General features: G+C 40.9%; 5 protein-coding genes and 1 long non-coding RNA gene across 18 annotated transcripts; 4 read left to right on the forward strand and 2 right to left on the reverse strand.

Annotated features, from left to right (window-relative positions):
* Nucleotides 1-444: 444 nt before the first annotated feature.
* LOC113028218 (neurotrypsin-like) lies at nt 445-36,443 on the forward strand. The gene is made up of 15 exons (XM_026178302.1): nt 445-1,022; nt 1,876-2,144; nt 6,620-6,662; nt 18,465-18,707; nt 20,827-20,965; nt 21,055-21,233; nt 21,388-21,535; nt 26,904-27,082; nt 27,393-27,534; nt 27,693-27,913; nt 29,147-29,288; nt 29,384-29,662; nt 31,746-31,868; nt 31,981-32,249; nt 33,949-36,443. Exons 2-15 carry the CDS (start codon nt 2,046-2,048, stop codon nt 34,482-34,484), a joined length of 2,742 nt encoding a protein of 913 aa, XP_026034087.1. The 5' UTR covers nt 445-1,022; nt 1,876-2,045; the 3' UTR covers nt 34,485-36,443.
* On the reverse strand, nt 8,628-18,456 carry LOC113028223 (E3 ubiquitin-protein ligase TRIM21-like). 3 transcript variants are annotated; one of them, XM_026178323.1, is made up of 3 exons: nt 16,366-18,456; nt 14,717-14,823; nt 8,628-11,744 (listed from the first exon to the last, which is right to left on the reverse strand). In XM_026178323.1, exon 3 carries the CDS (start codon nt 11,740-11,742, stop codon nt 10,024-10,026), a length of 1,719 nt encoding a protein of 572 aa, XP_026034108.1. In that variant the 5' UTR covers nt 11,743-11,744; nt 14,717-14,823; nt 16,366-18,456; the 3' UTR covers nt 8,628-10,023. The 3 variants fall into 3 exon arrangements, with proteins under 3 accessions (XP_026034108.1, XP_026034110.1, XP_026034109.1); XM_026178325.1 differs by having other exon boundaries at nt 14,717-14,987; XM_026178324.1 differs by lacking the exon at nt 16,366-18,456 and having other exon boundaries at nt 14,717-16,352.
* A 6,781-nt stretch (nt 36,444-43,224) lies between the features above and the next one.
* LOC113028221 (calcium/calmodulin-dependent protein kinase type II subunit gamma) lies at nt 43,225-86,763 on the reverse strand. Of its 11 annotated transcripts, none has more exons than XM_026178312.1 (23): nt 86,482-86,763; nt 84,353-84,447; nt 73,258-73,317; nt 69,977-70,031; nt 69,758-69,823; nt 64,660-64,732; nt 63,429-63,531; nt 62,884-62,967; nt 62,488-62,582; nt 61,884-62,006; nt 61,653-61,736; nt 60,441-60,483; nt 59,585-59,647; nt 56,973-57,013; nt 56,133-56,216; nt 54,236-54,280; nt 54,043-54,088; nt 53,747-53,827; nt 51,038-51,178; nt 48,609-48,684; nt 48,406-48,500; nt 46,962-47,198; nt 43,225-45,814 (listed from the first exon to the last, which is right to left on the reverse strand). In XM_026178312.1, the coding sequence occupies exons 1-22, from the start codon at nt 86,544-86,546 to the stop codon at nt 46,966-46,968; spliced, it is 1,851 nt and encodes a 616-aa protein (XP_026034097.1). In that variant the 5' UTR covers nt 86,547-86,763; the 3' UTR covers nt 43,225-45,814; nt 46,962-46,965. The 11 variants fall into 11 exon arrangements, with proteins under 11 accessions (XP_026034097.1, XP_026034096.1, XP_026034098.1 ...); XM_026178311.1 differs by having other exon boundaries at nt 54,034-54,088; XM_026178313.1 differs by lacking the exon at nt 59,585-59,647 and having other exon boundaries at nt 54,034-54,088.
* A 7,735-nt stretch (nt 86,764-94,498) lies between these two features.
* LOC113028382 (glutamic acid-rich protein-like) lies at nt 94,499-103,140 on the forward strand. Its single transcript, XM_026178622.1, has 3 exons — nt 94,499-94,787; nt 96,367-96,694; nt 102,743-103,140. Exons 2-3 carry the CDS (start codon nt 96,427-96,429, stop codon nt 103,138-103,140), a joined length of 666 nt encoding a protein of 221 aa, XP_026034407.1. The 5' UTR covers nt 94,499-94,787; nt 96,367-96,426.
* A 570-nt stretch (nt 103,141-103,710) lies between these two features.
* On the forward strand, nt 103,711-104,127 carry LOC113028232 (uncharacterized). The gene is made up of 2 exons (XR_003273213.1): nt 103,711-103,837; nt 103,914-104,127. It is a non-coding gene; the product is annotated as an uncharacterized LOC113028232 (long non-coding RNA).
* Nucleotides 104,128-129,936: 25,809 nt separating this feature from the next.
* Nucleotides 129,937-135,236, forward strand: LOC113028217 (NLR family CARD domain-containing protein 3-like). Its single transcript, XM_026178301.1, has 9 exons — nt 129,937-130,189; nt 130,296-130,430; nt 130,505-130,564; nt 130,644-132,426; nt 133,168-133,329; nt 133,411-133,584; nt 133,700-133,867; nt 134,061-134,107; nt 134,198-135,236. The coding sequence occupies exons 1-9, from the start codon at nt 130,144-130,146 to the stop codon at nt 134,716-134,718; spliced, it is 3,096 nt and encodes a 1,031-aa protein (XP_026034086.1). The 5' UTR covers nt 129,937-130,143; the 3' UTR covers nt 134,719-135,236.
* Nucleotides 135,237-136,827: the final 1,591 nt, after the last annotated feature.

Raw genomic sequence — 136,827 nt, forward strand, 5'->3', positions numbered from 1 at the left:
TATCCACAAGGCTTGATACCATTATATGTTTTAGTGTTAATCTTTACTCCTTTAATATTTAAAAGCAGAACATTTTAGGGTCCCAGTTTTTTCTCAAACTCTTGTGATCTCTAACTGCAAATTTTATATAATTTAGTGAAAAGATTATTATCTTTTTAAGCCAAAGACACAGCAACTTAATGAAGTAATGAAGTAATTTAAAACTCATTTAAAACATCAAACATAGCAAGGTCTATTCATGTAATCCAAACTAAGCTTTAAGGTAAGCTAAAGCCATTGCAACCAGGAATATCTGGATAAACTGATCTTCTCCACTTGGGAAAATTACTTTTAAAAACCACCGCAATGCTACTGAGCAAACAGTAAGTACAAACGCAAAACACACACTTGTCTGCATCTGCAATAAATAATATGGATTTGTAGAAATGCTTATGGACAGTGGTTTAAATGTTGTGTATTTTCTATCATAAAAAGTGATTCTGTGTTTGTTCCATGAAGGTCAGTTTCTCAGTTTGTGTTTTTAACTCATCTGGCCTTAGGACTGATGAGCTTGTGCCATGAGGAGGCGTTGGTCTTCCATCTGTCCATCCAAATTCACAAGAGTCACTGCTCTTCCTAGAGCATTGATCAGAATTTTATCAAACTTGCGGACAGTGGTCACCTAATGGGTCTTCATCCAAATTGTACCCCAGATCAAGGTCACATGTATCGCTTTATGGGCTGATCTTCATGGACACTAATAATTTCACCACATTCTCTCTCATGATGTACTGAACAATATTCAATTCAAACCCTTTACCATTTATTAACACAAGATTCTCAATGCACAAATTGATAAAGACCTTGAACTGAAATGAGGAACTAAGTGATGTGATAGCTTTAATCCTGTTCCATGTTGCATCCTGGTAAATGAATCTTTTTTCTCATAATTATATAAGGAAGGGTCCTGTTGGTTGACTCCAACATTAAGACGGTGCAGATGGGACCTTCCAGTGGAATTCTCATTAGTTTGTGCAATGAAGGTAACCCCTTTTTTCCTGTACTTCACACATTACAATAATCTGTGATTTATGTGCAATATTAAGCTGGATGAGCTTCCACGTCACTGATGTTCAGGTTTTATCTTCATGAGAGATGAGTGAAGCTGTGACACCATGAATGCAGTGGGTTACTCGACCGATGGCAGTCCCTGGCTTAAAATTGCTGCTTAAAACACATTACTGACTGAGTGCTGTGAAGCAAAACACCACTGTTCTGCTGACCTGAGAAGAACCATGGTCCTAATAAAAACTAATAAATGAGTTAATGCCCATCTAAGCAATTTGTAGCTGCTAGTGAACGTCCCAGGCTCTGCTTTGCAGGTAATCCTCGAATGTGTTTACCACCCCATCATAAGTCAGTCTGCTTTGTTTTTAGTGGCATCTCAAAATTGAGACAGTTTTAACTCAAGTTGCTGAATTTCCTTGACATACAAGGGTCTCTGGTTGTCATATCACTACTAATATTTTTATGTGTCCATTTGCCCCCTATAAGATGTTAAAAAGCCATCATTAATCATGCCTAAGTGACATGTCTTACTCAGAAATGTATTCATTTTCATACATTTTAAAGGTCACTTGGAGAGTTTTTGAGGAAAATTTTCTGCATAGTCTTAAATCTGCTACAGCTTGAGACCAACGACATAAAATGAAGTTAAATTCAGTTAAGTAATTCACCCTGACAAAAAATGTGTCCGCGCGCGGGCGTGTGAGCGCGACATGCTCGTGGCATTAAGTTTTTGCAGAGCTCAACATTATTTCACCCAAGACTGGTTCAGCGTGTGTGTGTGTGTGCGTGTGTGTGCATGCATCACTGTGTGTTTCATCCCGTTTATAGTGCCGCACCCTGCCTTCTGTGCGTAAAAGCCACCACGTAGCCGACATCATCATCATCATCATCACCGCACACCACGTTTCTTCCAGCAGCGGGACGAGCCGGAGGATAACGGTTCACCTCACGGGCAGGTTGGACACAGAGATGGGAGAGGAGCGGCGGCTTTTCTGGCTATGACACAGACACAGCGGGCGGGAAGGATGGCTCTCACCAGCCGGGAAATGTTGTGCTTGATCGGAACCGCCTGTCTCTGGCTGCCACTGTTAGCTGAGGTACTGTATCCTGCCTGCTGCTGATGAGGATGTGTTTTTTCTTTATAGTGCAATGTGCCCTGATTTATTTCTTTTCTTTTGTGTGTCTCTCTGTGTGTGCTTTCCTTTTTTTTGAAGCCATGTCCCGTGACGGTCACGCTTTGCTGACCTCTGCTGCATTTCATTAAAAAAAACAAACAAAAAAAAAACAGAAAAATCGAATTAGTCCGACAGCCTGATTAAACTGACAGTTGTATTGATAAGCCTGTAGAAGAATTCAGGGCTGTGCCGCCACGTTGTAAGGTCTATATCACAGAAAGGATGCTTTCGTGTTTTTTCTCTCTGGGCTGCATTTCCAACAATGCAAGTGCAGGTCAGAAATTTAAAGAGCACCACATTTTAGCCAATTAATGGTGGCATGAAGGTACACTGCCCAATTAAGCGGAGTCTACATTGTTGCACACACCCATTCGTGCTGGGTGACAAACACAACCCCTCCACCTTCCTCTCTTTTCTCCTGCTCCTCATCCTCTTCCTCCACCCCCCGCGGCAGGATATCATGAGAAGAACCCGTCGGTGCCTCTTCTGCCCCCGCGGTTTTTGGGTAACGGACCCAGCACGGGCTGTTAAAGCTGTCACTGCATGTCAGCGTAGAAATGTTAAATTCGAAACGCGAGGAAGCAGGTGTTTCTGTCATGCGTGGGTCAGCTGGAAGTCAGGTTCACTCATTTGTTCTGTGTCTTGCAGAAGCAACGCAATCAATTAATGATCAATCAATCAATTATTCGTCACATTCGTCCAGTTTTCCTCTCACTGCAGTTGGAGTGTGTTGCGTTAATATGCAGCATATGAGCCGAGTAGCCAGTGTAGAAGTCATTAGTGGAGTACAGCAGTGTGCGGGATTTAATTAGACCCACTTACACTGAAAGCAGCCGTGCACATCGAGCACACCGAGCACGCTGCAGATGAATTCCTAATTTTTCATCTTTATTAGACAGTTTGTTTTTTCCCCCCTGGCAGGAATTCTTGGAATTCAGAAGCTCTTCATTTTGTTGGAAACATGTGAACAAAACAGAAAATTAATCTGGAGATCTCTATACCCTACAAACTGCTTTCCTGTGGCTCAGTCTGTGGAGACTAAAATGCTTGTATGTAAACAATAGGCAGAAACCAGCCTCCAATTTACATCACAGAATACATTTTTGTGTCATCTTCACTTAATAAAGAGCCAATATACAGCAGATTTACAAATATGAATTATATTATTAATAATACAGTAGCATAATGTTAAATAAAATGAATGTTTCTGCAGATTATGAACCCTTATTAGAGGCTACAACATCAAAGTTAATGGGATTTGTGATAAAATTGCTTTATGATTTACCTCTGCCAAGGAGGTTATTTGATGTATCGGATGGTTGAACAATATTTTATCACACAAACTGAAACATCCAACTAAGAATCATATTCACAAATCTACAGGATACTAGTAACAGCAGAGGGTGGCAGAAAACACCCTCACTGTGAAATAAAACAGGGAGCTTAAATTGAATTGGCCAGTGAGGACATGTGCATGAACAAAGCTGTTTGTAGTCATCTATGGAATCTAAGGAATTTGATTGGAAGATTGGAATGAGGTTTTTTTAGGTCCTGTGTTTGCATCACTTTTGTGTTGGAGGAACTGCAGATTCATGAATGGTCATTCGCATGTCTTCAGGGACTGCAGTCCTCCAGGGATATTGGTTGGATAAAAGAGTGGAGCAAAAACAGTTGAGTATTGAGTATAGATGGTGCTTTCAGTTGGAGGACCTCTTCAGAACACTTTAGGACAAGACCCCATTCCCGTGTTCATTGCCAAGAAGATCATGTCTGTTAACTGGAGTAAAACATCACCACTACCACAAATCCTGTAGACACACGCATAATGGCGTTAGCGAAGCTGTGAATTAGTATGGATACATTCATAATGTATAAAGTCACAATGGCCTTGAACCCTTTAAACCTTAATTGTCAAGGAATGTTCAGCCATACTGTGTCCAGTGTTTAGTGTTCTGTGCAAGATTTATGAGTTATTAATAAGAAGTTGCAGACTGTTTTACTTGTTTTAGTTTTTTACCAAAGGTGTGGCTTGACCCACAAGTGGTTAACTTTTGAATTTAATCTGGATCTGAAGCCCCTTTTTCACAATAGTCATAATGAAAGAAGAAAAACTGTGAGACATTGTCATAAACTAATCTGGATCCAAAGACTCAATGAATGTGTGGTGTGAGGGGACCTTTCGGCCTTGGTGGAAGCATGCTCATGTATTATAATCAACTGATTTACTTTACTTTACTTCAGCTTTGTTAAATAAAAAAAAAGTCAGCTAGGATATCTGTTTATATCAGCTGAACCTCCATATAAATCGATGCTGATTTTGCACTGGCTAAACATTGAGGTTACTGTAGCGAGGAACTTTTTATAATCAAGATTTCTTTGTGTCACTTGCATAAAGGGGGGAATAAAAAAAATCATCACCTGTTTTGCCAAATTTTCATATTAAACATCAGGATTCAACCTCAATTTAACAGTGAGGTCAGTTAGTGGAGGAGAATCCTCCTAATCCTGCTCTGCTGGTTATAAACTAACCCTCTCTGCAGCTGGTTTGCTGCCAGACCTGATAAATACTTTCACTTTTCTTATCTGTGCCTGACAATCATTGTGTCACTATGCTTTCAGCACCACCGTGAAGTCTTCTGCAGGTCCCCAGGCTCCCTTGTAATAACACATAATAAGAAATGCCAAGTAAAATCACTCTACCCTTTAAAGGTTTTGACCCTTTTAAGGTTTCACATCATAAAAGTGACAAAAATCATCATTAATATCCCAAAACCTTACCAGCAACAGTCATCTAGGTGGCACGCACGAGTGTGATCATTTATGACTAAAAGCATCACTTTGGAGCAACTTCCTATCTCAGTGCTGCAGCGGTCTCGATTATTGCTTATTTATTTGTTGCCCTTCCATCTGGTGTGGTGCGTCTGTTTGCATGGCCAAACACTGGACGCAGGTGCAAGAGCAGATTAGTGCCGTAATTGAGCCGTGTGATTGACATGAGCGGAGATATCGGCACCCGTGTCTGCTATCACAGGTCGCCTATTCCTGATGTAATACCATTAAGCTGAGTCTTCTGGGAGGCGTTTGCGTGTTGGTTTCATGCGTGCGTGTGCAGTGGCCAGAAACAGTGACAGGAAGCAGAGAGCAGAACTCACCTGTGTGACGGTGAAATGCGCTGTATATCGCTGCCCTCTCAGCAGAGCAGATGGGCTGTGTGTTGTGTAAATGTGTATCTGATATCTAAAATGAAATAAACACTGCAATATAAACTCTGATGCTGTCTAGTACTGTGTGTGTTTGCAGTTACTGTGCTGTACTGTCGTCCCTGGGTTGCTTATACTTATACTTCAAGTGGTGAGAATCAGGGAGTAAACTCATTAATACATCGAAAGTACATCGAGACGACTTCATGTTCAAGGATAAATGCCAACAAATCAGAATACTTTAGGGGGAAATGCTTGAATCTGCATGTAAAGTTGCACAAAAACGAAATATACGCAATACTCAAGGGATTACCCCGTGTGCAGTAAACCATTAAAGAGGACCTCTTCTGCTCGTCTCCAGCTCCATGTTTTTTATTCCATGACTCAAGAGTAGCTTTGCATGATTCACAGATCAAAATAATCCTTATTTATCTTATTCTGGGCCTTGGTGCACCCCCTCAGTTCATCCTTTGTCTGAAATAGAGAGTTTCAGTTTCTCTACTCTTCAGTTAACTTTTATTCTGAGTGGCTGTCCCTCACAAGTATTAGGCTGGAACAGCAGGTGAGCAGGGCACCTGTGCTTCAGATATATCCGCTCCTTATGACGTCTTACAGAGCCATGTTTAACACGAGCATCTGTGTATGAGGCATGAAATGAAACGAAATTATCTAAAATATACACCTTATAGATAGAAAATTACCTGTCTTATTTTATAACAATGGCCACAGTTGCTTTCGTGCTCAGTGAAGGTAATTGTAGAGATAATCTTGAGACCTTATGACTCTCTGTCCATTAAATTTGTTTCTAATTAGACTCAATGAAAGGTTTTTCCCCTTTTTGGGGGTGTTAAGGCGTTATTATCGAGCTGCAGTCCAGCTGTTTTGGTGCTTTCACATTTGCTTTTTGCAATTCATAATTATGAGGAGTCAGATACGGCCTGTAACTAATCATCATGCATATTTTAGAATGTTGTTTATGCGTCACGACTCACTAAAGTTCAGACTTTGTGGTGGAAAATGAATCATGCGCTGGTGGCCTAATTTCCACCAGTTTTCAACCAAATCTGCTTAGAAGATCTTTGCCTTTTTATGTTTGCTTTTAAATGAATTTCATGTTTTTTTCTTGTTCTTTGTTTACTATTATACCAAGATGAAATTCTGGTCCTTTGTCTCACTCTCTTTCTTTTGTGCATGCAGGTGGTGGCTGAAGACAGCTACTTAAATGAGGTGCAGAACTCAGGTAGGCGAGAGGTGACGCTCTCATCCTCTTTCTGTGCATTTACTTTCTCCTCCCATCTGTCCTCCCCTCCTACACCATCGCTCTCCTTTCTGCTGTTTTCTCCGTTCCCTCCAGTTTAACCCACATTCTGACTCAGACTCTCACAAAGCCCCTCCCACTCTTTCCTACCTCTCCTCTCCCCCTCATCCTGGCCTGCGCCCCTCTGCCTTTCATTTTCCTCTTCTTTCTTTCTCCGCATCCCTGAGAGGAGTGAAGGGCATGATGAAGATAGGAGGGGGGGGTTGGGGCAAAGAACTCCTCCCTCTCGGCTCATTTCCAGTGCGGTGAAACATCTCCGCTTTAACACTCGCTACACACTGACAGACCCATGCAGTCAGAAACACACCATCCATCACGGGGAATTCAAATTGTGGCTTTTTAACAATACTGAACACCTGCATAAATTCACATACTGCTAAAATTGCCTCTTTTTATTGGGTGGAAATGAGGATAAATGGTGTAAAAGCAAATTTCCTCAGGTTTCCAGATTTATTAGTGTGTTTTGTGTAGAGGATGTTGTTGCTACACACCCACCCCCCATACAGCCAGCCTCCGACTGTGAACCGTGTCAAATACTCATTGTGGCTGGGAAACGGATTACGGGAGAAGGGAGACTGAGTGTTCCCATGGCGATGGGCAGAGTGCGGTTGTCGTGGCAATGAGGAGGGTGTCGAGTATTGTGTGAAATGCATTAAAGAGCGTAGTGAAATATTAAAGTGGTGAAATATAAACAAGGGGAGAATTTAGGGATCATATTGAGACATGAAAAATCATAATAAATGTTAGTTTTGAGCGATACTGAAAATGTTGCTTTTCTTTAGTTACGTAACGCTTTTTTACTTTATTAAAATTTTATGAAGCTGAAGATAAAAGTTTGATTAATGCTACTGTGCAGCTTTTAAGCATGTTTTTGCCATTCAGCACAACAAATGCAAAATATATATGTGAAAATATTACATGATTTACATGGTAAGATTACGAATTACAAAGCAGTAAGGGAACATGGCAGTGTATCCTGTGTTTTTTATTTGATGATTGTTTGTTTGTATTTGTGCCTAAGTGCTTAAAAAGAAGGAAAAATGGCTCAAAGATAAAGTTGTGCATTTATTTTTCATCAGCATCGACACAAAATGTCAGCGTTAACTCTCCGGCGACCCAACTAGTAACTACAATGACCTTGAGGTGTAATTCCTATCTCCAATTGTGTTTATCTCATCTATTATTTCTTTTCTCTTGCCGATATTCTAAAATGCTCAACTTATTTTGATTTTCAATCATTTTTAGCTCATCCGGCCAAACGTCTGATGTTTTATGCCACGAATATGTGTCAGATGGACAAGAATTGCAGGTGTAGTACCTGAGCACAGTGATCATATAGTGGATTTTCACCCAAATTCTGCTCAAGGCCAAAGTCATGTTTGTCACTTTATTGGAAATTTACCATTTTTCAACTTCGGGTATTTATGGAAGAGGATTAGGGCCACTGAAAAACAAAAGTGGGCACGTCTTTTTCCCCCTGCTTTTCCAGAATTCTAAGAAAAAAGTCACAAGTCTGACTTTAATCTCAGAATTTTGACTTTTTTCTCAGAATTCTGGAAAAGAAGAAAAAAAAAACGTGCCCCCCCTTTTTTTTTCTTCTTCTTCCTGTGGCCCTAATCCTCTTCCGTAGGTACTGTCCAGATTTTAGTGCAACAACATTAATTTGCCTTGGACATGACTGTTTGGCTCCTCCTTGACTTCTCAGTGTATTTTAAGCCTCATTTGTTTGCGGAGTACTGTCAACTAACCAGTAACACAAAAACCTATCACTTTCTTTCTGTACACATTACATTAACTTCTAAACTGTGCTGGATATGAGAGAGGTGAAAAAAGGAGCTACAAAATCCACAAATTGTAGGCAAAAAATTTCATTTATTTTGACTTTCATTCCCCACAAATATTATTTATTTGGATATTGCAAAAAAATACAAAAACCATTGCAATGAGTCAGGGAATTATGACTCCAGTTGACACTTGAAAATTAAATCAGATCGATGTTCAATCAGGTATATATGTAATATTAAATATATCAAAATTAAAGGGACAGTGTTTTTCTCTGACTTGCTATGTGGATATATCTGTTGTATCTGTTTAATATACTGGAATCTACTTTAGCAGTGCTCACAGTGCCCAAAAACACATACAAAAGAATACACTACTCCGCAGCAACATTTCTTTCTACAAATCCGTAAACACGTGCAAAATGTGCATCTATTCGTGACTTACAGACGCACATCCTTTTAGTCCTTTCACCACTTTACCGACTCCACTCGTACCTCCATGTCGGCTATATAAGTAAGAACACCTGGTGAATTCATATTTTGTCTTGAAATCACAGGGGTTGCTCCCATTTACAGCACCACTTTCTTTTCAGTTAAATCCTCAATTTTATTATTTCCACCCATTCTTCTCCCTCGTTAACATGCTGTTCAATCTTCTGTGCACGAAGTGCCGAACTCGTTACAAGCCTCGAACCTTTCACCCTTAAACTGACGTCACCATATGTAGCAGAAAAAAACCCTCTATAGTTTAGTCTTTTTTTTGTAGTGTAATGAATTAGTCTGCAGATGAAGCCACCGTCCTACATTCATAAGACAATTATGAAGCTGCCTGGCAATATGTCATAACGTGATAGACTAAATAATTTAATTATTATACGAAAAACTGTGATAATAAATAACTCATTAGTCATTAAATGCACATCTAAACTTTCTGAAGGTTTGAATATTATTTTCCTCCTTAAAACAAACATTGAGAGACTTTCATATTGAGATTCACATTCACTGTTTTTATCAGTTTGCTTTTCCTTTTTATTTGTCAAAACTGGATTTATTCTACTGTCATTTCTTTATATTTTCTTTCCAAGGAGCCAGTCTTTCTTGTAATTTTAAAGTGGTCTGCAGCAATAGTTCTTCAGGCTTTCTGGAAGATTTTTCCATCATTTTCAGTCCCATCCTTGTACCTGAACATTTTCAAACGAGAGAAAAACGCCCAAATGTTGTGTCAGTTTGACGAGGAGCTGAAACACGTTAGAATTGTTGATCTATTTTTCTCTAGCTAATTAATAGCAAAAAGAAACCAAACAAAACTGAAAAAAATCTGTACTTGGATAGGCGATTAGCAAATTTAGCAAGAAAACCTCACATATTCACATTATCTCACTGATAAATATCTGATAAAGACATTAAATATCCAAAACGTCCTTCATATTGGATATATGTCTTTAAATGTAAGGCACTTGGCTTTTACCCCACAAAGACTCAAACAGAATAAAATATTTGATTCAAAGGGTGAGTCTCTGAAGCCCCGCTGACTCGCTTTCACCAACAGGAACTATTATCATGGGATCTAAATTGGAGCCAAATTCATTGTCACAGGGATTAAAGTACGGATATAGCTCCTCGGTAAAGAAACACTCAGTGAAAGAGTAAATAAGTGTTGCAGCCTCCGTGTCCCAAAATGATATTTGACCTCGGTCGTAATCCACAAAAACCCCGATCCGCTCCACTTTCCCAAAGTGTACCAGCTCATCCGGAGAGTTGAAGGTTTCAAACTTATTTTCCAGGAACCACATGGCCCACAGCCCACTACGCGAATCCCGACTGAGTGACCCTCTCCTCTGGACCGACGCAGCAGCCATGCCCAGACACCACTCGGTCTTCTGGCCCACGTAAACCTCGAAGTAAAACTTGCGGGATGAGAAGCTTCTGTTTCCCAGAACTGCAAGATGCTCAGTGAACATGCTTGGGTTCGAGATTTGGTTTGCCAACCATCCTGAGTGCATGCTGTATCTTACTTGTTTCAAGTCGTCCGATATCATGAGCAGAGGATGAGCCGTGTCCGGATCCAGCAAGACGTTCACCTCGTACTGCTGCATATATCTGAGCGTGGCTTTATTTGACACGTCTGATCTGTCGCACAGTTTTTGTATGTCTGTGTTCATTTTGTTGAGCGTTGTTCGCAGCTGGGAGACGGAGTTTTTCAAAGATTCGCCTATGTGTTGTATCTCCAGGTGTCGGTTAAAGCTGAGATGGGAAGGATCCATTGTTTGAGGCAGGACAGAGGAGCTTGGGTAGTGCCGGAGAAAATGGAGCTGATCTTTAGTCTGCTTTAGCTCAATCAGCTTCACACTTGTCACCTGCAGCTCTGTGATCTCCTTCTCCATATCACTAATTACCCCTCCTGCTTCTTGTTCTACAGTTTTTTGCTTCTCCTCGATGACCGCGATGAGCTCTGTCTGACTCTTCTGAATCTCAGACACCAGGTCTGTTAGGTCCTGCACGCCGCTGGCAGTCACCTTTTCAGTTTCTGTCTTGCTTAGCTTTACTGATTCCTTCACTTTCACAACGTTCTGGAGCCTTTCCTGGATCATCCGCTGCACTTTACCCTCAGTGTGCTCCAGCAGGTTCTTCTTCTCGTCGTACGCCCGCTCCACAGGAACAACAGAGTGCTCCTTGTGGCGGGAGCTGGAGCAGACGTCACACAGCAGAGCGCTGTCGTCTCTGCAGAACCACATCAGCAGCTTGTTATGTTCCTCACAGATGCGCCCCTCCAGGCTCGCCACAGGTTCAATCAGCGTGTGCTTCTTCAGTCCAGGGGCAAGGTGATGAGGCGCCAGATGAACGTCGCAGTATGAAGTCTGACACTCCACACATGATTTAATTGCTTCTTGCGGCGTGTCGGTACAGATGCCACATAGCACCCCAGCTCCAGGGCTGGCCTGCAGTGAATGAGCACTCCAGGTGTCAAAATCTTTAGCTTTAAGCGACAAGACGTTTGACGCGAGCTCTGAAATGAAAGTGTTGACCTTGAGATCCGGTCTTCTTTCAAAAGCGTGATTACAGACAGGACACCGACAGACTTGCGCATCTTTCCAGTAGGTTTCAATACACAACATGCAGAAGTTGTGTCCACATGGAGTGGAAACTGGGCGAGTGAAGACATCCAGGCAGATGGGACACAGAAACTGGTCCTCAGAGAAGAGACTGCTGCCAGATGCCATTTCTAAGAAAACAGACAAACACTATTAAATCTAGGCCAACATTCAGATTAGCTGCTTTAGCTAAAATAAGTTCATGAGCTATTCTGGAGCTTTTAACAGCAGCTGTCACTGCATTTTTAGTGGAAGTTACATTTTTGCCTAACTCTTTAAAACAACCCCCGAGAGTTTACTTATATAAGCAAAAGGCTTATCTTTGCATTTAGTGCTGTAATTATTTAACGCTGACTTTAACCATTAAAGTTAAAACTCGAATGGCAGGTTTCGCTCTGTTGTTTTCAGGCTGCAGAACAGGATGCGACCTGTGCGATCACCTTAATGAGCCTCAGTATTGCCCGGGAACAAATTTTTCCTTTTTCAGCCAGCATCGTCCTGATAACATTCAAATCACTTCATAACCAGATAGTCTGCACTTAAACCACAGAGCAAATGTACCAAACTGCACCATCATCGAGACTCAGGATTAAATGGACCCATGCTTATAGACTGGGTTTTCAATAAATGCCATTCTTTCTCGTTTCATTTTCTAACTATGTATTTGCATCGTTTTTTTTAACCTGTTGCTATGTAGTAAATAGGCATTTTCCTGTATAAATAAAGATGAATTTATTGCTAACTTCATGAATCTTTATTAACTTTATTAACCTTATGAATTTAAAGCCACTAACCCATATAAAAACAGCACCTGGCTGTGCAGATCTGAGCTGCAGATCTCTAATAACATAACTACTGATGTTATTCACAAATAGACTGATTAGATGAGCTAATGTGAGAGCTCACTATATGGAGATGTGGGGTAACACAAACCCACAGAGCAGACAGGTCTGGCCCGAACCTGGTGTCAAGCCGGCACTGCTGGGTGACTTCTGGCATGGGTAAGTGGTATGTCATCCAGATATGGGCCATGCCTGGGATAGATGGCACTGTTTATGTGATGGCATGCCACATCTGGCCTGATTGTGGTTTGGTTTATGTGGCCCAGGCTCATAGAAAACAGGTCTTCCCTGGATCCGGCATCAAGCTGGCCCTTCTGACTGACTGGTGTCATGGCAGGGTGTATGTCAACCAGACGTGGGCCAGGTCTGGCAATGACAGCACTATTTATGTTCCTATTTTCCTATTTTAGTTAGAAGACCCAAATGCCATGTTGCAATACTATACTGCTATGGTAGCCAACGTTTCAAATGCAGGTTTGACAGGTTTGTGAGTGTACACTTTATCCTAAACCTAGTGAGGGTTTACTCATGTTTACTACTGGTTGGCTATAGCGCAGGAGATAGAGCAGGTCACCTACTGATTGGAAGGTTAGTGGTTTGATCCCAGTCTGCATGTCAAGAGTTTGAATGTAGTTATGAAGCACTCAATTTAGAGGAAGTGGGTGAATGTGGCATGTTGTATAGAGCACTTTGTGTAATCTGGGAGAGTAGAAAAGCACTATATAAGAATCAGTCCATTCACTGTCTGAACAGAGTTTTCTCGTGTTACTATTGTGTTCTGGCACATGTTGTTATTACATGGCTTGATTAAGGTACACATTAGGCTGACATCTGGGGGCAGAGCTGAAACTGTTCTGGGTCAGCAGTGTGTCTGCAACTGGCCTTGTGCGGGCCACCTCTGACAAACCTGATCTGGGCCACCAAAGGGTCGTCATACTTTGCGGTATGTGGGCCATGTGTAAGCACATTGTGTGGGCCAGATCCGGGCCATACAAATTTTGCTATGTGGGTATAAAAGCACACTACAGTCACTATGCACAAAAAGTGCAGTAAGGACAGTTAATAAGATCGGATATATTTCTAAATTCAAAAATGTGGAAATTCACAGATCTGGTCAGATTTAAAACTGGTCAAATAATATTCAGAAGAAGAAATAATGTGTTACCAAAAATTTTAAATGTGAAGTTTTCACAGACAGAGAGGGGAGCTACATTTGAAAAAACACAAAGCGAGGACAACAACGAGGAGCATGCAGTTAACAGCCTGTGGAGTGTTTTTGTGGAGTAATGTGGAGAAGGCTATACAAATATAAATCAGTTAAAAAAATTATATAAAACACCAATAAAGCACTATATGGAAGCGGTGGGGTGTTAAATCTTTATATTAAGAATGACGTATTATAAAAAGCAATACTTTTGGAGAGGTGTAGTTAAATAACTATAGATCAGTGTATAAAGGTGTATATGTTAATATAACACAGGACTGTGCATTTGATATTTTTACAAGTATATTTATAGCATATATGTATATTTTAGATTGTATAATTAAAACAGATATATACGATGAATTAATACAAATTGAACTGGATAAGACCAACATTTTTTTTCCATGTGAATGTGATGACTTTTACTGATTTATACTGACTTATATTGATTGATTAATATTGAGTCTTACTAAAAGGAGTTAGTAGCTATCACAGATGATCGTAGTTGTGCATTAAGAGGAACTGCTCGTTTGATATCTTGAACGTCATTATTTATATATTGATTTATTCATTTTTAAATCACATGTGATCATATTTGGAAGTTAGTTAATGCTTGCACTAGTTAGGGTGGATGGTTACCGAGCTGCCACTGTGATATTAAATAGGATGCTGATTTTGGCAACCAAACAACAGACTTGAAACAAAATGTACCTACTGGGGAAAATAAACAGCTGATTCCTTTTCTTCTTATATCTCAGTGCTGAATAGGGCAAACCCAGCTGTCAATCAAAGGGCTTACACCCCTTATAATCAGGCTGGTCTACGAGTCCCTGCCTCTGATAAAAATTTAAGAAATTCCCAGTGGGGTTAAAGTGTAAGTAAAATTGGCTTTCACTTTCAGTCTGAGAAGACTAGCAGGAAGCATGATCTTAGCTGTTTCAGAGCAAAAGCTACTCCTAATCAAATAAAAGAGGATTAAAAAGGATTCAGAATGACAGATTTTGCAGTAGTCTCATGAAAAAGACAGAAACATTTCTACTGAATATCAAATACTCACCTGGTTGTTGACATCAGAATTTCCTACACTGGTGAAGTCTTCTTATATCGCTGAACCAGGGCGGCTGTCTCACATTCTGCACTTAGAAACCGTTGTTTTCAGGATGTCTGTGAAGAAAAGTTATGTACACGGATTGTTGGCTTTGCAGTTGATGGTGGAGTTGTGGTGATGGGCTGATGGGGAGGTTGCAACCACATTTCTGCGTTACATCATCCCTAATATAACTGTCATTTAGTGCATCGTTCACATTTAGAACTCGTGGTCCATGATGCTGTAAAACACATTAGAGAGCTGAGTCATTTTCACACATTTATTAGTTCGTTGATCTCAGCAAACGAACAAGTTTGCCTCCTTCTCAGTCGGAAGATTCGCAGATATGGGTAAAAGAGGGTTTACAGATGACAGATTTCCTCTATGGGAAAAAAAATATGTCATTAAAGCAGAGAAAGAAAAAATCTGCTGGGACAGAATATCATATTTTGTGTTGTTTTGTAATTGGCACAGCTGGCCAAATAGCACAAAGTGAAAGAAGTCACAAACGAAACAGTCTGTATTGCCTCGTTTTATTGGCAATAAAATATTACACATTTTAGTTTCACTTAGAAACTACACAGCAGAGTATACGCTATTGTCATATGTTTAAGTTCTGAACTTTCAAAATTCACAATTATTCTATAAACATTACATTGAGAATAGAATACATTTAAAAAAAAGTTCTAATAGGCTTAAAAATATACAGGACCACTCTAGTTTCTAAATTATTTTCATGGAAAAAGAAAAGCACATATCACACTCTGCTTATGATCCATATGTTTAAGCCTTTGAACAAGTAGAATTTTTTTTTATAAAATCTCCACGCCTTGTACAGCTGCCATGAATGGGGGAAATCATCTATAAGAACCAAATCTGTTTTTTCCTCAGGATGTACAAATGCTTTTCAGTTCAGTTCAGTTCAGTTCTTTTTTATTTCAAACATGCTCTCCTGCTGTAAGTTTAGGCATCTTAACACACTCCTCTTTTAAAGCTAGCATCAAGTGGCCACTAGAGAAACTGTAGTTTCTAGCACTTCTATTAATGGATTCGGTTTTATCAACCTTTCCAGACTTGTTTTGACACAGTGAGGCAATGAATGAGAGAAACCACTTAAACTATTACTCATTTGGCCAACTATGTGTGGTACACAGGTATCATCCCACTCTGTCGGTAACCTTCAAATAGACTGGCAACTTCCTTGAACTTTATGCTATTGTTGGAGTCATAATCAGATAAACTAAAAAAAAAAAAAAGAAAATTATAAAATTAGTCCCACGTGGCCTTTGTATCCTTGGCATATGCAGCTGGAAAGTATGTTGTTATTGTTACTTTCACTTCTCATGCTTTTTGCCCTAAAAGCTGCAGTTCAGAGTTCACTACGGACACCGGAAACATAGTGAAACGTGGGAAATTCGACTCCGACAATTAGACAACAAATATCTTCAATCGGGAATATCACTAAAGAGATCGTGTGATCATATTTTTGAGCTGTGACAACATTTCTCAGCTAAAAGGCTTTACCGGCAAAAAAGTTTATGACCGTACAGCACATAAATAATATTAATTGCAGTAGCTATGTGTTATTAAGAAAGCTTAGGTTACTAGTGACTACTTACTTGTTGCTCCTCGTTGGTGTGGGAGTGAGAATAATGAGTGTGGCTCAGTTCCCTTTCTCCAGAAGTATTTTGCTTTTGGTTTCCTCAGTGTCAAATTTCCTTAAAGGGACAGGCACCCTTTTTCTTGCTGCTTGCTCCGCATTCAGGTTTTGAGTCCAGTATGAGGTTGATTTAGATTTTTTAATTCTTAAGGATACATTTGTGCTTTACTTCAGAATTGCTTTTCCTCTTATCTGCCTCCAGTCTGTCTGTGTGTGTTTGTGTGTTGCAGTGTTGGTCACTCTGCAGTGAAATCTATGGATGTGCGTTAGTGTGTGAGGTGAGCTTCAGGGGTTGCAGGGCGGTGTGTGCTGAAGAGATAAGGGTTGGGGGTTGCTGATACACTGCTACCATTAATCATGGTTTAGTAGCCGCTTGGCCTCCGAAACCCCCGAAGCTTTGGTGAGGGAAAAGTAAGTTCTTTAGAGGAAGATGCAACGACTCAAGAGGAAAACACTCCTGTAGCTGTAGAAAACAACATTCAGTCGAGCTCTTTCTTTGGTTTAGGGGGTTTTCATACTTACAGATCAGCCAAAGCGAAACTTGAAAAGACAGAAGAAGAAAAAAACACTCACTAGCCACTTTATTGGATGCAACGGCTGTTCAACTACCTAATCAGCCAATCGCATAGCAGAAACTGCATTTAGGTTAACATGGTTAAGATGACCCGCTGAAGTTCAATTCAGTATCAGAATTGAACAGAAAGGTGATTTAAGTGACATAAATGTGCAGTGGTTGTTGGTGCCAGAGGGGCTTATCTGATTATTTCAGAAACTGCTGATGTACTCATAACTATTTCTAAGGTTGACAGAGAATTGTGTTACTGATGCAGGAGGAAAATGGCATAAACAGCAGTTCAGGATCCTGTTGTATCTAATATAAGTTAGATGGTAGGCTGATGTAAGCGCATTAGTGCTAAAAACTGCTCATTTCAGTCTGTTGCTAGGTGGTTGTTAGGCAACAAAAGGCAATATAGATAAGAATCTGCATGTAGCCCGAGTTGGCAGACAAAGTTGTGTATTATAGTTAACATTTTGTTGATATTTGTAATGAACTTGGCATAATTTTCACCGGGATTGTTTTATTTTTTCCTCTTAACTGTCTTCGGCTTGTTTGCTGTTGTGCTGTGAATAAAAAATGTAGTGACTGATTGTTTGTGCCACATTAAGCAGATGTTGATCTTTCACAGGAACGAGTTTGAGGTGCTGCTGCTCTGTCCACAGAGTGGAAGAAAAAACAGAAAAATCATTAGCAAACATCCTGGATATCTGTACCAAAGTTCAGCCACCCTTCCCACATTTGTCACAGAAGCAAAGGACTAATGCAATCAGCAAAGGTTCAGCCATTGTTTAACATGTTATAGTTCAGTGTGGCCCTGCAGACCAACATTCCAACAAATATGCAAATACAATAAAAAGATCAAGTAACTAAAGTCAGAGAGATCCTATTTTCCACTCTACTTGTATAAATCATTTACCTTTTTAAGTGACTTTGCACCTCTAAGTGTGCTGTGCAGTGCCTGTATGTGCACCACTCTCCCCATTATATTTTTTAACATGATTTCTTTTCATTAGCGCATTCTGTGTGCGTTTTAATCAGCTGCAGCACAAAACCTGCTCTACATTTTGTGGCCTAATTTTGCTACACTTTGATGTCAGCAGTTTCCCTCTCAGACTGTCGAAGCTTCACTCACCCATTCCTCCCTCTCAGAGAAGATTACTGGCAGTATCTGGCCACCACCGTGTTAAATAAGGAGGTTCAGGGTCATGGAAATTTCCCCAGTTCACCATGGATCAGTGTGGTTGAATGCCTTAGAGGGGATCCTGCTGCAGTACTGGAGAATCATCCATGTAGGGTTTTATGTTAAGATATAATAAAGACACGGGGATAATGTGATTTAAATAAGACCCGTTTTACTCCCATTTCACCTCTCTTTTCCCAAACTATCTCTTTTATTCTCATTGTCCTCGCTGACCCAAATACCCGTCCTTTCATCCAAAACATCTCATTCTCTCATCTTCCTCAACATATACTTACTCTCCTCTCCCTTTGGTGTGCAGTGCCTCTGTCATGCTCTGAGGGATTCACAGAACTGGGATACTACAACGGCACCGTGTCGCAGACGGACTCTGGTGCCCCCTGTCTGAAATGGACTGAGTTTCCAGACTATGTCATGCAGTACCCGGGCCGCGGCCTGGGTGACCACAACTACTGCAGGAACCCGGATCGCGAGTCCAACCCGTGGTGTTTCTTCCGACAGAACTCAGGAGCAATTGGCTGGGCCTACTGCGACTGCCACCAGGGTATATCCACAGACGCTCTGAACAGTTCATGCATGATTAAAAACAAGTTGACCTTTAAATGATTTCATTCCACATTTAGTGCTGTGCGCATCCCCCCCCAGCAGATTCAAATGAAACATTTGTTAGCTGTTGGTTAAGCTGTTCACAAGGTTTTCACACCAAAAAAAAGGGGAAGATACTCTTTTATGTAAAAGGTAATATCTGCAAAACAACTGCAACAATTCAAAATCCAAAGAAATTTGGTGTGTAAAGATAAAATTCTATTGATACTTGGCAGTCATGACTGATTAATGACTGAGCTGCAATAACGTGTGGACCCTTTGTGCACAAGTTCCTTAAACTGCATTATTTTAAATGTCCAAAAGGGGAATGTGACGCTGTTTTTCATTTTATTTATTTTAGTAAATATTTTCCTGATGAGTTTATATTCTCAATGCAAGTTTGAAGAGTTCTTTAAATCAGCAGGATGTTCATTTTGTAAATTGTGGCTCCAATTACAGTAAAACAGTCATAAACCGAACCCCAGTTCCTCTTGTAATGAAGAATAATTTCTAAATCTGGTTTCTGGCATGTAAAATCTAAACTTTCTATATCAGTATTACTCAATTTAAAAATAAGCCTCTGACTGGCTCAACAACCAATTTGTAAACTGATTAGAGTTCCAGGTATTTCAAATGTTACCAACATCTATGAACTTAATGTATTTAATAGAATAACTGCTTTCAAATCCATGTGATTGTGGGGCTTTTAGTATTTATTTACACTCACCTGACACTGAGGATCCCTTTTTTCCTTCACAACTGCTTCAGTTGTTTGTGGCTCAAATTCATCTAGATGTTGGAAACAATCCTCAGAGATGTTGGTACCTACTGACATGATAGCATCACATTAGTGATGTGAATCTCTTGTTCCACCACATTCCAAAGGTGCTCAGTTGGACTGAGATCTGGTGACTGTGGACTCACTCAGTCAGTTCAAGAAACCTGTTTGAGAATACCTGATCTTTGTGACTCAGCACGTTATCCTGCTGGAATGCTTTCATGTTGTTTACAAAATGTTCTCACACTAACATGTGTGTGTTGCAGCAGAAATCAAGACTCAATAGACCAGGCAATGTATTTCCAATCAAATGCAAACTGTAGCCTCTGTTTCCTGTTCTTAGCTGACAGGAAGGACACGCGGTGTTTTCTTCTTCTGCTGTAGTCCATCTGCTTCAAGGTTCTACATGCAGTATGTTCAGAGATACTCTTCTGCATACCTTGTAATGAGTAGTAGTAGGACAGAGGACGCTTCTGCTCACTACATATTTTTTCTTTTTCAGACCAGTCTCTGTAAACCTTAGAGATGGTTGTGTGGGAAAATCCAAGTAGGTCAGCAGTTCCTCAAATACCAGCCTGTCCAGTACCAACAACCATGCCACATTCAAAGTCACATTTTATCCACTTTGTGTTGCTCAGTTTTAACTTCAACAGTATCATTTTGATTAAATGCACTGAGTTGTTTCCACATGGTGTACCTAACAAAGTGTCTGTTGAGTTAATTTTATCTGATAAATGTAAATGCTTTTTAAAAAAACAAAACAAAACAGGCCACTGGTTTTGTGTCATCTTGTAAAACTGGTCTGCTGGGAAAACAAGTTTAGTTTTGTATAGCTATATATTTGCTATGAAACAACAGACAGCCACAGATGATTACGAGCTGTTGCATGTATTGGAGGGATTAGCATTTGAAGAGACAGATATTCCCCTCTGGATAAACGAGTTTAAAGGATGACTGTCGATTTTAGATACACCTGAAACCAAACTTCAAAGGAATGCTAATGTTTGTCTGCAGGATGTGTCAACAGACAAGTGCTTGATAAAGTGATGTAGAGGTGTTCAGTGCTGAATATTGAATCAAACAGTGGAGCTCTGCCAGAGATACGATCACAATCTAATAACTGAATAACAAACACCTTGATGAGCGGTTAACCTCACAGTATGTGTGATGCCTGTGAAGACGAGTTTGTACTGAACTTATTTGGGTTATTATGTCAAAATTATGTTTATTATCTACTTGTGTTGCCATTGTGAATTTTTGAGTTTTCTGATCATTAAAATTTGCGTGTTTGTGATTTTAGGTGCTACACGTCTGGTTGGCAGCTCGATCTCTGGCAGCGGGCGAGTTGAGGTTTACCTGAACGGCCAGTGGGGAGCAGTGTGCGACTCTCACTGGACAGACCGGGATGCCAGTGTGATCTGCAGACAGCTGGGTCTGGGGTAGGTCGGATGAAACATCTGCTACGAGTTACAGTGACGTGTGACTGATGTAAAAAGTTCATTCTCACCGGTGACGTTTCTATTTTCAGCGATATCGGCACAGCATTGCAGCACTCTCAGTTCGGCTCGGGCTCTGGCCTATTTCACTACGAACGTCTAGGTTGCCGGGGTGATGAGAACACCCTGAGTAAGTGCCGGAGCAGGATGTTCGTCACTGGTGACTGTAGCCATGGAAACGAAGCAGCAGTGGTGTGCGCACCACCAGAAGGTCAGTGTGACTTCCACAATGTCGTGGCAAACGCACCTGCATGTTTCGGCCCATACATAAGAGGCACAGAGCGATTCGGTTCCAATAAAATGTGTGTGAGAGCATTCAAGGTGGATGCTGCTGGATCTCATGCTATCTTTTAAACTCCTCTCAGGCAGTGGCCCTCCTCTGCGACTGGTTGGAGGTGAGGAAGACTTTGAAGGTCGTGTGGAGGTGTTTCATGCAGGAAGGTGGGGCTCTATCTGCGATGACCAGTGGGACGACAGGGACGCAGAGGTGGTGTGCAGACAGCTCGGTTTTGGGTACGTTCACACCTCCACCACAACTAGATAAGAGATGTATGGAAACATTTTGATCTTTGTCCTAGTTTAAAGGTTACGTTGTGAGCCTCAGGCCACAGAGACACCTACTGTAGTAGGAGAGCCACAAATGTACAGATGAAGAAAGCAAACACTATGCCTGTTTTAAATTGGCTTTCTATCCCCTATAAGGTCTTCTCCTTGTGCACCTCTGGACCAGGTCCAGAACTGCTGCTATTTCTAGATCACTCCCTGTATGTCCTGTTCTCACCACCTGGCAAGTTGACCCAACTTTCATGTCAAGGATCGTCACCGGCTCGATCTCTGCTCACGAATAAGAGGCCAAACAGTTTTTAGGGGATAAGTGTACTCCTAAAGTAGCAGGCAGCATATGTACTGCGGTACCTGCAGAGTCTTTTATGTCTGTCACATGTTCTCAGCAGGAACCTGGTCTCATTGGTAAAGAGAACCGGGTGCCACTGGCACTGCCTAAAGATGATGAGTGCTCATGCATCCCTCAAAGTCTGTTTGCGACAGTTAGGTTAGAAGAATGAACTTGAGTAGCCCGCTGCAGGTCCCTGTGTCGGTCTGACAGTGAGCCTCCTGATTGTACAATCAAACAAAGAAGTAGATAACGGTTCAGCTGCTGGCTTGTCCTTCTATAGCCTTGCCCAGCTCTCCTCTTGTAACAGCCCGGAGACACAGCAAACCTTCCTGTGATGGGACGTATGGATACGCCAGCCTGAAGGAACTGGAGCATCTGTGCAACACTCAGAGTGTAGTATTCTGTGGCCACCACCTGCAAAACCATTCTGTCACGAACCAAGGTTCATACACACAGAGTGGGGATCAAAAAGCAGACTCAATACAAAATTCACAGGAACTATGTACAGATTTATTTCTCTAACATAAATGATCAGGAACAACCAAGGGAACGAGAATAAAACTCAAGCCGAGGACCTGAAATTCCCTGGGAAGCTGCAACAGAAAGGGGAACAATTACTTGTGTGCAGGAAGGGAGAGAGTCAAAACTAAACCAGAATTAGAATGCTGTGGCTTACAATCAGAGTCAGACCGTGGGGCTTGGATGGGAGGGTGTCCGTGGGAGAGAATCCAAGGAGGGAGAGATGGAGACTGAGGGAGTTCTCTTGCACGCAAAACATGCAGGAGATGTCTTCAATTGCCAGACGGTGACCACTAAGAGTGACTAACGGACTGGCGTGGAGCAGCCATCCGCGCTGGGTGAAATAGTTCTCCGGTAATTGGTAATTAGATGGAATACAGGTGCGATGCTGTCGACCCAACCCGAGGGCGTAGCCACTGAGTCAACACGAACACTACCTGTTCCCACGGACCATGACACATTCCCTTTTTGGGACAGTTGTTGCTGCCTCTCAAGTGCACCTGTTGTCAATTTTATTTGCACTAAAGCAGATGAAATGGATTCACAGTGGTTTATGGTTCCAAATTGGAAAGATTGATATCCCTGAAGTTTAATTAACGTTGTGTATACTGTGATGTTTGTGTGTTCCCTTAATTTTTTGAACATGGTATATAAATATGAGGTTGTGTGCTGTGTATTGAACTCCCCCAGGGTCTCTGACTGCATTTACATTACTGTAACTCTTTGATGCATCTGATGGAGAAAGAGCAAACGGCACATTGGAAATGCAGGATTTTTATTAGCCAAAGCAAATGTATCACACCACCTGCCCTAGATGCCCGATTTGGCTCCCTGTGACTTTGTCCTTAAAGTGTCGCCTTTTTGACTCAGTGGAGGAGATCCAGCACATATCCCAAGTGTGCAGGTTGTTGCAGGGCTGCTCAAGGAGACGACCTTTAGGGGGATAGCAGCCCAATGTAAATCCGGTCCAGGTTTTTATGTGTGGAGTTGCATAACTTTTTGACTGCACCTTTTGGTTGTGCAGGTGTTTATTTGTCCCACTCTCAGTGGAAAGACTAATGGCACCACAATTACACAAGATTTACAGGTTTGCAGTGTGGCAACTGAAACTGACTGAATTGATGGGGCATTGTGGATGACACAAATATAGGGAACATTCAGCTCTGGAAATTTCACTAATCACTTTACAAACAGAAGATGCCAGTATCTTTAAAATCCCAGAAATGATCCCTCCATCCATCCATTCGCTTCCACTTATCCTTTTCAGGGTCGCGGGGGGCGCTGGAGCCTATCCCAGCTGTCATAGGGTGAGAGGCAGGGTACACCCTGGATAGGTCGCCAGTCTGTCGCAGGGCCAACACACAGGGACAGACAACCATTCGCACTCACACATTCACACCTAGTGACAATTTGGATTATCCAATTAACCTATCCCCACAAGCTGCATGTCTTTGGACGGTGGGAGGAAGCCGGAGTACCCGGAGGGAACCCACGCAAACACGGGGAGAACATGCAAACTCCACACAGAAAGACCCCGGCCTGATGGTGGAATTGAACTCAGGACCTTCTTGCTGTGCGGCAACAGTGCTAACCACCGTGCCACTGTGCTGCCCCAAAAAAGATTTAAAACTGAATTATTTATCAGATGCCGTTGAGTAAGCTGGAGATGTTCAGGATTCTCCAGCAGAGCAGATTACAGTTTGTCTCATCTTGAAAATACTTCCTCACACACAGAATGTAAACCCTACGGAGAAGAAAGTGAAGATCTTCCTCCATGTTTAACACGAGGTTGCATTTCATCTCCCGAAACACCGGGGGACACCTCACCATCTGTGTTTGTGCGTGTGAATAATAGATGTCCTGACACTGATGCACAGGTTCCCACACAGCTGTGTACAGCTGTGCGCTGATGTGTTTTGACACGCAAAACAAAACGAAGCAAACTCGATTTGTTTTTCCCCACATGGATTGTATTCGTTATTTTTTGTTTCGCTCTGCAATAGATAGAGAATACGTGTCAAACATGTAGACACTTTGCATGCTGGCACTAGCTAACACTACTCCTCCCTGTGAACAAACAGCAGAGGAAGAAAAACTCAAATCTGTGACAATAATCAATTACAAGTAAGAGTTCTGCATTTAGTACTTTAATTGGAAGTGCAAGTTTTTAAATATAATGAGGAAAATGGAGAAGTAAAAACATTAAATGTAAGTAATGAATGAAAAACACAAGGTTTTACTTTTTTTAACTGATTAAAAAAGTAAATTATTACACTAATAAATAATTCACAAATGAATTGATGATTCATATGAAAGAAAATAAGAATTCTTTTAAAAATTATATCTGAGAGGCTGTAATTGCAAATGTTCAGTATACATTTACCATCCGTATTTGTATTTTATTTATACAATGTTTATTTGTAAAATTTAAACAACACATGTTAACACGAGTGCATTTAAACAGAATGCAACTATACAGTGCATATAAAACGTTTAGCCACAGCTACCTTGCAGACCGTGTCCCTGGTTGGGCTTTTTAAAGACACAACATATCAATGCAAATATCAGATCAAACAGAAAACAGCAACAATGACCACACAAGCCATAATTTTGCCTGTTAATTAAAATTTTTAAGATTTGATGGCAAAGAGTTCAGAATCTGTGCGCCTTTTAAAATTTAAGAAGCTGTACTGAATAAATTTCACTGTATAAAATCATTTCTAGATAATTTCCAGCCCTTCCCTGCTTCCCGTACTCTGATTCCTCCTACTTTTTCATATTTATAAATAACAAATAATTAGTTGATGGTTTTCCTGCAACATTTTGTACAGGGTGGGCCATTTATATGGATACACCGTAATAAAATGGGAATGGTTGGTGATATTAAAGTCCTGTTTGTGGCACATTAGTATATGTGAGAGGGCAAACTCCTCAAGATGGGTGGTGACCATGGTGGCCATTTAGAAGTCGGCCATCTTGGATACAACTTTTGTTTTCTCAATAGGAAGAGGGCCATGTGACACATCAAACTTATTGGTAATGTCACAAGAAAAACAATGGTGTGCTTGGTTTCAACGTAACTTTATTCTTTCATGAGTTATTTACAAGTTTCTGACCACTTATAACATGTGTTCAATGTGCTGCCCATTGTGTTGGATTGTCAATGCAACCCTCTTCTTTAGGACTTTAATATCACCAACCATTCCCATTTTATTACGGTGTATCCATATAAATGGCCCACCCTGTAGTTTGATATGTTTTACTTTTCTTTTTAACAAACCTGCTGCATGCTATTTTTAGGTTAAACATCACTTTTAGCACAAGCAGAAGCACAAAAGGGCTTTTTATAGCAAGCTGGGATTAAGAAGACATCACAAAAAAAAAGCAGTTTATTATTTTGGATGATTTTATTTATTCAAAGAGTATCTTTAGAGTATTTTTTGTCGTAGTCGTGTTTTTCAGAGTTATATCCAGCAGACTGACAGATTTTGTGTCAATGAATCGTCCTCCTGGGAAAGCTGATCGTTTTGTGCGACACTGTGTAGCTTTATCAATGCCAAATTGTTGGGTCTAAACATGCAACCCTGCTGGAATCAGACCACGAGAGACTGCGAACAGAACACAAGATCCACTCGTACGTTTTACTTCCAAGGGGAGACTGCGCTCAGAGCTAACACAAGCACACCTGTAGCCAACTCCAAAGCTCCAGTCTCCCCTCACAGCTTTTACTCCGTTACACAACCTCTCACCGTAAAACCCCTGTGGTGTATCGTAAAACCTAAGGCACTGTGTGTGTGTGCATGCATGTGCAAGCACGTGAGTGCATGTGTATGTGTCTCTGCAGATGTGACTTCCTGCCACACAATATATGCTTACAACTGTTCAACCACATTTCCTAGTTATCCAAAGGTCATCTCCCCTCACCTGTATATGGCTTAACCCCTTTAATGGTTCGCCATATACAAGCACAGGCGAGCCCCTAAATGGCCGGGAGTAACCATCCCTTACCAGATAAGGAACCAGAAGCTTTAGATGGAATGTGCCTGCAGTTAAACACTATACCCTTCTCTACCATCCTGCATGTGGGGGAGGAGAACAGAAGAATATCTAAACATGCAGTTTAAGACAAGGTTTACAAATTTAAGCACAACAATGACAACATTTAACAATTCACCCCAACACAAATGTTGTGGGACGACAGTTTTGTACTATTCACTGTTTGGCTGCCTGACAGCATTTTATCTGATCCCTTTGTTTAAGTAAAACTGCCATCACTTTAGATGTTTGACTCTGTCAGTTAACCTGATAAATAAACTGAGGTGTTGAGGTAATTGGTTTTTAACTATTTATTAATGGCCTATTTATTCTCAGGTCCCTCTACTACCCTCTCTGCTCCTTTAGACAATATACTTATCTTATCTTAAGTAACCTTCTGGAAAAACCTGTGTGTGTGTGTTTGTGTTGTAGTGGTGTGGCGAAAGCCTGGTCCTGGGCTCACTTCGGTCAGGGTTCAGGTCCCATCCTGCTGGATGCGATGAAATGCACAGGAAACGAGCTGTTCCTGGATCAGTGTCCTCATGGCAACTGGGAGCAGCACAACTGTGACCACATGGAGGATGCTGGGGTCTCCTGCAGCCCTTATACAGGTACATGCACCCAAACACACACATACACAGTCACACATAGCAATTGTACACACTGATGAGCTTAAAGCTGCTATTTATAGCCGCTGGGCTCCGAACATCAATAAATCATTACTGCATAGAGCAGCAACATCCTGTTTGTGACAAGTAGGAACAGGATTTATGTGAGCCGAGCAGTAACATATCAATACATGTGACCAAACTCCAAAAATACAGATTTTAATATTAATTTCAGATGTAGCATCTATAAAACAGAATCTTCCCTTTGAGAAAAGAGGATCTGATTTTTGCTTATAACCACAAAATGTTTCAGACGGTGTGGTGCGTCTGGTTGGAGGAGACAGTCCCTGGGAGGGCCGAGTCGAAGTGTTTCATAACGGTGACTGGGGGACGGTGTGTGACGACCACTGGACCCAGCAGCATGCAGAGGTGGTCTGCAGGCAGCTGGGTTACAGGTATGAACACAGTTTTAGTCTTTTTGCATGCAGCTTTTTTCAGTGAAAATTGCAGCTGCACTCTTTGCACCCCAAGTTTGCCATAGTTACAACTAAGAAGACTGCTGTTTGCATTTTGATCACTTTATAAGTAGATGATAAACTCTTCTCATCTCCAGGGGTCACGCTGAGGTCGTATCTGATGGGACGTTTGGCGAGGGCGTGGGCCTGATCCTCCTGGACGATGTCCAGTGCGAGGGATCTGAAACCTCGCTGCTGGATTGCCAACATGGGATCTGGGGACGGACCGACTGCTCCCACAGCGAGGACGTCGGTGTTCGCTGCAGAGGAAGGTCCGACGAGGAGACTAATGAGGTGCCGGTCATTGCACCTTCCACAGGTGAGTGATGGGGATGATTTCATGCAGTAGTTTAGGATGAATCAGCCGATTTGTTTTTTAAATTCTGAAAAATTTTTAACTTTTGGGATAATTTTCCTCAGGATCCGCCCTTTACACACCTCCAATATATTCTGGTAGTGTCACATAATGCTTTTAAGTGAGAGGGAGTCAAGTAGACAAATACATTCCTGGGAAAATTTTCGCTGCTGGATCCCTGCTTTGTGTTATGAGCATCTTTTGAGGCAAACATGTTTGTCACTCAAGGTTTTCCACTTTTTATGATTCCATCACATCCTTCCTGATAGTTTCGGCAGTGTCCCACCAGGAATTGACAGATTCTGACATCTGTGAGACCTTATATTGAGGCGATGGCTGTTATTCTCTCAATAATAACTGATAAACGCTAAAAAAGCTGCAAAGAAAACATAGTCAGAAATGCATAGGAGGAATCTGCGGTACTGAACAGGCCAATCGGAGTAGTCACAGCTGTTTCAGGGGAGTTATTGCACACATACGACGCAGATTGAACGCAGAAGTTTAAACCAACTGTAAGTCATCATTTATATACAGCCTTTGTTGTGAACAACTTGAGGCTACCGCCTTGCCGAAGGACATTACAGCAGCAGCACTCACCACTTAGATTTATTTCCCCAAACTGGCAAACCTCCAGAGCTCTCCTCCTCACCCTTTAAGCCACTCATGCCCAGTGTTTGTATGGACAAAAATAAAGATCAGGTTTTAAAAATAATAACTTGAATTAAATTTACAAAGATATATTTCCTGTCTCAGAACATAATCACAATTTTAAAGAGTTTATTTTCTTTTTCATATAGTGGAAGAAATAAACCAGTTAAACCAGGAGTATCATTGCACCGCACTGCAGAGATTTGGTGGTGCTGAAATTTATTTTGCCACAAAAGGGCAAGATGTTGCTGCAGGCCGCTGCTCGCATGCTGCCTGCCTTCCTTGTTTAAACTGGTGTTTTTCTGTCCAAATGGTTTACATGTCACATGCTGACAGCTGTGAAAATAAAGCGATGTTACTGGCTCTGTTCTCCAGAGGTCCTGCTTCTCCTGTCGACACACACAGTCCATTAGAATGAGAACAGCGGCCGGATAAAGAGACACTGGATGACATTTAACACCGTCAGCGGACATACAGCTACCGTCTCTATAGATGCGCAGGCATGAATATGAATGAGCGTTGTTTTTCTTTTTTCTTTTTTTTGGTTAGGTCCCCTGGTGCGTCTTGTGGGTGGCAGCAGCAGGAAGGAAGGTCGAGTCGAAGTGTATCTCCATGGTGACTGGGGAAGTATTTGCGACTCAGGCTGGAACGATCTGAACGCAGCCGTGGTGTGCAGACAGCTTGGACACAGGTTAATGTTTGTGAGGGTGAATGAGAGATGACAGTTTTAGTGAAAACAAAAACATACCATAAAGTCACATCTTCTTGAATGTGTGTCATCCCCAGTGGTCGAGCAGTTGCAGCTGGAGGGTTTGGTCAGGGGAAAGGACCCGTCCACCTGGACCAGGTGAGGTGCACAGGGAAAGAGGAGTTCCTAGGCGAGTGTCCCTCTCTGGGCCAGAGCATCCAGGGCTGCAGACGAAGGGAGGATGCAGGGGTACGGTGTGACATCACGCCACGAGAATCAACGGCACAGATTAAGCCTGAAGAGCCGAGCTGTGGGCTGAGGAAGATGGCCGAGGAAGATGGCAAGAGGAGGAATCAGGGAGAGGAAAACATACTCAGGTAGGGGGAAAAAATCAGGTAAAACAGAATTAATGAAAATTTAAACCTGTTTTGCTTCACTTCTCAGACCATTTTCTCTAAAATATTCTCAAAAATATTCTCATTGGTGGCTTAACTGGATAGACAAATATATGTATATACACTCAACAAAAATATAAACGCAACACCTTTGTTACTGCTCCCATTCCCCATGGGATGGACGTAGAGACCTAAAATTCATTCCAGATACACAATATAACCATCCCTCCCAAACAGTGGTCACAAATCAGTCCAAATGTGTGGTAGTGGGCACATCTGCTATATTGAGATAATCCATCCCACCTCACAGGTGTGCCACATCAGGGTGCTGATCTGACATCATGAGTAGTGCACAGGTGTACCTCAGACTGCCCACAACAAAAGGCCACCCTGGAATGTGCAGTTTTGTCTCACAGCAAAATGCCACAGATGCCACAAGCAATGAGGGAGCGTGCAACTGGCATGCTGACAGCAGGAATGTCAACCAGATCTGTCGCCCGTGCATTGAATGTTCATTTCTCAACCATAAGCCGTCTCCACAGACCTCGTGTAACCACACCAGCCCAGGACCTCCACATCCAGCAGGTTCACCTCCAAGATCGTCTGAGACCAGCCACCCAGACAGCTGCTGGAACAATTGGTTTGCACAACCAAACAATTTCTGCACAAACTGTCAGAAACCGTCTCAGGGACGCTCAACTGCATGCCCGTCGTCCTCATCGGGGTCTTGACCTGACTCCAGCTCTTCGCCGTAACAGACTTGTGTGGGCAAATGCTCACATTCGATGGCGTCTGGCACGTTGGAGAGGTGTGCGCTTCACGGATGAATCATGGTTCACATTGTTCAGGGCAGATGGCAGCTGAGAATGTCCCAGTTCTTGCATGGCCAGCATACTCACCGGACATGTCACCCATTGAGCATGTTCGGGATGTGCTTGACCGGCGTATACGACAGCGTGTACCAGTTCCCACGAATATCCAACAACCTCGCACAGCCATTGAAGTGGAGTGGACCAACATTCCACAGGCCACAATTGACAATCTGATAGACTCCATGCGACGATGTGTTGCACTGCATGAGGCAAATGGTGGTCACACCAGATACTGACCGGTTCTGGGTCCCCAGACCCCCAATAGCGCAAAAAACTGCACATTCCAGGGTGGCCTTTTGTTGTGGGCAGTCTGAGGTACACCTGTGCACTACTCATGATGTCAGATCAGCATCCTGATGTGGCACACCTGTGAGGTGGGATGGATTATCTCAATATAGCAGATGTGCCCACTACCACACATTTGGACTGATTTGTGACCACTGTTTGGGAGGGATGGTTATATTGTGTATCTGGAATGAATTTTAGGTCTCTACGTCCATCCCATGGGGAATGGGAGCAGTAACAAAGGTGTTGCGTTTATATTTTTGTTGAGTATATATATATATATATATATTTGTTGATATATATATATATATATATATATATATATATATATATATATATATATATATATATATATATATATATATATATATTTGGCTCACCTCCCACCTCCTGCTGGATTATTCATGCAACCTGTGGCTTTCACAGAAATAACATATACAGCACATGCAGGACTTACAGGATTAATACTATTAAAAACGGGTTTTCTAAGATTCTTACGTAGTTTATAATAATTTGTATGCAATTTATAAAAAGTAGAAAAAAGCTGATGGCTGAGTTGATCTCTTTCTACACATCCAGTTAGTAAATTTCATATAAGACACACTATTTAAATTGCTTTTGCCTGCCTGCAAGCTGCTTTGCAACCCACCTCCACCCCGGCTCCTCTTTTCTGTGGTGTGTCTGACTTGGACCTGCTGACCTGCTGCTCCCAGAGCAGACATATGAAACGTTTGGCTAGCTGGTGAATCTTGCACAACTTTTGCTTCCGAGTTGGAAAACATCACGTATTTTGTGGTTATTTTGGTTTGACTGACATTTATATGTTGAACAAAAGTTAATTTGAAAGGGCAACAAGATCAAAAAGAGAAGCAGGAAGTAGTTTTGATCTGTTCGTTCTTCTTGCTCAGGACCACGTGGCCATGGCAGGTGTCTGTGTGGCTTCGGTCTCAGGAAGAAGACAGCAGTCCTCTCTGCAGTGGCACTCTGATCAGCCCCTGCTGGGCCCTGACGTCTGCATACTGTGTCACCAGGTAAATCCAAAGCAATATTAATAAATCAGTTTCTACATTGCAGTGGAACCACTCAGCGCAGTAATACACAAGTGTAAATCACCCTTAAGTTGCTTCTGTCTCTCTCCTGAAGGTTTGGCGGCGATCCGTCCCGGTACGTGGTGATAGTTGGGGGGTCCGAGCGGCGCCTCACACCGGAGCAGGTGGTGGTTCACAGGAAGTTTAAGGGTCAGAGCGGTGGACACGATCTGGCTTTGCTTAAGCTACCTAGCTCAAAGAATCACTGTCTGACCTTTAATCCCAACACCAATGCAGCATGCCTTCCTGCCACTGACACAGACTCAGGGGGAAGTACTCCATCTTCTTGTGTGGTCACGGTTACAGCTGGCTGGACGGGTCCAGGTAGGCAGTTATATAAAGATAAAGTCTGAAAATATGTTTTAGATGAAACATCTGGGTGGAGGAGATCACCAGTTTGTGAGTAGTGTGTTTCAACACAGGTGCACAAATTTGCAGAAGTACAAGAATAACCTGGAATTGTGGAATTTTTGAGGTTTACTTTGACCAGTAAGTTTTATAGAAGGTGCTGGGCTACAAATCAGAAACACTTTCATTCTGAAAATCTGTTCAGTTACATCTGCAGTAACATCTTTAATGACAGTCTAACATTCAACAAACACATATAGAACAGTGAAAATCAGCAAATCTTCACATCAGTATTTCATAGAGGACAGAATATAAATGAGAGAGCAGATGAGCTGGACTAGTGTCAGGAGCAGGATCCCAACAACATGAGGCCGGATTGCTATGAAATTACTATGGAATTTAATACAGGTTTTCCTTTTCCACTGCAAACAAATCACAATGACATCGATGAGTTCCTAACTTTTCCTCTGGCGCCACCGTGTGGTTAATATGTGCACTGTTTGATGAAACTAGCCCTCAGTGGTACATGGATTAACAGGAAACTGCATTTCATTTCATTCCCTGTGATTTGATTTTGTTTAATTAACAGTGAAAGTGCTAATTGACCAATAGGAAAATAACTGTAAATGAGACATGACTCTAAAGGTTCATTTCTATCTGTTGTCTGGTGAAGCCAGTTACAGCAGCTGCTTGAAAATGAAAAAGAATTGTCTCAGTTATCACATGCAGTAGAGCTAATTCATACTGACAAAAAAATTAGCAAAATGCACATCAATCATCAGGCTACGTAACACAAAAGGCAACGAAGAAACAGAAAACATGACACACGCACATCTAAGCCCTCCCACAAGATGAATTTTAATAACTCTGGAGATCCCATCACATTTCATCGTCTTTGTTCAAATACGTGTACAACAATGGCATTTCCATCAGCTGCTTCTGTACTGTCGGGTGCTAATTAGCAAAAGTTAGGGCTTACATTAGAATACTAACAAGGTAATCTAAGCCTGCAAGTATTAGTATAATATTGTTATTATTAATTATTGAATTAGTGATATGTTGATGATTTTAAATACTTCTATATATTCCTCAGTAGCTTGATCTAAAATAATGCAATTAATCTGAGAAGTTATAAGTAACTAAAACATTAAGTAAATGGAGTATGAAGTTGAATATTCACATTCAGAATGCGATGGAGTAAAATCAGAGCGCAGCATAGTACAAGTACTTGAATAAATATACTCTGTAACATTCCTGCTGGCTCTATCCATGCTCTCATCCAGTGGTTTTGGGGACTATAAGATTAATGGTACTCTACTCCAGTGGCTATGGTGGGGTGGGGGTTCAGGAAGGGTTGGTGCCACTCTATGCGATTCTTCTAGACACACCCCTGAAAGATGGTTGGACATGGATAAACATGAGACCAGTCGGGCAGAAAGATGACTTTATATTCTGTTTCTAAAATCAGTTTCTAAGTTATTGATTGCAGATGTGAGAGTGCTCTGTTGGTACTCTCTCATGTGCTTAAACACAGCACTAATGAGTCCTTTGGCCTAACATGTTATATACCACGGCCCAAAATGAGCATAGAAACATGTTTATACCTGTAGCATCGCCTCAATCAGCTGTTTGCTTTAGTATTTGTAATCCTGTTGTCTTCTTTCTCTTCTTCTAGACTCTGTTCTTGCTTCCTGGGTCCCTCTGATGTCATCATGGCAATGTAAGAAGCGCTATGGCAACAGTTTCTCCAGTCACGGCACCCTGTGTGCTGGCAGTCCTCCAGACACCAGCCTCCTCCATGACGACAGTTGCCAGGGCAACTCTGGAGGCGGGTTAGTGTGTCAGGCGGAGACAGGTCGATGGATCCTCACTGGCGTTGTCGCCGGGGGTTACGGCTGCGCTGATCCCTCCTCACCTGCGCTCTACACGCGAGTCAGCCGCTTCAGGAGCTGGATCGACGAGGTCATCAATGTGCAAGCACGCCCGGAGGCGCCAAACGCACATATACAAGGAGATCTGCCACACAATGACATAACACACATGCACAGCGAGGGCAAAGATGTGTCCTTCCACACGCACGGCAAACACGCACACGATCAGCAGCCATCAAATGAAATCAATGAGATTAAACACACACACTCTCATCATTCACACACCAAAAACACACACACACGCCGGGCGGAGGACGCAAACACACAAATTCTGGTCTGATTGAGGCCGTGCCGTTGGCTTACCACCTGTGCCATGTGACCGCCTGAGGAGGGTTAAAGGATGAGGAAAAGAAAAGAAAGATGCTCCCAATCTTCAGTCAGTGCAAATGGCCGTCTGTCAAATCTGAACTCCGTCTTCGTGAATCGCGGGTGTGTGCTGTGGGCAGGCTTTCCTGAGCTGTACGGGTCATTTGCGGTGCTCGACGTGTGAGTTTCAGCCCGTTTAGACCGAAACAGGTCGACAGATTTATCAGCACGCCGATCAGGCCCTTTTACTGAAAAAAAAAAAAAAAATCCCAATTGCATGTACTTTAAGGAATCTACTGCTCGCGTAAAATATTCCGGGGGGAAAATTTTGAGACGGTCACACAAGAATCTATGCTAATTTCACCTATTTACATTGTGTGAGCTTAAGAAAAAGAGCAACACATCAAGTACAAAGGCTGACTGACCATCACTGATGTCCCTTTGAGATGATTAATGTAGATAAACTCCAAACTCCTCGCAGAAGGTGAGGCTCGTCCCACATTAGGTTTTTATAAAAATCCAGATGTGGCTTTCTTTTTCAAACAGGGCTTCTCTCTTCAGGCTGTTGTCTTATACCTTTACTGGTGAAAGTGCAGTTGTTCATTTGGACCCATGACTAAGCTACTCAACTCAGGACCATACCACTGATTTAGCAAGTTTTAGTGCATTTATTACAAATGAGGTCACTTTGCGTTACACACGTTCTCCTTTAGCTTGTTTCTTATTTGTATAGATTAACCTTATTTGCCCCTTTTAAAGCGCTTATTAATGCCTTACTGAGCCAATCTCTTTGTAATCTCTTTTATCTTCCTTCCTTTCACGTCAACTCTCAACCAATCACGGTCTCTCCCTGATCCTGGTTGACCCGGAGGTCTCTTCCTCGTAAAATTGAGTTCTTCCTTCCCACTGTTGCCAACATTGTACTTACAGGGGACTGTCTGATCATTGTAGTAAAAAAGTCTATTGCATCAACTGTTTGGGAATTATTAATACAAAGTTGTTGTACGATTGACTGACAGTCTCATGACCAGATAGGGCAGTTCCCTAATTCTTCTATAATAAATTAAACAGATAAAAGATGCAAAGTTGATTTTAAGTGTTGACCCTGCATTTGAAACATTTAAGGCACAAAGCAATGAAAGTGAAGGTGACCATCATTGGGCTGAAGAACCAAAATAAACCCATCAGAGAGATAGCAAAAACTTTAGGAATGGCCAAATCAGCAATCTGGGACATTCTGATTACACTCAAGAACAACAAGGCCAGATTAGGCTTTGCCAGAAAACAGAGGGACAGATGAAACCAAGATTAACTTGTGGCAGAATGATGGGAAGACAAATGTATGAAGAAGGAGAGAAACAACTCATCAAGTTCTGTCAGAGCTTTGCAAGGGAGGAAGCCGAGCATTTGGTGTTGTCCATAGGTTTTAGACTTCAGGCGGGGTTTTGATCCAAGAATTAAAAACAACTGCTATATTGAAAATAATGCCAGTTGATATGTTTTAAAATGGCTGTAATTCCCAAACAGTTAATGGAATACTATAGTAAAACCCCTTGAATTAAAGCTGAGACTCTGCACTTTAACCACATATTGATTGCGTGATTGAAAATCCACTGCGATGGTGTGCAGAGGCAAAATTTAAAAAAAAAAAAATCTTATTGTCCAAATATTTATGGACAGACCTCTACCTTAACAAACTGATGTAGTGATAAAGTCATGCAAAGTAAGGGATTATTATGTGCTTTGTCTTGATCATTGATATTTGCAGTAAGCAGCAAATATCACACAAACTTAGACTAACCCAATACAACCAAAAGGAAATAAAAAAAATTGAAATACATATGAGAAATTTAATCATTGTGTGTTACATTATATGACAGAAATGTATGATTTTTTTCTATTATGCCAGAACCTTTAATAACAACAAAATGCATATTATTCTTGGTTAAATGAAATAAATTTTAAAAAAATGGTTAAAATAGAATTTTATAATAATGCCAATGATTTTCTTTTGGCTGTGGTTAAAAAGAAGAATCCCTGCTAGTGTGATTAATGTGTTATTAATTAATGTGATTTTTGTGCAATACTAAATCAAAATCCCTCACACTAAATGTCTTATCTGTAGATATTTTCTCAGAGTAGTCTAGGGGTAAACCAGGCCGCTCATCCTATGATGACAGCATAGAACAAACAGCTGCAGGCGTCTGATCATTGATTTCTGATGTCTGAGCAGGGAAACAAAGGAAACGGTGGCTGAATAACAACAACCTTGTTTGGAAATAAGTCAACGGTTGCATTAAGTGTACTGGTTAAAGAGCTAAAATGTGCAAAAACATTGGTATGGTCCTTTAAAATTGTACAGGACTCTCCTTTTAAAGCCATTGGAAGCTGACTGTTGAGTCATAAATATCTTTTTGTACTGGCTCTAGATAGATAAATAGACAGGTCCTCAGATAGACAGATAGCTAGCTGCTACTTCTGCATTTAGATAGTATGTGTTCTGCATTCATTCTTGACTGGATTAGATAGCCGAGCTGGTGAAGTTAAACGTTGTCTGATCTGTTGTTCTCTGAGCAGATGTGTGATCTGACCAGAAGATGGCGACATTGCTCTATTTTAACAGGGTCCGTCAGGTACCCTGGTGGTTCTTTTTATACTGTTTATGCTGTAAGTGTATGGACTTGTGCTTAATATACTGTGAACCATTGTGTCGTGAAGCATCCTGTAACCTTCAACTCCAACATTTCTCCAAGCCTGTTGTTATAATCCTGTACATAAACTCAAGCCCTGCTACCACAGACTTGATGTTTGACCATGCAGATCCTGTTGGTTCATGTAAATACTGTATGTCTCTGGCTGGGCGATGAGGGCGCAGACAGGCTTAAGGGTTTCAGATGTACTCTTGCTTTACCTGTGTTAAACCCATCAGCTGCTCCTCAGTGTAATGTGCTGAATCATGGTTGAGTATTAAAAATGTGTACCTGCTGAGAACAAGTGAGTGTTGCTGTCGTCTCTGTTTTTAGCACCAGATATTTATTAATTAGCTTTCCTGAACTCTGTTTTCCCCATGTGGCGAGAAAACAAGAAAAGAGCTAAAAAATGCAGTTCCTCTAATGACCACTTGAGGCTCTGAAAGGGAGTGAATTAACATGTTTAGAACCTGAAACGGTGGTTTGGTTACTTTTATTGACTGTATTCTACACATGGGCACTTCTCACGCCAAGAAGAAAAGAAAAATGTGGCCAAAATGCTAAAATTCAAATTGTAAATAACCTAAACTAGTGGTTTTGTCCATCTTTTATTTACAGTCTATGTTTTCATGTCCATTAGATCAGCGATCCCCAACCTTGTCTGACAATATTTTCATGGACTGACCTTTTAAGGTGTCGCGGATAAATACAACAAAATAAAAGCAGTAACGGTACCAAAAAAAGAAGATTTATTCATAACACACAAAGACCCAGGGAAACCGAGCTAACGATAAAAAAATAACGATTAAAAACCCCGAAAACCATCAATTTTACACCCGAGCCTCAACTTTGCGGCCCGGTACCAAATGACTGATGGACCGGTACCGGTCTGTGGCCCGCTGATGGGGACCGCTGAATTAGATTATATTGTCTCAACACTTTCCACTAAGAAATATTAAACTACAAGAAAATCTTTCTGATTTTAATAATCTTGGTTGGTTTCCATACTAGAAACATGGATTTTATAATCTGGGGGGGTGAGTGAGATTGCTTACAAAACGTTTCTACCGTCCAAGTAATTGAAAAGTAAATCTGCTTAGCTGCTGCTCTCAGTCACCCATGAGCGCTGTTAATCTCTTCTTTTGTTGGAATGGGCTCCCCTCTGAAATAAAAGGGGATCAGAGGATACCCTTGCTGGACTGGATTGTACAGACTATTGAAAACTGTAGAACGAGTGATTTATAACGAGTATAATTGAGATGGTTTTGTTGGGACAAGGCTAATTATTTATAAATCTGACTAATGATGCTAATGATTTGAACAAGATGGGATGCGATTATTGGGATACAAATTTGAATTTGGGCTGGGAATATCGGATTAACATTAAAGTGTATAAAAAAATCTTTGCTTTTTATCTTTCTCACTGTTTGTCTTCTTGTAACCTTTCCTTAATTTTCCCTTTATTCCTTTTATTTCAGACGTGGATGAAATAGTACAATTTATTCTCATTTAAGGGTACTTATACCACAATGCAAAAAAAAAAACCTAGAAAAAAAGTTAGTTTTATCTGACTTATAGTTCAAAATAATCCTTATTTAACTTGTACTGGGTCCTCTGCCTTAGCTCCCCTCCCTTTAAACTGCCTTTCTTCTGATTGGCTGCCACTAACAAACAGCAGATGACCATATTAGGGAAATCCCCTCCCTCTGATGTCATAGAAAGCCAAGAATAGAAAAAAAAGTGTGAAATTGAGCATCTGAGCAGTCACATGTTTGATCCCATCCCACCACATCCCAAATGCACTCTGGTGGTTATAAAAGGATGGATATCTTTACTGTATACATTTGTAAATGCATTGATTGGAGGATAAGATATCTGATCAGCAATTGGTCGATAATGTGTCAGATGAGTGTATATATGATCGAAATGAAGGAAAATTGTGATAAAACCCCTTCAGATAATGCAAACTAAAAAAAAAAGAATTTTCCAAGTAACACAACTTAAATTGTCTGATAAATCTGTCAAATGTAAGAAATAAATGGTACATAAAAACATCTGCCTAAAACAGGGTCAGCAGCGGTAATACTGACACAAACACCAGAGCAAAAGTTCAGACAGATAATGATGAGCTATAGAGAAACAGCGCACAGTGGTGCGTGCACACGGATAATTGCTGTGTCATTTTCTAATTTAAGCTTGCAGAGCACGTGTATGGGCTGCATTCATACCCTCAGGTGAGTGGATGCATCTGTGTGAGCCAGTGAATAGTGTTATGTGGGCCTTCGGTAGGATACAAGATAATATGTTAGTTCACCTTTAACTGAAAGATTAGAGCCAAGTTAATCTGGCTTATTCAGTATGTTTGAGTATCAGGGCAAAGAAAACACGAGCTCGGAGATGAAAAACAAAAGCTGATATTGTTTTCCAGGAAGTAACATTGCGGTTTACGTAAGCTTGCCGCCATGGCTTCCTGCAGCAGTCTCTGGTGTGAAGAACAGTTTCAGTGCTCAACCTCTGAGGTCTTCACTGAGCCCATGTCTGTTGCAATGTTTCCTCAACTTTTGTGAGGCCTGCTGGGACAATAATGACCACTGCTAGTTTGCAAACTGCAAGCAGGTTAACAGAATTTCTCCATGAACGCCTGACATCTTTGTATGAGAGTCACCTGGAGCCTCCACAGGGTTGAAGGCCTGAAGAGAAAGACATGCTGTGCAATCTTAAGATCACTGTGGACCACAGGTTGCACAAGAATCGCAGCCTTCTTCTGGACTTGCTTAGCAGGACGGAGCGTGTTTGCACTCATTCTAGACTTTGAATGAAGAACTCGACCCATATTTACCCTGTAGCACAGATCCTATGGCTATAATCCTTGTAAAAGCTTAATATCAAGATATGTATTCTACACATTAACAGGATTAAGGTTCAAAAGTGGGCATTTCAGTCCTGTCAGACCTAAGGTAATATGTTCAGATGTTCAAACACTTTATGTTTTAGTAAACTTACATTGTGGTGTGGCTCATCTAGACAAGAATAAACACCTGAGAGGATATATAGTATTGGGGTGCTGTGTGCAGGAATAACACAAAATAAACTGCAATGCTGATGCTCATGGTTGCATGATGCAATGGTCTGATGCGTTGTTAACAGTTTTTGGGCTTCAAGGACTTTTGTAAAAGCTTTATGAGACAAAATATTTGGAGTGAATAGTGTGAAGATACTGAATTTATTCTAACACACATACAACTTCCCCCCCTTAGCTGTGCTGTTTCCTGTGATAGCCTTTGAAACTTTGCTTTTTTTGTACTGCCAGAGACACTGAAATCTAAAAGAGAACTCTGCAACAGCAAAGATAGTGGAACAAGTTTAACTTTTAGGGGTTAAAAAGAGCTTAAAAACATTATTTTGGGGTGAAGTCAGCAAACCTTTTAAGTGGTTTTTGTCAAATTTCAGTTTTTATGTCCCTGTAACTGTCCCCAGTAAAAGCACTTTAAAACTTTAAAAGCATTTTGTACTCTTTGATGTGCTGACTTTTGGGACTTGCAGTCAGTGAGCACACATATTTCACCTGGACACTTGATGTTGAAAGCTGGGACATTTGCTCTTTTCTCACTATTATTTTTAAAACTTATATTTTAAAACGATTCCAGTTTTGCAAACTAACCAAATAAACTCACAGTGGATAGAATCTGTGGGCTGTATCTATGAGTCACTGGTGAGTTTCTAGTGGTAGTGACATCAGTGGTTACCACCTTAGGCTGAGGGATTTTGTTTGTGCGAGGCTGACAACAACCGAAATGGGTGGAGCGGGTTTGTGGACTGGATACCGGCACGCCTCGATGGCAAATGTGTGATTTTATATGATGTTTTTTAAGTAGTTACAAGCATTTTGCAGGATCACCTTGCCACAAAAGCTGAGCATGATTGAAAAGACTTTTACAAACTCTGAGATGAAAGAATGAAAGACGGGGAAAAGTCCTTTCCGACCTCAAAGTCAAAAGTAATTTACATTCAGGAGACTTGTTCTGGCTTTTCTCCCAATTTCATAGGCACTAAAAAGTCAGAGGTCAGAGAGAGCTAACAAGACACATTCCCTCCAGAGTTCCTCCCTTTCTGTGTCTTTGATAAAGTAACTATAAGTGTGGAAGTTAACCAACTGCAGAGCTCTTCTCATTAATCACACAGAAAGCAAAGGAACCGGGGGGAGCTGTCCTACATCCCAGATTCACACACACACAAGCCAGACCCTTAAAATAACCGGGACCATCATAAATAACAGCAAAAAACCTTTTTAAATGAAGCTGAATCATTACTCAACACTTCAGTGTTCGGCTCAAATAAGACCACTGGAAAACGGTAAAGGCTGAAGTGGTGAGAAGGGAAGCTGCACTATCTGTTGAGCAGCGATTGCTTTAGTCTGTATGTATGTTAATGGCCTGCAGGCTTTGCAGTGTTACTCGGGGCTTAATCTGAATTCGTGATGCGATGACAGTCCTGCACAGAGGGCAAATATTATGCCAGCTGTTGTTGCTCAGTGCATCCTGCCAACCAGTGACACACAACCTACTGCCAGTTTGTTTAACTCTGCTCTAATCAAAATCTTCCTCCTGCAGCAAGCCAGTGTCTCCTTGCTTAACATCGCCTGGGACAAACTAGTATCCTTCCTAAAATTCCCCAAAAGCGAGTATGGGAGCAGAGATTTTCAGCATAGCTAATCAATGTTGCAGTGTTACATAATCTGCAAAGTGTGTTACATCTCTATTAGCGCCAAATTTGGTGATTTCAGGACAAGTATGAGCGACCATGGTGACAGAAAGCACACTGGGTAAACAAAGGGTTTTTGGCAGGTTCCTCTGTCTGGGAATGGATGGAGTGCAAGCGATGGATACCTTTCTACTAAGATTTTTTTCTTTTTAAGAGAAAGGACAAAAATGTTTCCATATGACAGTGGCTTTCATGAGGTTAAAAAAAAAATAGCAACAAAAAAGAATCTAAGTTGAATTGAATGAAAAACAGGTCAACAGCATAGCATTATTATCCTCTGGGGCCCACTGGGGCCAATGCAAACCAACGCATTTTAGCACATTACACCTGGTCAAGACAACCTGCTGAAGTCCAAACTGACCATCAGAAAGGAAAAGAAAGGATTTAAGTGGTCTACCCTGATCTGCACACAACCATCTTTAGGTTTACAAATAACAGTCTGATTAAAAAAAGAAACTATTCAGTGTGTGGCAACTCTCTTGGTGAAAATACCTGTTGATCTCAGAGGCGAATGGCCAGATTAGACACAAACCACTCATTCCAACTGTTGTACGCAGAGGAGTGTCTCTGGACGTACAACACATCAAACGTTTATTAAAGCACATGGGCTACAGCAGCAAAGATCACACCAGCTGCCAGTCGTGTCAGCTAAAACAAAACAGGAAGCTGAGGCTACAAGTTGTACTGAATTGCCAAAATTGGGCAATATAAGACTGATCTGTGCAGTCTGAAAAGTCTCTTCGGCTGTAATACTTGAATGGTAGGGTCAGAATTTGGTGTAAAAATTGGATCCATCCTAATTTGTACTTATAGTTCAGGCTGGTGTTGGTGTAGTGTGCAGTTTGGCACACTTTTGGGGGCTTTAATACCAATTAAGCATTGTTTAAATACCGAAGATTACCCCACGTCCATCCCTTTGACCTCAGTGTTGCCTTATTCTGATGGCTGCTTCCAGCAGGATAACATGTCATGTCAGAAAGCTTTGATCATATCAAACTGACTTCTTGAACATGACAGCGAGTTCACTGTACTCAAGCCTCCAGTCACCAGAATCGTCATAGATGTGCAGCAGCTGTGTGATGCTGTCATGTCAATATGGACCAAAATCTAAGAGGAATGTTTGCCACAAAGGACAGGAATCCATCTGTACTAACGTGGTGTACTTAATAAAGCGACAGATGAGTGCATCGTATTGACATCGGCTTGTGTTGAAGCACTCGGTGAAAGTCCTCGCGACAATAAATGACTCTAAAGACAAACCAGTGCTGAAATAGTATTTTTATTAAATACTTTCAAGATCCAAGTTTGAAGAATAACAAAGCTATGATGAAGACCAACTAACACTCAGACAAACACTTGATAGTCGTCAATTCATGGTTGTATTTCATTGTACATCATGATCATGCAAAAAAACTCCAGCATCCATGTGAAGGCTGGGGAGAAAGCGCAGCCCAATATTATATCATTACAACGCAGGGAAAACATCGAGGGCCTCATACCAAGCTACGGCTCCTGAATCTATTTTTTTTCTTTAAATTTTGCTTTTTTTTCAAATATTTTTCATGTCACCTATTAAACATTCTGGATGGAGGAAATTCATATTTCAAAAGATGCAAATATCATATATTAACACTAGCTCCATCCGTATTCCGGTAGGTACATGGTAGAAATGTGTAACTGAAACATGCATATAACTAGGTCTTCCCGCTCTGCTTCGTGACATGTGTAGGTCCCAAAAACCTGCACGCCCACACCAGAACTTTCTCAAAACTCCTCCCGACTGAGCAGGCACGATTTAAAACCACCAAGGGTAGATTAGATAAATAAATAATTTAGTCCTGATCAATATCTATCATTTCATTTCGTCTTTACTGCTTCCCTCTTTTCCCCCTTTTTTTTTTTTTTTAAATTCCTGTGTGCGAGGGACAGTGCAGAACTCCAGCTTGGCAGATCGGCAAATTACCAAAACGACAAAGTTAACAGCAACAACAACGAAAGAACTCAAACCAGTAACACGGAAACAACAGAGAGAGAGAGAGAGAGAGGTACAAATAAACATCTCAAGAGCAGAGTCTGAACACAGAGGGAGGGGGAGGCGGGCACCTTGCAGGTTGGGGGGTGGGGACGGTTTCGGATACAACTGTCGCACATGGATGGAGACGATTAAGCAGCACGGCGAGGGCGGCGCCGATGGTTGCAGCAGCGGTGTGGATATGTTACACAGTTTAAAAACACCACCAGGCGTGCGCGTGTGCATAATATGATATGAAAAGATGGCTCACAGCATTGTGGGATCAGGACTAACGACACTATTATGAAGGTCTTCATATCTAAATATGCATCTATTAGGCTGAATTTAGGGGGAGGGGTGCTCAAACTACTTTTCAACCTGTTATTTTTCTTTTATTTTTATTCCCCGTCTCGAAAAAAAAAAAAAAAAAACCCAAACAAAAAACAGTCGTACGGCCATGGATCTAAAGCTGGTAGCCTACACAAGCGTGTGTATTCATGTTTGTCGTGATCGGTTGGAGAATTTAAATTACAGGGGAAAACAAAACCCAACAACAAATGTTGCTCCTAATCTACTCGGGGAGGTCACAGAGGTCATGGGGTGATTCCCACTGCCCAAGTGCACAGGATGAGTGTCTCTTAGATACATGTACATATATTACACTTTTCTACATATATCTATACATACACTGTATTTACACAGTGATTATAAACAAACCAGGGCCTTGCAGAAAGCAGAGAAACAGCGTGGGAGGGAAGGTTAAAAAAGAAACTGGTTAAAAGAGAGAAGAGAGGCGGGAAGGGATTAATGAGGGAGAGGTGGCAGCAGCAGCCCACTCTCTCCCTCCACTGCATATAGACATAACAGAACCTGCTAGCAGCTAAGGTTAGCTTTAAATTTGCACAATAAAAATCCCTCATTTTTAAAAATCAAAAAACAACAAAAACTCAGCTGCTTTAAAAAGGAGCCAGAAAACATAATGAAGCGAAAAGGCTCCGGTTATTCACAGGAACGCAAAAGGGATCAGGACGCTAAAAATGCAACAGAACACATACCACCCCCCCACCCCCACAATAACACAGTTTCCGTTCTGGTGAAAAAACAAACAAACAAACAAACAAACTAATAATTAAACAAGCACACAAACACATAAAAAGCCTAAAGTTCTACACTTTGGTGCGTCATGTTTTTGATATCAAGTTTCTCTGGTCATCGACTGTCTGACTGAGCCAACCTGATTTGTTTTTCCCTCTTAAATTCAGTGGGGGAAATAACAAACTAAAAATCTCCCTACATCTTAACAGCAACAGTCCAGGTAGTGAGCAGTTTCTACCCAGTAATCCCTAATGTGACCAAAATCTCAGCTGCTAACTTGACACTCCTCCCTGTTCCTCCGTTATTAGATAGTGAATATAAATGCTTGGTTGGGTTTTGGTGGTTTTTCTGGTACATCTAGTCATAATTTACACAGTATATTCATAACTCATACTCATAAACTGTCACAAGTTCAACTGTAAATTCTCTGCTCCCCCAGGACGTCTCATCTCGCGCGGGCAGAAAAAAGATGGCTGCCAGGGGAGGGACAGAGGGCAAAGACGCGCCCTCCAATCAGGCGCCAGATGCATGCATCATCCCATGGGGGCGGAGTCTTGTGTTCAGCCAGCCCCCAGCAGGTCAAAGGAGGGACAGGATTGGTTGGTATCGTGGAGAGGGATGCGATCTCGCCCGGCCGGGCTCCTGGCACTAGCCAATCCACGCAGAGGACGGACCTCTTAAACACGCTCGCTGAAAAAACACTGCCCCCCAAAACACACACTCCAGTAGACTGGAGGCTCAGGACCACTGGGAGGGGAGGGGAGAGGAGAGAGGATAGGTTGGTACCACAGCTGGAATCATCAGAATGTAAACAGTTCCAAGAATAGTTTGAGTTTATTGCTGGTTCTTATTTTTGTTGTTTCACTAAGTTTGTGTTTTTCTTACAACATCACAGTCAGTGCTGCTCCAGGACTATGACTGAAATGAACCAATCACATTTTTGCAACCTAGGGATGGCAGGTGTGTCTTCAACGCTTTCTGCCAGAAAGGCTTTTCTTTAACTTAAGTTCTTACTCCTGTCAAAGCATCTGATTTACTGATAACCATCTTCGGCTAAATCTAACCCAGATTTCTCTTCTTTTTGCTTAAATTTGCCATTTTGGTGGCGCAGCAGTTATCACTGTTGCCTCACAGCAGACAGTCCTGTGTTTGGACCTTGATAGGGCCCTTTAGCGTGGAGTTAGACTGGAGGCTTGTGCTACTTTGTGCTAGTTTTCTCCAGGAGCTTCAGCTTTTCCTGTCACTGCCCATCTGTGGCCAGATTCTTGATCTCAAGAGTTTGGCCACAGATGGGCAGGAAAATGGCCACAGATAACGGTTGATGATTAAAAAAATAAAAATTCGAATAATAGTCCAACAAGCCCTTCCATCATCCATCATCATCACTTCCTTTTTTCCTATCTTCCTTCCCAATTCTTCCCAAAACTTCATTTCTACCTTCTTTTCATCTTTCATCCCTATCAGTTTTCCTTCTTTCCTTCCCTTCTAACCTTTTCTCCTTTCCTTCCATCCCATAACACCAAACCAAGCCTTATTTAAGCCAGTTGAAATAGTCCATGAAGCACCATTAATTTGAAGTTGAGGAAACAACACCAACCTGGTGATATCAGATACACTAAATAAAGTCACATTAGGGAAAAACAATACAAGATTAAAATGATCAAGGGTCCAGGGGTAGTTTTAGGGGGCATTTTTGGTCTGCCTGCAGCAGAGATTCCCAGCTGGATGTGACTAATGGGATGTCTCAACATTACTAAAAATGTTAAAAAATATATATATTTTAAATATTTAAAACTGTCTCCTGTGGACTATTTAGACTTTTCTGTAACTGATCATGTTTAACCCAGTAATGCAGAAACAAAAAAAAACTCTTGTGAGGACTAAGGATGTGTACCTGATCACTGTAGTGGTGCAGCAGGCGCTCCAGAGCAGTGGAAGTGGACGTTAAGCCACTTGCCATCGCGGCGATGCCACACTCTGGTCTCCTCTGATTGGCTGGAACGGGGGCGGCCGGTGGAATCCACGAACTGTGTGAGCCGGATGTAGGCGATGCACGCGGCGTCCTCGCCGATCAGGTGCACGTGTGGGTTGAGCAGGGTGGTATGCACGGGCTTGCTGTTTTTGCTCAACACTGCACAAAGTAGAAGATATGTCCATGGTCAGCAGCGACCTCCAAGCATGACAAATGAGCTGCAGTTCCTTCAATCCATAATCGGGTCGTACCTGAAGTTTCCTCACGTTAAAAGGTGAAACAACCATATTTAAGCCTGGCATAAATATGGTTTACGTAAACTGTAAATATTAAGGGCTTGGCTCACTGAAACTATTCAAGTCACTTCAGTGGACCTCTCGTCTTTTTATGTTACAGAATGCCATTTATGTGTATGTCAGTTTTCTGTGTTGATGTGATGCAACAGTCCATGAATGCACCATGCTAACAAGGCTTAGCCCTTCACCTTCTCACGCATACATGATTTCAGTGTGGCTGTGTTCATATTTCACTTACAGTCTATGGATCACAGCCCTCACTGGATACAGAGACACCACAGGATTAACTCACACTGACGGCCAAGCAAAGATACTCTTTGACTCTTTGACATTCACTGGGAACAATTCAGCTATTACTGGAAGAACATCTCGTCCCATAAACTGTGCAGTTAGCAGACTTGCCAGCTTTACCTGTAGGAGCCTACAGTGTACCTCACTACATGCTTTAATGCCTGGTACTAATACTGTATAGTGTATTCTTCTGTTATTTGTTTGTTTGCTTGATTTAAAAAAAAAGAAAGAAAAAAAAAAAGGCTGAAATGTGTTGGTCAAGTAATACTACAAGAGTTGTCGTAGCTTTGAATTCTTGAGATCATTGTTCTTTTTTTTAAATGCACTTTTATTTAGAATTTATTTTTTCATATTTAAATCCTTAAAATAAATATTTTAAAAACACAATCACAACCATTTTTGACAGATACTCGTCTTAACTAAGGGCTGAACACTAGTTCAGGCTGTGGATTGACAGAAAAATGAGGGACAGGATGTGTACCATCATCACGGTTACATTTTCCTGCTTAAATCAGGAATCTTGACCTTCAAAATTCAACAATTTCCCTTTTATTTATTGGACATAATTCTGTTTACAACTAACTTGAAAGAGCCACCAAAGCTGTATGAGCGGAGCTTATTTTCTTTAAATAATGAAATGATGATGAGTTGCAGTTATAAATATTCCAATAGTGGAGTTTATCCACACTGCCAACTATTCTTGCTATTTCCTAACTTGCCTGGTATTTCAAACCCCTTAAAATAAACGGTATATTATGCAAGTAAAGAAGAAGACTCACAGTTTTCAAAGTAGAATTTGTGAAAGTCCATGCCCTCCACCAGGTTTCCCAGAGCCTCTGGTTCGAAAGAGGTGAGTCCAGGATCGCAAATCCTCCTGAACATGAAAAAAACGAAAACAAGATGAGCCTGTTACCAAATTGCACTCGTTTTCACTCACAGAAAGCATCTGCTGCTTTTCACTTTTACACACAGTTGTACTCACGTGTAGGCATCGAAATCTCCATTGTTGATTGCTTCAATCAGCTGCTCCGTAATCTTGATGATCTCCTGTTTACGAGCTGCAGACAGAACAAGAGACAGAAAGAGGCAAACAGATGGCAGCTGGTGAGATGCCAGTTGGAAGGTGAGACAATAACAGTGTGGTGGGTTTCTGCACAATGACATTTTGTCTCATCGCTTCAGCTCCTGCCTTCCTTCACGCGCTCTTCCTCTGTGGCTACGGCTCAAGTCCCCTCTTTAACCTGGTCGCCCGGATCCAAAAGCTGCCTCGTCACCGGAGCTCGACCCCCATCGCTGTCTCTCGCTCAGCTTCTCGCCTTTGCTACGACACAACAACTGACTGAACACGACTCTCCGCTGTGAGCACACACTGCCAACCAAACAGAAGCAACAACTCTGCTAGTAGAGATCACAGCCTTCCTCACTCGAGGCCCACTTAGCTTTCTCCTGCTATGACCAACTGTTAGATGCACAAGTGAGCAAACTTGCCAGACTTTGATGGTTTTATTCCCTCAGCTATTCCATGAACTGATTAACAGTATCAGTCTGATCAACTTCAATCCCTTTCCTCTTTAAGTTTCTTTATATGTTCTTAGTTAACATCTGTTCCACACCAAACAAGCCATGAACCTACAAGTTTACCATTTATTTATGCTAGTTGCTATTCAGTGTAAAGTGCCTCACACACTTTTAAAGTAACAGTAAAACCAAATGAAGAGATTACACGTGGTACAACCCTCCTCTCCACAAAATCAATCAAGCGATATTTTCTTGTAGTCAACAAATTCTATGAAAAACACTAAAACCAGCAATAAACCGAGAGCACTGCATTTTATTCTGTGCCTTAAGAGCTCTACTGATTTCTAAACACATCAGTGAACCACACTGATGGGCCAGACGACATGCTTGGTTATTAAAATCAGCATGAGCGCTACAGCTTATCTTGACTCACGTAGTTGTTAAGTTGTTCCTTCTACTTTTAAGATGAAAAGCAGAAACAATACAGACACTCCAATGAAGTTTTATTTCATTACTCGGAGCACTTAAACAAATATCAACGGTTTCTAGTAAATAATTGCTAAACATCCTTTCACCTGCATTGTCAGGATTACTGCTACTATACAGTATTACAGTATTATCTAGGTCATTTTATGTTAGTAGTTCATAAAAACTGTGTTGCATGCCCCACTTCAGGGAAAAAAAAAAATTCACACCTCAAAAACCACAATTTCTGTTACTAATGATGTAAAAAGTGAAATAAAGATCAGCATGACAGACACTTGGGAAATTCACATTTATTTTTGCTGTGAAAATTAAAATCATATTCATTCATTCATCTTATTCATTTTCCATGTTTTTCTCATCTATGGTGCACCCACATAATTTGAAAATCACTGCCATATCTAATGGCTGCCTATTACGATTTCAGGGATTATTACTAAGAAATTGTAGTTTAATAATACAAGTTGCTATAAAAGTTCTTGCCATCTACTACTGGTGTAAATTATCTGGCATGTTTCTATACATGTGACGTTAAAGACAGCTTTCTGACGCGATTCACTGAATTAAGGGGGCATTAATGTCTTTTTTTCCCCCACCTGACAAGTTGTATCATTACTTCAATAATAAGGCATGAACACACCTTTAATCACACACACCATCTGGCTGCCTGAAATACTCAGAAGGGCAACAAAACCAGAATAACCTCTTTTTCTTTCAGCTGCTCCCTTTAGGCGTCACCACAGCAGATTAACTGCCTCCATCTCACACTATGGTTAAAGTTAAACCAGCTCTCTGCTTGTATTCCTTCACTACATCCATGAAACCCCCTGCAGCTTCCTCTTTACCTTCTTCCTTCCATTCTCCAATATAGCCACCATCACTCTTCTGCACATGCCCAATCCATTTCAGGCTCGCCTCTCTAACTTCATTTCCAAACAGCTCATCCCGAGCGTTCTCATTTCTAATCCTGTCCATTCTAGTCACTCGCAATGAAAATCTTAGCATATTCAGCTCTGCCTCCTCTCTTTTTGTTAGCGTCACCCTCTCCAAGCCACACATTATAGCAGGTCTCACTATCAACTTTGGAAATCTTCTCTTTTAGTCTTGCTGTCATCGTTTTGTTGCAAATCAGGCTTTACTTCGGATTTTTGATCTGGGTGTTTAAGCTCATCGGCCTTCACTACTTCAACATGGAACTTAAATCAAGACAAGTTAACTGTAAAGAAGCAAAACTGGCGACCAGACAATTTATTTAGAACCAGCTTTAAAAAATAAATAAATAAATAAATAAATACTCAAAAAAAACCCACTAACACACTCAAGGAATGCAGAGTTTCAGCGAGCAGCAGGTAACAGTGAGGCGCTGGCAGGGAAAACCGAGTTAGTCAGTTAGTGCGGATGTGTTCTTACTCTGCTTAGTGTTGCTTTTAGCAGCGACAGTGTTGCTCCCTAGTGGAGCGGCAGGTATGGATGACTGTGAGAGTTCAGACTCGGGGTAGGAGCTGTTGCCTGTGCTGTTCCATGCAATGCGCTTTACGTCATGCGGTGGAACTGAAACACACAAGGGGTGGTCAACAAACAAAAACATGTGGATGGACAACAGACAAAAATGACAGAAATATGATCATTTACACATAACGCGCACACATTTAGCTCATGCAGGGAAAAAAAGGTTGATGAAGGTGATGTGGGTTAGTACATTTGGTAGAATAAGAAAGAAACAGCTAACATTGCGTTTATGACAGACATGCAGATGGGTGACATGAGGACAGGGTGGTAGCTGGAAGCCAGATCAGTGCCGCTCTGATCGTGATGCTGTGCGATGTGGAAGTCAGTTAAATGCCTGCTCTGCTCACATCTACTCTACTCATAACGCTAATACACATTAACATTAAGCCTCCTCTGATGAACTGGAGCACTGAGCAAAGAGACGATCGAAGCCATTGTTTGTTATTTGCTCAAGTTATGCCTGTGGGGAAACTTAGCATGTTCAGGAAGGAAGGCAGGAGTGGAAAATGCACACAGGAAAGAAGTTAGAAGAGGAGGAGGAGGAGGAAGGGAGAGGGGGAGAGATTAGATTGTACTTTAGTGCAAGTTTGCCTTGCAAAAGCAGGAGGATGAAGAGAAGAGGTCAACAGACTAGAGGAAAGATGATAGAGAAAATTTGATTGGTGAAGAATGGTGTATTAAGAGAAATGGAAAAGAAATTAGAAGATAAAAATACACACACACAAAAAAAAAAAAAAAAAAAAGAGTACAGGAAGACTGAGAAAGTGTGAGGACGTGACGCTCTATGGCGTGCAAGGTTCCATTGAAGTCAGACAGGCTGCAAGGTCTGTGAGACTGGGCGACTACTTTAGGACGATCAGCCGCAAGGTAAGCAAGACTTCCTCCAGATGGAGCCGTCACATTAGGAGGACAAGGGGATAGATGTAGCCATCACCAAAAAAGAAACGCACACTCTCACACACACACCCACACACACTCTCACACACACACCCACACACACACCCACACACACACACACACACACACACACACACACACACACACACACACACACAGGTTTCAGGGTTCCCACAGTGGCCCCGATGACAATAAAAATCTGTGTTTTTGAAATGACTTTCCACTATTAGAGTTAACATGAGAAGAAAAGAAACATAAGACAAGGTCTGTTATTTTTTAAAAGTTTGATCAGAGCACAGTGATGTTAAAGGGGACCGTGATGCTTTTCCTCATTTTCTGTCTGTTACAATAGTGGATGCTCATGTTAAACAAAGTGTCATATAGCCAGAATAAATTATACGTTTTTTCCTACTCTTGGTTCTAGATGATATCAAAAACATAATTAAAACGGTCGTCTGATGCACCCGTCCCCACCGTCCACTGTTCAAAACCTTCTGTTTGCAAGGGGCAGCCAATCAGAAAGAAGTTAGCGTAAAGAAGGGGGGTTGAAATGAACTATTGATCACACAAAACAACATTAGTAGAGTCAAAGCATTAAAAACAAGATCGTGTTAAAGGAGCATAACAGGTTCCCCTTAAAGTGTCCATTAGAAGAAGTTACACAAGATCTGTGTTGCCTTGCTCTCACACAGCGAGCAAGAATGGAGAGCAGGAAGTGTGTCAGCAGTCAGTGTGCTTAAAAAAACCCAAACAAATAGCATGTTTGTCATAACTGCTGAAAGATTATTCCAGTTTATTACAACTTAATTTCAATAAGACTGCATATAAACTAACTGCTCATATCTGGAAATGCAGTGGCACTGTTGAGGTGAAATCCAATAGGCCAAAAACACAATTGACCGATTACCCAAGATGTAAAGCAGTGACTTAGTGATTTGGTGGTTTTCGAAGAGAACATGATGCTGATCGTGTGGTCACAGTCAGAAGACTTCGCTTGAAGCACTTATAATCTGCCCGTTTACTGTTTTTAAAATGACTGAAGCAGTTTGGGATCATCTTGACAGAGTAGAGCAAAAGGGAGGAAAACTCTTTTGTGCATTTGTGGGTACGGTGAATGAAAGATTAATTAATTATTAATTATCTGAATACTGAAACGTCTCAATGGAAACCTGAGTCCAAGAAATAGTTTTGCTACTGGGGAAATAAAGATTTGTCATTTAATTCAATGACTTGTTTCTACTGGAATCTGTCATTTGTCAATGTGCAGCAAATGCTACTGAAAATAATAGTTTTCAGAGCAAGGTAGTGCTGTCGTGTCCCCATGATCCTGTTGAAAAACTGATTATTTAAGCCGTGTTACACAGCATTAATTGGAAAGCCGTTGCTACAAGATGGCCAAATGGTGTCGTTATGCTAAAACTACCAAACTAAGATAAAAAATGCAATAAACTGGAATTAACCTACAGAAATTTGTAAAAGCCAAACAAAGGTGAATCATTTCAAAAATCTAAAACCAGTGGGAACCCTAAAAGAAAAAAAAAAAAAAAAAAAGCTTGGTGGATCAGAGTGAGGGTGGGGGCTCAGAGATGTAAGACGTTATTTTTGGTGACTACAGAAAGCCAGGGTGGGAGTGAGGGAGGGGGGTTGGGGGGGGGTGTTATGTCCTGGCCAGAGGCGCCCGTATAGCTTTCCGGTTGCCATGGATAAACTTACTGGCAGGTGAGCTTTGAGGTGAGGGCAGAAGTGGGGGCATCTCCTCTGTAGCGCTGCCCTGACTCAGCGCCGTACTGTCCGCTAGAACACACATACAAAACGCAGCCAGACACACAATAAATACACACATACACACACAACAGACACAGTCAAAAGTGTGACAGACACGCGTCGTATCTCAGCACACCTGCCAGTCAGTACAGTCCAAAAATAAATAAATAAAAAAAACTCACTAAATGGGAGACAGAAAGAGAGAACAGGATAAAGGGAATAAAACACTGGAGTACCTTTCCTACCTTTCATTTCCTCCTCGTCGTTGGTGGCATTGCTTTCTGTTGATCCCTGAGATGCAGAGGAAAGAGACAGACACATGCTGAAATCAAACGCTGCCAGGATCCGGCAGGATCGAGCCCATCAGGTGCGTGTGATGCTCTGCGTCGGGCTTTCAGACAGAAATAAAAACAACAAAACACAAAACATACATCTCACCTTGACGCCATCGGGAGCATTGTGCACCACTGTGCTCTGAGATTCCTGCGATACAGAACAAAACAGTTAGTCCAAAATATTGTCCTCAAAGAGTGCCTCTCAACTGGATTTAAAGTGGGCCCCTTTATCTTTTACCTCAGCCAAAACTTAAACATCTTCACAACAGCTAGTGGATCCAAAACTTTCAAGAGTGCCCGTGGCAATGGAGAGGAGACACTTATTTTGGGCTGTAACTAATGAATGTCTCGTCTATAAAACGCCAGAAAAGAGTTTGTAATTTCCCCAAACGCTAGTCACACACTAACATCTTCAGATGTTTGTTTGGTCTAAACACAGAGATGCTCTCAGAGAAGACGAAACACAGGGGAATCATTTGCTGAGAGCTCACTCAATCAATTAATAGCCTCATCATTTCTGGTCTGTTATCATTTATCAGATTTTACTGGAACTACACCGAGATAATGAGAGCATACAGCGTTATTGTTTTACAAAACACAGTTAGGAGAATTAAATGCATTAGCTGCAGTTTTCTGTTTTATGTGTGAAAGTATCATAAATATTACTTTGAAAAAAAAAAAAAAAAGACACAGATTCTGTTAGCTTTTAAATAACCTCAAAACAGACACCTGATACTTGACCCGAGACTTCACAGAGCAAAGAAAATGTGGCCACAGTCCCACAAGCACTGGGTCAAAGAGTTAACGTCCCATTTTAAACTGGAACAGTTTAAATACAACGCCCGAGGCTGCACCCAGAAGTACCACGAGATCTGGCAACTGTTTCTGTCCCATTTCAGGACGGAGCTTCTTTCCTTTCACCACACAGTCCGTCCTTCTGTTTGTTTTCAATTCTGCTCATATAACCAATAAATGCATAAATTACTTTACGGAAGGAGTTTTGTACTTTTGAGTCCTGAGTGCGAATCCATAAATAAAAAGCTTAACTATTATTACTCAGTTTAAAATATTTAAAAAATACATAATTACAAACCCTCGAGAATGAGAAGCTGCTCAGATTTTGCTCAGTTAAACGGGTAATATTTCATGATAATTGCTGCAGGTTAACAGTAGGTTGATTGGCTCCGTGTAGTTTTACCGTGTATGCATTACATAACTGGGGAACTGCTCTTTGAGCTGATCATCAGTTTCTCTATTAGACGGTTTTTTAAACATAATATTTGTGTCTTTGGGGACCTGTACCTCCAGTTGAGAAGCACTACCAAACCAACCCGACAGTGTTATCCAACCACAACACTACAAGATGTAATTTAATGCATGCTAGTAAAAGCTTCTCAAAACCACAGCATGCTAGTGCTGGATTGGAGCACAATGGTCAAGTTTTTCACTACAATGAGGATGTCAATGGGGATGTTATGGATGGTGCGAGGTTAGAATGACAAAGAACAGCTGGCTAAAATATGTAATGACAAAGAAAGATGTTAGGATGGGAAAAAGATAAGAAAGTAGCCGATTGAGGATTATATAGAGATATAAACATGGGGGCCATTACATAGGACTGAATTGTACTCTGATATTAACAGGTGGAGGTCTCCAAACGGGGTCTCGACAACTTTACGAGCTGCCACTTTAGGTGCACACAGTCCTGCAAACAAGGTCATGCTCCTGTGGCTGACAGGGTGCACATGTGCACCTGTTTAGATTTTTTTTAACTAAATTTAAATAATTTCCAAAAGTGTTTCACCTAAATCAGGAGCACACGTGCACCACGGTTGGTAAGCTTATTGGGACAGGGGATGTTACAGAGCAAGATCTCCTGGGTGGTAGATGAAGGATGACAAGCAGATGATGGAGGATGAGGCCCAATGGGTTACTATGCAACTACTGAGGGGACAGGGGGGATTAAGAGGCAGGGCTGACACTGCGGCGGCCTACTGTACCATCTGTGCGTTCGTTGCCATGTTGGTGTCTTTCAGGGCATTGATGGCGCTCACTATACTGTTCTTACTGTTGTTGGTAGAAGGCTGGGACGAGAACGCAAACACTCAAAGTGAACACATACGTCACACACACATAGAGAAAGATGCATTAGAATTGAAACACGCCTTTCAGGAAACGGGGCTAATGTTGGTGGAAGCTCCCGGGCTATTGAGAGCTAACAGGGTAAATGAGAGGGTGAGTGCCACAGAATGGCCTCTAGATCATCCCTTTTACTGCCTCACTAACTCTCTATGCCGCTCCCACTTAACTACACAGAGTGACCCCTGGGGCAGAAAAGAAAAAGAGGAGTGGGGAGCGAGATGCTTAATAGCAGCAGAGGCTGATGGAGATTGCTGGGAAACAGAGCAGCAGACATTTGACTGAAACTGACTAAAGGTGAAAGAATAAAACCAGCATTACGGAACTAATATTTATAAATTATGAGTGAAAACGTTGGTTTAAAAAAAAAAAAAAAAAAAAAAAAAAAAGGTTAAAAACTTGTGGAAAGGACTGCAGGATTATGGGATCTAAAAACACGCCATAGAAAGAAACTCCTCTGCAGATATAAAACAAGGCCAATGTGAAAACGAAAAAAAAACAAACAACAACCTTAAAATGAATAATAACTACTGCACAACAAAAGATATTCATTGAAATAATAGGAGGAAAAGTGCGCAAAAGAAAGACTGAAAGACAGAAAAAGAACAGAAGGCAGAAAATCGAGGTCAGCTGACAGAGGAGAGATAGGACACCATGTAGCAGAACAAAAGAGGGCAGAGAGGTGATGAAGAGAACCTTACCTTAGCAGAATCTGACTTCTTGTTGAGTAAACTTTTGCATGCTGTGGAAAAAAGGAGGATAGAAGGGGAGAGAAACAGGTAGAAAAGTTAAGATTTACTGATGATGATAGTTCGTTCGTACCTCTAACCTACGTTACATCTATGAATCCCCAACACCTCAGTCACTGTGACAAAGTAAGCTTAGATGTTTCCAAAGCACAACATGCATTTAATGGATTTCTCGGGCATTTTACGCCCCTTGGCTGTACAGGCTGCTACACTCTGCAAAACCCATTCACATCATAATCCATTCATTGCCATCTGGGGATATAAGAGAAACCTGAGAGCAAAGTAAACTTCCTCAGTCCATTTCCTGCCTGGAAGACCCCAGCAGATCTAGAAAGAGAATGATGGCCAGACTCAAACTGCCGCCAGGACTGACAGTGATGAGCTAGGTTAATGTAAATCATTGATTTCCTTTAAGGGCTCCAGTCACTTTTCCTCTCAGTCTAACGCTCTCAACTCTCTCTTGCTTGCTTTTCTCTTGTTTTTCTACCAACACACACAGGTTCCAAAAATCTTATCTTGAGTTTCTTACCTTCCAATAGGAAATTGGAGAGGGATAGAGGGGGAGGGAAGAGGGGGGAGGGTTGTAAGAGAGGGCTTAGTATTTCAATACATGAGAGGAGAGATAAGGGGCACAGCATTTACAGCAGCAAACAATATCAAGTGAAAACTCATGCTCCCTAATCTTGGCTGTTGCATTGATAGCAGCTTATACTTTGGCCTGGCCATGCAGCATCCAAAGGAAAAAAAAATTAAAAAAAATTTAAGTTTAATTTCCAGTTTTCATTTTCATTCAAAAACTAGATAAAGGACAGCTGATTGTTCACAGTGCAAACATCTGCTCTTCATTTGGCTACATCTTCTATCAAGCAGTCACCAGGGTGCTAATGTGACAGCATGGGACTACCACGTTCACATGCTCTCTAGCACAAATTTAACATGGCAAGATGGGTAGAGGTCAAGGTGACCCACAGGAGGAGGGCTTCACCACTCGAGCAAGATTCTAGCTCGGTGATGAGAAAGGAAAAATGTGTTAGAAAGCATCTGAAGGTGTGTCTCCCGAGAACATTTTGTAGGAATTAACCACACAGGACACCCACATGCGAAAGGCAGCAAGGCAAAAACCGAATTAGAAACACAGAGAGATGCTTCAAACTCACACTTCTGTCACATTCTGCTATAATGCCATTAAAAGGAAACATCATGAGCAAACGGCCAAGCCTTGCCTCAGAAATACTCAGAAGTGCAAGGAAGCAGTTATAGGTTTGCAGTGATGAGTGACATCATCAGAGGACCAAAAGCCAAAAGCCAAGAAAAAGAAAATAAAAAACAAAAATCTTGATTATGGATGACTTAAAAGGAGGAGAGATGAGGAGTCCAATCTGGAGTGATGATGTCACACATATTTACAGAAACTTACAAAACAGGCAACTTGGTCCAGTCTCAGTGAAGGAGCCCGCATTCGGAGGGCTTTAGCTGACAATTAAAGCACCACAGGCACCCCGAATCTCAGCGCACCAATCACACATCCTAGGATTAACACCCGCCTCCCCTTAGGTGTCTCAGGTGAAGTTATCTCCCCATAAACATTTTACCTTTATCCTGCCTACAAACAGATCCTATGGAGAAGTGTATAGACACTGCAGAGCAAAAAAGATCCTCCGTTCTAAAAAGGGAGACAGAGAATCCAGTCTGCTCTACATTGCTTCTAATGTACTCAATCCATGGAGCCACCATTGGAATCGCCGACCTTCACCACCCATCTCCACCGGGCAGGATGAGAGGAAAATCTGATTTTAATACTTTCAAAACAATCCCTCGATCTAATGTGGCAGACTTGCTGCCACATTAGCTTGTGGGGTTCCTGTCTCAAGGGGGAACTTTGCTTTGAAAGTACTAAAACAGACCTTAAGAGGGGGAGTTGAGACGTGGGATGCCTTTAACCTCAAGTGATTCATCAGGAAGAAACGGTGATGTTTTCAACAGTAGCGGCACTGAAGTCAGCACTCCCATCCTCCATCTCAGTTATTCTCCCCTCTAGCTCCTCAACATCCAACTTTCTTCCTTTGTCCCATCAAACCAAGGTCTGACGATGGCAGCACGCCAACCCAGCTCTTGCCGGCCCCCTGCAATGTGAGTTCCCGCCCCCAGGATACATGCCCCTCCTCATCCCCTGCCCCAGTCCGCCCTGTGCGAGCACAGAGACGTAAGGGGTCAGCTGGAGGTCAGGATGGAGCTTGCTGGAAGTGACGCCATAACTAAGTGAAGATGAAATGTGGGTTACGAGGTCACGATTGAATGGCGCTGATGTGTGAATGTAAAAAGCACTTTTTAGTGCAGGCTGACGTAAATTCAAGTGAAGCTTATTTACATGATTGCTACACAATACCCCTAAATGAGAAAAATCTGTGAGGGGATGCATGCTTGTGGGTGTGTATGTTGATGAGGATGCTTGCAAAGGCTGCATGCAGGATTTGGGGGATGGTGATGAGGGCCAACCCTGTCCCATGAAAGAAAATAGTTGTGTATGTAAAGAGGAAGTGGATGGGCGTGTCTCTGGGACGTACCTTCCTGAGCCAGTGAGGCCGTGGAGGAGGCGGCAGCAGCAGAGTTGGTATGCTGCCGGCCCACTATTGGATAGAAATGCTACAGTTGGGAGGGGCTAAGGAAATTATGCAGGTCGATCTCATGCTGTTCAGTCATGGGCCGAGAAAGCTACAGGGGGTGCTGGCTATAGCCCAGATGCATCTTAGACTTTGATACAAACGGGCCAAAGCAAAGACGTGCACCCCTGTGGATTCCTAGGCCCAGGGTTGAAATCATTAGCCATCGACTGACCAATTACTTAAAGGCTGAGAACAAGGCTTCAACGAAAACAAGTCACTCTCAGCAGGCTGAGATAAAAAACACAGAATCTTAATAGTCACCTGGTTTTATAACACCACACTTTCCCCCAAACATTAAAAAAGAAAAATCTCATTAAAGTCTAGGCTTCGTTCTCTCAAACATGCTCCATGGGCAGCAGAAAAGAGGGACACATACGCGCGCGCACACACATACACACAGGGAGAGATACATTAGCACAGACAAGGACATAACTGGCACCCACATATAATCTGGAACAGATTATGACAGAATATCAAATTTTAGGCTGCTAACATACATGATAATGCACTCATAATAATTCAGTAATACAATATTTCTATCATATCACAAAGAAGCTTCGTGTTTCAGTTCAGTTTAATGTTGTAAGCAAGCAAACTCCTGGGCGCACACAAAAACATTGTTATTTTGAGAATGAGTGGGTGAGCGTGCGTGTGTGGTGGGGGGGTTAAAAAAGGTGCAGAGGACTCTATCCACTTTCCTTCCTCCACTCCCTCTGCATGTGCTGCGTGGGAGGCTGAGGGCGAAGGGCACACCCACCTGAGAAGTTTCTGGACACCAGCATGGTGGTGAGAATGGCTCCCTGGAGGAGGAGGAGGAGAGGAAGGAGAAGAGAGAAGTGAGGGGAGGTATAATGAGAGCATGGCGTTTTTCTTTATTTACTTAATGTTGTCTGTAAAACTCTGCCTAATGTTTAAAATAAAAAAAAATAAAAAAAAACCTTGTATGCTGTCTGGGGAGATGCACCTTTAACTGTACATTCTCACATCTCAAAGCCCTATATTCCTCTATGCAAATTAATTTAAATGATGTGGCAAAACAAAATAGCTGATACTTGAGGCATGAGTTTGCATCAGTGGCAGTGAATGCAAACTACAGTAACTGGAGCTGGTTGACATTTAAAATGTTTCCAATAGAGGGGGAAAAAAAAGCAGAGATTCTCAAAAGTGAAATGTTCATACGCAGCAATTTAGAAGATCAAAGACTTTGGCAGACATGTGATCTCAGAGTTTGGCTGATAGTTTCGATGGTTGATATCAACCCCTCAAAGCAGCATAATTTACAAACTGAAACATTTTAAACCTCGCAATCCAAAATATATGTCGAAATGATATAATAGACAGGGCAGGTTTCAACAGCTTCACAGCAAATGACAATGAATGAGATGTACAGCACAGCGAGTTAAAATATTTTCAATAGTCTCCAAAAACAGACGCATAGAGTGAACTCGAGCTTTCCAACACTATTGCATTGTTACATTTTAGAAATAATCGTCCAAACACAAGTTTCCTTATTTTTGTGCTACGTTTCTATGCTCACACAATAACTAACTCATGAAATGTCACGCACAATAACACCCATATCACAACTACATTGCACAATTATCTAAGATACACAACAATATCTGTGTAGCTTAACATATAATACACCAAACAAGGGATTAGTTACTTATTCACTGCACTGTTGTATTGTTGTGTCTTGTTATTATTATTCAATTCAGTTCAGTTAATCAGTTATATCATCTTTCTCTGCCATGTGCCCCATTCGAGCCATGAAATGCTGACAGATCAAAGTGGAATGATGAATATTTTAAGAGCACCTACATCTTTTAATAAAAGTGTTGACTGATAGATCACATCTCCCAAGAGGAAGATGGTATACTTCCACGCTGATATTTTGTCCCAGCCCTTTAAAACCACAGGATAAAAAAAAGTAACCAATCAAGGCTGGTTTAAAGCCTGAGAAGCCTACCTTGAGTTTTCGGCGAGCATTGAACTTGCGGAGACATTCGACTGTTTCCTGTCTGTGCATCATGGACGCCACTGTAGAACGGTGCTGTAAGGGGACAAAAATGGAACAAAATAAGTCAACAGATTCTCAGGGCAAGTATGAATCCGAGTTATAGTTATGTGACGGCTTTAATATGGTAAATCCCTAGGTTTTTCCATAATGTACTCTGTGGTCATTTAGGTGAATACTTACGCAGATCCATGGGTGTTTGAGAGCCTGTTCAGCAGTGATTCTTTTGGCTGGGTTAATTGTCAACATCTGGTTAATCAGGTTCTTTGCCTCTGGGGTCACCGTGTCCCACTCTGGAGACGGGAACTGAGGAAATAGGAGAAACAAGTGATACGTCAGTTGTGAGAGATTTCTGGTCAGCTGATCAAGTGGGTTTCTAGCAGATCCATGCCATATGGAAACCAGTGCTTGAGTTAACTCCTTAAAATAGGGAAGATTATGGGGGGGGGGGGGGGAGTCACAGAAAACATGCTGCAGTTTTAAAACTCAAATCCCTGCAAACAGGCTGAAAAGTGACTTCATTATTCATCGACTGAGAGAGGAGAATACCCCTTCTCTGACTCTCACACACTCTCTCTCACACACACACACACCCCTCTGCAATGCGTCAGGAAGGCCCTGATAGGATCAATAGCTTTGGACCACATCTCAATTGGACACTATTAAATGTTCGAAAACTGCTTAGCAAACCCCTGCACTGCACCCATCACACCTAACACACACACACACACACACACACACACACACACACACACACACACACACACACACACACACACACACTTACATCGTATGCCCCAGCTTTGATCTGCTGATAGAGTTTATGTTGATCTTCGTCCCAGAATGGTGGATATCCCACTAACAAGATATAGAGAATAACACCTGACAGGAAACAAAGAGGTGAGAAGTGATTCAGCAAGATCATGTTACAATACCATTTACCGTGGGCAGCAAAGAATAAAATCAAGACAAGGAAATGCAACAGTAAGAAAGGGAAAACTTAGTTATTGCAACACTTTATGAGCACAATGAAGTCACCTCTCTGAGAGAGGCTGCAAGATCATCATGCTTTTTTTTATGATTCCCATTAACCCCTACGAAAACAGTTTTACTTTTAAATGATACTTAAAAGCTGTTGAATAGGTTCATTCGACCCGAGGCACACACAGGTGTCAAAACTCACCACAGGCCCATATGTCCACAGGCTTGCCATAAGGGTCCTTCCGCAGGACCTCAGGGGAGAGATAGCCAGGAGTGCCTGCAAACCCTGCCCAACAGATAAATCAGAAGATACAATTAACTTTTATTAAACTCCCGGTAAAGGCTACTTTCATGCCGTTATATAAACAGCTTAAATTATAGCGACCCGTATGCAGGGCCAGATTATGATAGTGTAGAGTCACTAGCAAATACCCATTAATCATTTCATCCCCGCCACAGAGTCAGCCAAGTGCTGGCAGCTTGGCTGTTAGCCAAGACACAATGACCTAAGCATGACCTGGAAAGTGGCAGTGAGCCTCTTAATCAATGCTCCTGCAAATATTCTGTGGCTTCAAAGCAGCAGATGTGAAACTATGTGGCTTGCTGTATGAAAGAGGGCCTGTTCAGCAGTGATTCATGCCCGGTGTAGGAACTATCAAGTGCTAAACACCCAGATAGAATAACAGATCAGGTAAAGGACCTGCTCATTTGATATGCGCGTTTGTGTCACTGTTTTTGTTTTCTTACCAAACCAAGCCTGCTGGTCCCCCTGCACTTCAATAGCAAGTCCAAAGTCTGCCAGCTTCACTGCGGCTCCCTTCATCTTACTGGCCAACAACAAGTTCTCAGGCTGAGACAGACACACACACACACACACACACACACACACACACACACACACACACACAGCAAAGCAGAGATCAAGACAGTGAGAGACAGGCAGTTAAAGGCACTCTTCAGTAAAGCCTTTCCTCAGAAATATTTATATTTGATGTGTTTGACACAGCATGTGGGGGTGGGATAAAGGTGTGAGAGCGTGATGGAGAGACAGAGGAGGTAGGGAGAGGATAAGTAGTTGAGAATCTCCCCAACACCTTATATGGGCATGGGTCCGTAGCCATGGAAACCACTCTGGAATCATTTAGGTAGAGCTGCAGACTGCATGCTAAATGGAAAGTGTACTTAGCGCGAGGCGGCGTGTGTGGCAGTTGTAAATGGCCGTTGTTTGGGCAGCGGGACATAAAGGGCTGCAGTAAAAAGCCCACTCAGGATAAAAGGCCAACAAATCAGACAGGCAGCGCTCGAGGTTATTCTCTGACATAGTGTGCACACGTACAAAAGCCGCCCACATGTGTCTCAGACATCCCTTGAGATAGCGGGTTTTTTTCCCTACCCCCCTGCCCCTCACTTCGTAGTTTCAAATTCAGTACATATATTATTAACATCTCATCAACTTAAACTGGGTTAAACGTAAAACTGCAGGCAACAGAGAAGCCATCCTCATCCTCTACTCTTTACATCTCAACCCATCAGCAATTTGGGACAAATCAAATCTCCTGACGCTTGAAGGGTGGTGTGATGTCACGCTCGTCTATGCCTCCGCCCAAACACAGCCCCCTCACGAGTGAGCTTGTGCACGTATGAGCTCTTGAGTCCTTGCCATAGGTGAGACGAACCCTTCCACGTGATCATGACTCAACATCTCTGTGCTCAACACGAACATACATCATGTGATTATGCACGCGCAGACACAAAAACACACACAGTCCCGGTCAAGGACAGGCAGGATGACAGATCTGACAACAGACAGAGGAGGGCGGGGGCAGTAGACGGCAGTAGAGCAAAAATTGCGGAGAGGGAGAGGAAGAGAGATGGAGCAACTGAGAGCCATCTGTATGTTGCCATGGCCACGAGCAGAGGTGTGTGTGTGTGTACATGTGTAAGAGTGTGGTTGTCATGGAAACGGGCAGCCACTCACCTTGAGGTCTCTGTGCACAATATCATGCTGGTGGATATGATTGACACTCTCCAAGATCTGACTAATGCAGTGACTACGGAGAGAGAAGAGGGGACAGAGGGAGAGAGTGAGACGTGTCAGTCACCACCCTTCATTGGAAAAAGAAAAAAAAAACACCACACATTTACCCCACATGACTCGCCTGCCAGGCAGAAAAAAAAAAGGATGCATGGTATTGCCATCATTAGAGAGAAAAAAAAAAAAAAAAAAAAAAAAAAAGAACACGCCCCCAACAACGAGACATCGTTCTTGATCACTGTGACAACTGGCAACATGAAACTGGAGCTGTCGCACAAATGGATTACATATTTTCCAGAGATAGACAAAAAAAATAAGTTCAGACAACCTGCAGCGTTTCCCACAGAAATAGATTCTATTTGTGGCATGTAGTGTGTGTGCTCCACTGCAAGTATTTTAATTGCCCAGTCCCTCGTGACAAATACGAAACAGCATTCAGCGTTGTATTCATTGCCTCTTCAGTTAACCTCTTGTCCCAAGAACCAACTCCACTGCATCAGACAGCACTGGAAACTGTGCTCCTTGCTTTGCTGCACAGCCCTAGTCACATCTGCGTAACAGCAGAGCCAGCGCTCCACCTGCTGCAGGTTCTGGTTGAAGTAGCTCTCTAGCTTGCGACTGATCTCCAGAGCAGAATAAGGACTACAGTCAGCTGAAGTCCATTTGACCATTGGGCAGCTGAATGATTCAGCCCGGCGGCAGTCCTATTTTACATGCACGTTTGTGAGACAAAAATCATACAGTTTGAGAAAGAAGAGAAAACGAGCTTTACCGAGTTATTTGGTGTATCACAGCAGCAGAAAGCATTCAAAAGGTACTGCTGTCTGAACACAGACAGAAAAATCTGTCCCTGGCTAGATTTGACCATGTGTGTTTCACGTTAGCGTAACTCCTCGACCAGTTTGGGCCAGAGAGAAAATGCAAATGTTTCCTGAAAAATGAGAATTATTCTATAAGACAGCCAAATTACAAAATTCTTCCAAGTAGCTTATATGATCCTTGGGTTAAGGACCATATCGTCCTAGTATGGAAAACTGGTTGAGGAAAACAAGAAAACTTCTAACTAGCTAGCAGCTAGTTAGGAGTGATTTAAGTTTCAGTATAAGACTGAGGCGAAAATGTCCCCCAGTAAATCAATCACGGACAACCTCACGTTCTTGGACAACTGGAAAAGAAAATAATGCTGGCAAGGCTGCAGTTATCATACCTGGGCAGCCTGCCAAGTAAAGTCTATGTGTGGGAAACACTGGCTTTTGAGTGATGAATTAAACATTTCAAAAAGCGAGATGTAGTGATGGAATGATAGCCAAAAGACCCAGCTATAAGCGTTTTCCAGGCAAAACACTAATACTGCATAGCTACAGCTTTTGGAAAAAACTGCACCTTTTTGACTTTTAGCTGTATTTTAAAAAGCAGTATGAACACGTCACTGTGGATATAAAGCTTATGTAATAGACGCTTGACGGCCAAGAAAGTTAACCAGTTAAAACAGTTAACTCGATTGATTAATGAGCACACTAGCTGTTAATTGCATCTCTACCATGATCCCTAAAAGCAATCAATTTTACGTTTCAAACCCATTATCCAGGTAGAGTAGCTTAAAGAACAAATACTACGTATCTGATGTGGGAAGGCTTGAACCATCCAGTCAATAAATCTGTATCCCAGTAGCAATTCTAATAATGGGGGCGGCAATTCAGCTGCCACCGATATCGTTGCCATTATTTCTCAACACTGGCTCATAAGCATGTTTCACACAATCCTGTGGAGTGTGTTGGCACATTACACGTATTCTGAAATTTTCTTACATGCCCGTACAAGACCATCCTCTTACTGTTGTACACACTGTGGCACCGGGTGATGATTTCACTCTCCAATGCTCATGTTCAGGTTAATGGGTCAGATGTCACCTGCCTACAAAGAGTGAAGCCCAGGCTTAAATCATATGGCTTGGTTTCTGTGGGTCTGTTCACAAAGACCCCTACGCTAACTGCAGACAGAATTCATAATCTGCCCACCACACAGCCACAGGAGGATAGTGCAAACAAAGACAAAAAGATTATATGAGACAACACCAACAAAATCAAAGAAAATCATGTAAAATGCCAAATAAAATTTCACAAGTTGCCAAGGCGAGGTCCCCTAAACACATTCAGTGAACAGTAATACAAGTCTTCACATCCGAGCAGACTGAACTGGTGTTTTTTGCCAGAACTGTTGGCTGACTGTGCAATTGTTTCAGTATTATTTGAATGGTCCTATACAACGCCTATTTTAAGACAAGTTAATCTAAACTTCACATGTCTGAATGAGGTCACTAAAATGCACAGATTATTCAATCTTATCCACAGTAGGTTATTACACACAGACTACAGACAATATAACCTCACTCCTATATTTGCTCTTGCAGCCAACGACGCAACATTTGCTGTGCTCTGCTAGCTGAGACATTTTGGAGAGTGCTACTCTCTACCCCTTTGCACTCACTTCTAAATAATATAGCAGTGACAAGGCTGGATTACACACTTTCTAGCTGATTGATTATCACTTGCTTACAGAGCCGGGAGGGCGCTCGATATGACAGTATATTTTTAACAAATTTTCATTTAAACGTCACAGTTTATTAAATCAAAACAAAAACAAATAAACAAAACAAAAAGAACAGAACTGCATTTTTACTATAATTGGGGGGGGGGAACAGAGTGAGACATGTGATTAAAGAGAGAAGGGGGAGAGTGGGGAACCAATGAACTTGTTGACAAGTAAATGCATTTCCTGATAAGAATACCAGCAAGCCAATTACATGCACCGCTGTGTGCTTGTGTGTTCATAAAATGAGAGTATTTATATATTTAATAGGATTATGCTGTTTGTCTGCAGTACCGTGTGTCTGCATGCAAAAAACCCATATCCCAAAAACGATTGGGCTATTAGTAAGTCATTTAAAACTCAAATGACTGAAAAACAGTACACAAACAACAAAATGTTGAGAATGAGGACGATTTTTACATATATAAACACATCCATAGCACAGCATGTGAAAACAAGGATAAAGTTGAAAATTTGTTTTGTTTTCCTTAAATTTCCAAATTTGAAAAAAATAAAAATAAAAATCTATGTATCTTTCTTAACCTTGAAGATGCCACATTGTCCCAGTCTTTAAATTATTGTGGTTTAACACCAATGTAAATAGATAAAGACTTCAGTCATGTCAGCAGCTTCATAAAGGGGGCATATTTTGCCGTGCACTGGTCTGGTTCTACCTTTAGGCATGTGTGTGGTTGTGCTCCAGTTTTGCTGGACTTTTTTGTTTTTGGACTACATAACAGTTTTGAGAGATTCCTCAGACAGAGAACTTCACCTAAACCACAGAAATACAGGAAAGTCTGGTTGCATCATTGCTTGGCAGTTTTTGTACACAGCCAGATTCTTGGTCTGAATCTCTGACCAGCCTTTCCTGTGCTGCATCACATATTCAGATTATAAAAGCCAGAAACAAAACAAAAGCTAGGTTCTGAGCAGAAGGCTATTAGATTATTCTGTTATTATATGTTACCTTATATATGTAATCAAAGTAGTTGAATTAGAATACTGCTGTAGATCATATTATACCCTTTAATATAGAGTGTGTGATCTGTATGTAGTTTAGTTCTCATTATACTTTTGAGTTAAAAGAACATATTCACTTATTAGTTTATTAGATAAGTGTGCATCACTCTGTATCCTTGATCTGCTGTGAATGTGTTACATGCTTAATTGTTGAATCATGAAGAGAAGATAGTAAGCAGGAGACTCTGTGTCTAAGGCAGGGGAGACAGACAGACCACATTCCACACCCCCACCTTACAGAAAGCAGAGAAACAACTGCCGAGGTCATAACTTAGGCGCTGTAACAGAGAAAGAATGTGATGTTTTGGCTTTTACGACTAGATGGGGGCCACTAGAGACTATAAAAAGCTGAGCAACCCGTCACCATTTTGAGACTTGCTGTGACCCTCTTCAGGCATGTCTCCCCATCATGATGGTCCTTATGCTCTTAAGTGTTGAATTGTATGGAAATAAATGATTGTTGATTGAGCATAAATACACCGAGTATTGTCCTTCCTTCAGCCCAAAGATTCAAAGAATTGGGAGATTTCAACAAGGCTGAAGTACAAAACTTGGTGTAATATCGCACAACCAATGAGGTTAACAGGTCAATAGCACAATTGTGCATATTAAGAGATATCCTCTATTTTAGTAAAAATGCAGAATATCACCACATTAATGATTTTCCCATCCAGTATTTTGCAAAAGTAAAATCATTTCTGAACTTAAAATGGCAAAGAAGTGGGAATGTCAACATCTATGACACAGAATCTTAAATGATTCAGACAATCTGAAAAACCTCTCTACAGACGAGGGACAAGGCTAATAACTAAGATCGTCTGGCCTTCAGACAAAATGTAAATGAGAAGCCTAAGAACACTTTCTAAAAACCAAACACCATTCTCAGTGAACACAGAAGCAAAGAGCATGTCCTGCAGAGTAAAAAGTGCATCTAGCTTCTTATTGGCACACAGTTCAAAAGCCAGCATTCCTGATGGATTCAACAACGTTTGAGGGTGCTTTAGTGCACGCAGCATCAATAACTTGCACATCTGTGAAGGCACCTAAAATGCCAAATAATGTATATATTTAGGTTTTGAAGCAACAAATGTTGCCATCCAGTCAATGTCTTCTCTTTGTAAGACCTTGCTTATTTTCAGGATGACAATAACTGAATTTAAATGAGCATAATGGTGCAACAAACCTGACATCCACTGAAAACATTCCAAACTGTTGAGCAGCTGAAAATCCTTTATCGAGCAAGGATTTTACGTCACATTTTTGTTTTTTGAAGAGGTGATAAAACACAATTATGAACATGCCAGTCAATATGTTTTCATTGCACCATTTTCAAATTAATATAGAATTCAAATCAGTTGCAAATCATCACATTTGTAATTCTTTATATTTTACAAAGTGTCTGGGAAGAGCAGCTTCATTAAGGGGCGTTTACCTGGCGTCAGCCTCACTGTAGTACTCCCTGGCTACAATGTCTTCAAAAAGCTCTCCTCCTGTCACCCTGTAAGGGGAAGGGAAGGAAGAAGGGTCCGAAGAAAGAGACGGAGAGAGACAGGGAGTCAAATAACAGAGAAGTTGTTAGCATACACAAACAAACCACAGTCACACGCATGGATAAAATGTCATTGTGTGTGTGTGCACAGAAGATACTCACAGGTCAAAGACTAGGTAATGAAAGCCTTCCTCTGAAATGCTGTCATGGAGTCTCACTGCAAGAGAGAGGGTGGGAAATGAGACTGACAGCAGCTAAGTGAAAGACATTAAAAAAAAAAAAAAAATACTGTTCTGTTCGGCTGTAAAGCTTCACGTAAACTGAAAAAACAAAAAAAACAAAGCTCAAATATAAATATGTGAAGAGAAGAGAGGCAGACATGGAGAAAAATAAATGTCATTTATGATTGTGATGTATTGATTCTCCTTTCTTAACCACAGCAATATGAGCACACCCAATGATTAGGCAATTAGTGAGCACTTAATTCAACCATACTCTCCCTGCAATTACTGCAACTGAGTGATGGTTTCTGGAATGGACTTTGTTTGGGGCAAAATTACTGGTGGTTTAGAATACATCTTTATAATGGACACAGTAGGGTTAGCATGCAGGAGCGACTATAAGCAACTGTAATTGTAGGTTGTGATAGCATTGCTTAAAGCTATGTCTGACCAAAACAGTAAAGCCCTATCAAAAGCCCACTTTTATCCAAATTAAGTGATTATTATTTCAGGTTTAACATTACTTCAAACATATTTGGTGATAGAGAAAGGACATAACATGTAACATGTACATGTATTTAGACAATCTGGGGGAGTCTATGATAGTTGGTGGTGACTAAATAGGAACCATGTGGAGCAATAACAAACCAGGGTATATGCTAAACCATTAGATTACTTGGACACCTCTAAACAGGGGTATTTTGTCCCAAGCAGAGAGCAGTCACTCATGCACCCTTTCCTTCTTTTTACATGTCCACTTACAGGGTTTTGTTTTTCTGTTTTTCTGCCTGTTTCAGGTACACAACATCCTCATTCTTAACAAGAAAGCACAAAACAAGACCCAACGTAAACCTCTAAAATAATTAATTGCAAACAAAGACCTACAAAGACCAGAACCAGTCTAGGAAATGTTATTTTTTGTGTTTCCTGATTGCTGAGCTATCCAAACCCCTTGGTCTGAAACAGAAGTAGCGAAAGCACTAATGAGTTCATTCTGCGGTTATGCAGTAACCACGGCGGCTCTTAGCTTGTCAACTTAACTAAACAGCAGCAGAATGACGAAGCAGGATCCAGGCTGCACAATCCACGAGTTACAGGATGGGCCTGAGACACAGCTTAGGTTTAGTGTCAAGAAAGAAACTTATTGTTATGTAAAGCGAATATCAGTTGTATAATAAGATGAAGTAGGATGGCCCCTGCAGCAAGAAACAAGAGCGACTGTTCTTTACTCCTCCTCCCATCTTCTCGCTCTCCCTCCATCTGTCTCCTACTTCTGCTTTCGTCTCTCCATCTGTCTCATTTTCGTGCCCTCTTTTGTCTAAAGTTTGAACATATACGATGCTAAAATATGCCAAAAAAAGGGGAAAGGACACGAGAGCGAAATGTATATAGAAAGGGAAAGAACAGGAAAAGTAGGTGAGGGACAAATGAGTGCCGGGGAGGGGGCTTTTCAGAAAACTAGGACATGAGGAAAATAGAAATGAGCAGTGCAGTGAGAAAGATGTCATTGATTTTGTCATTTTCCCCTTTGTGCCCTTTACCAATCTCTCCTGAACATCTCTATGAGATGTATAATTCATGTCACTGCAATATGAGTTTCCATCAGAAAGGTAAATAACTAAATAAATATCACTATGTAAAGAAGGCAGAGAGCACTGCTCACAAGTCAGCTTTGATGATCTTAATTTTTCCACACCCACACACACACACACACCCACACACACACCAAGAGTCAGCTTCAAGGCAACCTTCAAGGCATCTTCACACATGCAACATAGGTCTAAACCTTTCTAGATGGTCCTTAACCTACTAGCACCCAAGCACAAACTCCGTGTGATGTCGGATTGAGCTGAAGTGTGAATATCGCAGTTAATAATCTGGTGCATTCATCGTTAGCGAGTGGGCGTCACACGTGCTGCCTCCTGTATGTTCTATCTATGCAGCTCCCTCGCCTATGAGTATTTCCAGTAGTGCGAAAGTGTTTGAAGCAGCCTATTTCCTGCTGTGTGCTACATACAAGGCAAAAAAAGAAAGGACTGTGGAAAATATCCTGACCTGATTTTCCCAAAAACTGACCAAAGTTCATGCACAACTGATTCTGTGACCTCTTATTCTGAATGGCACTGCTCATATCGTTTGTTTTTAAATTAGCGACGGCGATGTCATCAACAAATGTTTCTGTTATCATTTATAATACGCCATAACTTCCATGATTGCTACAAAGGGTAGTTTTTCGCTAGCAGGAAGTGGTGCAAACAAGCCTGATCGGTGTGTTGTTAGTAATCTAACAGCCAAACATTGGTATAGGCAAAAAGTTGTTATCAACCCAACAATTCAACCGCTGCCTACCGCAGAGACATTAGAGGAATGGGTGATGGAGATCTCCAGAGATTATTTCAAAAAATGAACAAAATGAAACCCTGCTGCTGCAAATAAGATACGACAGCAATGCTCCAGGAAACGATTAATCTTGTGATTTGATCATCACAAGCACAAGCTGGAAAATAAATACATTAACTCAATTCATGTATTTATTTTACCACTCAGTGCGTTCTTTGTGATTCTGTTTATTTCTAATGTGACAGCGGCACGTACAGTTACACATTACAGTGTATTCAAAGAGTCTGTCCTATAGATTAGTAATGGAGATGGTCACCAGATTAAAATTAAAGGGATTTTATTGATTTACAGGTATTACTGCTGGGAAAAGAGGCCTACAGTCAAACCTTCAAGATCAGTATCTCCAGTTTCCTTGAATTGCTTCATATCTGTTCGGATAAGATCCATCCTGGATGTAATTAGCATGCTGACTCTCAAATGATCCATCATTGTATAGTTGACGTGTCTGAGTTAAACATTATGCCAGTGTTACTGGAGTGTTTATTCTGTTTTCTATAAACAGATTATGAAGACTTTAAGTGCATTAATTAAATATTCCAGAAATCCTAGCAGAACCACAGTATGTGGTATGTGTAACACGCCAAATGATCTATTACATAAGAGTCACCCACTTGCAGCTCTGCTTTGAAATACCACAATAATATTATAACAAAAATATCTTAATTCAAGGTCAAATCACTCGCTTTTCTTTCCTCTTATTTCTTTGTATTTTAACAACCATTTCTATTTACAAAGACATCTTAAGCCTCACAAACAATATTTCTGAAATTCTCTGCTGCAGATAACGACTACAAGGATTGCATTAATTGGTCAGCTACTCACCAATGTTGGGGTGTTTCAGGAGACGGCAGATACGAGCCTCTCTCTCAAGCTTCTGATGATCTGTGTAGACAAAACAAAAAAGGTTTATTCAAATTCAGCCACAGTAATAAAGTATTTAATAACATAATATAATTTCCACTTGAGGAACTTTAGCAAAACATATGTTCAGCTGTACAAGATGGATAAAAATAACTAAACACCTATTAAGTGACCTGAACATTAGCGTTGAGATGGGATTTACTGAGGTTAGCAGCTGATGATCATCTAGTCTGCCACATTAATTTTGCACTTCCTCCATGTTCCAAAAAGTGATGTGAAATATTATTAACATTTCAGATGTTTTATGATTAAGGGAGGTAAAAGAACTGGCTCTGGTAAAACAACAGACAATATATTATCATAAATAGGTATTTAAAGATCCTGACAGAAAAAGCTAGAGCCAGTATTTGTGACAATGAGCCGATCTGTTTAAGTCAGCTATGCTGTTCTGGGTTTACTGTCCCGGTGCATCAGTGTACCGTTGCTCACCGATGCACTGTCGAATCTGACATTGCTTTATACATAAAATAATAATTTCCTATACCTTGCTCATAGTGATTATTAGAGCTTTAATTTAATTGGTATATGTAACTAATTCTATATTGCTTAAGTATACATATCAGTAAAAGAGTTAATCCCTGAAACAGTTATGTAAATCTTCATAATTCAGTTATTTTTAGAAATACATACAGGAAAGGTAAGGGGAGTCCAAACCATGTGACATGCAATGCTTCCTTGGTGGAAATGAATGGGGGACAATGTGGTTTTATGGTGTGGGCCTTCACCTGCTAGGTGCTACATTATCACCAAATGTTTGGAACAATAATGTTTGGTTTTTACACACTGTAGTGTTGCCAACAATATACCCATTAATGTCCTGCAGTTAGAAGAGAAGGGCCACCTTTTACAAAGCCCCAAGTATAGCACACACCTTCATTATTTATGTTCTCTCCATCCCAAATAAAAATTTCAGTGCCTGAGACTAGAAAACCAAGGCACTCATGTTCCTTTTAAAAACTGAGCTACAGATGTTTAGTATTAAAAAAACTACTGAGTCATCGGGCGCTTTCCTGGGGAATTACGATGTATGGCAGCTGTCAGTCATAAAAGTGTCTCTGTATGCAAATATTTAAATGAAGATGTGTTTTATGTGCAGAAAGAATAAAGTAAGCCAACACTCATAAGCAGTAGCAATACAGTCATTTGCATGTAGAGACAGTCTCCATCTCTAAAATCTAACAATATGAATTAAAACTGAGCTCCAGTGCTAGCATTTCTGCACATGTGGTTTTAAAAAACACACACAATCAAACGAAGAAGTCTGTCTGTAGCAACAGGTGCAGCGGTTTGCATGCATGTGTGAGTGTATGTGCTACAGGGTTTAGTGTGAAGCTCAGTTATGGACAGTGCAGTATTTGCACTTTAGACAAAGATTACACACCCGCCTCATCTCCAAACCAACATCCTTGTTTGAGGATTTGTCCAAGTCATGTAGCAACGTGCGTTTACACGAGTGCGTTTGTGCACGGTTTGCAGGTCTAAACCACACGATACTTTTAAACTACTCCATCTAATTACCATGGGAAGAGGCCATGCAACTGCTGAGGTCAGAGGTCACATGGGGTAACTGTAATGAAGAATGACTCAGTGTGTGTGCTTTATCACTGTGGTGAAGCCAACTCAACTCCACAGCTCCATGGCGATGACACCACAGAGACACAGACTCAGTAAGATTTGCATTCATTTCCCCAGCGCAGCAACTACCTCAGATAAAATTCACATGCTGTTGCTGAGTAATCAACTATCACCTTACCCAGCTGTTCTTCTATATTGCAGTATAGCGTTCACAGGCATTACAGCATGTTACTATAAAAGGCAACGTTATTGTTCTGCAGTTTTCTAGATGGTCTCTGGCTGGCATTTCTACCAACGCTGACAGATAAATTATATTTACAAACATATGTTATAAACGCATTATAAATGGTTGCCTGAAAAGCAATTAGAACAAAAACTTTATGAACATGCACCATATGACCCTTGGCTTTTGAGTCAAGATACATCATACCTAAGATTTAAGAGGTTTGTTTTTTTAAATAATAATAATAAAAAAAAAATGGAGATTAAAAAAAAACCCCAAAACAACAATGATGGGCATTATCTAGTATGACTTTTGGTTTCTGGAGCTGCAGCCAACACAGAGGCAGAAGGAATACTCCAAACCAGGAAAAAAGTGAAAGGTAACCAGAATTGTTAACTTAGCTCGTCGTCAAGTTCAACAAAAACCTTCCTGAGTAATACACCAATACTGCAAAGGCTTCTCTCTCAAACCTGCAGGACAGGAGGTGTAAATTTGCAGAAAAACGTAAAATCTTCCTTTTCGATCTGCTTGTTTGAACAGTATGTTATGCTACCAGTTCTGTTCCATTTTAACATGACACATCTTTTCAGATTGTTGTAAACTTGGCTCTAGGAAGACAGCATTTTTAATCCACCTATGCATAGTTAATTGAGGTTTTTATAGAAAGATATTTGCTGCTGTAGATATTACTGTTGCTGCTCTAGAAACTCAGTTTAGTTACTTATGAATATAAACATATCCTATTATATTTAAAGCCAAAGCTAGCCAATAATTTAATATACAAGATGATTAGAAAACCCCCAACCACCTCGGTGCTCTAACCCAAGCACCTACGCTCTCCATAAACCTGGGAAACATTTTGAATTTAAGTGTACAATTTATGTTTGTTTATTGTACTTAATATCGTCATAATGAAAAGCTGCAGACTTCACATCGTGAAAGCCTACTTTCTTTGCTGTATTCAGCTCTATTTTTTTAACTTGCTGAAGATTTGTTTGTCCGTCCTCCTGCACCGTGTTACAATCTCTTTTCCACGAACCTCCCTGTTGTCTCGCTACAGGTGTAGATTTCCCTCATCTAAGAGAAAGCGAGTGAATAAGGGAGAGACCTGAACCACCTCCTAATTACACCAGTGACGCAGGACAGAGACAGACAGACAGAGAAGGAGGGAGGATTATATGAAACGTCCATTTGCTAGAAGAGGATCACAGCTCCCCTGTGTGTGTCTGTGTGCATGCGCACGCAAGCTTCTGTGTGTGCGTTTGTGTACAGCCGTCTACCCTGGTGCAGTGTCACTGCAGTGCTCACTAATTCATTCAATCTCCTTATTTGTTGGTGCGAGAGTATGTGGTAGAGGAAGACAGGAAAGAGAGGGCTGGAGGGTAATTACTGGCACTTCCTGCTGCTCTCTAATTGGCCATCTGCTTTGCCATGGGGCGGGCCCACAGCCATCTTACATCAGCTGAGAAGGATGGAGAGGACCTGACACACATACGCACACCCCCCCTCTTTCTGCCACACAAAGCTGACAATCTGACTGAAGGCTTGAGGATCCAGTTCAATCTGTTTCAGGCAAGTTTACATCCAAAATGTTAGGACGGGAAATACTGACAAAATGACGGAAACTGTGTCAGTACTGGTTACAAAACCTTATTTTAGGGGTTCGTTATTTCAGATAAGTTTTTACTAGTAGGGGTGCAACGATATTCGTATCGATATTGAACCGTTCGATACAGTGCTTTCGGTTCGGTACGCGTATGTATCGAACAATACAACATTTGTAATTTATTTTATCAACTTTCCTTCTGACGATGCTGTCTGTGTGGAGCGCTCAGTGAATCTGCGTTCGACTACTCCGCCTAGGCTGCACTGTCGAGCGCAGATCCACTGAGCGCTCCACACAGACGGCATCGTCAGAAGGAAGAGCGCAGGGCACCTCCCCCACCCTCATTCAGATCTGGCGTTTGGAATTATTTTGGTTTTCATGTGACGTATGACCCTGAAGGTAAGCGAGTCATGGACTAAAGTAAAACAGTATGTTGGATGTGCCATGCAATGCTCAATTACATGGGTGGGAACTAGTGTGTTAGCGCAGTTAGCTCGTTAACGTGTTGGCAGTCTAGCCCCATGCACGGGGCGATCGGCGGTAGCTCGTTAACGGAGATTTGCCATGTTGTGGTGTTAAGGTCATTTCAACGAGATTAACCTGAAAGCACTAGTGGGAACACAACGAATATGACTGCACATTTACGCCGACATCATCCTAGTGCAAAGACAAAAACAACAAGCATGCTACTAACTTTAGCGGAGTCATTTAGACAGCTGTTAGCACATGATTCTCCTTATGCTGCTGAGAATATAACCCAGAAGAAGCGGATAGTATAGCTTTTATTTTGGAAAGAGACATTTCTCTGTAATAAACTCTCTTTTCCAAAGATGCATGATTCCTCAATCAGATACAGGGCTTGCAATATCGCTAGCCTGACGTCCTGGGGCTAGCGATTTTTTCAGTCGGGCTACCAAAATCTATCTCTTCCCTGCCCGTCGGGCTATTGTAGGAAGGAAAAATATATGTCAATGCTTTTGCATTCTTTCAGAAATGTAGCTGGGTTATTATGTCATTGGCATCGGTGAGCCACTGTCAATATGTGACATATTGAAATCGCGTTTGAATTTGCGCTTGTTTTTTTGCTTTCACTTTGCAATCGTGCGAACTGTGTATAGAGAGCGACAGCACTGATCTGTGAGTGATGATAATTTGTGCACCAATTCCTCTGACATCGTCTTATTAATCGTTAGCTTACTATGCAAACATGACAAGTGAAATCTCCCGCAGCAAGCTTAAACATGTGAGAGGTTGATCACGCAGAGAATCGCTGAGCTTATGTGAGTCCGTGTGTAAAAGCAGCAGGATTTATATTTGACTACGATGACCTGGATGACTGAGAACCTTCACAGACAGATATATATTTTAGTTCTGCTGAGCCAAATAAGACAGGTCAGGGTGAAGAAGTGACAGCCAAAGAAAAGCTTACCACAAAACGGAGAAGTTATGACAAATCAGACTATAAGGCAAAAAGAAAGTGCAGCTTTATGGTTTCATGGACAAAATAATTTCTGTGGCTGCGATATGACGAGCTAAATAACCAGGGCTGCACATAAGTGGTCCGCAGGTGCGCATTCGCTGTCAAAATAAAAAACACGCACAAGGGTTAGGGTTAAATTTAAAAACTGTACTTTTGAGTTAAAATATATATTTATAATTTTAATAAATGACAAATTAAAAATGCATGAACATTTTTTTGTATCGAAAAAATATCGAACCGTGACACCAAAGTATCGAACCGAACCGTGAATTTTGTGTATCGTTGCACCCCTATTTACTAGAGGTGGTTCTGTGCTGCTTATTTTTCCTAAACTTGTGGTTTAAGAATTAAAATAATATACGATACAATTAAGATATAAAACTGTTTTTCCTGTTCCTTGAAAAGTATGGCAAAACTTGTCCTATAAAGTAGAAATGTTCTCAAACAAAAAGCACACATCAAGTAAAACACATGTACTATTTCAATAAGAGACACACGCACAAAAAAGTAATCATTAAATAAGCCGTGCTACACACACGCAACATGTTGCCCAACATGTTGCTTCTGAGAAATTACTTTAAAGCCACTATCAAAAAGAACGAGAAGGGAGACATAACATTGATTCGAATGTCACTGGGATATATATATATAAAACCAGTTCCCCCAACAAAAGGTTTAAAAAGCTTTTGTCTGATAATACTTACCTACTATGCATGTGAAGTTTTACCTCCATTTCTAATAAGCATGTTATTGTATGATAATAATTAGAAACGTCTGCCACCACACAGCTGAAACAGTCTCGAACCCCTACTGTGTGCACGTGTCAACGCAACACGATTGGCTAATTTCCCCCCCCAATCTGACCATTTACTTCCTCCTTAAGTAAAAGCATAAAAGGTGCTCAAGGGAGTCTGAACTGTCATTTAATTTCCCTACGTCATTCAGTCAGAAAACATCGCTAATATGCAATCACCAGCCACTTTATTAGTTACACCTTGCTAGTACTGGGTCGGACCTCCTTTTGCTTTCAGAACTGCTTTAATTCTTTGTGGCATAGGTTTAACAAGGCCCTGGAAACATGCCTCAGACATTTTGTTCCATATTGACACAACACCTGTTGCACTACATCAAATAGGTGCTCTATCGGATTGAGATAAGGTGACTGTGGAGACCTTTCGAATATAGTGAACTCATTGTTTAAAAACAAAAATGTAAAAAAAAAAAACCCAGATGATTTGAGCCTTGTGACATGGTGTACTTTCCTGCTTGGAGGCAGCCATCAGAAGATTGGCACACTGAGGTCATAAAAGGTAGGACGCTGTCAGCAGCAAGACTTAGAGAGGTTGTGGTGTTTAGACCAACCATTTAAAATGGTTTAGTACCAAGGGCCCCTAAGTGTAAGAATAGCCCCCTAAACCATTACACCAGCAGCCTAAACCGCTGTTATAAGGTAGGAGGGATCCATGCTTTCATGTCGTTTACATCAAACTCTAACCCTACCAGCTGAATGTTGCAGCAGACTCAGACCAGCGAACACTTCTCTAATCTTCTTTTGCCCAATTTTAGCGAGCCAGTGTTAATTGTAGACTCAGTTTCCTGTTCTTAGCTGATATGGAGGGCACTCAGTATGTTCTTCTGCTGCTGTAACTGCTTTAAGCTTCCATGTGTTGTGCATTTAGAGATGCTCTTCTGCATACCATGGTTATAACAACTGTTTATTTGACTTTATGTGTCTTTCTATCAGCTTGATGCAATCTGGCTATGCTCCTCTGACCTGTGGCATTTTCACACCAGTCCCTGTAAACCCTAGAGATGGTTTTCTGGGAAAATCCCAGTAGATTTCTGAAATGCTCAGACCAGCCTATCTGGAACCACAACAATGCTATGTTCAAACTCCCTGGAATCAGCTTTCTTCCTCATTCTTATGCTCACTTTCAGCAGGTTGTCTACATGTCTAAATGTGTTGGTTTGCTGCCATGTGATTGGCTGATAAGAGATTTGTGCCAATAACTGGTTTAACAGGTATACATATCGTTCTGTAGGCAATTTCAGTGATTTAATACCTTTCATATTTAAATAAATTTACAGATTGATTAATTTTTTTAATATATATTTATGCATCATTTACTTGAAAACCATTTTTTGCTCAATTTCTGTAAAAGTAAATAAATAAATAAAAAGAAGAGAAAACTTGTTACGTTTCGGTGTTGTCAGTGTTTTGTTTTTGCGTGACTGTCATGTGTTTCCTGTTTTACTTTGAAGGTCTGTTGTTATCTTAGTGTGTTCAGTTTACGTTTCCTTGTCTCGTCAGGTCTAATTTGCCCCAGCTGTGTTTCCCTCCTGTGGTCCATTCCCTAATTGCTCCTTCTATGTATTTAAGCCCTGTGTTTCTGTATGTCATGGTCGCGATCTTCCCCCCGTTGTAAATAGTTTGACGTCTTGTTGTAAATAAATAGTTTGTTGTAAATAGTTGTGAATGGGTTTGTTAATATTTTCGTTTGAGACACCTTCGTTTTGGGATTTTGGTGGAGGGCCTTCGTGGTTTTATTTTCCTTATTTTTGTTTTTCTACGTTGCACCCCGGTTGCCTAGGCCGGGGTGTAACATATGGGGGCTCGTCCAATCGCGGGAGGGTCCGAGGGCCGCTTCGGCCTCCGTCTGTCTTCGCTGGAGGGCCCGGGGACCGCTTCAGCCGTCTGTCTTCGCTGGAGGGTCCGAGGGCCGGTCCAGCCTTCATCCGCCTTCGCTGGAGGGTCCGAGGGACCGTCCCGGCCTTCGTCGTCTGCTGGAGGGTCCGAGGGACTGCTCCAGCCTTCATCCGCCTTCGCTGGAGGGTCCGAGGAACCGCTCCAGCCTTCGTCTGCTGGAGGGTCCGAGGGACCGCTCCAGCCTTCGTCGTCTGCTGGAGGGTCAGTGGGACCGCTCCAGCCTTCATCAGCCTTCGTCCGTCTTCGCTGGAGGGTCCGTTGGAGGGACCGCTCCAGCCTTCGTCCGCCTTCGCTGGAGGGTCCGAGGCTCCGCTCCAGCCTTCGTCTGCCTTCGCTGGAGGGTCCGAGGCACCGCTTCAGTCTTCGTTTGTCTTCGCTGGAGGGTCCGAGGCACCGCTCCAGACTTCATCCGTCTTCGCTGGAGGGTCCGGGGGACCGCTCCAGCCTTCGTCGTCTGCTGGAGGGTCCGTGGGACCGCTCCAGCCTCCACCAGCCTTCATCCGCTTTTGATCAAACATTTCACTTGGGGTTACATGTTTGATTTTTGGGTGGGGGGAAATGTTACGTTTCGGTGTTGTCAGTGTTTTGTTTTTGCGTGACTGTCATGTGTTTCCTGTTTTACTTTGAAGGTCTGTTGTTATCTTAGTGTGTTCAGTTTACGTTTCCTTGTCTCGTCAGGTCTAATTTGCCCCAGCTGTGTTTCCCTCCTGTGGTCCATTCCCTAATTGCTCCTTCTATGTATTTAAGCCCTGTGTTTCTGTATGTCATGGTCGCGATCTTCCCCCCGTTGTAAATAGTTTGACGTCTTGTTGTAAATAAATAGTTTGTTGTAAATAGTTGTGAATGGGTTTGTTAATATTTTCGTTTGAGACACCTTCGTTTTGGGATTTTGGTGGAGGGCCTTCGTGGTTTTATTTTCCTTATTTTTGTTTTTCTACGTTGCACCCCGGTTGCCTAGGCCGGGGTGTAACAAAACTCATGGAACAAAGAGACTTTATGAAAAGTAATTCAGAGTTCTAAGCCTCCTTCAGAGAGAAAACAGATGAATCTCACTGGTTTTCTGTTAACAACAACAGTAACAAGTGACTCTGGCAACAGGAGATGAGCCATGAACCAGCGATGAAATTGCTGAGCAATAAGTGCAATTTGTAAAATAGAGCAAGAGAAATCATTTCACTGGAACAATAATATCGCCCCAGGCCACTAACTGTAGGAGGAGAAGAAAAAAATATTAAAGTAGTATTAAAGCAGACCATTTGTGTCTCTCACTCACACACACACACACACACACACAGAGTTGCTGCAGACAATGCAGCAGCCATCAACCTTCCAGTCACTCCAATCAACAAAATAAAACAGAGCATTCATACGGCGCAGATAGACTCATGCTACGCCAGTGCAGATTTAATACTTTGCATCACTTTGTTACATTTTTCACAATTTACCTCACAGTCTGTCATTTTAATTAATTACACGCACAAATCTTTGGCAGCCAAACAAACCCCTACCCCACTTAGCTAAAGCTGCCAAAATGAAAACCTCCATTTCTTTACAGTGAGAAGCAGGTGGGTGTCACTGCCTACTGCGCATGCTGCTGCCCACTTGCATCCATCCCAAAGGGCCTGTGGACAAAACTATACCACAGCCAACTCCCTACATTTATCTATTCCCCCCGCCAACATCACCCACTTCCTTCCTTCCTGTTTTTTTTGGTTTCCTTCCTTCTTTCCTTCCTTCCTTCCTTGTCTCCCCCCCCCCCCCCTCAGATTACTGCAGTGTTTACCAGAGCTTTGGGAGACTTACCCACCAGGCCATGCAAGAGGTCAGACTTGCCCTATTGGGCTTTAAAAAAAAAAAAAAAAAAAAAAAGGACAGACAAAAAAAAAAAGAAGCCCCACCCAAATCCTACTGGGCAAGATGCCTGCTCACGCACTGGCCTCCTGGTGTGGACGTTGTTGTGTTTGTGTGTAGGTGCATCTTGCGTCAGCAAGTCAAGACAGCCTACTGCAATACTTCTATTAGCACCAAATTCTCTAATTCATTCCTTTGTTCAGTCTATTGCATCTCCCCCTCAGTCTCATTTCATCTCCCTCCCCTGGTGTGGAGTGTCACCAAGTTTCTTGCAAGACTACACTGTTGAAAATCTCCTCCTCCTCCTCTCCTGGCCAGCTTTCTTCTCCCCTGGCAAAAACACACATACGCACAGACCTACATTGTACTCCATGCCTCTGCAAAGAGCCAACAGTTTTCTGCTGAGCCTGTACTTTTCCTTGGTGGGACATTAATACTGGTAGCTGCCCTATGTGTACACTTGATGGCAGGGATAGAACAATAACAGCATTACAACACACTCACACAAAACAGACATACTCCATTAGTATAACTCCCGCTCTCTCTCAGTCTCCCTTTTCACACAGACACACAAATGCCATAAGACACAGACAACAACAGGGAGGCGCCTAAGGAATCCGTGGGGTCTTAGTGGTTGATGAGATACATTTAGCGTAAGTGGATTAGCCTCAATACAAACCAATCCCCCATTGCAGCAAGACGAGAGAAAGGCAATGAGAGAAAGGCTGGCTGAGAAAGAAAGAAAGGCAAAGGTATAACAAAAGAGTACAGGAAAGGAGAACAAAGGTGTGTGTGTCAACACCAGAAAGGAATCTGCAGCACTAATTTGGCCCATACAAAACTGAGAAAACCTGAAGTCAGGGGAGGTCTTGCCATAGTGACATAAGCTCCCGTCATCATTGCAACATTACACGCCACACCATGCATGAGCATGTGGGTGTGAACGTCTGCAGGGAGGCACACAAGTGAAGCAACTAATAAAATTCAGGTGTGGACTGTGCAGCAGCAGCAGCGCCAATCAATTAATTGTACAGCGGCTGTCTGCTTGCACCACAGAGGAGCGATTGAAAGTTATTTAATACCGAGTTTCTAAAGAGCGTTAGAAGATTCTGATAAGAACTCCCCACGGACACAACGACCCAATAAAAGATTTCCTCTGCAACTGGAATCATGGGACTTCTGTTTCTGCACAATTTCCAATAAGCAGGATTTTTCTACACAATATTGGGATATTTTATAACTTCAATATCTGTGGTAAGCCACAGCAGGAGGTGATGAAAAAACAAATCAGTGACAGAACTGCTTTTCAACAACACTGAATTTATGGGATTTATACAACGATATGGTGAAGTACCTTGATTTGTTAAGCATTAGTGCACTGGATTAGCCACAAGCATGAATTTAAACCTGTTATTTCAACTACAAACTGCTTCTGAATATGGTTTTCCGTGGCATCAGTGCGTACAAAGAAAATAAGCTATACTGCTCAATATTTATCACAAACAAAGTAAACGCACATCGGTGTCTGTGTCAGTGAGTGTGGTGTTAGCATACCTCTTGCAGACAGCTTCTTAGTGTTGATGATTTTTGCAGCATATTCCTGTCCTGATGATTTCTTTACACACCTACGCACCACTGAAAAAGCTCCCCTAAGAAGAAAGAACATAAACAACCAAAAATCAGTTCCATTTCAGACACTGCCTCTCTGGCACACACGCACACACACACAAAGTGTGACATTTGAAGCTGCATCTACATGTGGCAGTGGTTTGTTGTGAATACTAACAATCTCACCCTTTCCCCCCTTCTCTGCCCGTCCCTCTGTCTCAGACTCAGTTTTTTTTATTTTACAGCCATCATATACTACATCACTATAACAGGGGCAGTCAACCTGAAAAGGTGAGACAATCAAGCAAACCAGCAGTCATAACAAGCTTCTCAAGCAGCTATGAATATGAACGACCGAGTACTTTCTCTAATCTCTGATATGCACACAACACAATGCAACCTACTCCCCCCCAAGAGGAAATTCAATTTGCAACAGGCAGTACAGAGACTGGGCTGCGTTTCACACAACAATCGTCAACATTTAATACATTCACACTCACAAATGCACGCAAACATAAAAGGAAGTGCACACTACAAGACGCCTGCCACTCTGAGGAGTTTCATATTGACCTAGATGAATGCTCGCACAGTGGCTCTGGTGATTCTATGAGTCTGAGCAGTTACACAAGATGTAATTACACATGGTTTTCATAGCATCTGGACAACCTGCAGTTTCGGGCCCTTGAGAGTTTCCCTAAAAGAGAAGAAGGGCTCCTTTTTTTTTTCTTTGTTTTTTTTCTAATGCGGTGGATGATATATGGAGGGCTGCTCCTTTCTGCTGCACACTGCTCCCGGTCTCGATGATTCACCAGTAAATGAGAAGCGACAGGTGACACAAGTACAAGTCCGTGACTTGACATTAATAAGCTATGACGGAGCAAAATTCATTATCAAACAGGTGCAGAAAGAGAAGCCAGGGTAAGTGGTCGGTCTGCAGGAAGATCAGGGGCAGTGGAGGGAAGATCTGTAGATGTGTGCGTGTGTGCCAGTGGACTGGCTATGTAATCAGTGCCATCGATTACTGTCAATTACAAAGGACAGAGTGGAAGTGGCAGTTGAAATTAAGGACAGTGTATCTTTATACGGCCAGCGTCGCCCTGCTGTTGATTTGAGGGATAAAAGCCTTAGCCGGCCAAGAACAGCAGATGCTGTCGCTGCTGCTGGAGGGAGCAGAGGAGGTAGCAGTCTGATTTTTCTGCCGTCATCAAAATACCGAGAAAACACGTCATGCCTCTTACACAGTAAAAGCCAAATTGCCCTTGTAACCACCCAGAAATCACAGATCGGCTCTCTTACGGAGCCTTAACAGCGATTCATTTATTGATAACATGATGCAGGGGACAGCTGGTGCGCGGAGCTTATAGGTATTACAGTGCAAACATAAAAGCGGCAGAGCTTGGACCGAATAACTTCCTTATTAACTGATCCAGGGGTACGTAGCGTTACTCAACACAGTAACACAAATCATCTGCAGCTGCTTGGAGAAGAAGAAGAAAAAAAGGGAGGGGGGGTCGGCCTAGTTAGCTAGCGACCACAGCCTTAGGTCGAGCCCGCACAGAGCTGCCAGCCCCGTGGGCTGGTGAAATGTCACAGGGCTACGTCTCCGGCGTCTCTCGGGGCCCGGCTGACGGGTCAAGCAGACCAGAGAACACCGGCTACCAGACGCGGAAAGGCCAGCAGCTGCTCATACACCAACATCTGCGCCTTCTGCTCATCCCTACCAGCGATTAAAAGACGCAACGCTAGTCGGCTAACTCGGCCAGTTTATCAATATCAGCGTGGTAGCTCCCTGGCTAGTAACTGAACGTTAGTGCGCTCTTCCCGTTACTGCCCGAGCAGCTGTTAGCCTATAGCAGCGGTTATTTAGCCTGACTGCACTACGACAATAGCACACGCCTGCTAGCATGCACTGACAGACCACTAAAAGCAGGCAGCAGAATTAAGTCTACAAGCAATTTTGGCTAACTATCACTGCTAGCTGGCTAACCAGAAATAATATGAGGCGAGGTTGCGGGGGTGGGGGGACAAAACGACAAGACAAACACGATGCACACTATAACGTTGAGGCTGCTTACTTCCCGAGCTCCTCGTATAGCTGGTACTCATCAGTAAACCGGGTGGAAGTAGCGGTGGTTGCCATGGTTAGAGCCGTGAGAGGGGAGCCCGAGCCTTGGGGTACGACGGCGGCAGCTGCGGCGGCAGGCTCTCGTACGGGGTCCGAGAGGAGGGTAGCCTAGCCTCCAATACTAAAGCACCTTTCTGACAGGCAGGCAAGACTGAAGAGAGGCGAGCAGAGACGGAAAGGGAGGGGCTGGCTACAAGAGGAGGAGGAGGAGTGATGATGGTGGTGTGTGTGTGTGTGCGTGCGTGTACGTGTAGTAAAGAGGTGCAATCCTCGCGAGAATAGGCTCGTGCAGCAATGAGAGCGGGGCCTCCAATTCAATGAAGTCACTGAAAAAAGTGGGGAGATGATGGTGAAATGTTCTCTCAGTCATTTAGATTAAATAATTCATCTTTTGTCGGGCAGTGGATCTCACAATGAGATGCCGCTAAAGTGTACAAGAGCCACGTGACGGTCCAGAGAAACAGAATTGGCATCCAAGATCCGTCTCTTCTCATTTCTTTCAAAATAATATTGCAGGCAACAACCCGGCAGCAGCGTTTTTACTGCACCGGTCGGGATACACCCATCACTGGGTCACACCTCACTGCAGCAGAGTCAGACTGTGACACACACACACATTCATACACACACAAGGTATAAGTTCACACTCAAGGAATCAATATTGATTAATGCAGGTCTTGCTCTCAACACAGGAGGTCGGCCTTCCTGAACAACTGAATTGACTTTGCATTTGAGGGGAGTGCATGTGCATGAGAGATAGGGATGGTTAATGGGAACAGTGTGACTGCTGTATCAGGTTTCCACTGACGAGCATCCACAGTGTGAGGGCTGTTGGCTTGGCGGCGCTAAAAGACGGTGTCACAAAGATCCAGAGTGCCTCTCTAAATGTTTAATGTGGCATGAGTGGGAGGCCATCAGAGGACAGGCAAGGTGGGGCTGGAGAGTTACAGTTAGAGGGCCTCTGCATGTGAGCAGTTCAGCTCAGAGAAGGGACAGCACACAGACACAGTCATAAGAAAAAGAGAGCAAAATGGTGATTTCACTTGAAAGTCTTTATGCGTGGTTGTCAGCGTGGGAACGCAAAAGCTGAAAACGCTGAAAAGTTCAAATATTACGAGTGGAGCCAGCTGAATCGGCGATGGAGAGCATGAAAAGGAGGCCGGCATTTATGTGCGAGCGTGTGCATGTTTGTGTGTTATGTGGAAGACAAACGAGCACTGCATTGTAGGCTACTGGCCCTATGCTGCCCTCCTTTTCCTACGTGCTAACCCCGCTGCCTCTCCTCCTCTTCCTCCACCTCCTCAGCCTCCACAAAAGTTATATAATGGTGAACTCCTCAGCCTTTGTTATCTCACACCAACCACACACTACGCCTTGCCCGCTTCATGAGAGACAGAGGAGTGAGGAGAGAGAGAGAGCGAGGAGAAAGTGGGATGATTTCTCATGAAGAAAAGAAACATAATCTGTGATTTTTCATGTTTTATTTTCAGATTGTAACAGTCACGCATATGCACACACTGTGCACTTTATATGCATGTGTTACCTACTGTGACGCAGACACTGGTTGACTGTGACTTCTCTCTTGGTTTTGCAATGAAAATGGTGCATGAAGGTGGCAGCTATTTATGCTGACATCTCTTATTACTCCCATGCCGCCCTGCAGGGAAAAACAAAGCACTCAATGTCTATGAAATTGCACTCAATCTCAAAGGAAATGCTGAATTATCATCATATTATAACATGTTTCACTATACACATTAAAGGCACTTCAAAGGTTTCCCTTAGTTAATGTATAGCTGCAGAAATGTATTTAGTAGTTCTTTGTTAAAAGCACCAGTTGAGGTTCTGCGGTAGTCAGAGCCAAAATATCATATTTCTGTTTGTAGCAGACTCTCATTGCTAACTGAAGCTGTGTTTATACCCAGAAAAGACTAACTGTGTAATCAAAGCTTGAGTAGCTGCGATACATTTAGGAATGAATTTTCCTCTGTTGTGACTAATGAGGGTGAATATGCCATCTGTTACATCATCACAACTGAGAGGGTGGATGTGGCCAGAAGCTGAGTGATGACACTCCCATTCTCCACTGCTTTTGGAGAAATAATCCGACTGGGGGAAGTGAATGAGTAACACTCTTCCTTCCTTCAGCAGATACTGTAGTGATGCCCGCGAGCAATAAGCTACCGACCCCCAACCGCTCAGCAAATCTGTCGTTGATGGTCGTGGCTGGGCTGTGCAGCGCCTGGGTGTCAGTGTGAGAGGCTGCATGGGCGAAAAGCAGGGTGTTGCTGATGAAACGCCAGTGTGCTCTGTCAGCTCGGACAGGATAAATAAATAATGGTAAGTTTGTGAAGATCACAGCAAAAATCAGGGGCGACATGTACTCGGCTCCTGTTCTTGATGATTACAGAGTTTAGTCATTCTGTGTTTCCTTCATTTCAGGGAGTGCTGCTAGAAATTCAAGCTCTGCTGACTCAGCCTGGGATTACTTCATGTGGACTATTTCACTACCTATTAAAAAATGAGCCATGAGCTGCAGTATTGGTCGGATGTTTACACACACTCATCACAGGCATGAATGTCATGGTAATTTCGGCTTTTAATGGTTTCTTGGAACTGCTCTTTTTTACAAAATGGAATGATTGTACAGCATACATCTGTAGTGCAAAAGGTTGCATATTTTGCATTTTCTCCACACAGTATCAAACGTATAAATACAGGTTCAGATTTATACATACACTCACTAAGTGGTGCTGACAGTTCTACAGTGTCTTCTAACTTAACAAGGCCAAGGCCTCTTAATTCCTACCACAACTGGTAGTTTCTCTTTGCCAGTATAAAAAGTATTTGTTTGACAGGTCTCTTTGGATTGACCAATACTCAGAATGATGGGGAAATCCAAGGAACTCAGAAGAACTGTAGATTTACACAAGCTGGGAAGGTCTGTTCTAAACAACTGCGGATTCCAACATCAGTTCAGTTATGTACAATTGCGGCTGTACATACAATCGGGGTGGCTGTAGCTCAGGAGGTACAGAAGGTCATCTACTGATCTGCATCTTGGTGGTTGGATCTTGCTGCTCCAGTCTGCATGCCAAATATCCTTTGGCAAGACATTAACCTCAAACTGCTCTCAGATGCATTCATGGGAGTATGAGTGTGTGCAAATGTTAGATAGAACGCACTTACGTAGAAAAAAACCATAGAAAAACCATAGCTTGGGTGAATAAGGCAAGCTGACGTTTTCAGCTTGGAGTGCTCAGGTAGAGTAGAAAAGCGCTATACAAGAAATTAATTTATGTAAGTAGAAGTGATTTGGATGTACCACCACTTTGCCAGAGATCTGGAAGAAGGCCCAAACTGTTACCCTCAGATAAGAGGAAATTAGCTAGGATGTTCAGGAACCACCAAGGCTTAAGCCTGCATGAACTGAAAACTGCTTGAAGAACAGCATCACTTTCCACAGTGAAACAAGTCTCATCACCGGGGACTGAGAGTTGCCCCTGGTCCAGAAATACTCCATTTTTTAATCATTTTATTTTCTGCATGGTCAGTATTTTCATTGTTACCTCCCTCACACTTTTATTTAAACATAAATCTGGATTGGTTACAAAAGTTATTCATTTGTAAATGTCGACAAAGTTGATAAGATTAAAGGTGATAAAACAGAAGAAGATACTGGATGTAACCCCATTGTGCAGCCCAAAGATAAATAGACATTGTGACATCACCTGCTGGTTTTGGACTTTGCATTTTGAAGCCTCAATTTTGTGGAGCCAGAAGTGATGAAATCTGGATGAGAGGCAGGAATGCTAAGTCATTGGGTAATGCCTGCAAGCTTTTTTAACAAGCAACATGCACAAACATATGTACATATGTGCTAATTAGTCCCAAGTAACATGCAAGTATACTCACCAGCTTTGTTGATGTTAAGCACCCCACAGCATTCTGTATTACTTGCCAGATAACTCCATTAAAAATGCTCCAAAATATACAAATACCACAAACACTGTGGAGAGGTCCAGTTCACTGACTCTAATTAGCTAAGCTTTTCAAGTGTAACTCAAGGATAAGTTATACAAACATTTCCCGCAGTGCAGTTATTATGAAAAGGGAACACTAACCATAGAGGCTCAAACCATTTTTATTCCACTCTGTTAACAGGCTTTTTAAATGCAGTGTATCTGGACATCTTAACATGGGAATCTATGGGAATTAACTCATATTTAGAGCCCTCAAGTGGCCATCGGTGGAAGTGCTGTTTGTGTGTTCGGCATAGCTCCTTAACAGACCATTAGGTTGTTTTCCACTTCAGGGAAAAGGATCTAATGGTCGCTTTGTGTGGCCTGCAACTTCATGTGCATTCCCACGATGGTACACTGTCCTGTAGGACTGTGTGTGTGTGTGTGTGTGTGTGTACAGATCATCATAGAGTAGTACCTTTAATATTGAGAGAAAAGAGAAAATGGAGACAGCTGAGATAAGCCTGGAGTCTATGTTTTTATAAATGGGGAGCACAAAAGAGAAATGTTTTTAAATCTCTCCTGTGTTAAAGCAGCTGCCGCTACATTAGCAGGCTAATTTGAATAACCTTTGCGTGTCTTCATCGTAGCGGAAACACAGACAAACAATGACCTGAAGGGATATTTAAGTGCTGCGAAAAGGGTTCCTGAGGGAAAAGGTTCCAGGTACTTTAAATGGAAAAATAACTACTGGTTGTCCTAGAAAGTTTATTCTTGTCTTCTGGATGTTGAATTTTTTAGTGCAATGTTTTCGGATGATAGAGAATGCATAAAGACTGTAGGTTGTGAGAGGTGGGCACATTTTATTTTATGGTGGCCAAGCCCATTATTTGGTTATGCTAATGTATATTTAAGCAGAGAGCTAAAAAATTTCAAGTCAACTGCTTTGAGATACAGGGCACTGAAGCAGTGTCCTTCTTACACTGTACTTCCAGTGTAAATTATAGGGGAAGGAAAAGAATAATGCAAAAACACATTGAAAACTTTGATTTTTAATTCCTGCTTTAGTTGGTCTTCCTCAAGCTCTGCTTAGAAACACTGTGGACAAACAAAGAGGGACAGTATTTGATGATTGAGATATCAACTCAGATAAACATTTCACATGTATTTTATATATATATATATATACACACAGCAGCTCTCGACAGCAAAATACTTGCGACTAGATGAGTAGCCTACAGTTTTTGCATTTTAAGATCATCAAAAAAATTTTAATGTTAGACAAAGTTAGTTAAAGTTGAAGTTAGACAAAATGCATTTTTTTAATATGATGTCATTTGTGATCAGAGACAAGCTATCCAAACCATCCTGGCTGAACAAAGGAGAGATGGTAGCTGACCAAAAAGAAAACCAAAATAATACTAGCTTAAAACTCCTAATCAGTAATTGTGATTTCAAGTATTTCCTTGGTCTTTAAAAAACAGCCTTTGATAATGATAATTTTTCTCTGGGGGTTCTTGTTTCTTTGGCCTGCATGAAACAACACGGTAAGAACACTTTAGAGTGAAGCAAGATGCACATTTTGTAATCTATCAGAACATTGTATGTAAACACATCAAACACATTCTTAAATTGTCAAATGTAAGTGTAAATAAGTCTTTATTTGTTCTCCTTCACACCTTTCTTTGACCACATGACGTCTTCCATCGAGCGCTGGGAAATGTGGTTATGAAAAGAATGTAGGAGGTACATTTTTGACAAGTCAACTGCACCCCGGAGGTTTTGTAAATTAGCAGAAGTTGGCCCCAAAAAGAGGTTCTGTAGGGTCTTGACATCACTATATATAAAATGATCTAAGATGAAAAGTGAACTGAATCAGTTTAGGCTTGTGTTCCACACACTTTAAAAACCAACAGTGCACAACTTGGACTTTACTTCCATCTTGTGTTCAACAGAGAAAACTGCAGCATGAAGGAGGGGAATAAAAACATCTGTGAAATGCAGCTTTTCACAGCACTGGTGACTTACTGTACACCACACTAGTTAAACACACACGCACAAGCATGCCTGAGAGAAAGAAAATCCAAAATAAATTCAAGCTTGTGTCCCCAGTTCTTGTATTTTTCTTTTTACTTTTTTTAAGTCATTAAAGATGAATGCTGTACAATCAGTCCAGCCATCAATGACGAGTGTACGTAAACGTGACCACAACTTTATATTGTTCTAAGCTTTTAAGAACTGCCTAGAAAATAAGCAAACAACAAAACAGTACATTTGCAGCCATAGATCTTAAACAGTCGATGTCATTTATCTACTTATTTTCTGCACTGTCAGTGCATTCTTTGTTCATATGTAAATGTCACAAAGTTGATAAGATTAAAGTTGAAAAAACAAGAAGATACTGGATGTAAACCCATTGCAACCCCTCTGTGAGATCACCTGCTGGTTTTGGACTTTGTATTTTGAAGCCTCAGTTTTGTGGAGCCAGAAGTGACGGGATTTAGATGATAGGGTGGCGGCTGATATCAGCTACTGCCTTTTTGTTTGTTTAGTTGCAACTAGTTGTAACTAATAAGTGTCTCGCCAAGGGACACTATAAACTGTATCATTCAAAACACTTATGCCATTTAGTTCATTTTCAGCAAAAGTAGACCAACCTCAGTTTCAACAAAGACATAAATGAAGAGTCGCACATCAACACTCATGAAGTCTTGTGATAAAGAGTCCTTCATCACACGGAGTAGTAAAAACATAACTTGCTTATGTATTTTTACTGCATGTGTGATGTTGCAGTGTGACCATAGCATCTGTAAGGACAGTGCGCAAATACGGGGTGTGTAGGAAAGAAGTGTAGGAAATGATCATCTCATGGACGTCAATCCCAAGCCTCTGATTAATTTTGTTCCGAACGTCTTGAATAAATGCTATAGAAAGAGGTGCTCCATCCATCAGAGTCATAATAAGTCAAGAAACTTTATTTGCTTAATGCCAAATGCTGAATGTTAAACTACGTTACATTTACTCTAGCAGATAAAAATACTTGGAGTTTGTTTTTCATACTGTTGCTTATAAAGCTAAAAACGATCCTCTGAGTTTTCATTTAGATCCGTGAAGGTTTTTGGTTCATTGACTTTAATGCAAACCATTGCGCTCGTTTCCGGGTTCATATATTTTTTACAAGAAAGAAAACGGAAAGAAAAACACACCCCAAAAATCTTTTACTGGGTTTTAGTGCAGACTTTAGTTCATCCCCCGTTTGGAACAAGCTATTTTAGCATCTCCTTTCAGTCAGTTTCCTTTTTATATTTCTGTGTTCACACCCAGACCTGTGTGATTGTGGTGAGTGTATTAGGGATATCTGATCTTAGTGAAGTCACTGAATAGAAAGATGTAGGGAACAGAGCTTTTAGAGCAGTATTAAGCATGAATCTTTGCTGCATGCACACATACACACTGTGTGTATGTGTGAGTGTGTGTTCATCTGGATCACCTTCCTTCTCTTTGCCACACTTAGAAATAACATCCAGATGTCTTCACTGTAGATCTGGTGAGGTTTAGGTGAACTGAGGGAACAGAAAGGGAACACAGAAGGGAACTAACAAACCTAAAGTAAAGTAAAACTAAAGTAAAAACAAAAGGCACAAATAAAAGGACAGGAAGCAATAGAAATAATCTTAGGATAACTCATACACACAAGAAAATACAAAGTAACACTGTTAACAGAAAACTCTAAATAATACAGAACTCCAACATGAATTGCTTCTCAACACCAGAAAGAATCACGATTTGCAGAAAAATTCAAACCCAAGGGTCAAAGACGCACACACACATAGTACACTGTGCAGTCCAGAAGCCCCACTTTCTGTTTTCAACCAGGGAGGAAAACGTATAAAAAAATACCACCCTGCAGACAGCTGCTGGCATTTGTGGCTCACTAGGCAGACAGTAGGCAAGTATTGCTTCTATGGGTGTGTACGTGTGTGTGTAAATAGGTCATTACAAAGACCTGCAGCTTTGATACTTAAAGAACGTGAACGAGACGGAGACAGTGAACATGTAACCTGTTTGGTATGCATTTTTAAACAGAGAACACAAAAGAGATATTTTTCTAAAGACCTGGGTGAAAACATCTGTCTGAATAATCTTTGAAGGTTTGCACTGCAGTGGAAACACAGACAAACACTGATGTGCAGAAAACTTGAAGAAACACGGAAGTATTTGTTCAGGAGGGTGGACGATCAGATCTGCAGAGCAAAAAACTAGAAGCTACTTGGAACAAGGACAGAGAACAAAGGTGAGCGGCAAATTATGCTAATGAGTGATTATAACAGTGTTTTATGTTTTTGCATGGAATCAATTTAGTCTGTTGTTTTTACTGTGTGTCAGCTGTTGGGGTGCGTTTTGTTCAGCAGGAGTAGACGAGATCCAAATGATGCCAAATACAGCTGCTGCCAAGAAATGTCGCTCCCTAATGATTAAAAACTATAAACCAGTGCAAAAATGACAATTCACTATAGACAATAAATAACTAAATATAATCCACTATCCTCAAATCACACATTACAAATACTTAGCGTTGGTTTGTGAATTTTTGTTGCTCCCTAAATTGGCGCGCAAATCATCAAAACTTTCTGAACGTGTTCTTTCGTTTAAAGTTACTGAAAACCATCAAGTTTTCACATTTCAGGCCACTTTGTGAAACTCTGTGGGAGAACAAGTTTATTTCCTTCTATCAAAATATTTATCAGGTAGCGTGAAGGTGATATAACCTTTTTTATTTTGATCTGAAAGGGAATATTGCACACTTTTTTTCACGATTTCAAAGACCAGTCTTATTATTAAGACCGGGTTTATTATTCTAATGGTCACTTAGCCTTTAAACATTGTAAATTTACCATAGGTAGTAGAAATAAAAGTAAAGAGAATGAATAAAATGTATGTGCTCCGAGCTAGTGTGTTAGCAAATGAGGAAGTGTTCCAGTTGTTGGGAAGTTTTTCAGTTTTAAAAAACTGAGACTTGTTCTGTTTGATTTTTTGTTTTGTTTTGTTTTGCTTGAGGTTGAATTTTACTGCAGGCATGTTCAGGCAGCTCCTCCACACACAAAGACAGGGAAGCACGAGAGGCAAAGATGGGGTATAACTCAAAGCAAATGGATGTTTTACCTGCAGAGAGAGAAAATGGGTCCAAAGGATTTTGTTTTCAGTGCTTCACAGCTCTGCTGTCCACAGGTTGCTGACAGAACCAACTAAAGTTGGAATCACATCTAACTGACAATTTAATTTTTGTTTTGCTTTAGAGTGGCCTCTGTTTTTATTAGGGTGAGGGTGTGTTTTCTTTTCTTTTTTTTTTTGCTTGTTTACTTTCTTCTATTCATTTCTGACATAAGAATAAGCTCCAGAAGTTAATAATTTCAAAGTTGCACCAAACTGATAATATTTAACACAAACATGTCCATAATGTTTAAAGTAATCCTTCTTACAAATGACCTAAACTAATCGCAGAGTTCTAACTTTAATCTCAAAATTCTGAGAAAAAAGTCAGAAATCAGAGAAAAAATAATTCTGAGAAAAACATCAGAATTCTGGAAAACAAGAAGAAAAAAGAAGAAAAAAATAGCTTCCATGTCTGAAAAATAAAGCAGGCACTGAAATGCATTAAATCTGCTTGGCCAGCAGACCTTCCAGTTGTATATTTGGCTCCATTCCTTAGCAAACGAGCTCAGCAAACACTTTGATGACAACTTTATGGGCTGTCAGTATCAGACAAAACAATTTTTTATCTGTTACATGATTTTGATGTTTAGATTTAGATAGTCATTTTGTTCCACAAATTACTTCTAACATCTTTCTTGTCTTTCATCATCAATCCACAGACCTGAAGACCCTTATCAGCTGATTGTGCACTTCCACATAAGACTTGCTGACAGTTAACAATGACTACTCTAGCACAAGTTAAAAAACTGCTGAAAGATTACCTCGACGAGCTAAATGAATCTGATCTAAGATCCTTTCAGTGGTACTTGGCCTTGAATGAGACAAAGGGACAACAAACTATCAAGACATCTCATCTGGAGAATGCTACCAGAGAGAAAACTGTGGACAAGCTGGTCCAGGTTTATGGGGAAGATGATGCTGTGAAGGTGACAATTGACAATTTCAGTAGCATTAAGCGCAATGACCTGGCAAAAAAGTTAACTGAAGGTAAAATGCCATGGTGGTGTTGACACATCATGCAAACATTGAATATTTGTTCATTTGCATCTTCTTGTCTTGTTCATTATCTCTCCCAATGCGTAACATACCGTCGATTTGTCACGTCCATAGGCCTCTCATAGTAACACAAAAGGTAACTTTCCACGTTCTTATGAAATGCTCAGTTTTCAATTCAATCAAATAGAACGCTGCAAAGCGGCTTTCTATTCCATCCCTAATCTTAACCGTACCCTTAACCATAACCTTAATCATAATTTTAACCATGCCTAACCCTATCCCTAACCCTGACCCTATCCCTCCTAACCATAACGTTGTTAAGTTGATTTTCATGTCACACGTAAAACACACTTAAAGATTCATTCCAACCGACTCTCATGTGTCCGAAGGCGTAACTGTGATGGGGTTACACCGTCACAGAACGCTGACAAGCAACATGAGTGCAGGCACGCACAACCACAATTAGATTCCACACTCTTCACACGGTGTTATTGTGGCTACGTGTCGTTAAGCCAACAGGTCAGATAAACAGGAAGGGGTGACAGCTAATTCAGATATCCTGAACACAAAGGAACCACAGAGACTACCTCACAGTCATTTCATTATTTACACACCTGCTGCCTGGGCTTTAAGGGGGTTGTCTGCAAGAGGAAGACGACTCAGTCCATCATCATTACTGTTGTTCTTGTCCTCTCTGTATTTAATGAACATACTTATATGCTCTTAACAATACCGCCTATCGCATGATCCTCTTTGACGCCAACAGAGGGACGGCCTTCATCTCATGAAAAAAACTTATCAATGGCTTGTGATCCATGATAATCATATACTTCCTGCCATACAAGTACCTATGAAAATACTGTACACCTGTCACGGTTAACGCTGGCCAACCATGGGGATGTGGGGAAAGGAGGACCCAAATGCTGGTCTCTTTGATGCAACAGTGCATTTATTTACAGTGCAGGGAAAATAACAATAAATCCCCAGTGCGTTCCTGACTCCCCTGACATATCTTCTTCCCAGTGTTAGTGTTCTTTGTCTCCGCTCCTTAGTGTTTGAGCACCCATGCTCGCTGCCCTCTCATCTCCACACTCTCCTGTGGAATAACAAAGAGGCAGCCGTCAGACACACCACAATGCAGCAGACTAAACTTACTAACTGGCCAAGAGACTAACGTGAAGTCACGCAATGATCCAGCATCGGATAGAGCTCCATCACACTCTTAAGCAGCTCCTCTGACGAGGCTTGATCAGCTGCAGGTGTGTGAAGGTCTTCAGGTGTGGCCAACCACCTGGCAGGGCCACACCCACCAGGTCTGAAGGTGCTCCCAGATACACCTGCATCCACACACACACACACACACCAAAAATACACATGTCCATAATTGCTCAGACCCAGGACCCTGACAACACCAAATATTAAAGCCAATCCTTCTTTATCCAGCTGTTAGTAGTTCTTTTCTGTTACGTTCAGTGTACGTGATGCAAACCCAATAGGTTTCTCCTGACCATCTGCTGAGCTATCTCTGCTCCCACTAGGGGGATGCATTGCAAGAAAAAATCCAATCTTTCTTCTCATCATAGTGCACCAATACACTACTTGACAGTAGCAATAGTTCCTTTGACTTACAGAAAACCTTCTTCTGTTCTGGTCCCCAACACCACGGTTCCTCCTTTCTCAGATGCTTGTGCAGTGGGGCCAACAGCATGGACAAGTTTGGCAAGAACTTATTATAGAACTTCAACAACCCCAAATAAGCTTTGAGCTCTGTCGCTGATTTTAAGGGTGGCACCTCCTGCACTGCTTTCACTTTTGCCGGCACTAGACATAATGTGGTCATATCCACCCGATGTCCTAGAAATGTCACTTCCTTCTCCATGAACTGACATTTGCTCCTTTTTAAACGCAGCCCCGCCTCATCTAAGTGCTGCAGTACTCCATCCAGTGTCTGAAGATGTTTTTGGTCATTTTTTGTAGTCACCACAAATCCTGGCACTGGAGTCTGGCTTTAGTATTGGTACAATGGGTGCTGCCCAATCAGAGAATTTCACTGGCTGGATAATTTTCTCCTCCAACAGTCTCTCCACTTCTTGCTACACTTTCTTTTTCATAGAAAACAGAACTAATTGTGTCTTATATAAGCAAGGTTTGGAATCACTGGTGTCTTATATAAGCAAGGTTTGGAATCACTGGTGTCTTATATAAGCAAGGTTTGGAATCACTGGCTACATGTATCTTTGCTGCGAACCCCTTTAGCGTTCCTAGCTCATCCTTAAACACTGTTGCATGTCTGGCCAGTATCTGCTGCAGCATCTTCTCTGCCTTCTATCTCATGTATAGGATGCCACTCTAGTTGGAGGGCCTTAATCCATCCGCGACCCATCAAAGTAGTTCTAGCCCCTTTAACCACCGCCATCCAGTGTTTTTCTTACTGTCTCTGAATTCCACCTTCACTTTGGCTGCTCGTGACCTTTGGCTACCTTGTGGCCTCCACACGTTCTCAGTTTGATTCCACACTTGCTTACTTTGGGTGCATTACTGCCTTTAAAAGGTTTTTTAAATGTCTCCTTTGACATGATAGTGAAGCCACAGCCCGTGTCTGTTTCAAAAATCACATTCTGTCCATTTACTTTTAGTTCCTTTCTGATGGGTTCCTCCCTCGGAATACTAATCTCCTCATGCATATTGTACATAGTCACACTACTTGCCTTTATGTGCTGATCTTTTAGGATTTATCTTTTTAAATTATGATCGTGTTCTTATTTGTGGTGATTTTAACATTCATATATGCTGTGAGGCGGACCTATTGGCTAAGGACTTTCTTGCCCTTATTGACTCTTTTAATCTCACTCAGTGGGTGAGAAAATCAACCCACACTAAAGGCCATATGCTGGACTTGGTATTGTCGTATGGACTGGATATTTGCATCACAGACATTAATGATGCTGGGATTTCGGACCATTTCCCAGTTATGTTTGATGTTCAGTTATGCAATATGGAACTGAACTCTGAGGGTCCACTGTGCTTATCGCGTCTGATTAATTCTGAGGCTGTTGCCCTTTTCTCTGCGGCCTTTGCTAACTCTGTCTGTTACGATGACATTAGTAATGCACCTCTCTCGGTTGATGGCGCAGTCAACTCTTTTATTTCTACATGCTCTTCTATTTTGGACACTGTGGCTCCAGTAAAGACTAAACGCCGTAAAACCTCTCGCCAACCCTGGCTAAATGAATACACCCTCGCTCTTAGACATGAACGTCGTCGAGCTGAGAGGAGATGGAAAAAAGATCAACTTCAGGTGTCCCTTGACATCCTGCATATGAGCCGGTCTAAATTTCAGAAGGCTGCCAAAATGGCAAAAACTTCTTTTTTGTCGAACATCATTGCAACTAATAGTCACAATCCTTGAGTTCTGTTTAAAATCTTTAACTCAGTGGTTAATCCTTGCTCTGATGTTTCGATGGGTGCCTCCCCGGCCCTCTGCGAAAAGTTTCTAAATCATTTCATAGATAAAATCTCAGTGTTAAGGGCCCCACATTCTCCGGCAGTAAATCAAGCCCCAGTTTCCGAATGTTCAACGGTTTTTCAACAGTTTGAACCTGTGTCGTTCTCGACTTTAAAGGAAATGTTGCTGTTGCTAATCACCTCACTGATGCTGCTAGGAATCTTGGAGTTTTCATAGATAGTTCCTTCAAACTAGATAAACAGGTTTCTACTTTGGTAAAAACCAGCTAATTTCTAAGGCTAAACCTTATATACCATGCAAAGATCTGGAGAAACTCATTCATGCTTTCATCACTTCAAGACTAGATTATTGTAATTCTCTCTACTTGGCCCTTCAATCTTCCCTCCTTCAGCGATTGCAGCTGGTCCAAAATGCTGCAGCACGTCTCCTGGCACTAGAAAGTATGATTCTATCACCCCTGTTCTAGCCAACTTACATTGGCTTCCTATTAAATATCGAATTGATTTTAAAATTTTATTGTTTACTTATAAAATCCTAAATAATATGGCACCTGACTACCTAGCTGATCTCCTCTGTCTGTATAGCCCTAAGAGAGCACTAAGATCATCGGGCCAACTGCTCTTAGTGCAACCTAGGTCTCGGCTGAAGACCAGAGGAGGCCGTGCCTTTGCCGTTGCCGCACCCAGGTTATGGAATATTCTTCCTCTTCATATTTGCGCATCAGATTCTATTCAATCTTTTAAATCACGTCTAAAAACGTTCTAGTTTAACCTGGCATTCCAGGCTAATTAGGGTAATTTACATCTGGCTTTGCATTTAGATTATGTAATTATTTTATATTTTATATCTGTAATTTATATTTTATATTGTGATTTTTATCTGTATCATGATTTTACTGGAAAGCATTTTGGTGTACTTTGGTCTTTAAAATGTGCTATATAAATAAATTTTGATTGATTGATTGATTTCAGCTTCTTTCTCCTCACTCTCCCCATTATCCAAAAGTTGATTCTGTTCATCTGGACGTAGCGTTTTGTGAGAGAAATGTTTCGTCACTTGGATGAGTGACGAAACATTTCTCCCACAAAACGCTACGTCCAGATGAACAGAATCAACTTTTGGAGATTTACTTTCCTGGATGATTGAGAATGCATCAAGATGTTTTCTCCCCATTCTCCTCTTCTAAGACATATGCTTGTTTTCCTTGTCTGCCAGCCACACCCTCCTTTTTGTTCCGTTTTTTCTGCGGACCCTTTTTATGTGTCCCACCTTGCCACAGTTGTGGCACTTTTCTGTAACAAACCTGCAGTCACCGGCCACATGATTTATCCCTCCACATCTGTAGCATTCCCTGATATCGTGTTGTGACTTCGAGCCGACGTCCTCCATCTTGTTCACCGATCCTATTCGTTTACTGAATCACGACTGCTCCGTCATGCTCCTCAAGCCCACAGTGTCTCTGTTACCTGCTTCCTTTGCTTGAGAAAACTTCAGCACTCAACAGCACTGCTCGCTTCTTCTCCTCCTCCTTAAAATAATTTGCGACAGAGAAGTAATCCAAAATCTCACAATATTCTTCCCAGGATTGCAACTCGCTATCAAACAGCACCACCAGGCCCATGGTGGTAGCCATCATTCCTCACCCAGAGTTATACTTTTGTTGGGGGTTTTCTGTAGGACACTGTAGGTTTCCAGAAAGTAGTCATAAATACATTTGTGATTATCATAGAAAATATGGCTGGAAATGAGCAAAGAAAAGTATTGTTTTGTGAAGAAAATTGCCTTGATTGATAATTATTATGCCTACTGGGATGGGCAGTGGAGTATAAAGGAAGGTTATCAGGGCCTACTGGAGAGTGTGAGATGGTTACGGTTGTGAGATGGTTACGGTGAGGGTAACATGTAGGGTGGTTCAGCCACTTGAGCTTTGCAAATAGACTACTTTTTTTTTTGTTTTTCATTGAGTTACGTTTATTTATTTTTTAAATTCTTTCTGTAATTAGTTCTTTGTGCACTTGGGAGGCCAGCATAATAAAGTACACACTCCGAACCCTGCCTGACTACGCCTATATTTGTTCGGGAGAAGTTTCTGAGAGGACCCCGCGGCAGTAACATGCTGACGATTTGTCACAGTCGTCGGTATGTTACGCGTTGGGATGAGAACCTGTTCATAGACATCATCAAAGATGGATGCAGCTTCTGGGGCAGAAAAATTAAGCCAATGATTAAATGCCTTAAACCTGCATTTCATGTAAAGGCCACCAGATGGCGACAAAAAACCTCCAGATCTATACAAGTCTCTCTGTAAACCATTTGCTCCTGAGTTCAAGGTCTCTGTCATTTATATTCGGTCATACTGAATAAAAATGGTCTGTTTTGTAAATTTTGGTTATTTTGTGATATTAAAAATGTGAAATTTCTTTGGTATTCTCACTCGTTGGCTAAGAACTCATCAGTACTGCATCCATCTTTTATAGTGTCTACAGCATTGGTTTAAATAGCAGTGACAGAGATGCCACACCCTTTGCACTGGATTAAATAAACAATAACATTTGTATATATTTTATTTTAAGCAACTTCCAGAAAGGACAAGCCAAATAATGAAGAGGCAAGTGGTGAATATTCAATTGATGAGGAATCACAAGATGAAGAGTGGAATGATGAAGAGGAAGAGGATGAACAGTGGAATGAAGAAGAAAACGAGGATGAAGAGTGGAATGAAGAAGAGGACGAGGATGAAGAGGGGAATGATGAAGAGATAAGAGATGAAGAGTGGAATGAAGAAGAAAACGAGGATGAAGAGTGGAATGAAGAAGAGGACGAGGATGAAGAGTGGAATGATGAAGAGGAAGAAGATGAAGAATGGAATGATGAAGAGGACGCAGATAAGGAATGGAATGATGAAGAGTCAAGAGATGAAGAGTGGAGTGATGGAGAGCCAGTGGTCAAAAAGAGAAGAAGAGTCCATTGATTGAAACCTCAATGATGAGCTGGAGGTGGGAAAAAATCTAGGAAATGTCGCGTCATCAGCAAGTCGTCTACAACCCTGAACCTCCAATTATTTTTGAAACTGTCTTTTCCTAGTGCAGGGGTGTCAAACTCAAATACACAGTGGGCCAAAATTCAAAACAGGAACAAAGTCGCGGGCTAACGTTTATATTTATTGAAATATATTTATTCTCCAGATATAAGAATGAATCTTTTTTTATGGACTCAAACACGTTTGAGTATTCAGTTTTTTCTGAAAAACGGTATATGGAACAAGCAAAGCTTAATACTAAACAATATATATATTAGCTGTATAATACCAGTAGGCCAGCTCTAATAGTAATCTGGTATGGCTTCGCGGGCCAAATGTAATTAGGCTGCGGGCCAAATTTGGCCCGCGGGCCAGAGTTTGACACCTATGTCCTAGTGGATCAACTGACCACTAGGAAAATACAGTTTTTGTCATGGTCCCTGTGCCTCCCCGGCCAGCCCAGTGTGGCCACAAGTGTTTGTTGTTTTTCTCTCACTCTGTCTCTCCTACCTGTCTGCCTGGGCGGAGCTCTGATTGGGCTCCTGCCCTTGGCCCACGCACCTGCAGCTGATCTCGAGCGGATTGCAGTTCTCTGGCTCTTAAGGCTGGGGCTCTGAGCTGTTCGTCGCTGGAATATTGAGTAACTCTCGTTAGTATTGCCTGGCTTCCTTGCGATTCTACTGTTCCCGTGTTTGCCTTCGACTTACCCTCGTCTGTGTAAACAGGTTTACCTGGATCAGCCCTTTTGTGACCCCTGGACCCCGTGAGTAGGAGAGTGAGCTGAGCTGCTTGTGTGGAGACTGTTTGGACGAGGAGCAGAGCGAGTGCGAAGAAGTGTGTCTCCCCAGCCAAGTGATCCCCGGGACCCTGGTGTTTCCCCCCCCTTCACGTGTATATAGTGCACCAGTGTGATTAATAAAGTGTCGTTGAACTGTGCTACCTCAGTCTGCGCCTGAGTCCGTTCCACTCCCGTGACAGTTTTCTTATTTCTGTCTGTTTGTAATTTTTTTTGTAATTTGCAGATGTTACTTGGTTTAACATGCTTGAGTCACTTGTAAGAATTGCTACTGACACAATTGTAACAAATTCAGATTTCTTGGTTTTAAAATGTTACACAGTACAAAAACTCCAAAAAGTGTTAAGTCCGCCAAAGAGTAATTTAATAATAGAAAAAATAAAGTAAAATATGTTGCAGACGTTTCTGTTGAGCTGCTGATGTATGGTAAGACTATTCTGCTTATGTACAAAAATCACAGTTTATTAATCAAATACCATCAAGATGATGGTTGCAAATAGTTTGTTTCACAGATTTTAACTTTTGTTTTTAGCGTGTTTTGTTTGGCAGCTTTAGCTTTTAAGCTAAACATATTATCTTTTCCAAGACAAGCTCTAAAACTCTCCACGGCAATGTTCCCTCTAATTTTTCATGTGTCTGAGCGAACACACAAACTCCCTGAGCGGTCCCTTGGACCACTGTGAGCGACAGCAGACGTGTGCACTGTGGTCACGCCAGCATCCAAGTTACATGGTTTATTAAAATAATCAAATTACAGCATTTACATTTATGTTAGACTACTTTTAAATAAGTGCTTTATCCCACTTACAATGAAAATTAAAAAAAAATCCTGTTCATGACCTGTGTAGTATGTTAACACTATTGGAAGTAAAAATAACTTGAACTCCAGTTTTGAAAACACAACTTTCTTTTTTTTTAATAAAGCTCTGACTTGTATTATGAGTCTGTGGTCTGGGAGAGAGTCCTGTAACTCTCTGTCTGCAAAATACAGTAAATAATGACCAATGTTGGGCAATTAATTATATAGCTACTTCTTATATAGACAATAAACAATATAAACAACGATAGTATTCAGGAAGAAAACCAAACATTGCATATATTTTTTATCATAACTCTGGTTTTACGTGGCCTATCAACACAATTTATAAACTGGTATAAAGTCCACATTTTTTCCGTCAATTGTTCCGTCTGTCCTGAAAAGATTTTCTCCTTCATTTCTGTCAAACAATGCTGTATGAAACGTTTTCAGCTGTTAGTATCATGGTTGCTAGGCAACCTGGGCAGCACGATGGAGGCTACGTCCCATTTCACAAGCCTCGCACTTCCGGCCTTAGCGGTCTTTGAGTACGTGGCCCTTGTTGACCGTTAAGGCTGCGTACTTTAAGGCTGCAGACCCTGAATTGGGATACAGCCATAGCCTGTCAACGACGTTGATTAGCTGCGTATATACGAATGTGAATCGCATCATTGGTTGGACTATGGCAGGGGTGGGCAATCTCAGTCCATGAGGGCCGGTGTCCCTGCAGGTTTTAGATGTGTCCTCGAACCAACGCAGCTGATTTAAATGGCTAAATTAGCTCCTCAACATGTCCTGAAGTTCTCCAGAGGCCTGGTAACGAACTAATGTTGACCCAAGGTGAGATCTAAAACCTGCAGGGACACCGGCCCTTGTGGACTGAGATTGCCCACCCCTATGGGATAAGGTGGCATCGTTCTAATCCCATACGGGAGCAGCCAGTCACTTACTGACTAACATTGTCAAACAGAATTGTTAACGTATTTATTTTCATTTCATGCGCAACACAGATTTTCTGTGCGCAGAGACCGTGCCAGCAGTGCGCAATTGCGCACGCGCGCAGCTTAGAGGGAACATTGCTCCACGGAGTCTTCTTTTTCATCTTTTTCTTTTTTTTAAATATATGTGTGAAAAAGGTAAGAATAAGACGAAAGTGCACTAGTAGAAAAACACAATGGGTTGCCACCTGTTCCACCTGTAACAAAAAATGCACAACCACGCCTGCTACAAACACTTTTGTAGTCTATCCTCAGGACATTGAGTCTAATTCAAGTGCAACTGGACGTTCTGCACTGTGTGTCTCTTTTGTGAAGTCCTTCTTAATTGTTCTTCATACCTTTCCTTGATCTTGATGGAAAATGTGGAAAATATGGTCAAGGAAAGGTGGCTGAAAAAAGAAGACAGGAGGTTACCTTTAGACAACTCAACTGCAACCTGGTAATATAGATTCTGATGTCTAACTTATTCATCAAGGTCTAACTTGTAGTTCCTGTTAATAGGAACTACAATCACCTTCCGCCTCTCATTCATGTGCATACTACGCCTCTTCAAGAGTGTAAGCCAATGAGAAACCCTGGGGCACAAAACATTAGACCACAAAACACACAATCTCGACTGTTCACAAACCATAACTGTGTTAACGTTCAGCATAGAAATTATGCTGTGTGCGATGTATGTGGAAAGACAATTAAAAACTGTGGCAAAACAACAAACCTCGTTAAAAAAAAAGTGGGGAGCTGGCTCTCACTCGATGGGAGTTTGCTCTTCTGATTCACTACAAAGCATGACACATTACTGGAAGACAGTGTCAACAGTTTGTTAAAAAGTAGTAACATGTCTGCCCCGCATTTTCTTGTTTGTAACTGTAACGGCGTTGAAACTAGAGATGGCACGATACCACTTTTTTATGTCCGATACCGATACCGATATCATAAATTTGGATATCTGCCGATACCGATATGAATCCGATATAGTGTTTTTTAATCAACAAAACTGTTTTTTAAATATCTTGCTGCATTTTGTATAAGTTCATACTCAAGTTTAAAACAACAACTACACTAAAGCTATTCTGTTATACCTGTATGCAAAAAAAAATATTTCATAGTTCAGCAATACTGATCAATCTAATAAACTTAAACCTACACCATCCTCCCTATTCTGGTATTTTAAAGAGTACTTAGCATAAATATTAAGCAACCTAACTAATAGGGTTCCAACTCCCAGCAACAACAAAAATAAATAAATAAAAAATAGGGAACCACCCCTCACGCTCCACCTCATGATGCTTAATCGACGTAATCAACCTTAATTTGATGCAGTGTGAAAAAAAAATGCACAGAAATCAATTATTTTTCAAGAAATATTAAATAGATTCAACATCTTTCTTCAACAAAATTGCAGACTGCACAGATGGTACCTTCCCAAAGGAAAAAGTACTATAGCTTACTAGGGTATATACAGTATATATATATTAGACTTAATAGTCACTATATACAATAATGGACTTCTATTCATTTTGCATCAAATTAAAACTTTGGGTGTCAGATAATTATTTATTAAAAGCTAGACATTTTAAATGAGAATAAGAAAGAAAAGTATGTCTTTGTGCCCCCTTTTCCCTGTTAATGCCCTATCGGCCCCCCTGGCTAAACTTTGCTAGATCCGCCCCTGCACAGTTACCAGCGTCAGCTACGTAGAAAAAGATCCTGGAGTAGAAAGTAATATTAAATACATTCTAACAATAGCTGATCAAGCTTAAACGTGCTGCTGTTGTTTATCCGCTGGTTTCCTCCTTCTGGTGCAAAGTGGGCCAAAAGCAAACTAGAGTCACGGACTCGCGACAGAAAAGCCGATCAGCTGATCGTTAAGCAGTTTCATGATTGAAGTAGCAGCAAGAAGAGGCAGTCGCTTGTTAAGCTTAATGCAGGAATGCTTTACAAACATTCAGAGATGGACTTACACACTTGCTTTACTTCTCTCGGGATAACTTTGTCGGAGATGAAATGCCAGGTTGCTAGCGAAGCTCCAAATGCTATCCAGACCACCGACAGGTCCTGCATGCCACAGCCGCTCTATCACGTGATGCATACTGCTCCGACGTGCTAACGTTCTGAGGTGAGTTACGGCGTGTCGCAAGTTTTGTGAGCTGCTTTCGTGATATTTAATGGATCGGATTACATTTTTTATTTTTCTCCTATATCCGATCCAGTAATTTAGGTCAGTATCGGACCGATACGTAATATTGGATCGGTCCATCTCTAGTTGAAACAATAGAAATAGTTATTAGTTAGATTACTAGTTACTGAAAAAAGTAACGGCATTACTAGTAACAGCGTTACTAGTAACGCCGTTATTCCCATCACTGTTGGTGGATAGTTTGATGGGATCGGTCCCTTCTGGGGGTCTTTGGGGATCAGGACTGTCCGGCCTTCAGTTAGCTATTCTGGGTTACTCTCATGGACTAGCAGCTGATTCATTTTCTACTGCCAGATGCTCGTGGAGCGGAGTCAGCTTCTTCAGCCGTGTTGTGGCCTGGTGCTGTCCGGCTCTTCAGACTGGAGATCCTTTCTTGCATGCCTGCCACTGTGATGGTTACTGGATCCTGTTCAGGGCTACTCTTAGATCCACTAGCCACTGAGCATTGTTGTTATGTGTTGCATCCTTCTCCCAAATGCTCTTTCAGTATTACTTCGTCTTCAGCCTTGGTGGCGGTGCTGTTCTCATATTGTTCCCTTACCACTGAGAGTACACCTTGGCTGGTTCTGTGGAGAACAGCTGGTTTGTTCTTCTGCCTTCTATCTCTCTGGTGTATCTTTTCAAACAGCTGGCCAAGGCTGTGAGTCTTACTTGGCAGTTTCCAAGGCCTCAGGTATGGACAGCTTACTATACTTCTTAGACGCCTTTCTGCAGCTCCGATGGCACCGTGAATAAAAATTATGACGTGACATGTAACCTTTAAATTTGCAGTTTATCAATTGCCTCTGCTTTGTTGAAGGGAGTTTACTGTTGATTATTTTAGCTATTATATTAATATACAAGATATCAATTATTAGAAATGTGAGTAAGAAGCTCTGGTCAATAAAGGACCACTTTCTGTCTGCACCTTATACCCACAAAAATAGCCAACTTCCAATGAATGGAGAGAATAGTTTCTGCTTATATAGTAACTGGTGTGTCTAGTTTACTGGAATGTACCGGCCTTAAATGGTGGTGACAGATGTTCAACAGGCAGAATTCGCATACAAAGCCATGACATCAAGGTCTAACTCATTTACATAAATTCTTCAAATTTAAAAGAAAACAATCTAAAAGGACTTCAGTGTTGTAAACCACAGTTATTCATGTTTATTCATGTTGTGCTACCTGATGCAAATGTAGCACACTTAACAGCCATCTCATGGTTAGAATAACTGTTTTTCCAATTACAGTGACACAGAATAACATTTCTGATTATTCAAGAAGTGACACATTGTCTGAATCATTATCCTCTCTGGGCTCTCTGGGTTCCAAATACTCTTGAAAGTCCTCTAATATTAATCAGAATTCTTTCTCCACAAAAATGAACTAAAGTCACAGGAGGTTGCGGACAAGAAGAAATAAACAGCATCAGTGTCCAAAGATACCCTCATGATTTGTCTCAGCTCAGACTGGTCATATTAACGTCAGTTCAATATATTTTCCACAGACTGTCCTCACCTGTTTCCTTGTCCTGCGTGTGTGGGAGGTGTTTCTTGAGAATCACCAACAGTGATGTTCCAGATAAGAAGCAGCAAGACCAGAAAAGAAGCAAAACGAGCCTCTTTTTGTTTTTACTGTGCAGGCATGAGGGGAGCGTGTTTGCACAGATCTGTTTACTGTTTACGGAAAGAGTCCGTTTCTGGCAGAAATCCCATTCAGGAGAAATTGCACCACAGTGCAACACTTCTGCCCCCCTTGCTGACTTAAGGAACAAGGAAACATTTATTTGAGAGCGCAGCAGAACAGCTCTACACAAGAAAACAGGAAAATTATGTTAATAAGCAATTGGAAATTTTTAAGATGTATTTTAAGTGAAATTTACATTTTTTTCTTGTGTTTGCTTTGAATTCTGGTCACTTTATGTGTTTTCACCCCATTCAGTGTGTGAAAGTGTGAATGTGTGTGTGAATGGGTGGATGACTGAATGTAGTGTAAAGCGCTTTGGGGTCCGTAGGGACTGAGTAAAGCGCTATACAAATACAGGCCATTTACCATTCAATTTTTTTTTAGTCAAGTAAAAGTGAAAAAGTAGAGGCTCTGAAAAGTACTAATTTGTACCACTGATTTTTAAGCTAACTGAACCTAGCTATATTAATTTAATAATAAAATAATTATTGTTAGTGGGGTTAGGTTAATTGTGGATTCTTAATGCTCATACGTGTGAATGGTTGTCTGTCTCTACGTTTGGCCCTGTGAAAGGGTGTACCCCGCCTCTCGCCCTATGACAGCTGGAATAGCCTCCAGCCCCTTTCCCCCCCAACCCTGATAAGGATAATTGGAAGAGAATGGATGGATGGATGGATAAAATATTATTAGTAGATGGAAACACAAACTTTATTTTGGTCTAAATTTTAATTCTAATTAATTAATATGGTCAGGTAATTAATCAGGTAAGTAGAACACGAGCAGAGAAAAGAAAGAATATAAAAATAGCTCTGTTTTCTGTCGCCTTATTGTCGTGGGTGACTTTGTGTTTAAACAGGAAAACGTGTAGAGTCAGGGGTTCAAGTGGGTTTCAGCAGGTGGGGGAACCCTAAAATTGACTGTAAAGCTCAGTGTGAGGAAAAGAATCACAACTCACAAAAATTTCTATTGAGAGCTCCAGTAGATTTTCTTAATGTACAGATCGTGATCAGCTGATCTAAATCCATCACAGTACAGCAAACTAACTGGTTTAGCCAGCACTAACCTGCAGCATTTAAATAGCAGTTTGTCTACATCAGTTCTTCTCTGAGGAATTTGAGAGGGATAGTCTGCTTGGCCTGCTGATGGCACAAGAAGGTACAAATCTTTAATGCTGACTCTGTAAGAGAAAAAATCAGGGCCATAAATTCTGGTGTTAGGGAATGCTCTCTTTCCCCCTTCTCTCTCTCTGCATGCCGGACACCAACCTAGGATGGTTGCCGTGGTGATGTGAGAAGCAACATCTCCCTACAGGGAGATGTCCGAAAGGTCCAGAAGATAAAATGTGAGCGGACATGGGGTCTAAAGGCTTTCCTCCAACTTTGACCAATGTTATGTTAACATTCTGTTTTTACCAAGTGTTTACTGCCTGGGGATGGCAGCCTTTGTCTCCTGGAGCGGTGCGGAGAGATGGAGGTCCATGTCACCATGTAAAAGTAATTTGAAATTCTAACCGTTCAATAAAATCTTTTTTGCAAACTTATAACTGACCATGTTTGCCTTTGCAGCACTTGTAGCACCTGTGATACTGTTTAGGCTCAATCTGGATTAAAGGTCCACAGTGACGTTTGACTAACCTGAAATTAGTCAAACCAAAACTAACGAGCCTGTTTTGAAAATGTAAGGAGTAGAAAGTACAGGTAATTGTTTAAAAATGAAGGGAGTAAAAGTAAAACAGTTGCCAGAAAAATACTCAAGTAAAGCACAGATAATGAAGTACAATAGCAAAGATTTGTACTTTGTTACTTCCCACCCTATTTAAGTTGTATTACACTTCATTACTGTTTAAAGGATTTTTATGTTAGAGGTTTAGTTGTGGATTCTTATTAGTTATCATATTAATACAAAAATGTCCCATGATTAGAACTGTCAGTGAGAAGCTTATATCGGTCCGCACTTCATACACAGAAAAACACTCCACTTCTAGTGAACAGACTGTTATTTTCTGATTTGCATACAAACTGGTATGCCTTGTTCACTGGAATGCACGGACCTTTACGGTGATGACAGATGTTGAACAGGAAGAATCTTTACACTGAAAGTTGTGCTCTTATAACATATATACATATGTTCTTCAGCTCTGCAAGATAAATACTTTCTTGTTCCCCAGAACTTGCTAACTGTCCTTAGTGTCATGCAGGTATACTTGTGAAAATTTAAATTATATTTCCCTGACTCCACAGACACAGTGATATCATTACATGGCATGAAATATATAGCTACTAATTGTCCAAATACCCTCATATGTACTGTTATAGAAATCGTCTTGTGTGGCTTCAAGAGGTATAACAACAGATATCTGACACAAACCCAAAGTAAGAAAAAATGGCAAAATCTAGAAATAATAATAAATTTGACATTATTAGTTTCTTAAATTGACAGATGACGCTGTGTCATGATGTTTGCTTTGCTGAATATTCATATTTATAGTTGTCATATTACTATAAATTATGTCAAATAATTAGAACCGTGAATGAACAATTTAACATCGCCTTCAATCTGCCCCTGCAAAAACAGGGGCAAGTCGAGAGGTTAGTTTGTCCGCTTACTTTGACCAATCGCATTAAAGAGAAACCACATTAACAAACAGCAGCCCCGCCCCCTTCTGTTCCTAATAACTTGAGCAAGGTGAGCAAGTTGTTGGTTATTTGAAGAGTGAAAGACCAGCTCTACACAGGAAAACACCAGGAGCTACTTGGAGTTAGCCTGAAAGACAAAGGTGAGCATCAAATTAATAAGTTTGTTCCATTTTAAAATCTATTTTAAGTTAAAATGTAAATTTTGTACTGTGTGGGCTTTGACAATGGCCACTAATAATGGCCACTCCTTTTAGTCACACCTCCGGCATGATGGCGCCTGTGTTTGGCTTCGCCGCTGCCGGGTGTAGTTGGTCTCGCTCTATTGTCGTGTTTTTTCTTTCTACTCTGCTGTTTTTTAACTGTTTTAATGATGTACTGGCTGCCTTGGTCTACGATCGTCTGACGCTGTTATCCATCCGTTCGTCAATGACGGCCAAAGATGTTTTTTCTCCTTCCTTTTGTGGGACTTTCCATTCTCCACACTTTTCTCCGCACTCCTTTGGTACCTTCCACCCTCTGCCTGTGACTGGATCTTCGGCCAGCGCTTTCAGCGTTCCCCGTAGACTACGGAGAAGAAGAGGAAAGAGATCGGGCATCCAGGTGAAGCTTAGGCTCCTCTGGCGGCGGGGACGAATTGGAAAGCGATGTCGGGCGTTTTCCGTTGCCTACGCACATGACAGCTATATGGAGAGGAATCTGTCTCCCAAGGCCCTACTTGGATATAGGGGGCCCGGCTTTCCAAGGCCGTGTTATCTCAGAAGGGTTCATCCAGACTCTCCTGCCGACTGGCTTTTCATCCCCTCGGTGAGTGGAATATATGAACGTGAAGGGTCTGATCCCGAGAATTTACGCCCTTTAATTCGAGAAACTCTAGCTTCTTCCAACAACAATGTTTTCACCCCGCTGTCTATGGCGCTCTTTAATGCCCGATCTTTGACGAATAAATCGTTTGTGCTTAACGATTTTATTGTTTCTAAAAATCTGGACTTCCTGCTCTTGACTGAGACCTGGCAACGGGGGTCGGATTATTCGTCTACTATTGAAATGTGCCCAAATGGCTTCTCTGTCATTAGCCAGCCTCGAGGATCTGGTCGTGGAGGAGGCCTCGCGGTGGCATATCGGAGCCGTTTTAACTGCCGTTCAGTGAAAGTTGGACACTTTCTGTCTTTTGAATTGCAGCTCATCAAAATTGGAAAGAAGGATCCTTTTTACTGTGCGTTGGTCTATCGCCCTCCTGGCCCAAACAACTCGTTTTTAGCCGAGTTTAGTGATTTTCTGTCCTCTACTATGAGGTTGTCTAAATTGCTTCTTGTGGGAGATTTTAATATACATATTGATGATGAGTCCGACCGCTTTGCTAGGAGTTTTACCAGTATCATGGACTCTTTTCATTTTATCCAACATGTATCTGGCCCCACACATAACAAAGGCCATACACTGGACCTTGTTTTTTCTTTGGGTCTGAATATTGATTATATCTGTTCTAAGGACATTTTTATTTCTGACCATTATTGTGTCTTTTTTAATATGTCTTTTTATGAGCCTATGTCTCCTGTTCATCGGACAGTTATTTCCCGCACTTTAGACTCCTCCACAGCACAGAAGTTCTCTGATGTTTTTAATTTAACATTATCCCCACAAAACGATGTTGATTTTTCTATAGATCTATTCAATTATCATTGTCTTTCGATCTTAGATGAAATCTGTCCGATTAAAATGAGACCTGTGCCTGTTTCCAAGTCTGTACCCTGGTTAAATGACAACATTCGTCTTATAAAACGTAATTGTCGTAAAGCCGAGCGGTTATGGAGGAAAACGCACTTAAATGTTCATCTCCTCTATTTAAAGGATCTTTTAGCCTCCTTTAACAATACTATTAGAGTTGCGAGGGCTGCTTACTTTTCTCAGTTGGTTGCAAGGAGCAGAGGTAATCCTAAAGTTTTATTTGATACTATTACTAATATTATTACTCCTGCTCCACCTGCTGCTATTATTTCTTCTGTTGAAGATTGTGAAACTTTTCTTGCTTTCTTTTTAGAAAAAATTAGCAACATAAGGAAAAACCTGTCTTTTTCAGCGTCTGCGCTGTCTGTTCCCACGCCAGCTCGGCCTGTTGTTTTAGAAGGTTTTTCACCTGTTTCACTACCAGAGCTGGGAAAAATAGTTAGTGCAACAAAATTATCCTCTTGCTCTCTTGATTTTTTACCTGCATCATTATTTAAAAATGTCTTTTACTCTACTGGTCCCTGTATTCTTACTATAATTAATACCTCCTTGGCCTCGGGCATAGTCCCTGCCTATTTTAAAACTGCTGTTATACATCCCTTGTTAAAAAAGCCTATGCTGGACCCATCTCTCACTAGCAATTATAGACCGATCTCAAAAATTCCGTTAATTGCTAAGATTCTAGAGAAGATCGTGGCTAAGCAGCTTACAGCAGTTTTAGATAAATATAGTATTTTCGACAAATTTCAATCTGGCTTTCGTAAAGTTCATTCCACTGAAACAGCCCTTCTTAGAGTTTCTAATGACATTTTGTTACAAAGCGATGCAGGTAAATGTTCTGTTCTTTTAATGTTGGATCTTACGGCAGCCTTTGATACTGTTGACCACTATATTTTACTTAACAGGCTGAAACACTGGGTTGGTGTCTCTGGGACTGCATTGAAATGGTTCTCCTCGTATCTCTCTGAACGATATTCTTCTGTGGCAGTTTCTAAGTATAGATCATCTTCTGCGTCCCTGTCTTTTGGTGTGCCACAAGGCTCTGTGCTAGGGCCATTACTGTTTTTAGTTTATTTACTCCCTCTTCAGCACATTTTGAGCCCTTTTGAGGATATTTGTTACCATTGTTATGCAGACGATATACAACTCTATATATCTTTTAAACCGGAAGAGGCTTCTAAGCTGCGGCTTTTAAATGTGTGCTTGGAAACCATTAAAGGCTGGATGGCTGAAAACTTCCTCCAACTAAATGAAAGTAAAACCGAAGTCCTCTTATGTGCCCCAGATAGACATATACCCAGTATAATAAATGCTCTTGGTCCTCTTTCAACGTTTGTAAAACCATCTGTCAGGAACTTAGGGATTATCCTTGATCCTGCTCTTACGTTAGATAGTCATGTTAAATCTCTTGTTCGGTCTTGCTTTTATCATTTAAGAAATATTTCTAAATTGAGCTCTATTATATCCTATACCGAACTGGAGATTGTTATTCATGCTTTTATCTCTTCACGACTGGACTATTGCAATTCCCTGTTTACTTGTTTAAATAAAGGTTCTTTGGAGCGTCTGCAGATCGTTCAGAATGCTGCAGCAAGACTTTTGACGAAAGCTTCTAAATTTTCACATATAACACCGTTGCTCATGCAGTTACATTGGCTTCCTGTTGAATTTAGAGTCCAGTTTAAGATTTTGGTTTTAACTTTCAAGGATCTTCAACAACAAGCACCACCATATATCATTGAACTTTTACAGCCCTATGCCCCTAGTAGGTCTCTGAGGTCGAGTAGTCAGGGCCTACTTGTCATTCAGTATACGAGACTGAAAACTAGGGGGGATAGAGCTTTTGCTACTGTGGCCGCCAGACTGTGGAATTCCCTTCCTCAGGACTTACGATCCGCTGATTCATTGATTACTTTTAAAAAACAGCTAAAAACACATCTTTTTAAAACTGCCTTTTGCTAACTTTGTTTGTATTTTGTCTTTTTAATCTGTTATATCTTGTAAAGCACTTTGTGATCTCTATCTAGAAATGTGCTATATAAATAAAATTTTACTTACTTACTTACTTACTTACTTACTTACTTCTGGTCACTTTCTGCAGCGTGCTGGGGTATGCTCTCACAGCTGCAGACAGATGATGAGCTATAAATTCCTCATTATGCAAAGTACAGCAGCTGTTAATGCACCTCAGTAATGTTTAGACAACTATAAGTCCTATGTTGGCTCCTTTATTGGCACTTAGAGCTGAAACTTTGAGAACCTTTTCAAAGAGTAAAACAAACCAGGCGTAAATTTTCTGCTTCCTGTCTTTTTTCTTTTTCTTGCTTTTAATAGAAAATTTAGTGACTTTATCCTTACTCTAACCTGTCACTGTAATTCTATGCAGCCAGAAACTGCTGGTAAAAAAAAAACAATTTCTAAGCCTAAATAAAATTTAATTCTTCTATAAATTAATTCTAATGTCTTGTTTCTGGACTTTCACCATCAGCCCACAGCTCTACATTTCATTGGCTTTGCACAGCATACGAGAGAGAGAATCCAACAATGTGCGACCTAGAGAATACTTTCAGAGAGAAAACTGTGGACAAGCCGGTAGAGATTAATGAGAAAGATGCTGTGGATGTTACAATGGAAAAACTGAGGAGCATTAAACACTACAGCCTCACAGTAAACTTCACTGAAGGTAAAATGTTGTTGTGCAGCGGGTTTGTCTGTGTGCAAGGCACAATCTGTATCTGTGCATCATGCAAACATTTAAATCTTCATTGATCTGCAACGATTTGTTTGTTACTAAGCAGTTAATGTGATTAAATGAACCATTCCATTTCTATTTCTTTACCCTTTATTAACGTACTTTTTAAATTTGCACCAGATTGGCCTCAAGTGCTGAGTCACAAAGATCCAAATGATGAAGTTCTAGATTTTAAAGTTCGAGAACGTGAAGATTCAGGCTTTGAAGATCAAGTCGATGAAGAGCCTTCTGAAGTCACAAAGACAGATGAAGAGTCCAACAGTGGTTTAAGCTGGAGTGATGAAGCGTTCATTGAGGATTGTTGTCCACTTTGTTCACATGTTTGCACTGAGCCTGCGGTGCTGCAGTGTGGCCACAGCTTCTGTAACGGCTGTGTGCAAGAATGTGAGAAGTGGAAAAAGTCTTTTAAATGTTCACTCTGTAACAAAGTCAACAACAACCCAGAGCCTCCAGTTAATGTTTCCATGATGAGTTTGAGTGAAAGCGACAGAGTTGATCCATCAGGAGGACAAAGAAATGTGCAGGTGAGTGTGCTTCATTCTTTACTGTTGATCCAGAATGTTTCATACTCCCGTATAAAACCATAAAGCTTCATCTTAATAGGGTTATTAGGCACTTTGACTCAATCATGGATGATCTGCGATAGCTAGTCAACATCATCTTTATTCAGCTACTTATACAACCGCACAGAGTGCTCAGAAAATTAGCAGTTGATTCTATGGAGCTCATTTTCAGCTCTAAAGTTTTACTCTGGGATTCCAGAGAACAGCTTTTTTATTATTCACTGACTTTCCTTGTGCTTCTGAGTGTTTGCTTTCTTGAAGTTATCCATTATCCATTAGGGACATGATGGATGATTATAGTAACCACAAACTTTTTCCACACAGTAACTGTGTTAAGAATAAAAAGTGAGAACCCCAGAACGCAAGGATAAATGTGTAACACCTCCAGTCCAGGATTAGAGAAGATGATTAGCAACATAAAACACAATAATCTTTAATCCAGAGAAGATTTCCTGTTTCTTACTCACCATCAGTGTTTTTCTGTTCTGCTCTTTTAATCTGCAGCCCCTGAAGTTGTCGACTCCTTCATCTCCAGAGCTTCCACTGTCTGAAGATCTGACTGAGGAGACTTCAGTGTTTGGCAAACATAAAGAAAATGTTCCCCATGTGCTCATCATTAAATTTGTTGAAACGTTAGTTGTAACGACTGTTGTCACGTTTGGTGAAGCTGATGAAGACTGAAACCTTTTCAGTTAACTTCAACATAATAACCTTGATGAGATATGAGGGTTAAATGAGCCAGTGCTCCTTCACGACCCTCTCAAACATTCCTCCTTATGAACATAACTCCTCATATGGTTTCTCTTCATGTAGTGCATTAACAGGCTGGCGTTAACTCATCACGAGCTGGTCTTTTTATGAAATGGTTTATTCTGTTGTCTGTAACAGTATATTTTGAGGGGTTTTTTTTATCCCTCTTTCTTTCAGATGAAAAGTAGCACAGTTTATGTTAAATATTCTCTCGTGTTTTTCCTGTTAGTCTTATTTATTTGTAGATCTTACATCATTTAAAGTTCTTTTGGCAGTATCGTGTGTTTTGTATGCCGTAAAAGTGACAAAGCACAACTTGGACTTTGCTTCTATCTTGTGTTCAACAAGCACAGCTACAGTGTGCAGGTCTGAGAGTTTGAAACCAAACTGTGAACTAATATGTTTTTAACTTCTTTTCAGTGACTGATGCCTCGCTAATGCTTTCATATGTAATATTCTATTTTGGTAGAATCAATTTCTGTCTTCTATCGGGAAGGATGATTTGATTATCTTTTATGTTTTTGTCTGAAGTTGCATTAAATAAAATGTAAAAGCAAAAATTAAGACTGGATATTTTTTAAGAAAGCAGAACCATTCTGATCTAAACCCAGACATTCACTCAGAAGCTTTACTCTTATTTCACTTTTTTGAGATAAATGATGCTGATGATGACTAATAATATTATGGTGATCCTGTAGACTAGGAAAATGATGTTAGTCAGGTCTAATACAAATCCATGAATCACAGGTTTCAGTAAAAGTGACATAATTTGATGCTAGTGTGATAACAGAATATCACACTAACTGTTCATGCTGTTATTATTATTATTAATCCTTTATTTATCCAGGTAAAAAATCTCATTGAGATTAAAAATCTCAAACTGATGTATGTAATCACACTAAAAAATGTTTTATAATCTAAATAAATAGATAGATATAGAAATGCTGGTAAACCCACAGCTGTAACAGAATCTGTTTCTGATCACAGTTTCAAGAACAGATTTATACAGGCTCTCTACATGACATCATGATATTAAATGATATTATCAAAGTGCATTTGAGATCACAATAGCTCAGTTTCCATTATCTACTATATATTATATATATTCCATTTCCTTGAACAATTCAAAAATCCAAACATGAAATCATACTTTTTCTTTCAGGGTTCTAGTATGTGGCCTGCATGAAACACCATGATAAGAACACGTCTACAGTCTATCTTCTGGACATTGTCACACTGTTAAAGAGTCTAATTTAATTGCATTTTTACACTCTGCATTGTGCATCTCTTTTCGGAAGTCTTTATTCATTTTTCTTCCTTCCTTTCCTTGACCATATGACATTTCCATCAAGGAAATGTGGTTGCAAAAAGAAGACAGGAGGTAACTTTTTGGACAACTCAGCGGCACCCTGGAAATTTTCTAAATGAACAGAAAGGTCTAAAAAACAGATGGTATTAAGTCTCCATCTCACTGTACATAAAATGATCTAAGATTTTTAAAAAAGTGTTTATTTTTCATATATAAATAGTACAGAACTGAATCAGTTTGATCAAAGATGATCTTGTACACGTTTTAAGACCAATAGTACACAACTTGGACTTTGCTTGCATCTTGTGCTCTACAGAGAAAGCTGCAGCGTGAAGGAGGAGTGTAAAAACTACTGTGACTAAATGCAGCTAGTTACTTCACAGCATCAGTGATTATACCACACTAATGAAACACACAAAATTTTAGAGTTATTTGGGCAGTTGGAGGCGCTGCCAATATGATTTTCACTCTTTGAAATCTTAGGCCATGTCTGAACATGAATATCTCAGCAACTATTAAAGATGAAACGTTCATGTTCCTTTCTTACGATAAAAATTTAATTTGAATCTGTAATTTGGGACACAAGAGTCCCATATTTGAGCATACACTGACAGAAATCTTGACATTGGAAAAGACTAGTGAGAATTTCTGAACCTCACATAGCAAAAGAACAACAACAAAAAACCCCTTTTATAAAACTTTCATAGTAGTTTGATCAAATAGGATAAGTTGTACTACAAACACAAACATATCAATAGATAGTCTAAATAATTCAGTTAAGCATCATCAGCCATGAAATGTGTGTTTGTGTGTTTGCTGATGTTTGTTGAGCTGATGGAAATATTGCATTTCACAGTTCAACACTTTTTGGCACAACACTGAAAGTATGGATACCTGAAAATTCTTTATAAAGACTTTACTTTCCTGGCTATCATCTATTAACTAATATGTTATTTGGTTATGTAGTTTTGTAAATTATTCAGTGTTGGGGAGTAACGGAACACATGTTATGTATTTAAAATACAAAATATGAGTAACTGTATTCGGTTATAGTTACCATTTAAAAAGGTGGTATTCAGAATACAGTTACTTTGTTGAAATGAATGGATTACACGGCGGCCTTTTCCTGTTTCATATGTTCGGCTATGCCTTCTCTATTTTTGGTAATTCCACGCTGGAGAAAACCCAAACAAAACACGCATTAAGAGGCTCTAATGTCGGTGTCTCAGTCTCGCTGCCCATGTCATCTCTACTTTCGGCCTGCATAATGACGTGAAGAAGTATTTTTAAAAAATTATTATTCAAAAAATTTTTTCATATGAAAGCAATAGGTAGAGTGTTACAGGCATAGACCTAAAGAATGTAGCCTTATGGGCAGTGTAGCCCAGTTGTAAGTAAATAATTAAGACTCGACTATGTGTTCGTGTTTTCCTCCGAAACAATAAGTTCCATTGGAGCAGCCTTTCAGTGCCTCTCTCTGTCTCTCGCTAGCAAAGTTGACCCAGACAACAAAGTAAAGCTAGTTTTCAGCTACAAGCCCGACACAGAACCCGACATATTAGCCAGAGGTCCCCTTACTGCGGTTCGGAGCCAAAGACCTGTTTTATATACGCGCAGAATAGGAGATCACTGCTAAAAGTGCAGCCTTACTTAATGTCAACATACTGTTACTCATTTTATATTAAGATTTAAAAATCTAGTTGTTATTGGTATGGCGACTATCCTTAAGTAATAGCAATAAATCACACAGCAATAGTACATTCATGTTGTTGTAAACAGCATGATAATATATTAAGTAATCCAAAGAATTCAGAATATGTTACTCTCATTGAGTAACGTAACGGAATACGTTACAAAATACATGTTGGGGCATGTATTCTGTAATCTGTAGTGGAATACATTTTAAAAGTAACCTTCTCAATACTGAAATTATTTAATATGTTTGTAAGATTGTTGTGTACCATGAGGTGTGCTTTGTTGAAGGAAGTTTCTTGTTTATCATTATTAGTTATCAAATTAATATAAAAGATGTCAGTGATTAAAACTGTGAATAAGAAGCTCAGGTGAATAAAGGACCACTTATGTTCTGCACCTTATACCCACAAAAATAGTCCACTTCTAGTGAACAGGGAGAATAGTTTCTGTTTTACTGGTGTGCCTAGTTCATTGGACTGTACCGGCCTTAGATGGTGACGACATCTGTTGACCAGGAAAACTTCTTACACAAACACATGACATCAACGTCTGACTTATTTACAAAAGTACTTCAAATGAAAAAAACAGAAACAAAAACTGTCTAACAGGACTGAAATGTTGTAAACCACAGTTATCAGTAATCAAGGAAAAAGCTAAGTTAGTACGTTTTATTAGCAACTATTGCACCTTGTTCTATCTAATGCAAATGTAGCACATTAAAAGGCTATGTGATGCTTACAATAACAACTTTTCCAATCATTCTGTCAACGTCTCGGATCTGTGACCCAGCGCTTTGAGTTATTTGGTATTGTTGATTTCTTATGTTAGCGTTTAGTTCATGTGTTGTTCTTAGTTAAGGTTGTAGTTGAGCCATTTTGTATTTTTGATTACTTATAAGATAATTTTAAGTTTTAGTATTTTTATTTAGTATGTCTTAGTCTAATTTATGTTTCTTCCAGGTCGCCATGTTTTTGAGTCTTGTCCTGTCTTCTGTGTAGTCTGTCTTGTTCCCTATGTTAAACGTGTAAGTTAAGCCTGTGCCTTGGTCTCCCTAATCTGTTTTCATTTACCTCTCCTTGTGTTCCATGCATCCCCAGTCTGTCATGTGTTTTATGTCTACATGTTCCATGTTCCATTGTCAAGCTTGTGTTATCGTGCCTTGTCTCTCCATGTTTCCTGTGTTATTTTGAAAGGAGGCTCAAAATGAGCCCATTTTTGTTTTAAAACTTCAAAACAGCAGACGTAGATCTTCTGCTGGTCACAAGTTATGTTGGGGAATATCTGTTCTCTTTTATTTGTCCTCCATCTGTATTTAATGCAGGACACAGCCCCTCCAGCTGTTAACACATAGTTTGGCCATCAAGCATTAACTAACATGACCATGTAGTTTTGTGAATTTGTTTGACAGATTATTGCGTGCCATGATGTGCGCTTTGCTGAAGATAGCCAGTTGTGGATTATTATTAGTTATCGGATTAATATAAAAAACTGTCAGTATGAAGCTCAGGTCAATAAATGGTCATTTTTAGTCGGCAACATATAGCCAGAAAAACATCCAATTTCAACCAAATAGACATATAAGTTTGTGCTTCATATAGTAACTGGTATGATCGGTTCATTGGAATAGACTGTGACAATGACTGCAACTGTACAATTCTTTACAAAGAAAACATTTCATTTGAAGGTTTGAAACAGTGGTGTGTGTGATATGTGATGTTGCAAAATTTGGATCCAATCCCAAGTAAATACGCAGCCATTGTTGCTGATAGCAGGTGCTGATACTGATGCTTTTAACTTACAAAGGTAGCTTATGTATGATTAGCAGGGAATGTCTGAATATAGTCTACAGGTATGATAACACTTAATTAAAATTAACTAATGCTTAAGATCCAAAACAACTGAATCATTATCTTCAGCTGGATATTTCTTGCCTCTGTGGAAGAACTCTGTGGGGTCTGGGTCTATCTGAAGGATTTTTTTCCTCCTCCGTCAGTATCTTTTACCAGAAAAAGTCTCTTTTTCACAGGTTTTCAAGTTTTTATACAAGTTGCTTGTGTTGCCAAAGTATTGAATTTCATTCTTACACGCCTACATCTTTACAAGGTTATTATTTGCAGCCATGAAATACCTCCCCTCCGGCTTTTTCTCACCCACTACATGTAGCGTACATATCTGTTTAGCACAGCTGAGTCATGTGACAACAACAAAAACCACAGCAGAGCAGGGAGGAGGAAGAGGAGCAAAAAGTGCACTGATCTGTTTACTGTTTGCGGAAACAGTCCATTACTGGCACTGCAGACTTTGACAATTACATTCAAGAGAAATTTGATCGCAGTGCAACACTTCTGTCCCTTTGCTGACCCACTTATCGTAAATGTGAGCAAGTTTTAAGGAACAAGGAACAAGGCTTGCTTGGTAGGGCTTTGATACGCACAACCATAGTTATGTTTCTAATGTGACCATATTAGCGATGTTCACTGTTACTGTTACCATTCAGCCGAATCCACACAAGCAAAGCATTTAAGAGAATGAAGCCTACAGTTTTGCTTTTTGTATTTTAGGCTTTTACCATGTGTAATATAGGTTTCCACTTTTGTAACAGTACATATATGTGGTACTGTGCAAAACTTTTGAATCATCCCTCATTTATTTATATTTTGCTTCTAAGGAGCCAGAGTTTCTTGTCATTTTTCTCCTGTATCTCTCCTGAAGGGCTTTCAAAGATTTTCTTTGGACTTTGGCTGTTTTTCCACAAGTTTTCCTTCCAGTTATTGAATCTGATCCTTTTCTGGGAATTTTTTTTTTGTTTGCTTGTTGTACCAATTAGAACTGACCTATAAATGACTTAAGCATGAATTAGCCAATGTTGTGTCACCACATAACAGATAACTTAGCAAAGAATCAATTTATATTTAGCAGCCTGTTGCAAAAATGACTAATTTGTTCCAATTGTTTAGCCAAAAGGATGAAACATGGCAAAACCAACAGTTTGACAGACATAAAATGGTTTTTTTATTAATTCAGTGTCTACATCAATCTGTAAAACATCTGGAGACTGTCATGATTTGGGACTGCATTTCAGGAGGTGATGTTGTGTATCTTGTCAAAATTGATGGAATTATGAACACAGAAAAGATTTTGATGTGAAAATACGTAAATGGAGTCAAGGACATAAAAGTTGGGGGTGGGGGCAAGGCTCTACAGGATGGCAGTTGTCCCCCTTTGCCCACCTGTAGATCCGCCCCTGGCTTTGACTTCTTGTCACTTTATGTCCATTGCTGGGGTGTTCTTCTCTTCTTTTAGCTGCAGACAAATGATGAGCTATAAATTTCCCATTATTTCAAACAAAGCTGCTGTGAAGAAATGCACCTCAGTGATGGTTCAGAAATGAAAAGCATAATCTGAATGCTTGATCCCCACTGTGGGGTCATGTTTTATGGCATTCACAGGATCTCAGCTCATTTGAACACCCATGGGAAGTTTTGAGCCCTGTGGGCCAACTTTCTGCCTTTTTTTTGAGAGTTTGTTGTGGATTATTATTATTAGCTGTTATATTAATTAATAGAAAATATATCACATGTTCAGAGCTGTCAGTAAGAAGCTTAGGTCAGTCCGCACCGGATACACAGAAAAACAGTCCACTTCTAGCGAACAGACAGTTATTTTCTGGCTTGTATAGAAACTGGTATGTCTTGTTAACAGGAATCCCCGAGCCTAGATGGTGATGACAAATGTTGACCAGGAAGAACTTTTACACAGAAACATGTGTTCTTAAGTCATTTGTACAGATGTTTTTCAGCCCTGGAAAATAAATACTTCCTTGTTCCCCAGAACTTGCTGACATTTATTTGTTTTCACGCAGGTGTACTTGTGAGGATTGAAATGACATTTCTCTGACTCCACAGACATAGTGATGTCAGTACATGGCATGAATTGTATAACCACTACTTGACCAAATACCCTTGACTGGACTGTAAATCTGGAAATAATATTACATTTGCCTCTGTTACTTTCAGAAATAGCTTGTTTGATAGATTGCTGCGTGCCACGATGTTTTCTTTGTTGAAGAGAGTTAGTTGTTTATTATTCTTAGTTGTCATATTAATATAAAGGATGTCAAATAATTCATACTCAATACAACTCCGCCTTCAGTCTTCCCCAGAAAAAAAACTGCACATTTTCCGCAAGTCGACAGGTTATTTTCTCTCAGTCTACTTTAACCAATCACATTCAAGAGAAAATGCATTACCATACTGGAGCCCCGCCCCCATTCCAAATAAAGGATCTAAGGTGAGCAAGTTGTTGGTTATTTGAAGAGTGAAAGACGAACTCTACACAGGAAAATAGCAGAAGCTACTTGGAGTCAGCCTGAAAGACAAAGGTGAGCATCAAATTAATGAGTTTGTTCAATTTTAAAATCTATTTTAAATTAAAATGTAAAGATGTTACCGTTTTTATTAATTTATGTTTCATTTTCTTTCATAAATTTATTCTAAAGTCTTGTTTCTGGACTTTCACCATCAGCCCACAGCTCTACGTTTCACTGGCACTTTGCACAGCATACGAGAGAGAATCCAACAATGTGCAACCTGGAGAATACTTTGGATAAGCCGGTACAGATTAATGAGAAAGATGTTGTGGAAGCTACAATACAAGATTGGGCTCAAGTGCTGAGTCACAAAGATCCAAATGATGAATTCAAAGATTCAGACTTTGAAGATCAAGTTGATGAAGAGCCTTCTGAAGTCACAAAGACAGATGAAGAGTCCAACAGTGGTTTAAGCTGGAGTGATGAAGCGTTCATTGAGGATTGTTGTCCACTTTGTTCACATGTTTGCACTGAGCCTGCGGTGCTGCAGTGTGGCCACAGCTTCTGTAACGGCTGTGTGCAAGAATGTGAGAAGTGGAAAAAGTCTTTTAAATGTTCACTCTGTAACAAAGTCAACAACAACCCAGAGCCTCCAGTTAATGTTTCCATGATGAGTTTGAGTGAAAGCGACAGAGTTGATCCATCAGGAGGACAAAGAAATGTGCAGGTGAGTGTGCTTCATTCTTTATACGCTTCATACACCCATATATCAACCATGTAGCTTCATCTTAATAGGTTCATTAGGCACTTTGACTCAATTATGGATGATGTGCGATAATTAATCACCATCATCTTTATTCAGCTACTTTTACAACCGCACAGAGTGCTCAGAAAATTAGCAGTTAGTCTTAAGTTAGCACAGCATATTTAAGTGCCGGAATGATCAGGACACATCAGTCCTAAGAGAGGAGATGAAGGACAAACAGTCCAGCAGGTTTCATTACAGGAAATAACCCAACTTTCCAAAACTCACCTCAACAAACTGACCTAACCCAAAAACCTCACTAGTCAGGCTGATGTAACTAAACCTCCAGTGAAGGAAATGATTCTTTGGAGCTCATTTTCAGCTCTAAAGTTTTACTCTGGGATTCCAGAGAACAGCTTTTTTTATTATTCACTGGCTTTCCTTGTGCTTCTGAGCGTTTGCTTTCTTGAAGTTATCCATTATCCATTAGGGACATAATGGATGATTATAGTAACCACAAACTAAGAATAAAAAGTGAGAACCCCAGAACGCAAGGATAAATGTGTAACACCTCCAGTCCAGGATTAGAGAAGATGATTAGCAACATAAAACACAATAATCTTTAATCCAGAGAAGATTTCCTGTTTCTTACTCACCATCGGTGTTTTTCTGTTCTGCTCTTTTAATCTGTAGCCCCTGAAGTTGTCGACTCCTTCATCTCCAGAGCTTCCACTGTCTGAAGATCTGACTGAGGAGACTTCAGTGTTTGGCAAACATAAAGAAAATGTTCCCCATGTGCTCATCATTAAATTTGTTGAAACGTTAGTTGTAACGACTGTTGTTACGTTTGGTGAAGCTGATGAAGACTGAAACCTTTTTAAGTTCATTTAACTTCAACATAATAACCTTGATGAGATATGAGGGTTAAATGAGCCAGTGCTCCTTCACGACCCTCTCAAACATTCCTCCTCCTTATGTTTATGTATTTGTAACTCCTCCTATGGTTATGGTTTCACTGTTCACTTAAAGATGACTTGTATTAATTGCATATTATGTTTTTTTTTTTTTATCCCTCTTTCTTTTAGATGAAAAGTAGCACAGTTTATGTTAAATATTCTCTCGTGTTTTTCCTGTTAGTCTTATTTATTTGTAGATCTTACATCATTTAAAGTTCTTTTGGCAGTATCGTGTGTTTTGTATGCTGTAAAAGTGACAAAGCACAACTTGGACTTTGCTTCCATCTTGTGTTCAACAAGCACAGCTACAGTGTGCAGGTCTGAGAGTGTGAAACCAAACTGTGAACTAATATGTTTTTAACTTCTTTTCAGTGACTGATGCCTCGCTAATGCTTTCATATGTAATATTCTATTTTGGTAGAATCAATTTCTGTCTTCTATCGGGAAGGATGATTTGATTATCTTTTATGTTTTTGTCTGAAGTTGCATTAAATAAAATGTAAAAGCAAAAATTAAGACTGGATATTTTTAAGAAAGCAGAACCATTCTGATCTAAACCCAGACGTTCACTCAGAAGCTTTACTCTTATTTCACTTTTTTGAGATAAATGATGCTGATGATGACTAATAATATTATGGTGATCCTGTAGACTAGGAAAATGATGTTAGTCAGGTCTAATACAAATCCATGAATCACAGGTTTCAGTAAAAGTGATATAATTTGATGCTAGTGTGATAACAGAATATCACACTAACTGTTCATGCTGTTGGTAAACTGATGTATGTAATCACACTAAAAAATGTTTTCTAATCTAAATAAAGATAAATATTGAGGACAAAGTGTGTTTGCATACAGAAAAAAGTATTTACATCAATGTATGATTAAAAAACAATGTCAGCTATCTCATGTCTAAGAAATGAGGCTACTACTACACACATCTTCCAGACACTATTCACCTGCATAAAGTGTATAAGTTTCATTATGGTTGCATATTTATATGTATTATGATGATTTTGTAGGCTGGGGTAATTCACATGGCAAAAATGAGTGTATTCCCTATTCTCTAAATGAGGTGTTGTTATTGCAAAATGAGAGCAATGCAATACCTTTATAAGGTACTGTAGGCGTACAAACCCCACAAATGGGTAATGGGTTTGTAGGTAGTTGCTAGACAACGTGATGACATCATATCTACTCTAGATAAGAACCTCCAGTGGAGTAAGATGTGTCGCGTAAGAGACTATCCCTGTTTATGGCTGAGGTGTTACATTTTGGTGTTTTGTTTTTATATTTCTGTTTTTAGTCAACTTTGGTTTTTTAGTTTCCAGAGTGGGTTTGCTGTCTTCACCGTTTTAGTGCTTAGAAATGGTTGGTTTCACTTTAATCTCCTAGGACCTGGCATCCACATATGCGGACATCACATTTTGGGTTGTCTAGACCAAAATACCAAATTCGCTACAAGGGCCTGATTTCCACTTACGAGGACATTAAACTGCCACTCTTCTATCAAAATTGAAAACGAATGTCATCATATGTGGATCTAATTTTTCTCAGAAACAAAAATCAGGTATAAAAAAACAAAATCAGGTAATTTTTTGTTTTTACATTCATTGGGTCCCAATCAACCCAAATATCAAAGAGAAATAAAAAATGCATGCCATGAAAGCGTTCGGGTCTTAGGTGGTTAATTTTTATTACTGGCTAGTGATTTTTTTTTTAATCAATTATAAGACAATTATAAAACAATAAATGGCCTGTATTTGTAGAATAAAACAAGCTTGACTCATAGCATTCCCAGTTTCAATAAAGATAAACCAAAGGCTCCTCATCCTGGTCGTGGTAGAATTTGGTCAAACTGACAAAAAAATGTAAGTAAAACTTTTCCAATATATTAGGATATAGAAGATGATTTTGTTTGACTTCGTTGTATTTATAAAGTACATTTTTTATTTGTTTCGTTTCAGAATGAATACCCTACCCTACACTTTTTTGTTTAACAGCTCAAAAAGTTCCATTGTGTTGTTGAAATATTCTGTCATATTCATTTGATTTATTTTCTCTCTGATTTGGGACTTTCCGGGCCATCCATCCATTCGCTTCCGCTTATCCTTTTCAGGGTCGCGGGGGGCGCTGGGGCCTATCCCAGCCGTCATAGGGCGAGAGGCGGGGTACACCCTGGACAGGTCGCCAGTCTGTCGCAGGGCCAACACACAGGGACAGACAACCATTCGCACTCACACATTCACACCTAGTGGCAATTTGGATTATCCAATTAACATATCCCCACAAGCTGCATGTCTTTGGACGGTGGGAGGAAGCCGGAGTACCCGGAGGGAACCCACGCAAACACGGGGAGAACATGCAAACTCCACACAGAAAGACCCCGGCCTGATGGTAGAATTGAACTCAGGACCTTCTTGCTGTGCGGCAACAGTGCTAACCACCATGCCACCTTGCTTCCGGGCCTTTCATGGAAATTGTGTTTGGCTATACTGATTTTGCATAATTTACATGTCTTCTGTCACTGCATTTAGCTGCCTGTGTGTGAATCTGTGTCTGATGTATTGGTTGTTACATTTACCCTAAAAAACTGCTGTTTTTTTTTTTGTTGGATACCAAGTTAGTTTGTCCAAAATCAATCAAGCAATCAATAAAACAAGGCAAAATATCTTGCAGCTGTTTGACATTTACATTTTTTAGTAAACGAAACTTTTGTGGTTTGTTTAAGAAGGCAGACTGTCTGTGCATGCAAGAAACCATACTTCCTGTTTTTCTCAGGAAGTAACCTTCTCCTTTAATACCATCTGCCAGTGTGTTATTTAAGTGGCAGTTTCACTTTAGTAAGCAGCCATGCATTCGTCTTCTGGTCTGTTAGATTTAATGGTGTCTTAGCAGATTTGTAACAGTAAAAAATAGGGTTTGTTTAATGTATTTATTGACCATCTAGTTGACTGTTTGGAAGCAAATATCTTCAGTGAACAGTCAGAGATGTTAAAGACTGAGGACAAGGAGTATTCCCTGACAGAAACTACATGAGGATTAAAGTACTGTAAAAAGAAAATGGACCAATCAATCGTTAGTAATAAAACAGATGATTTCTCTGAAGGTAAGTCTAATTTTTTTTAATGTAAGGCAACAAAAAGATAATCTGAAAAGCACCAGCAACCATTTTTCTTCAGTGATCTCTTATTCTTGCTTTCTCTCCGAGTCAGTTCCCTTTATTCAGGCTGCGGTTCATCACTTCCAGCCAAACTACACTGCACAGAGTGGTGGCAACGTGGTCGCTCCTTCCATAATTGGTTCAAATGTTGGCAACATAAACATCAATATCTTCTCAGCAACGCAAGGTAGATACATGTAGATACACGCAGTTAAGTGAATGCGCCGTTTGGTCTCTTCTGATCTTTGTGTCGTTTTGCAGAGTGTAAAGAGGACCTCAACAATGACCATACAGACAGCTGTGGTGCTCTGCCACCTGAAAGTGAGTGCTTCTCAATTATTTAATTTAAAAATGTTACATTAAAAAAGTAAACCATTTAAATAAATGTTTTCTCTTTCAGTTGACAAGGTTGCAGAAAGTCAACAAAACCTGAAAGCCACTCTGAGGAGGAAGTTCAGCCACATTCTCGAGGGGCAGGCGACAGAAACAAACAAAATCTCTCTCAATAACATTTACACAGAGCTCTACGTCACCGAGGGAGGAAGCGGCGAAGTCAACAAGGAGCATGAGGTGAGACACATCGAGACGACACCCAGGATCCATGTGGGCCAGGAAAAATCAATCCACTGCGATCACCTGTTCGCTCCTCTGCCTGAACGTGGCTGTGACATAAGGACTGTCGTCACACGGGGAGTTGCTGGCATTGGAAAAACTGTTTTGACCAATAAATTCACTCTGGACTGGGCGGAGGAGAGAGCAAATGAAAACCTAGAATTTGTATTTCCACTTTCGTTCCGAGAGCTGAACTTGATGAAGAAGAAAAACTTCAGTCTAGTGGAGCTTCTTGTTGTGCTTTTCCCTGAAATTAAAGACATAGAAATTTTCACTAATGTGAAAAAAAACGTGCTCTTCATCCTCGATGGCCTGGATGAGAGTCGCCTCTCTTTGGACTTCAACAGATGTGAAATACTGTCAGATGTGACTCAAACTACCACAATTGCCGTATTAATGACCAACCTCATTAGGGGCAGATTGCTCCCCATGGCTCTCGTGTGGATCACATCACGCCCCGTAGCTTCCAGTCAGATCCCAGCGAACTGCGTTGATCTAGTGACTGAAGTTCGAGGTTTCAACAACCTGCAAAAAGATGAATACTTCAGGAGGAAAATTAGTGATGTGAACTTATCAAACCGGGTGATAGCACATGTGAAAACCTGCAGGAGCCTTCACATCATGTGCCACATACCAATTTTCTGCTGGATGGCAGCGACTGTTTTCGAGAAAAATATGGCTACAAAAGAGAGCAAAGACACACCAAAGACTCTCACTCAAATGTACATACACTTCTTATCCTTGTGTGAGGAGGCAATGAAGAAAAGGCTGACAGGAAGAAGGGAGTCAAATGCTGACTGTGTGAGAGCTAATCTCCTGGCTTTAGGAAAGCTGGCTTTCCAAGAACTCGAGAAAGGCCACCTGATCTTCAATGAAAGCGACCTAAAGCTGAATGGTATCGATACTGAGCAGGCATCCATGTTCTCAGGAGTCTACACACAGATCTTCCATGAGGAGATGACAGTGTGCAAGGAGAAGATGTTTTGCTTCGTGCATCTGAGTGTTCAGGAATTCTTTGCAGCGTTGTACGTCTTCCTCACGTTCCACAACGACAACGTTAACATCCTGGTGAAGTTGTCCGCGTCACGACGCTTTCTATCCAGACCATCTGAGCTCACCCTCTACAAAGAAGCAGTGGAAAAGGCTTTGCGGAGTGAGAAAGGAGATTTTGACATGTTTCTACGCTTCCTTTTGGGGCTGTCCCTGGAGTCCAATCAGACGCTGCTGAAACATCTAATGGTCAACAACCGAACACAACAAAAGACAAGAACTGAAATCGTTAAACACATAAAGGAGAAGATCAGGTCCAGTCCATCACCAGACAGGTGCCTCAATCTCTTCCACTGTCTGAACGAGCTGAATGACCACTCCCTCGTGAAGGAAATTCAGAGCTACCTCAGCTCAGGTAGCCTTAACAGAGCCAATCTTTCACCTGCCCAGTGGGCCACACTAGTTTTTGTATTACTGACATCAGAAGAAGAGCACAGTACGTTTGAACTGGGCAACTACACCAGGTCAGAGGAGGGTCTTCTCAGGCTGCTACCTGTCGTGAAAACAGCCCAAGTAGCAAAGTAAGTAGTTTACAGTTATTAATTTCTACAGGAGAAAAAAACAAAACTCCAAAAGACTGAGAAGAGTAACTCCTCAATTGATATTGGAACCCAGTGCTTTTAAGTAACATCTCCTAATCTCTTCCTACCTGGAATGACCAGGGCAAAATCAGGGCATCTGTGCATAGCTAATATCAGCCTGTCACAAGCATAGAAAAAAGCACATTTAAAGTCGAGCTTTTAGAGGAAGCTGCAGCCTGACCTATTGGCTCGAATCTCTGTTACATATGCCCAACACATTATTTAAAGCTTTGGCTGTGTTTGATGTGAAAACACCACAAGGTTTTCGCTGTAAAGCTCGAGAGGGAAAATCCCAACTAGATCAGCAGTTTCTGAAATACTTAGATCCGTCTGGCACAACAACCATTTCACATTCAGAGTCACTTAAAACATTTTTTATTCCCTGTTCTGATGCTCTGTTTCAAATTCAGCAGAATGTCCCGACCATGCCTAAATGCATTGATTTGCTGATTAGATGTTTGTATTAACACTTGATCAGATGACAAAAGTACCTAACAAAGAGTTAGTGAGTATATATATTAAATATACATGATGTTAGGCAGTTAGCTAACATTTTGACAGATGTTTTTGCATAAAATTTCAAACAGTGCTGGATAACAGACGTATTTCTAATCTGCATATATAAGGGGATTTTGCTTCCTGGGATTACTTACCATTTTCTTGCTGTTTTCCCTGTTGCAGTCTGAATGCATGCAACCTTACGTTGACCTGCTGTGAGAACCTGGCGAATGCCATCAGTTCATCCCAACTTAGAGAACTGGACTTGAGTAACAACAATCTGACAGATGTAGGACTAATGAAGCTCTCCAGTGGGTTGAGGAACAGCAAAGTGGAGGCGCTCAGGTTAATATTCAACATGTTTCTTTTATTTTTATTTCTCAGCCAAAATGTAAGCACATGATTACAGCATTTTCCTTTGTGCAGACTGAGGAGCTGTAGCCTAACAGAACGCAGCTCCAATGACCTGGCATCATTTGTCAGCTCTGCCTCTTGCCTGCTAAAACTACTGGACCTGAGTGATAATGAGTTTCACGATTTAGGAGTTAGAAGGTTTTCTGATGGACTGAGGAGCTCTGACTGTAAACTGGAAACCCTCAAGTGAGTGTCCTGAGTGTGAGGCTATGTACTGGTACAAAGACAGATTCAAACTGAAGTTGTTCTTGTCACTGTCATGGAGACAGCTGGATGAAATAACTTTCTGTATTTCTTGAAGTTTGTCCCTGTGCAGTGTGGGAGAAGAGGGCTGCATTTTCTTGGCATCTGCTTTAAACTCATGCCACCTGAGAGAGCTGGACATGAGCTACAACCACCCAGGGAACTCAGGGTTGAATCTTCTAACAGCTCTGAAAGAGGACCCACAATGCAGCCTGGTGAAACTCAGGTAGTGATGGTATCCACAACATCTGAAAAGTAACAGGTTATTTCAGTGCAGAAATAGTGAAGAACTGGGTGATGTAACCATCAACCATTAGATAGTTTCTCCACCAGATAATGTCAGTATCACCAGTGTACACAACTAACATTAATTGTGATGCAAGTGTCTGAACATATTTGTCCCTCTGTTATGATTTTAGCATGGACCAGTGTGGTGAGTTCCGGATTCAGCCAGGTCCAAAGAAATGTGAGTAACCACAACCTCCCTCCTTTCTCCTATACTCAGAAAACTGTGTGATGTAAAATATGAACTGAAATTTTAAATCTGATTCATCAGATATCATCAAACTCACCCTGGACCCAAACACAGCACATAAAGATCTTTCTCTATCCGAGGAAAACAGGAAAGCAACACGCTGGACCAAGCAGCCATATCCAGACCATCCAGAAAGGTTTGATTTCTGGCCTCAAGTGTTGTGTAGAAAAGGGCTCACAGGACGCTACTACTGGGAGGCGGAGTGGACTGGGAGAGTCTTCATAGGAGTAGCCTACAAACGAATATCCAGGAAGGGAGAGACTGATGACTGCTGGTTAGGTCGAAATAACTCCTCCTGGGGCTTGAACTGCAACAAAGATGGATACAAAGCCTTGCACAAAGGCACAGGCATTCCTATAACCACCAAACCCAACTCCAACAAAGTAGGAGTATTCCTGGACTGGTCAGCAGGGATGCTCTCCTTTTACATGCTCTCCTGTGGTTCCCTTAAACTCCTCCACACCTTCCACACTACCTTCGATGAGCCTGTTTACCCCGGGTTTCACCTTGGCTGGGTGGACTCAAAGGTTTATTTGTGCTAAGTATCGCCAATCTGCTTTTCTGATCTGGAGACACCCGAGAATTCTGTTTCATCTAAATGCTGGACTTCTGAGCCTGATGCCCATAATGTGATAAAAGAGCTGCAGCTAATTTCAAATTACACCAGGATTCTTTTTGGTTGCTATTAGCCATATTGGCTCTGTATGGAATGGTAATTCTGGACAGTTCAGAACTTTGGATTCAAGCTGAAACATTGCATTGTATATATTTCCATGAAATGAGTGACAATGATACTAGTGATGTGAGCTTTTCAGATAACACCACACTGTGTGGTCTTGAAGGAACGAAAAAAGGTTGACTGTGATCAGTACCTAGCCTGCTGTGAAGGTGCTTCTGTTATTCACTGTGATGTTTATTTAGATGACATCACGTTTAAAATGTACTTACCAGAAAAACTGAACTTTAATCTCTTTAGAGCAGGGTCTCAAACTTAAATGAGCTGTGGGCCACTGCTGGCACTGTCATCTGATGTGAAGGCCACTTCAGCACAAAAAACACACAAACAAGAAAACACATAAATATTTCCAAAAATGTTTAAAATTTCAAATATTGTATAACAAGATAAAACTGCAAACATGAATGCATTATTTCCTCACTCTTAACTGACTGAACTACCAAATAAACAAATTGGTCCTCTCTTTCTGATACAGTTTCACAAGAAAACCACAAAGTTGAGATAGCTGCAAAAACAGCTGCACAGGAAGGCATACCTTTGACCTTCACTATGTTACGTGATTATTTTGAAACCACATTAGATCAGCACCTAAACCCGAGAAAGACTAAAAACAGAGCAATAGAAAATGCAGAGGGAATTCTAAAAGGACTAAATAGAAAACCAATCCTAGCTAACACTTTATATAGATACAACACTCCAATATTGCCTCAACAGGAGGGATGGTATTTATAACAGTGTTTACTACATATGGATTTAGTAACTACTCAGAAAATATTGTGCAAGGTGTGAAATACGCATACAAATGGATTCAACACACTCACATGGATTATGTAGAAATATTGCCTAGTAATGATTGACCCTTATTCTAAATGAGTGGAGGCTTTTCCCTGTGCTAAACTGGACTCATACACACCCCAATAAAAGAAATAATTCCCAGATTTGGAATCCGAGAAACACTATATAGAGATAAGGGTAAGGATTTTATTAATGAAGTAATAAATAGACAAGCTCAAAATTGAAGAATAAGCTTAAAAATCACTGCACATAATTACATTTTCAATTTTTATTCTGACACATATCTAAGACAAAACACATAACCAATTTTTTTAAAATGTACTTATACGCAAAGGATGTGTTCAGTCAACAATCTATCCATCTATATCTCTATATATATATATCTATATATCTCTATATATATATATATCTCTATATATATATATCTCTATATATATATATATCTCTATATATCTCTATATATATATATATATATATATATATCTCTCTATATATATATATATCTCTATATATATCTATATATATATATATATCTCTATATATATATATATCTCTATATATATATATATATCTCTATATATATATATATATCTCTATATATATCTCTATATATATATATATATATATCTCTATATATATATATATATATAAATATATATATATAAATATATATATAAATATATATAACGTTTCTTGACTCCAAACTGGTCTCAAACTGTGAAGCTGGGTGCAAAAAAGGGCATCAACATCTGTCATGTGCTTGTTTCCACATTGATAAAACCACGATGATTACATTTTAGTGTGAATTTATTAGGTCTGTTTTATCCATTTCCCTAGTGCTATGGTTTAGATATTTACCTATGTTAAAAAAAAAAACAAAAAAAACACAAACTCCCTCAAACTAATTGTTAAATAGTCTAACACACTGATTGGTGAGCATCAGTTACAGTAGGTGACCTGGTTGGTTTTCACCTGACGACTCTGGATGAAGGCTTGTGGGGCCACCTGTCCAACAGCTAAAGCTGGGGTCATGCAATAAGAGGATGAATCCAAACACAGCAGTAACTCTACAACAGATTGGCTGCAATGGCCGAATCAAAACGTAGACCCGAACCTGATT

This window comes from Astatotilapia calliptera, chromosome 8 (assembly GCF_900246225.1).
Source record: "Astatotilapia calliptera chromosome 8, fAstCal1.2, whole genome shotgun sequence".
Taxonomy (NCBI): domain Eukaryota; kingdom Metazoa; phylum Chordata; class Actinopteri; order Cichliformes; family Cichlidae; genus Astatotilapia; species Astatotilapia calliptera.

Excerpts from the sequence above, each read along its gene's own strand:
- LOC113028218 (XM_026178302.1), top strand. The coding sequence starts at position 2,046 with ATGACACAGACACAGCGGGCGGGAAGGATGGCTCTCACCAGCCGGGAA. Across the intron at positions 6,663-18,464 it reads AAATGAGGTGCAGAACTCAG|TGCCTCTGTCATGCTCTGAG; the intron begins GTAGGCGAGAGG and ends TTTGGTGTGCAG. Across the intron at positions 27,083-27,392 it reads CTCCTGCAGCCCTTATACAG|ACGGTGTGGTGCGTCTGGTT; the intron begins GTACATGCACCC and ends AAAATGTTTCAG.
- LOC113028223 (XM_026178323.1), bottom strand. The coding sequence starts at position 11,742 with ATGGCATCTGGCAGCAGTCTCTTCTCTGAGGACCAGTTTCTGTGTCCC.
- LOC113028221 (XM_026178311.1), bottom strand. The coding sequence starts at position 86,546 with ATGGCAACCACCGCTACTTCCACCCGGTTTACTGATGAGTACCAGCTA. Across the intron at positions 53,828-54,033 it reads GGAAATGAAAGGTAGGAAAG|CGGACAGTACGGCGCTGAGT; the intron begins GTACTCCAGTGT and ends TGTGTGTTCTAG. Across the intron at positions 48,685-51,037 it reads TAAAAGCAACACTAAGCAGA|CTCGTAAACAGGAGATCATC; the intron begins GTAAGAACACAT and ends TTCTGTCTGCAG.
- LOC113028382 (XM_026178622.1), top strand. The coding sequence starts at position 96,427 with ATGACTACTCTAGCACAAGTTAAAAAACTGCTGAAAGATTACCTCGAC. Across the intron at positions 96,695-102,742 it reads GGCAAAAAAGTTAACTGAAG|CAACTTCCAGAAAGGACAAG; the intron begins GTAAAATGCCAT and ends TTTTATTTTAAG.
- LOC113028217 (XM_026178301.1), top strand. The coding sequence starts at position 130,144 with ATGGACCAATCAATCGTTAGTAATAAAACAGATGATTTCTCTGAAG. Across the intron at positions 130,431-130,504 it reads TATCTTCTCAGCAACGCAAG|AGTGTAAAGAGGACCTCAAC; the intron begins GTAGATACATGT and ends GTCGTTTTGCAG. Across the intron at positions 133,330-133,410 it reads AGCAAAGTGGAGGCGCTCAG|ACTGAGGAGCTGTAGCCTAA; the intron begins GTTAATATTCAA and ends TCCTTTGTGCAG.